Source organism: Bubalus bubalis, chromosome 10 (genome assembly GCF_019923935.1).
Source record: "Bubalus bubalis isolate 160015118507 breed Murrah chromosome 10, NDDB_SH_1, whole genome shotgun sequence".
Taxonomy (NCBI): domain Eukaryota; kingdom Metazoa; phylum Chordata; class Mammalia; order Artiodactyla; family Bovidae; genus Bubalus; species Bubalus bubalis.
This window is the reverse complement of record NC_059166.1, coordinates 41,276,454-41,419,672: the sequence shown is the minus strand read 5'-3', so window position 1 is coordinate 41,419,672 and position 143,219 is coordinate 41,276,454. Positions and strand designations below refer to the sequence as shown.

Sequence of the window (143,219 nt, the reverse complement as noted above, 5' to 3'; positions counted from 1 at the left end):
AAACACTGGCTAATCACTATGATGCATATATAGGTAAATGATGCCTGCAGGCAGTTCTCAATGAGACTGTGGCTTGAGGTGAGAGATGGGCATTTAACAGTGGGAAGCTGCTATAAAGCACAGGGAGCTAGGTTTGGTGCTCTGTGATGACCTAGCAGAGTGGGATGGGGATGGGAAGGGAAGAAGGCTCAAGAGAATGGGGATATATGTATGTATATACCTGATTCATTTCACTGTACATCAGAAACTAACACAACATTATAAAGCAATTATATTCCAATTAAAAAAAAAAGATTAAATGGATTCAGTTCAGTTCAGTTCAGTCACTCAGTTGTGTCCAACTCTTTGCAACCCCATGAAGTGCAGCATGCCAGGCTTCCCTGTCCTTCACCAACTCTCAGAGTCCACCCAAACCCATGTCCATTGAGTCAGTGATGCATGCCATCCAACCATCTCATCCTCTGTCGTCCCCTTCTCCTCCCGCCCTCAATCTTTCCCAGCATCAGGGTCTTTTCAAATGAGTCAGCTCTTCGCATCAGGTGGCCAAAGTATTGGAGTTTCAGCCTCAACATCAGTTCCTTCCAATGAACACCCAGGACTGATCTCCTTTAGGATGGACTGGTTGGATCTCCTTGCAGTCCAAGGGACTCTCAAGAGTATTCTCCAACACCACAGTTCAAAAGCATCAATTCTTTGGCACTCAGCTTTCTTTATAGTCCAACTCTCACATCCATACATGACTACTGGAAAAATCATAGCCTTGACTAGATGGACCTTTGTGGACAAAGTAATGTCTCTGCTTTTTAATATGCTGTCTAGGTTGGTCATAACTTTCCTTCCAAGGAGTAAACGTCTTTAAATTTCATGGCTGCAATCACCACCTGCAATGATTTTGGAGCCCCCCAAAATAAAGTCAGCCACTGTTTCCACTGTTTCCCCATCTATTTGCCATGAAGTGATGGGACCGGATGCCGTGATCTTAGTTTTCTGAACGTTGAGCTTTAAGCCAACTTTTTCACTTTCCTCTTTCACTTTCATCAAGAGGCTCTTTCGTTATTCTTCACTTTCTGCCATAAGGGTGGTATCATCTGCATATCTGAGGTTACTGATATTTCTCCCTGCAATCTTGATTCATAAGTGCAAACATAGAGATATCAACAAAATGGCTGGGAAGCGGAGGACAGAGACAGTTCAGGGAATGCTTGTAGAACAAGCAATGGCTGCGTTGGCTTGGGCAGCTGAGGGAACAGCAGCAAGGTTTGGAGTCATCACAGTACCCTTGGCTTTAGGACAGGGGGAGCTGTCCCCTGTGTCTGGATATAGAGCATTGGAAGGATGAGGATTGCAGAATGGTTTGAGATCAGGTCATGGACAGTCTTCAATTCCATGCTAAGGATTTAGAATAGGGCATGATGTGATCTGACATATGCATTTTAGGAAACTCAGTCTAGGTCAGTGTTCTGGGATGAACTGAAGAATAGAAGCTGGAGACAAGAAAGGCTTGAAGTGATGCAGCAGTCCTTGTGAAAGGCAGGGCAGGTGATGAGACCCTGGACCAGGTCTAAGAGAATAGAAATGGGATAAATAGTAAGAAGTGGGTACGTGGGATTTCAAAATAACTTAAAACATGTTATTTAAAAAAGGGGATAATGTGATTGAGATTTTTCATCTGAATGAGTAGAAGGAGGCAGATGCTACTATTTATGGCAGGAAGGGAGCAGATCTATGAATGAGGAGTTTTATGTGAGGTGCCAGTGGGGCAATCATTCATTCATTCCTTCATCCATTATATTCATGGGTAATATTGGCTTTTGCACCAGTGTTGTGAGCACTAGGGGTGTAGAACTGAACATATTAGATAAAAAATGCCTGCCCTTGGAAGCTTGCATGGAGAGAGAAGCCATAAACAGAATATGTAAGCAACACATATGTTTTAGAAGTTGTAATTGCTATGGAGAAGAGTAAGGCAGGGAGAGGGAACAGGGAATACAGGAGTCTGACGTAGTTTGTGTTGCAGTTTTAAAGGGGGTGGTCAGGAAGTTCTCCCTGACATTAGATAAAGACATGAAGGAGGCAAGGAAGCCAGCCGTGCATATGAAGGGAAACAGTGTTCCAAACAGAGAAAGCAGCAGATGCAAAGGCCTGGAGGTGGCAGTGTGCTTGGCATCGGCAAAAGACAACACCAAGCCTAGTCTAGACCATTGTCATGAATTTGAAAAGATGCAGGTAAATATACGGATAAATAAAGGTGTTAAACACAGTGATGGAACAAACCTCCTGGAATTTGAGGGAAATGTGAGCTGGTCATATGGATGCAGGACCAACTCCAAGACATGATGGCTGAACCCAAGAAAATAAGGAGAGAGGAAAAGAAAGACCAGTGAAGGACAGATAAATAGGGGAATAAAGGGACCTTCTGAGACCCCAGTTGTAAGATGTGATCAGAGGTAGAGAAACCAGGGAAGGATGCTGAGTAGCTGGAGAGGGCTGGGATGTTGCCATGAAGACTTTGTATGTAATTTCACATTTAAATCTTTTTACTTAATGAATTTACAAGCAATGATGGTTAAAAATAATAATGTATTCAAAATTATTCTGCAAAATAGTCTATCCTACAGGATGGGATCTTAGCTAATTAGACAAAGCTTTGCCAAAATGTTAAGTTTAGCACCAGCAAAGATTCCATCTCCCTGCAATTTCTTTCAATTCTGTATGTTTTCCTTTTGTGTCTCATATTGTTAGCTTTGAAAACAGGAGAATTAGGTTATTCTGAGCAGTTACTAGGTAAGCACAGATGGTTTTGTGTGGTTGCTGGGTGGCCAGCCCTGTGGCACAGATCTATACTCATAAATTGAGTTTGTCAAAAGCATGGAGAATATCCAGCTCTTTACAGGAGCTATATTTCACCAACCTGTTTTTCTTTTCTCTCTCTCAACTACAGCAAAGCACCTGAGTGAACTCTCACATATCATAATCAATAATTTCTTACTTGCTCCTGGGAACAACATATTATTTTTTGTTTGTTCCTGGGCATTTTTCATATGCAATAAACCCAGCTGACATACGTATCCATTAATTAAGAGTGTCAAAGCTTAATGACTAAGGGCAGATAAGGAAAGTCTCGCTAGGGGTCAGGTCTAATAAATTGCGTGGGTTTATTTGTAGTGCCAATCAACTGTTTTTGGTCTCTCTTTTTTCAGCCAAGTTAAGTGTGAGTTACAGTGCTCACTACTGTAGCACATACACTAAAATCAAAATGATACAGAGAAGATTAACATGCAACCCGACCAAGTAGGATATGCAAATTTGTGAAGCATTTCATTTTTTTTTAAGTGAGTTACAGCCACAAAACCTAGAATCTTCTAGTTTCCTCATTGCTATTTCTTTTGTTAAGAGGAATTTACTGGCTAAGAATGTGGTCATTGGCAAAACCCATCTTTCATCTTCATTATTTTTAAACTGCATGATCACAGGCAAGTTATCATTCTCCTTACCCTCAATTTTCTCATCTGTCTCAAAAGAGTTTTTTGTGAAGCTTATGTGAGATAAAGCATGCAACACATAATACAGGGTCAATAGTGATTGAAAGATTGGAAAAACTTAAACTTTCTGTCATAAACTCATACCCACCAAAACGAAAGCCCCACAGAGTCACTTTAAAGTCAACCTAACTACTGGATTCTGAATAAAGAGGTTATCATTGTTTATTACTTGTTAAGTATCCTGAAGGACTGTGTTTGCACATGTATATAATGTAAACTTCCCAGATGGTGCTAGTGTTACCAGAGGCACTAGCATCTGCCTGCCAGTGCAGCAGACACAGGAGCCGAGGGCTTGATCCCTGTATCAGGAAGATCCCCTGGAGCAGGAAAAGGCAACCCACTCCAGTATTCTTGCCTGGAAAATTCCCAGGACAGAGAAGCCTGGTGGGCTACAGTGCACAGACTTACAAAGAGTTGGGCAGGACACACCCCATAATGTAAGCTACAGAAACCACAGGTTGCACAGACCAGGTCTTCTCTTTTTCCTCTAGCTCTGAAATATTTTTCTGTCATGAAGGAGGTTATTTGGGTTATTTATTTTTATCTTGTGAGCCCAAGCCTGTGATCACGTGAGACCCAGTTCACTATATAAATGACAGGAAGTTACAGTATTTCAACCATAGAAAAGCTAGAGTATAATTTTTAAAAACTTCTCCCTGCAAGTGTCAGTATTGGTTTCTAATAATGATGAATTAATGTTAGTCTGTCCTCTCTTAGTATCTAATAAACTATTGTCGTTGTTGCTTAGTCCAATTCTTTTGGGACCCCAAAGACTGTAGCCCGCTAGGCTCCTCTGTCCATGGGATTTCCCAGGCAAGAATACTGGAGTGGGTTGCCATTTCCTCTGCCAGGAAATCTTCCTGACCCAAGAATCAAACCTACATCTCCTACATTGGCAGGCAGAATCTTTACCACTGAGCCAGCAGGGAAGCCCCTAATAAGCTATTAAATAATGTCTAATAATTAGATGATGGGGTGAGAAATCCATTTTTAATATTTATTAAGTATTTGCCCTTAAATACTCTGTCCATTTTTTCCTCAGAGACCTTTCATCATCAAGCACACAAGGAAGATTATTACTGTTTTCATATAAAGATTTGAGACTGTTCAACTTGAGAATCGCAATGCTGTTCTTATTCCACCAAACTTAAGGTTTTCAAAAAACCAAATGACTGGCTTAGAGTTACAAACTTCTTATATCTAACTGACCTGCCCATCAGACACCTGCTTTTTAAAGGAAATGCTTCTTACTTCAAATCATTTGGCATTACAGGAACAGTTTCTGAAACCCTGCTGGAAAAGTATTCTTCAGAGGAGAGGTCCAATATTTCACTCCAGCTTCCACTGAGAATATTAAATCTCTTTTTCTTTTTTTTTGGGCAGCTAAACAAAAATGGCTTTTACTTGTGATATACAAATACAACCAGTTCAAAAAGAGATCACTTTTCGCATTTGATTCCAGTGATAACAAGTTGCTAAGAAAAAAAAAATATATATGTGTGTGTATATATATATATATATATATATCTCAAGAAGGAGTTTATCTTCAAAGTTTTCTCTAAAGAAACCCTAGGAAGGGTTAAAACAAAAGAACCATAAACCTGTCATATATACATCTGATATTAGCAAAAATAACCTGAAAGGAGGTAAAATCTCAAAATTAATATTTTAACATGCTCCAAATAAACAAACAAAAAAGCCTAGTTCAAAAGTCCTGCTACGTTTCTCAAAACCAAGACCTTGGGGGAAATGGAGAAAGACTGATAATTCAAAACTGAATGGGCTCAACACCAGTGATAGGGTGACCTGTGGATCTCAGGCAGTCCTTCCCCCCTCTAACAGTCTTTAGGAAGCAGCAGAGGGGGCTGGATCAGCAGGGCCCAGCACCATCTGCCCACCTACCAAGGGGCTCAATGTCAGGTGTCCAGTGAGCAGAAAGAGAGGATATACACTGAACTTACCTTAGGTGGGATTTACACTGGGGTCCCTTTTGGTTCCTTTTAGTGGGAGGTATCAGAAATCCATAAGCTCTTTAAAAATGTTTAATAAACTTGTTTCGATGAGTTGGTTAGATAGAATCACCGACTAAATATGAGTTTGAGCAAGCTCCAGGAGATAGTGAACGACGGGGAAGCCTGGCCTGTTGCAGTTCATAGGGTCACAAAGAGCCAGACACGACTGAGTGACTGAACAGCAACAAAGTTGGTTTGGTTTTTAAAGGAAAAAAGAAAAAGAAATTCATGATCTAAGACAGTAAATATTCAGCATTCTGTGTCCTTTGAGAGAGAGCAGGAATTGGAGGAAAACCTCTTCTGAAATACGCTTCTGTCCATCCATGATTCTAGGAAGGCTCCTTCCAATGCCCTTCCAGCCATTAAACTCTCCCCCTTGGGAACATGCCCTGGGAGGGGAGGGACAAAGGTGGGCTTATGCTTGTGCAAAGCTGCGAGGCCCTCTCCAAGGGAGCGCCAGTCCACAGCTGCTGGGCCAAGAGCAGCTCCCAGTAGTCAGCAGCGGAGAGCTGGGCAGGGGAAGGGGGCTGTGTGCATAGCTACCCCCTCACCCCTGCAGGAATCTAGGGGAGATCTGCCTGCACTCAGTGGGTGGGGCCTGAGCAGACACAGGTTAGGACAGACACACCTCCTCGGGAGGAACCTCAGGAAGGCAGAAACTTTGAAACACTCCCTACAGCAGAGCTCAAGGTTGTCCAAGGGAAGGGGTGGGTGCTTCTTCCTGGATAAGGGTTTAGTGATTTTCTTCCTGGGAAGGGAAATAAGGTCTGGAGATCAGGACGCTGCATCTTTTGATCAGAACTCTAATTTGGAGATTATAGTCTAAGCTGTCTTCATCCCATGATGGAGAGAAAGGACTTCTCCTCACTCCCACCTGTGCCAGGTGATGCCACCAAGAAAAGCCACTGTCTGGCCTCTGAGAGGCGGTCTTGATGCAGCCCCTGCTGCGGGCGATAGCACTGACGCCTCTCTATGGCAGGGAGGGGTCAGGCTGGGGAGAGTGGGCAGAGGGGCCTGCTGCTGGCTGGGGGCACTCTAGCGGGGCTGGGGCACTGGGGAGGGACCCCCACTTTCTTAGAGCTATCAGAACAAAGATAGGATTAGAAATGGCACTAAATATGCCAGGAGCGAGGGGTCCTTCTTGGGGAAGACGAGGGCCTCCCCGATGTTATTCCCCCACCTCTTGAGAGTAGGAACATGGGTGTCTGGGGTGGTGTGAGAGGCAGGGGGAGAAAAAGTGGTAAGCGTTGATGGAGAAGGGCAGGCAGGCCCTCTGGTTTTCTTCGAATGAAAAACTTGAGTCGCTGCTGTGAGATCAAGTGATTAAGATCAGAATGCAGCCAGGTTCAAAGGCCCAAAGAAGCCATAGGCCCCGTTCACTCTTGTTCCTGGTCCTCTTGGTCCCTCACTGACAAGCAAAGGAGAGAGGGTGGCAGCCTTCCTCCGGAGTCACTGGTCCCCTGGGACAAATGCACACTTACTGTGGATTGTAAAGGCACAGCCACAGAGAACTCCCTGGCTTCCCTGTGTCATGGCACCAAAGACCTTCCCAAGATCTTTATCAGAGCATCCCATACATGACATAGGAGCCTTTTTGAAGCCTGTCTCCAGCGCCCAAAGCCTCCTCTTTGGGAACCAGCCAGACCCTGACCAAGGGCTCCAGGACTTTCAGAAAGGTGGGTATAAACACTCCATTTGTCCAAATATGTGGGTGTGGTGGAGGGGGTGGTGACCATTTAGGTCACACTGCAGAGCACTGAGTAGAGTTCCCTGAGCACTGAATAGAGTTCTCTGAGGACAGTAGATTCTCATTGTTACCTGAAACACAGTATCAATAGTGTATATATGTCAATCCCAATCTCCCAATTCATCCTGTTCTCCCCCTTTCCCCTCTTAGTGTCCATATGTTTATTCTCTACATCTGTGTCTCTATTTCCGTTCTGCAAATAAGACCATCTGTGTTGTTTTTCTAGATTCCACAGGTATGCATTAATATATGATATTTATTTTTCTCTTTCTGATTTACTTTACTCTGTATGACAGTCTCTAGGTCCATCCACGTCTCTCCAAATCATCCAATTACATTCATTTTTATGGCTGAGTAATATTCCAGCCATATTGCATTTAATATTGTACATATGTACATCTTCTTTATTGGTTCTTCTGTTGATGGACATTTAGTTTCCTTCCATGTCCTGGCTATATTATAAATAGTGCTGCAATGAACATTGGGGTGCATGTGTCCTTTTGAATTATGATTTCTTCTGGATATACACCCAAGAATGGGATTGTTGGGTCATGTGGTAGTTCTATTTGTAGTTTTTTAAGGAACCTCCATACTGTTCTCCATAGTGGCTGTATCAATTTACATTCCCAGCAAGAATGCAAGGGGATTCCCTATTCTGCATATGCTTTCCAACTTATTTATTTATTTAAAACCATTTTTGGGGGGTTTTCACTGTTTTTTAAATTGAATATAACACCAGTTGTCAGTTTTGCCTCCTCACTGACTGATGAGATAAATCAGTACAAAATTTGGTATGAAATCCACTGAAGGTGGATTTCAGTCTGGAAATTTATGGAGAAATCTATTTAAATGTCCTAAAGTTAAGCAAGAATACTCATTAAAAATGCAAAAATAAAAAATCATATTATGTGATAGGAATCAGAAACAATAGATGCCATAATAATTGTAGCTATAATAGCATCAAAACAATGATTTTTATCAGTGACATAAACAAATGATTCATTTTGAACGTGCTGCAACTTAGATTTAGTGTTCTCCTTTGGTTCCATTTTGGAATGTCTGGTACAAAAACTACAGATATCTGGGGGCTTCGATCCATGATGAAGCCAAATAATCACCCAATTTTTGTTGAGATGAATTGAAATTTGAATGCTTTATTTGTGGTTATAGTATGCCACCTGCTTGGTGTACTAAAAAAAAAAAAAAGAAAAGCTCTTGTTTTTTCTTGAAAGCTTTCATTTTTTCCCTGGATTTCAAATAACTTTGCTGTAAAAGATGTTGGACTTTGGTGTTTATGTTTCAGCCATCAGTGTATTTCACTCATTTGAAATATGTTGCAGAGATATGACAGCTGAATATTAGTAAAACCCAGCTGGTGAAAACTATTACTCTTCCATTCTCCCATTTATGAGACAATCTCTAAATTCTCTGAATTGGTTTCCAGACTGCAATCCCATAATCACACTGTGTTTCAGTAAAATGAAAGATCTAGCAATGATCTAGCAATTCAAACAAAGGATCATTGGAATTGAAGACAAACGGTGAAGAGAATGGTAGGCAATTGTTTGAAATCTCATGGTGTGTCAGTTAGCTTTTACTGAATGACAAAACACCCTAAAACTTAGTGGCTTAAAACAGAAGCCATTTGTTTGGTTCACACTTTTTGCAGTGGGAGTTGGAATGCACAGGGCAATTCTTCTGGTTTAGGCTGGTTCTCAGTTATCTGTAGTTAGCTGTTGGCTGGCACTGCTTCCAGTGGTTAAGTGGAAGGAATGGGTGGCAGGAATGACTGGACCACATGCTTTTCATCCTCGATAGGCTTGTTTGGGCTCCGTCATATGGTGGTGGTAGTGGTGGCGGTCAGAGGGGAAGCCCCAAAAGCACAAGTGCTTTTCAGCCCTTTGTTTGCATCATGTTTGCTAGCATCCGTTGCTCAAACACGTCCCGTGGCCAAGTTCAGAGTCAAATTTGCAAGTGCTCCATTTTTCATACTTACGGCACATAGCTTACTAAGTAAGATCAACCACTGAGGAAGGGAACCCTTGTTGTATAATTTTGGCACAATTCAAAATCTGTCATCTAAAAAAGTATTTTGAGAATTCTCTGGTGGTCCAGTGGTTAGGACTCAGTGCTTTTACCATAGGCTTGGTTTTGATACTTGGTTGTGGAACTAAGATCCCCCAGACCACACAGCATGGCCAAATAAATAAATAAAACATTTTAGAGATAGGTCAAAGACAGACTCAGTGACAAATAGTAGATAAGTTCAGCTAAAATTAATCCTTTGTCCAAAAACTTTGGGAAACATTGTTTGCATGAGCAGACATTGATTATGAAATTAAGTCAGAGGGAGTTGTGTGTGTTCTCTCTGCTCAGAGTTACCATTGTCTATATTAAAAAAGTGCTGAGAATCTTTGCTTGGGTTCTAGAATGGCTTTCTTAGATAATTCAGTTCAACTCATCCTATTGTTGTGTGTCTAGAGTTTTAGTGAAAGTATGTATTTTTAGCTTATGTGCTTTAAGTATATATATATAATTAAACCATGAAGACTTTTAGTAGAGTTGTAGTTATAAAATCAAGGTAGAATACAATATTGGAGTTCTAAAGGACTGAGAATTATTGATTCACAGAGCTGAGAGAGACAGTTTTCCATCACTGCCTAATATTAGGGTGAGGCCAGAGTGTGACCACTGTAACTCATTCTTGGAAAACAGCAGAAACTGCTCTCAGGTGATAGGATTCATCTGAAAAATAAAGTACAGTCTCTGTCCTCACCCCATCTATTCCAGCCCACTCTACCCAAAACCTTGCTTTAGTACTTCAGGAAATTCAAGAGGTTTGAATGTATTTGGTTTTAAGAAAAGAAATTAATTTAGTTCTTATCATTTAAATAATTAGCACCAATGTTCATAAACTAAACTTAAGTTGTTCTCCCACATAGCATTTCAAGTGAGAGCTTTCTTTTCTGCATTAAAACGTCCCTAAATGACTCTCTTTATTAACCTCCAATTAAAATAAATAAATTTATATTTTTAAAAAAATGACTCTCTTTGACTACTGCTTGGTGAATTTTTCCACCTCTTTGAAAGAATTTGTCTATTTTCCACTCTCTTTTTATGTTTCTTTGTCAGATTCCTGCTGCTCCAGAACTGACTTTTGATGTCAGGACTGAACAAAGTGCTAGATGCAGCATGGCCTCAGTAATTAGCATTACTTGGGAAGATTGATTTGAAGCAGTGAAGGGTTTGAACTCAAGTTACTTTGACGAAAAAAATTTTTATCGAGTTGTTTCCACACTGTTGAACTTCTTGAATGTTTAAAAAGACAGTAAAAGTCAGCTGTACCTGACTTGAAGGAATTGACACTCCATTTCAAGAGCTGCTTATGAAAAAAAAAAGAAACTGGAAAGAAAAGCTGTATGGCACAGCCAGAGAGGGCGGAATGGATCTTGCAATTCAGAGAAGAGCAGCTCCATAAAAATGAGTAAAATTAGTCTTTCTTCAAGGAGGTGGGACTTGAGGTGAAGCTTATAGGGAGTAGAAATTTTCAGAATAAAAGTGCCTAAGGAATTGAGATCCTAAATTATATAGTGGAGTACGAAGCATGGAGAATATCTCTATTTTCTAGATTCTGCTTGTAGCATTCACTCTGAAGTGTAAGATTCTAAAGCACCAAAGACAGAAGGGGCAAGCCAGCCGTGCAAGCCAGGGGCAAACTGGTATGGGATGCCCACGAGCCAGAAGAAGAGTAGTCTGACTGAACTAGGGGTTCTACTGAAACTAACTGGAATCAGTGCTGGGTACATAAACAGAACTGGATTAAGGAGGGCCTTGACTATGCAAATGAGGATCCTAAGTGTGATTTGTACGTATTAGGGACTCAGAAATGTTTGAAAAGAAACATAGGGACTTCCCCAGTGGTCCAGTGGTTAAAAGTTCACCTTCCCATTCAGGAGGTGTGGGTTCAATCCCTGGTCAGGTAGCTAAGATCCCACATGCCTTGGAGCCAAGAAACCAAAACATAACAGGAGCAATATTATAACAAATTCAATAAAGACTTAAAAAGAGCCCATATCAAATAATCTTTTTAAAAAAGAATTGCTTCCTTAAAAAAGAAAATCAATGTATTTAATGTCTTTAAAGATTAGAGCATTGAACTAATAGTTATTTGACCGCAGTTGGCAATGAGTGCCTGAAGAGAAAGCCCACCAAATTGCTTTTATGACCAGTTAAGGGTAATTAGAAATAGGTTCACTTATTTATATATCACTGGCAAACATTAAATTTATTCTCTATTGGTTCCCCAATTCTGCAATCTTGTTAAGACTTGCAGTTGCCTCAATTATTCTTTTTGTATATATGGTACCAGTGAAAGCTTCAGATGCCCCCAGTTCAGACAGCACCAAATTCAAATAAGTGGTATCTCAGTCAATAAAGCATTCCTTATGGATATCTCAGAACTCTGAAGAGCTAGAAATTCTGCATTTTGATCTCATGCTGTATTAACATTAACCAGGGTGTTGCTATTGCAGAAAAGGTAAAGATATAGACTAAATTGTGTTTCCTTCTCCTCCAAATTCATATGTTGAAGCCCTCACCCTCAATGTGACTGTATTTTGGAGGGCCTTTAGGGTGATAAAATTAAATGAGGTTGTAAGGGTGGGGCCCTGTTTTGATAGGATTGGTGTCTTTCTAAGAAGAGAAAGAGTTTAATACAACTCACTCTGCATGAGCAGAGAAGAAAGCTATTGAGGATACAGTGAGAAGGTGGCCATTTACAAGTCAGGGAGTGAGACCTCACCAGAAACTGAGTTTTCCAGCTCTTGGTCTTGGACTTCTAGCCTTCAGAACTATGAGAAAATAAATTTCTGTTGTTTAAGTCACCTAGTCCGTGGCTCTTTGTTATGGCAAACGGAGATGACTAATATAGGTAGTAACCCTAAAAGTGACAGCTGCCTCATTTGTCTTATTGTCCATAATTGAGTTCTAGGCATCCAGGGTTGCAGGTTTCCATTTGAATTACTTTAAAGAATGTGAGGTTCTATACCTTGACTTAAAAAAAAAACACAATTATTTATTTGTTTGGCTGCTTCAGGCCTTAGCTGTGGCAAGCGGGATCTTTGTTGTGTTGCGTGAGGTCTTTCACTGCAGCCCCAGGGCTGCCCCGTGGCATGTAGAACCTTAACTCCTCAACCAGGGATGGAACCTGTGTCCCCTGAGTTGCAAAGCAGATTCTTAACCACTGGACCACCCGGGAAGTCCTACCAGATCTTGACTTTGTCATCCTTGTATACATACTGCTCTCAAGTGTCAGGGGATAACTTCTTTACAAAACCTTAGCAAGGACTATTGTAAATTTTGATCATGGATGAGAAACTCATGAGAAAATTTCCCTGAGGAAATATGCACTTTTGTGCAGATGAGAGCACTGATGTTTGCTAAAACAGAGTATTGATTCATGAACTCTAATTTAAATTGGTGAGTGACTGATCTCTCGACAGTACAGGGACTGACAGATCTATTTGTGCAACGTGTAGATTGTCTTTTGGCTGATGGACATTATTTGATATTTTGCCAATAAGCCCTTTCTCCTGAACTGAACTGGTTGTGCTTTTTATTTGTATTGGCTGCACCATGCAGCTTGCAATATTTCAGTTGCCTGACCAGGGATCAAACCCTGACCCTTGGCAGGAGAGTTCCGAGTCCTAACCACCAGACCACCAGGGAATTCCCTAAAACAAAAATTTAAAAAAATCTGAAAACAAGACATCTTAATAGGTTCTGATTGAATTAATAGATTTTTTTCTATTATAAAGAGATTAAAACAGGTAGCATTTTGGAAGAGAGAGAGATACTACCACGACTACTACTATTATTATGCCTCTTGTGGGACAAATATGTCCAGCAGACCAGCTTTAACCTTAGAGTCACACAAATTGATTTTTTAAGGGAATTGAAAAACCTGAAAAACTTCTAAGAAACATAGGTAAGAATCATCTTTCAAAATCATATTGATTCTGCCTGGAAATCACTGTTAGTCACTCAGTCGTCTCCTACTCTTTGTGACCCCATGGACTGTAGCCCACCAGGCTCTTCTGTCCATGGAATTCTCCAGGTAAGAATACTAGAGTGAAGTCCCACCCATTTCCTTCTCCAGTGGAACTTCTCCGCCCAGGGTTTGAACCTATGTCTCCAGTGTCTCCTGCGTTGCAGGTGGATTCTTTACCTGTTGAGCCATTGGGGAAGCCCTAGGGCCTTGGTAGAGAAGGTTAAATTAAAGTGAGGGAATTAGGATGGACTCTAATCCAATTTGACTGTGTCTTTACAAGAAGAGCCATTGAGGTGTGTACTCAGATGGTAAAGCGTCTGCCTGCAATGCGGGAGACCCGGGTTCGATTCCTGGGTCGGGAAGATCCCCTGGAGAAGGAAATGGCAATCCACTCCAGCACTCTTGCCTGGAAAATCCCATGGACGGAGGAGCCTGATAGGCTACAGTCCATGGGGTTGCAAAGAGTTGGACACGACTGAGCGACTTCACTTTCCTTTCCTTTACAAGAATAGGAAAAAATTTAAAATTAATTTTTATCATAGTGTAGTTGCTTCACAATGTTGTGTTGGTTTCTACAGTATGGCAAAATGCATCAGCTATACATAACTATATCCCCTCTTTTTTTTTGGATTTTCTTCCCATTTAGGTCACCACAGACCATTGAGTAGAATTCCCAGTGCTATAAAGTAGGTTCTCATTAATTGTCTCTTTTATATATAGTATTAATAGTGTGGGCTTCCCAGGTGGTGCTAGTGGTAAAGAATCTGCCTGCCAATGAGGAGACAGGTTCGATCCCTGGGCTGGGACAATCCTCTGGAGTAGGAAATGGCAACCTGTTCCAGTATCCTTGCCTGAAAAATTCCATGGACAGAGGAGTCTGGCAGGTAAACAATTCATGGGGTCACAAAGAGTCAGATGCAACTGAGCAACTGAACACATATCAATAGTGTATACACGTCAGACCCATCTTTCCATTCATCTACTCCCCTTTCCCACTTGGTATCCATACATTTGATCTGTATGACAAGAAGAGGAAATTTGGACACATCCAGGGACACCAGGGGAAAGGCCATATAAGGACACAGCAATAAGGTATCCATCTGTACCCAAGGACGGGGAGGGAGGGCAGGGAAAGCCAAATCTTCTGACACCTTGATCTCAGACTTGCAGCTTCCAGCACTATAAGAAGGTAAATTTCCATAGTCTAAGCCACTGTGGTACTTTCTTCTGGAAGCCCTAGAAACAAATAGTCATTGAGCTGGGTTGTGGGGGGCAGAAGAATAAGGGTGGGAGGTAGGAACCAAAGAGGAGGCTGGGACTAGGAGTTGGGGGTACACAGAGGCAGGAAGAGTTGGGAGCAGAAGCTCAGGTCTGACTGGCAGCAAAAGATGCCCCAGGGAGCAACACAGCTCCCCTTAGCATATGCAACCAGACTGGGCAGGTGGTCAAAAATAGTTGTTTTGGAGGTACAACTAGAGCCTTGTGGGTCTTCGTGTGGGAAATGTATTGATGGATTTATCTCTGGGGGATCGGGGAAGGAAGACAGAGGTCCTACAGATGATAAAGTGGTGGTGATGGGAGTGGATCATCAGTGATGTGACTGGTTACGGCACGATTTGGCTTATTATTAGGAGTTGTGATTTTTCTTTGGTTCAAAAGATGGTTTTATGCTGTGCAGGGTATGCATGTCTGTATACAAAACCGTATATTTAAAGAATATATTTTAGTTATTTTAGCATTAAGGCTATCTGAATGGATGGGGCATTCACTCATGTTTTTCTGTTGTCTGCATGTCTTAACATAGTGTCTTTCAGCATTTGATAACTGAATTTTAACAATTCCATTTATCTGTGTCAAATTCAGTAATGAATCATTTAATAGACCATCCTTATCGATGGTTATAGCACAGTTGGAAATTTTTATATTGAGAACAAAAATGATAGCTTAGTTATTACATTTTGTAGATCAAACAGTAGGGGAAACTAGTGGATGTCATAATTGTCTAACATCCCCCAAATTTATTCCAGTAATGCTTTGTTTTGGGTTTATTTCATTACCTAATTTTTTAATGTATTCTTATAATTTGCATATTCCTTTAGTTACTTATTTGTCCCCAAAGTTAACTTTTCTAATGTTCTGGCATATTATTAAATAGATTAAGAGGCCACACAGAAATAATACATATTGAACATTGGATAGTAACATTGTGACCAGTAGAGGGCATCAAGGAATCATCACAAGTACAGGTTTTGAAGAGACAGAAATACTAGTGTTTTAATTGTGGGACAATTTCAACCAAAGCATTAGTACTAAAATAATTCCATGATATAAATGTGTTGAAATCATCATGGTAACGTTACTGAGTGATCATTTCATGTCTCGGTCACTGCAGACATACCTTAGTTACACATTTCAAAAACAAAAGTAGCTCTTAATTATGTTGAAATGGAAATTGTTGAATTTTGACATTCTTAGGAAAAATATAAAGTGCTAAATATTAAAAAGTGGCATGATTTCTAAGTTCTGAAAAATGTATATATAGTCTCCGAGTGTCTGTGTCTACTCATCTCTTAAGTGTGGAAGATTGAGGAAATGCTCTCTGAGGTCTTTTCTAGTAACACAATATGTGGCAATGAGACTCTTCACCTGGAAATACCACTACTAAGAGAATCCTCTTTATCAGCCCCTGGAGGGCTCCCTTGATCAAACCAGAACTTGGACTGAAGGTACCAGGTGGTTTCTGGACCTTGCATCTCTGATTTCTCAGCATTATTTATCAAAATAGAACCCCTATTTGCCTTGCATTGTCTTACCTAGTTTTAGGGATTTTCTGATTTCACTTCCTTCCCCTCCAATCTCTTCTCTCTCTGGCTTTTTAGTTTACCAAGGCGTCTTTCTGAGTTGTTGTTGTTGTTCAGTTGCTCAGTCGTGTCTCTTTGTGACCCTATGGACAGCACCATGCCAGGCTTTGGCTTCCCTGTCCTTCACCATCTCCTGGAGCTTGCTCAAACTCATGTCCATTGAGTTGGTGATGCCATCCAACCATCTCATCCTCTGTTGTCCCCTCTTCCTACTGCCTTCAAATCTCCCAGCATCAGGGTCTTTTGGAATTAGTCAGCTCTTTGCATCAGGTGCCCAAAATATTGGAGCTTCAGCTTCAGCATCAGTCTTTCCAGTGAATATTGAGTTGAATTCCTTTAGGATTGACTGGTTTGATCTCTTTGCTGTCCAAGGGACTCTCAAGAGTCCTCTCCAGCACCACAGTTCAAAAGCATCAATTGTTCGGCACTCAGCCCTTTTTTATTGTCCAGCTCTCACATCCATACATGACTACTGGAAAAATCATAGCTTTGACTATACGAACTTTTGTTGGCAAAGTAATGTCTCTGCTTTTTTAATATGCTGTCTAGGTTTGTCATTACATTCCTCCAAGGAGCAAGGGTCTTTTTGAGTATTACATCATTTAACTCTCACAACAGCCTGGGGAATAATTTTTTTTTTTAATTGATGAAGAAATGGAGGCTCTGAAAGACTGAGCAACTGTCCTTGAGTTCATGCAATAATTTTGGAGTGGGAAATTTTGGGGGGCATGCAGTGTGTTGTGTGGCATGCAGGATCTTAATTCCCAGACCAGAGTTTGAAACTGTGCCCCCTGCATTGGGACCACATAATCTTAACCACCACACCACCAGGGAAGTCCTGTCTCTGGAATGGGATTTAAATCTAAGTTGTTACTCCACATTCAGTATTCTTTTCAGTCCACTGGAGTAAGTCTTGACTTAATTCCTGGTATGTTACTTGAGAGGAGTAATTTATTAAGCTGTAATTATTATTTTATTGGTCTCCAAAATCACTGCAAATGGTGACTGCAGCCATGAAATTAAAAGACACTTGCTCCTTGGAAGAAAAGTTATGACCAACCTAGACAGCATATTAAAAAGCAGAGACATTACTTTGTCCGCAAAGGTCCGTCTAGTCAAGGCTATGATTTTTCCAGTAGTCATGTATGGATGTGAGAGTTGGACTATAAAGAAAGCTGAGCACCGAAGAATTGACGCTTTTGAACTGTGGTGTTGGAGACGACTCTTGAGAGTCCCTTGGACTGACTGAAAGGAGATCCAATCAATCAATCCTAAAGGAAATCAGTTCTGAGTATTCACTGGAAGAACTGGTGCTGAAGTTGAAACTCCAATACTTTGGCCACCTGATGTGAAAGACTGACTCATTGGAAAAGACCCTGATGTTGGGAAAGACTGAAGGCGGGAGGAGAAGGGGATGACAGAGGATGAGATGGTTGGATGGTATCACTGACTCGATGGACATGAGTTTGAGCAAGCTCTGGGAGTTGGTGATGGACAGGGAAGCCTGGCATGCTGCAGTCCATGGGGTCGCAAAGAGTTGGACATGACTGAGCGACTGAACTGAACTGAATTGCTTATGGATATATTTTCAAGAATCATAAGCCATTAGAGGTGGGAAAATTAGCTGTTCTAATTCCACATTAGCAAAAACACTTACAGCTTTTTCCAGATCTCCAACTCTCATTTCTTCTTGTCTCTTGTATTGGTCTCATTGGCTCAGGCCCCTTCAGAAAGCAGAGCGTATGGTCACCAGGCTCCTATTTTTCCAGTTCCCTAGGGACCATGAAAGAACCCCAGGGAAGGACTTTGACCAGGCCATGGTCACGTGCCTGCCCTCTCCGGAGGAGGTATTAAAGAGCTTGCTGTAGTTGAAAATGTCCCTGGAGCCACAGGAAATGGGTTTGGGGGAAATTGTCCAAGCTACTGAGGGAGCTGTTTCAAAAGATAGATAAAATAGTTTCTGAGCACAGACTGCTGGCCCAGGGTAGGTGTCTCAGGAAAGGTCTGTGGGCAGCTGGGGGACAGGAGGACCTCATACACTGAGGTTATCAAAGGAGTGAGGAACATAGAAAATTAACTTCACTTCTCTAACTCCTTTCCTGGGAGTCAGGCAATGAATGTAACCAAGAGCGAGTGTAGAAAAGACCCAAAGAGTCGAAGGGTGTTAAGTCGATCTTCAGAAATATCTTATAAGATACTTTTTGGCTACCAATATAACAAAAGCCAAGCAAAACTAAGATTTTTAACTTTTCTGAACAGTGTAGGGCCAGTCCTGCCAGTAAGGAGGTGTTGCAGAGAAGAACCAATTCTGACTCCATGCTGGATCTGTTTCTTTGACTTTAACCTTTGCTTTTCCTTGCTTTTGCTATTATAATCATACATAATGACCTGCCTCAGAGCACTCAGACCCTCTGCCTGACTGTAAAACTCAAGTGCCTCTGTTCAGCTCAGAGACCCCACCCAACTGTGAATGGCTGCAAGAAAGAAAGATGTGCTAAGTCCCTTCAGTCCAGCTCTTTGTGATCTGTCCATGGGATTCTCCATGCTGACTTAGGCACCGATTTAAGTATCTTTTGTTAATGATATAGGTGTCAGTTTTGGAACTTAAGAACACTTAGTAGATTCTTCACACTGTATTAAAACGCAAAGTAAGAAGCATTTCCTTAGGAAATTATCCTTTTTTCTCCATGAATACGTTGGGTTTATTCCAGAAACATGCAGGTTAAGAAGTAACAGAATTGAACTGGTTCAAAATTGGGAAAGGATTATGTCAGCGCTGTGTGTTGTTACCCTGCTTATTTAACTTATAGGCAGAGTGGAACGGGGGAGCCTGGTGGGCTTCCGTCTATTGGGTCACACAGAGTCGGACACGACTGAGGTGACTTAGCAGCAGCAGCAGCAGCAGCAGCAGCAGCAGCAGCACAGTACATCATGTGAAATGCTTAGCTGGATAAAGCTCAAGCTGGAATCAAGACTGCTGGGAGAAATGTCAATAATCTCAGATATGCAGATGACACCACCCTAATGGCAGAAAGCAAAGAGGAACTAAAGAGCCTCTTGTTGAAGGTGAAAGAGGAGAGTGGAAAAGCTGGCTTCAAGCTCAACATTCAAAATATAAGATCAAGCCACCACTTCATGGCAAATAGATGGGGAAAAAATGGAAATAGTGACAAGATTTCGTAGGCTCCAAAATCACTGTGGATGGTGACTGCAGCCATGAAATTAAAAGACACTTGTTCCTTAGAAGATAAGCTATGACAAACCTAGACTGTGCATTAAAAAGCAGAAATATCATTTTGCAGACAAAGTTCTGTCTAGTCAGAGCAATGGTTTTTCCAGTAGTCATATATGGATGTGAGAGTTGGACTATAAAGAAGGCTGAGCACTGAAGAATTGATGCTTTCGAACTGTGGTATTGTAGAAGACTCTTGAGAGTCCTTTGGACAGCAAGGAGATCAAACCAGTCCATCCTAAAGGAAATCAACCCTGAATATTCACTGGAGGGACTGATGCTGAAGCTGAAGTTCCAATATGTTGGGCACCTGATGCAAAGAGCTGACTCATGCAAAAGACCCTGATGTTGGGAAAGATTGAAGGCAGTAGGAAAAGGGGACAACAGAGGATGAGATGGTTGGATGGCATCACTGACTCAATGGACATGAATTTGAGCAAATTCCTGGAGATGGTGGAGGACAGGGAGGACTGGTGTGCTGCAGTCCGTGGGGTCGCAAAGAGTCAGACACTGCTTAGTGACTAAACAAAAACAACACGTTCCTCTACACTGTGCTGTGGGCAAAAAAGTGAGAGCCTGAGAGACTAGGTGAGTGCTCTGTCCCGGCCTTGTTCTCTAAACATTCATGGCTCTGGTTTCACATCTGCTTAAGGTCCCATGTGTGGACACTCAGCTTCACTGCCTTTCTCTTGCCACTTACTCAAGGATAAACCCAGATTTTCTGCTTCAGTCTCATCAAAGTTTTGCAAGTATGCTTGTATGGTGCTTATTATTTCTTTTTCTATTATTCCTTGCCATTGCTCTAAGTGGGCTTCTCAGGTGGCGCTAGTGGTTAAGAATCCACCTGCCAGTGTGGGGATGCCACAGATGCAGTTTTGATCCCTGGGTTGGAAGATCCCCTGGCAACCCACTCCAGTATTCTTGCCTGAAAAATCTCATGGACAGAAGAGCCTGGTGGGCTACAGTCCAAGGAGTTGCAAAGAGTTGGACATAACTGAGCACAACATGGCATTGCTCAAAGTACGAAATGCGAAGATTTCATCCTCCTGCCAATTTCTCTTCAAATGGCTTTGGATGAGAATGTTCTGGACTGATTTACATGATTCTATGTTCTGCAGAGGGTGGTTCCCAGACCAGTGACATCAGCATCACATGGGAGTGTGTTAGCAATGCAGAATCTCCAGACTCTCTCCAGACTTACCAAAGCAGAAGTATGAGAAATATGGCCTTTTATTGCACTTTAGCACATGGTACTGAAAATACTTGTGAAGCTCTTTCTTCCTTTCATTAGAATAAAATTTCAGTAAAATTTCAGTTTGGGAAGGAATCTGTATTGTCTAGCTTTCCATTGAATATCCAGGACCTAGCATAGTTCTTGGCAGATGGTAGGTGCTCAGTAAATGTTTGTTGAATGATAAATGAATGGATATCTGCAGAGTAAGTCTTGTTTGCTTAACCTAGTTGTTAAGTAACCAATGTGTTTAGAAGGGCTCGATGAAAGAATAATGCTAACAGTGCAGACAAATGAGGTGTGTAATTAACACCTCTGGTCCTATTGTTTCCTAGAGAAGATTTTCTGCCCAGTTGACTGTGATTAAACTAAGGGTTGACAGTCTCCAAAGTGGGAAAAGGATTGGCCTGTCTGGCAAAGAAGATGACTCTTGCTCTCTTCTACTACTGTATCCTCAAATTATGAGACTGGTGATCCACTCCTTGGCAATCTGAAACTGCAGTATTTTGATTTCAAAAGGTCATATTCTAGTTAAATATACTGATTTGTCTGTCCTCCTATTTTACCTCTGAAATTGAACATCTCCCCACCTTCCCTTCCCCCTCACTTTTTTTTCTTCTTTGGTGCACACTCCCCCTCACCACTCTCTGACTATTCCAATACCTGTCTACCTAGTCTCCATTCTTCCATTCTCTTTCATTCAAAGAGGCTTTCCAAACTGCAGGTCTGGTCATGTTCTCCTTTGGTTAAAATCCTCAGACATTTTTCCGCTGCTTGGAGGATTAAGTCCAGCATCCTTAGTGAGGCATTTGAGGCTCTTCATGGACATGGCTGTCTGACCAGCCTCCTCTCCTGTCACTCTCCTTCCTAACCTACAGTCTGACCACCACTTGCCACTTCTCTAAGCCATGTCTGACTTTTGCCACCCCATGGACCATTGCCCGTCTTGCTCCTCTGTCCATGGGATTTCCCAGGCAAGAATACCAAGTGCATTGCCATTTTCTTCTCCAGGGCATCTTCCCAGCCCAGGGAACAAACCTGCATCTCCTTCATTGGCAGGCAGACTCTTGACCACTGAGCCACCAGGGAAGCCGTGACTGTAACGGTAACTGCTGTTAAAAGAGAGACAGGAGTCTCTGGAACATTCTTAAAGCTAAACCTCAAGGATCTGGAGTACAGTTTGGGGACCGGAAGGCTGTCAGGAATTGTACGAGGCAGCTCTTGGTGACAGATGACACCGTTGGTTCCTCAGCAGCAGGAATTAATTAAGCTTCATTCATGTCCTTTGCCATGGATGCCAGTTGCCTACTTGTTTTTTTTTTTTTTTTTTTTTTTTTTAGCCTCCCTTTACTTATCTTTCTACTGCTGCTTCTCCTGACAGTGCCCCGTCTCTTCATACATTTTTCATTCAAAATCTTGAAAGGTACGACTGTCATCATTGCAACTGATTGCTTTCTGTTCGAGGGGAGCTTCTATACCAGGCCACCCTATTGAACATAGCCAGGTGGTAGATGTAGCTGCTCTTGGGTCAGCTGCTGGCTGGCTGGTTCCATCAGTGGATGACTGATAGGGGTTAGGATATCACATGGTACTATGTGGTGGACTGTGGTTCAAGAACCACCTACAGCAGCTTTTCTTAGCAGGGCCTGTGTTTTATAACCTACTTAGAAGGAATTTGTGGGCAGGGTAGGCATTCTAAGGCAAGATATCTTCCACATAGACATATTTTGAAAATTCTGATCATGATTTCTCCTAGGTATTCCCAGTGAGGCCGATATTCTCATAGCCTCCTTTTCCAATTTGTATTGTCATACACAAAGTGATATGTGCATAAATGGTGTACCTGACATTGCAATATTATTTTGCCTCTTAAAATAGTTTACTGAAGTTCCAGTTTCAGCTTTTCAAGATTGCAGGATACCTTCAGGATTGCTCAGTAATAGCTTCGGTCTACTCAACTTTGTGATCCTTCATTTATTCATTTATCCATCAAACATTTCTGGAGTGCCTATACTAAGGAATGGTTGTACAGAGAGAAATAAGACACAGTACCCACCTTCAAGGATCTTACAAACTACCTAGGGAGTCTGACATATAAACTAAATTAATATGGTTATTAATAGCCTGTTACAGGAATTTGTTGAATGCAAAGAGACAAACTATCACTATTTTTTTTAATCACTTCTCAAAATACAGCGCTGCTCTGTCTTCCCCCAATCTCCCATGCTCAGCTCATCCCATCCCATCCTCTCTTCTCTCATATGCAACATGGTGTTTCTCACTGGACTCTTGTTAACTATTCAACCAATGGCACATGCCTATATCAAACAAACCTTTGCTTTCCTTACTAGGGTTGAGGACATTGTTTTTCTTTCTGTGGGTATGCGTGTGTGATTAGAAAGGGAAGTCAGGCCTCAGTTCTTTGTCACTGAGAAACTGATACATAAGAAATATTCAAGTAAAGTTGCCAGGCAAGAGGACGCACGCTGCCTCAGAGGTTTTAGAGTCCACATCAACACCATTTACCGTATGGATGTTCTCCTTGTTCTCTATGAAACACCTCTTGCCGCCCCCACCTGCAAAGTCCAGCTAGAGAGGAGGCTTTAGCTTGCAGCCTCAGCTCTTTTGTATCACTGTTTCATACCTCTGAATGTGTATTTTATATATTCCCTGAGTTGTTCTCCTTAGCCATCCAAATACCAACTCAGGCTTGATTGCTTAACTGAGTAACTGATTTATTCATTTGCTGGTTCCTTACTGAGTGCTTAACCATGAACTGGAAACAGTTGGGATCACTGGTCTGCTCATTATTAGGCTGCTCAGGGGTCTAAACTTTCCTCAGAGAACTGTCTCCATCCTCATTCCTTTGGGTGTCTTCATGAATTAGCTTTGCCTAAATCATCCCTTGACATATGACTACTTGATACCATACAAACTGGACAAACATGCCAACCTGATTTCTTGTATCCATGTTGTTTATCCATTTTCTGAAGGACCATTCCTTCTCCTCCATTCTTCAGAGCCTCTGGTATGACCTTCCTTTCCTCTGAGAATCAGATGAGCAAATGCTCTCTGCTGCCTCATCCCTTCCTCATTCTCTTAGCAAAGGCAATGCTTAAAATCCCTTCTAAAATTCTGTTTTATCTAATGGGGAATAATTATGATCAGATTTCTATAAATATGCCCTTAAGACCAGGGTCTCATACATATATTAAGTTAACCTCTCTCTTGGTAAATGTCACATTGCCCTTGAAAATATGTGGGCTATTTTCAAATATTTTTGATGTTGATTTTTAAACATAATTCCACAATGATAAGAGAACAGACTCTATATGATTTCAACACCTTGAGACTATGAAATTTTTGCACCTTGTTTTAAGTCCCTGGATATGTTCCACTGTTTCCTAGTTTATGGGAACTTGAATAGAATTTCTGTCCTGCTGTTGTGTGAAAATTGTATAAATCTTAATTATGTTGAATTGGTTCATAGTGCCTTTCAGGTCTACTATATCCTTCTACTTTTTATATATTCATTCTATTAATTTTTGATAGTTTGATATTGAAACTCCAACTAAAAATCTTAATTTATCTAGTTAAAAAATAATTGCAATATATTGTAGAACTATATGTAACTTTGTTCTATATTTTCTAAGTCTCCTGTAAACATGTTATCATATTTTAATAATGTAAAGAATAAAAAAGAGAAAAAGTGCAATCCAATATACAGAAGGTACAGATTTTTTCAAATATTGTTTGATTCTGCCTATATGAGGTACCAAGAACAGACAAATTCATAGAGTCAGAAAGTACATTGGTAGAGGTCAGAGATGAGGGAATAGGATGGGGAGGAGGAATGGGGAGTTGGTGTTTAATGGGGACAGTTTCAGTTTAGGAAGGTAAAAAATTCGGGAGATGGATGATGGTGAGAGTTGCACAACAATGTTAATGTACTTAGTGCCACTGAACTGTACAGTTAAATATGGTTAAAGTAGTATGTTTTATATATGGGATTTTCCAGGCAAGACTACTGGAGTGGGCTGACATTGCCTTCTCCCATGTGACTTTTAACACAATAAAAAAACAAAACAAAACAAAACAAAAAAACAAACCAACAACTTTAAAGAAAAAGACCAGGGTCTCCTAGTTTTCCACCTGGATTATCTTCCCTCTTTCCCCTTCTGTTTTCCTCTTGCAGAGCTCCCAGTGCTTAGGTAGATGTCAAATTCATGCCAGATTCTCACTTGGTGTTTGTGGACCCAAAACCAACACCAAAATTATCTTCTGATGTCCGCTCTTTCTATCGCTGTAGTCTTGCTTTCTTCATGTCACTGCTGTTGTCCCTTTTTCTTTTTCATTTAAAAGTTTCCATTATCTACTCACACCCATGGCAGGTGGTCAATCAATATTTTTGATTACCTAAGACTCTGCTGATATTATTTCCCAGCTCCTCTTGTCACTGTTCCTTTTGTAGCATCAGTGTCCTGATGCCTTCTTTTTTTAAATACGTGTTTGACAATTCCACTTCCTCCTGAGAAGGTACCCTCCTTACCCAGGACATAGTTCTGTTTCTAAATTTCTTGAAGCCTGTAATCAATGTGTTCACTTCAATTAAGTTCAACAGACATATAAATTATATAAATTGAATGCTACTATGCACCACCCTCTGTGCTGGGTGCTGGAAGCTTCCAGAGAGGCAGCAGACTACTTACTTTCCTGAAGCAAAGGGAGTCTCAGAGTGATTCCCTTCTATTCTGAAGGGAGCAAGTTCAAACCTATCCCCCAACACCCCACTTTTTTTTGGCAAGGCTGAAACCTGCTGTGTACTTTCTGGGGTTTATGGAGAGAAAAGAGGATGATTTAGGGACCTTGTATGATTTAAGTGTCCCAGGAACATCCAGTATCTTCCTTCCTACCATTTAAAGTTAGCTCCTCCTACTGACAGGTATCTGAAGCCCTCTTTTAACTTTTTTTTTTTGTATACACTGTGCAGAGTGGAGGATCTTTGTTCCTGGACTAGGGATCCAACCTGTACCCCAAGCAGTGGAAGTGTGGAGTCTTAACCACTGGACCACTAGGTAAGTCCTCTAAATCTGGGGTTCTTAGGTGAGTCTATATTTAGTCTTCAAAAACCTTTTCATCAGATAAAGATATGAGCCAGTTCTGTCAAATAACAATACATCCTCTGTGATGATAGACATTTTATTGGGTCCCTCTTCTTAATGATCTCTATCACTGTCATGGGAAGCTCTTTACCCATTGTGTCTGTATTTGTTGGCCTGACCCTCACTTTGATATTGAAAAATTGAAGATGAAAATGTTAGTTTCTCAGTCATGTCCGACTCTTTGTGACCCCATGGACTGTTGCCCGCTAGGCTCCTGTGTCCTTGAAATTCTCTAGGGCAAGAGTACTGTAGTGGGTAGCCAATCCTTTCTCCAGGGGACCTTCCTGACTCAGGGATTGAACCCAGGTCTCCTGCATTGCAGGTGGATTCTTCACCATCTGAATCATCAGGGAAGTCCCCACTTTGTTATTGGGCAGATTTAAATTGGCCTTAGCTTTTGAAACTTTCTATGACTTATAATAAAATTCATAAGCAACACTTTCATGAGGTGTAGTCTTTAAGTTCTCAAATATCCCCAAGCCAACAGCTGAATTAATTAGGCTCCCGAGTATCCTGCATTCCTGCTGGTATACCTGGAGGTTTCCTGGTATACCTCCTGGTTTCCAGGAGGTGGTGATAATGGTATTCTGAGTGGCATAATTCTTTACTGAATGGGACTGTTCTTTGTTTTTAATCGCAGGATTTAGCCTCTTTTGTCTCCTACCATAAAATGTCACTGGTGTTCTCTGCTGAGATTGCTACATGTGCTCACACACATTCCCAGATACTTCTTAGAACTACTGTGCAATGCTGGGACATCTCATTAATCACTTTTCCTTATTTCCTGATAATTATAGTTGACAATTTAGGCACAGGGTCTTTTCACCTGTTGCTTATAGTGTCCCCTACAAACTCAACAAGATTTCATCCCATTCCCATATCCAATGACTGTCATTGTCTCAGCAAGTTTAATTTAAAAATTACCATTATTTGTATTTCTATTGTAGTCATATACTCTTTCTTGCTATTTTTTCTAGTGTTCTCACTGTTTTTGCAAATATTTACAGAATAAAGTTATCTGTAGGAGATCTTAAAAATTTAGCAAACACTGCAAAAACACACGAGTTGATTAAGACCAATGTGATAGCTGAAACTATTAACAAATGACTTGTGCTGGTAATCTGCACAGTTGCTGGGTGTTGCTCTGGGTATATAAGTATCAGCTTGCAAGCTGAAGTTCATAAGTGTGGGATGCCTATAGAGTTATCCAAAGCTGGTAGTAGTATTATATTCTTACTGACACTAGTTTCAAGCATCTATCAGGTCTCCAGTGGAGTGATATGTCCAAGAATTCTTTTACCAAGTACACAAGCCCCAAAGTCCTAATTTATTAGTTAATGGAGGTGAATGAAATGTGACTCCTGGGGTTTACTTTAAATCTGCTAGTGTTTACCCTAGAAGCACCGACCATATCAGAAGTTACTATTATTTCACTCAAGCTTTAATTTAAGGGGGCAACAATGGTCAGTAGCAACTCACACTATCAGTTAAAGGAGTAAATTGAACAATAGACTTTTTTCAGCAGGTTTGATTTAGGCTAGGAAACATACATGGACTCTTTTTTGCTAAGAACAGAGGTAGGTATGAGAAAGCATATTTAGTTAGGATCTATCTAGTAAGCTGGAAATGAGTTAGTGAGTGAAAATTAGTTATGCATATATTTTTTGTGTTTTTATTTACTTAGACTTGTGAAAGTTTTAAACTCATAATTGCCAAGAATTTTCAGTGAAGACTTATGGAGGGTGATAAAAAAGCAAGCAAGTTGCCCATAGAGTTTCTAGATATTACAGACATTACAGTCATGATAAATACTAGATTTTCAGCATAGGGACAATCTTAGTTAAATCACCCATAACTTAAACGTCAACATCCTGGTACACAGGTCACCATTGACTGGACAGCCATCTGGCTTGCCCTGTAATATTTGAGCTGCACATGCAGAAACCAATATTCTCTTGTAGAAGGGATGGCTCACTGGCCCCTGGTATCCATTCTCTCCTTCTTCCTTTTATTTCAAAGTGCTCATTTTTGGCAAGGCACATGGTTGCCCAACAAGAAATTCACTCTTAATTCTCTTTTACAGTTTGGTGTGTCCATGTGACTAGTGAAAGTGAAAATTGCTCAGTCGTGTCTGACTCTTTGTGACCTCATGGACTATACAGCCCATGGAATTCTCCAGACCAGAATACTGGAGTGAGTAGCCATTCCCTTCTCCAGGGGATCTTCCCAACCCAGGGGTTGAACCCAGGTCTCCCTTATTGCAGGCGAATTCTTTACCAGCTGAACCACCTGGGAAGCCCATGTGACCAAGTTATTGCCAATGGAATCCAGGGAAAAATGATGTGTATAATTTCCATGCAACTTACTTAAAAGGAAATTGCTTGGTCTCCATTTCTCTCTCTCCTTTTCTATGGACTGGAACATGGATGTGATGGGGAGTCAGCTTTAGCCATTCAGAAAAGGACCAGCCTTGAGAGGATGGCAGAGTCACAAAATGTAAAGACCCAAGTCCTTGAAGAACACTGTGGAGCAGAGTTTCCTGTTCACTCTGGGCTCCCTCCTACCTCCTGACTGTCATGTAAAAGAGAATCTGTCTTGCTTGAACTGCTGTATTTGGGGGTCTCTTCTTTGGGAACAGCTTAGCTTGAATCCTAACCAATAAAGGACATTCATTTATGTTCAGCGGCATGAGAAATTAATTTTATTCTCATGTGGAAGCATTCCTAGCAGTTTTTGAACAAAAGCTGGGATGAGAGGGTAAATATTAAAGAAAAAGGAAGTGTGTATTGCATCATGAGATTTTAAGTTTGGTTTTCTCACTGAAAGAACATTGCACACTTACATTTTTTTCTGGGGACATAATTTCATTCACATTAAGAGATATTTATTGAGTGCCTACTGCGTGTAAAACACTGTTGGAGTTCTTAAGGATACAGAGATAAAACAGACACAGTTCCTGTCCTCAAGGAGCTCACAATCTACTGGGGGCAGACAGCAGAAATATACAAACAAATGCACAACAAGATAGGAAGCACTTATAATAATAGAGGTCCCAGTGAGGGTCCAGGGAGCACAGACTCCAGAGAGAGGAATTTTATGGTGATAGACAATCTTCTCAGGAAGACTTTGCAGAAGAGATTGTGTTTGCACTCCATGATGAAGGATTGGAGGAAGAAAGATGGAAACTTATGGGGTCAGGTTTCTGAAGCAGTGGGGGCAAAATGTTAGGAAGGCTCAGAAAACACAGGAAATATCTAGATTTTTCTGGAATATGATGGGAGTGAGAAGAAGTGCTGAGACTTAGCTTTGGAAAGGTGGCTTGAGGCCACATGGTGAAGAAGCCTTGAACATTATATTTAGGAATTTTAATTTATCTTATACTGATGGGAAAATAGTGGGGGATTTTGAGTGCTGTTATTAAAAATCAAGAGGACATTCTAGGAGAGTGATTATTAAATGTTAGCATGCACCAGAATCTCCTGGAAGGCTTGTTAAGACAGAGATAGATGTCCCTTGCCTTGAAATTTCTGGCTTGGTAGGTTTTCAGTGGGGCCCTAGACTTTGCTTTTCTAACAAGTCCCCAAGTGAAACTAACATGGCTGGTCTGGAGATGTTGCTTTGAGAACTATTGCTCTAGGAAGATGTATATCTGGAAGGTGAGCAGGGGCAGAGTTGTAGATGAGGAGTCCAGAGGTAGGTGGATCAGATAAGAAGATTGGTTAAGGGGAGAGGACCAAGTTATTGAAGAAGGAGGGTGCATATATAAACATTTCTACAGAGGTAAATGGATAATAAAACTTTTATACTGTATGGGTGTGAAAGACAAACCACAAAGAGAGAGAATCTCATTTATCTAATGTGAATGATAAAATGAATGGCAATCCTGTTGTCTGGGACTTCCCTAGTAATCTAGTGGTTAAGAATCTGCTTGCCAATGCAAGAGAAATGGGTTCAATCGCTGGTCCAGGAAGATCCCGTGGAGCAACTAAGCCCATACACCACAACTACCGAGCCTGTGCTCTAGAACCTGGGAGCCGCAACTACTGAGCCCATGGGCCACAACTCCTGAAGTCCACACACCCTAAAGCCCATGCTCTGCAACAAGAGAAGCCATGGCAATGAGAAGCCCACACACCACCACTAGACGGTAGCTTCCTTTGCCACAACTAGAGAAAGCCCACGTACAGCAATGAAGACTCAGCACAACTCCCTCACCCCAGAAAAGAAAACAAAAAGAAAAAACAAATGAAGAATCTGCCTTCCAATGCAGGGGATGCAGGTTCGATCTCTGGTCAGGGAACTAAGACTCCACATGCCTGGGGGCAAGTAAGTCTGTGAACTGCATCTGGAGAAAGCCCATGTGCTATAATAAAGACCTAGTGCAGCCCCCAAAATAAATGAAACAAAATCCTGTTGTCTGAAACTGAGAAGGTAGAAAGGAGAAGGTTTGAGTGCAGGAAAATGATCATGAGTTCAGTTTAGAAGGGCTGTGTTTGAGGCACTGACAGTGTTCACAAGGAGATGTCCACCAGACTTAATTCATGGGTCTATGGTGTGAGAACGAGGCAGATCACAATCAGAGACACATATTTTAGAGCCTCAGGCATGGAAATATTTGTGGAAATGATGGAGGTTGGAATGGAGTATGAATATACAGGAAGTGAGAACTGATGGTAAACTCTCAGAATGAAGAAAAGGAGGCAAAGAATGAGAAGGTAACTAGAGAAGTGAGAAAGTAAAGGATCCTAGAAGGCACGGGCTTAAACAAGAAAGGGATGGCTAACTGTTTGAACTGATGAGAATAGGAAGTTAGATAAGCACAGAGGGAAGGTCACTAGATTTGCCCACTGGCAAGTCCCCCGTAACCTTTGGGAGATCAGTTTTGGGGGAATTGGGACAGGCATACCCAGATGGCAAAAGAGAGAATAGGCAGTGGAAGGTGAGAACTGGAGGCAGAACAAATGGGTGGATAACTGGAGACTCAGGTGGGAGAATGAGGAGAGAGATGAAGGAGCATGAGGAGGTACTACAGGCAGAGGACTCCGACCTAGTGCAAAAAAAGACTCGAGCAAATTGATGGCTGAGAGTAAAGAAGAGGGGGGAGAGGAAGCGGTGATGGGAAGGAGATTGAAAGGGAGAGGGAGAGAATGAGAAAGAAAGGGGCAAGATTATAGAAAAGTTGAGAGGGGATGGAATTAAGGAGTAAAACAAGGAGGTGGAGATGGTCGAGAAACCAATGTCTTCTCAACAAATAAGGGACACAATTTGGGGGATGTGAAGAAGTGGGAGAGGTCGTGGATGAGAGGTGAGGAGCCCAGCTCTACAACAGTCACTTACTGAGGAATGTGCAAGAATTTACACACTTTCAGTCCCTTCTGTCAGCACTCTTGACTTAGCGGTGAGCTCCTCCAAGGGACTGGAGCCATTGGTCCCAGTCAGCCACACATTGCGTGGCCTTGGGTCCTGCCTGCAGCCTCCTGGACCCACGCAGCAGTCTGGCACGGAAGCCACTGGGGTTCCAGGAGACACAATTTCATACTTACTTCCTGCTGGGTGGTTTCTGCTATAAACATAGATTTTCAATGTTTAATTTTTTTTTCCACATGCACAACTGATAATTTAATGAGTAACTTTCTCCAACAAAGTTCTTCAGGTAATGTATTCCCTCATCTGATCAATACATCCCTTAATGGGTACAGTAGCTTAATGTTGCTTTAAAAGTTCTCCAGTTTGGCATGTACTCCCACTTTAATCCTGCTAGAATGGGAGAGAGTATCTGAAGTTTTGCTGTGATGCTTCTGAGAACTAGGGGAGGCCCAATGTGTCAACAACAAAGTGACCAGTTTTGATAATTGTTTCATAATATTATTTGCTTATGTTTCACATTCATAGTCAAAGGCCTAGGAAAGTATTAGTACATTCATTCTAGGTTCTTTTTAGAGAATGAGGATGCTTATTTAATCTTGAACTAAGAGCACTAAGAGCCAGCTATATTGTTTGTGCCAGAAAGGTGCAGGCCATGTAGTCATAAGGAATGACTTCAGGTCAGATCTGCAAGCAGTAGATGACACCGCACAACTTAAAAAAAGAAATCCTTTATGTTATCATGCAATACCCAATGGAATTTTTAAGCATTTGGATCCATAACCTCAGAATTAATGCCACACACCAGGGCAGGTCATTGTGTATTTAATACATAAGTAATAAAGAATTCTGCAAATGAAGATTTATTTTGGCATTCTTTAATTGCTGGGTTGACTGAAATGGCTAAAGAAATAAAAAGTATTTACTATTTCACCTTATTATTACTGCTATGAAATTTCTGTTTTTGTTTGATAGTGTTTATTTGAAATTATGTACCACAAATAAGACCAGAGGTAGAAAACAGCACATGAAATAACAAAACAGGAAAAGAAAAAAAGACAAAACAAGACCACACGTACTTACAAACTCTCCTGAACCAACTATGTTCAAGAATTAATAAGCTACATCCCTTACCCCCGTGCACTCACGAGGCTGCTAAAAGTCAAGCCCTCTGAGTTTTTACAATCTAAGTATGTTCTCGGCACCGAATAAGCTTTTTAAAAGCCAGCTTAAAGTCTTCATTGAAACTTGTGTAGAGCAGAGGGTTGATCAGAGAATTCACATAACCAAGCCAGGTCAAAAAATCAGCCACTTCAGAGGACACAGCATAGGTGCTCAGACCCACGATCAACTCTTTGATGAAGAATGGCAGCCAGGACAAGATGAACGCACCCAAAATCAGACCCAGGATTCGTGCTGCCTTGCGCTCCCTGGTGCTGGAGATTTGTTGGCGTTCTCCTGGGTGATCTAGGTCATTGTCAAAGGGAGGAATCCTAATGGAGGTGTGGATCTTCTCAAACTCTGTGGTAGGGTCTGAGGTGGAGAAGTCAGACACACAGAACGTCTGTGTCAGTTTACAACTGGCGAACGAATTTTGGCTATCTGTGCTTCTGTTGCTTAAATGCCGGCTTGAACCTCTTTTCTGGTAAAGGCTCTTGGCTGCATGGTAAATCCGGTAATAGAGAATCAGTATCAGAGTCAAGGGAATGTAGAATGCCCCAAGTGTGGAGTAGATGGTGTAGATGACGTGGTCGTGCCGGATGGTGCACTGACTGGGGGGCGGGCTGAGTCTGCGGTGGCTCCTCCAGAACAGAGGGGGCATGGAGATGAAGATGGAGATGGTCCAGACTGTGAGGATCATCAGCCCGGCCCTCTTGGCGGTCCTCTTCCTGGCGTACTCGATAGCATTGGTGATGGCCCAGTACCTGTCCAGGGCGATCACACAGAGATGAAGGATGGAGCAGGTGCAGCAGGTCATATCCACACTCAGCCACACCTCGCAGATGAAGTACCCCAGCTTCCAGCTGTCCATGACAATGTACATGATGCTCAAGGGCATGACAAGCACAGCCACCAGGAGATCCGTCACGGCTAGAGAACAGATCAGGTAGTTGGCAGGCTGGTGGAGCTTCTTGGTGGTGCAGATGGCCATGATCACGGCGGAGTTTAGCAGCATGGTCAGGGTGGTGATGATGACCAGAGTCATAGAAATGAGCATCTTCTCCGTGATGGTCTTGGGTCTCACAGCCACGCTGGCTTCCGGGGTACAGTTAGTGATGTTCATTTTCCCCTGTTCTAATCTATGCTGTGGAGAAGCTGGTGGTTATTTGTTTCAGCTGAAAACTACACAGACTTGAATGTCTTTCATTGGTAAAGACTCTGTAATTTCCTCAGCTGTGTCGTCTCTTGGGTTCCATTTTGTGTGGGTAAATGGAAAAACCACAGAACTGTATGCTATAGTCTGAATGAAAAAGCCATGTTCTTTCACCTGGAAGACAAATGACAGTGTTTCAGTATTCATAAAACCTTTACATGTTTTTGATATATATTTTTTCTTCTCTGAATGTAAACTCCATCTTTTTAAAAAATGGAAGTATAGTTAATATATAATATTATATGTTACAAATGTACAATATGGTGATTCACAATTTTTAAAGGTTATACTCTATGTACAGTTATTAAAATGTATTGGCTGTAGTCCCTGTGCTGTACAATATATCCATGCAGCATTTTGAAAATTTTATTTATTTATTTATTAATTTTTGGCTGTGCTGGGTCTTCATTGCTGCATAGACTTTTTCCCTAGTTTTGGCGACCAGGGGCTGCTTTCTAGTTGTAGTGCGTGGGCTTTGCATTGCTGTGGCTTCTTGTGTTGCAGAGCACAGGCTCTAGGTGTGCGGGCATCTGTAGTTGTGGCTCCTGGGCTCTAGAGCATAGGCTCAGTAGTTGTGGTGGGTGGGCTTAGTTGCTCTGTGGCATGCGGGATCTTCCTGGACCAGGGATTGAACCAATGTCTCCTGCACTGGTAGGTGGATTCTTTACTGCTGAGCCACCAGGAAGCCTGCTGTAGCTTTTTTTCAAAAAGGATTAAAAAAAATGTGGACCATTTTAAAACTATTGAATTTGTTATAACATTGCTTCTGTTGTATGTTTTGTTTTTTTGGCCACAAATCATGTGGGATCTTACCTCCTTGACCAGGGATCGAACCCTCATCCCCTACATCAGAAGGTGAAGTCTTAACCCCTGGACTGCCAGGGAAGTCCCTATCCTTATAGCTTATCTTATATATAGTAGTTTGTTTGGTATCTCTTAATCCTCTATATTGCCCCTCCTTTCTTCCTTCTCCCCACTGGTAACCACTAGTTCTCTATATCTGTGAGTCAGTTTCTTTTCTTTTATGTTCACCAATAAACTTCATCCCTATATTATTATTCAAATGCTATTTTTTAAGTTCCCAAAGTCTTTCTGAGGGCGACATTACCGAATTTTAATTCTATCTTGCCACCCAGATGACTTTCTCATTTATCTTTATATGTTTTTTCACACTTGGAACCATATATTCACATAATACCATGCTTTAAAAATTCTGGGACATTACCTTTAAAGAAAAAATATACTGTTTATAATAAGCATCTTTCAAACCAGATTTTAAGGTTTCACAGCAAATATTCAACTCCAGAGATATTTTAGTATCACAATGGGACTGTGCAATTTTGTCTAATTATTTCTGACATCTTACATATCCCACTGTGCGTTTCTTTGGAGAAAAGAGAGAAAAAAACATATAACATTCCTTTGATGTTTACAGCTAATTATTCTCAGAGTAATACAGTAAATCAGCTGTGAAACAGCATTATCACCAAGCCCAGAGATGTCTATATTTAAAAACATGTGTTTACTTTTGGTTAACATTTGTGTTCTCTATCTCTTTGTCTCTCTATCTGTCATCTGTCTACTGGATAGCTGTCATTAAGCTGGGCAGTCAATAAGATAGTGACATTTATTGAATACATAGCTGTAAAGTTAAATATAAATTTATACTCATGACAACAAGTCAATCAAAATCTGCATAGGAATATTCACAACTGATGACTACTGGTTAGAACAAAAATCAAATCCTCTGATATGACTCTATGACATTAGGTCCAAGAAAAACCGGTGTTTCAGCAGTTTTAAGAAGGGTTGAAGATTGATGTGGATTAGACCCAACAGACATAATGATTTTAGCAGAGGACGAGGGCAAGAGCCAGTAAAGAGTGATGCTGAAGGTCTTTGGATGAAGTGGGAGTTGAAAGGCAGAGAACAGGAATCTAAATCTCCGGCTTGGATAAGATTTAGCTCTAAATTTACCTTCTCCTGCGTATAGCACAAAAACCAAGAAGAGAGGAAATGAGCATCATTTATATTTTAGATACAGAAAATAAAAGGAAATGATAATTTCACTAACAATCAAATGCAATTATTCTTAAGATAGTCTGTATCTTCCTTCTTCTCTTTGTTTCCGTAATGTTTTATAGTGTTACTGTGGATATACCTATTTTTACTTTTGGCTGAGCCACATGGCATGTGGGATCTTAGTTTCCCTGACCAGGGATCAAACCCATGTCCCCTGCAGTGGGAGTGTGGAGTCTTAACCACTGGACCACCAGGGAAGTCCATGGATGTGCTCACTTTTGAATGTCTTGTGTTTCTCTAGTTCTTCCAGGGCACTTGTGCCATCAACAACTCCCTGTTTTTTGTAAATCAAATGTTTTCTTACCCATGGGTACCTTACTCTCTTTTTATAATGTTTAAATATGAATTTATATTTGAGACCAGGCTATAATACTGAAAGAGTATGGGCTCTGGAATTAGACAGACCTGGGTTCAGATCCCAGATGAACCATCTACTAGCTGCTTAGGGAAACCTCTCTACATTTCTCCCAGTGTCCCATGTGTTAATCTCTACATTTTGACCCCTTCCTCTTAAATAAAATGAAATAAAATTGTTTTTTTTCTTCAAATATTTATCCTTAGATATGTGTTTCTTGGGTTCTTGAGGTCTGTGAGATAGACCAAGAAAAAGGCTTTTCCATTCCAATTATAAGATTGGGAGCATGAACAAGCAACAGAAACTTTAGAAATTTCAATCTGATTACAGAGGCAATTAGGAAATGCATTAATTTTGCAAGTGTGCAATAAAAAAGTCAAAACTAATTCAGCTTCATCAAACTTTTAAAAGATGCTCTATTTATCTGAATTTCCATAAGTCCCAACTGTCATTTCTCTGGCAACACCATTTGTTCCTTATTTTGTAACTATTTATTTTTCAACCCCTTCTCCCCCCAGCAAACTATACATTTCTGGAGGGTAAGATCTATAACTCATTTGTCTTTTTAACTTTAAATTAAATTTAATTTCTAGTTAAGTGAGTAAAAACATTATAGTTTTCAGGGACTGCATTGTTAGCTCTTTTTATTATTTTTTTTTAATTTTTAAATTTTATTTTATTTTTATTTTTTTATTTTTATTTTTTATTTTTTTAATTTAATTTTATTTTTTAAACTTTACATAATTGTATTGGTTTTGCCAAATATCAAAATGAATCCGCCACAGGTATACATGTGTTCCCCATCCTGAACCCTCCTCCCTTCTCCCTCCCCATACCATCCCTCTGGGTCGTCCCAGTGCACCAGCCCCAAGCATCCAGTATCATGCATCGAACCTGGACTGGCAACTTGTTTCATACATGATATTTTACATGTTTCAATGCCATTCTCCCAAATCTTCCCACCCTCTCCCTCTCCCACAGAGTCCATAAGACTGTTCTATACATCAGTGTCTCTTTTGCTGTCTCGTACACAGGGTTATTGTTACCATCTTTCTAAATTCCATATATATGTGTTAGTATACTGTATTGGTGTTTTTCTTTCTGGCTTACTTCACTCTGTATAATAGGAATTATACATCCACCTCATTAGAACTGATTCAAATGTATTCTTTTTAATGGCTGAGTAATACTCCATTGTGTATATGTACCACTGCTTTCTTATCCATTCATCTGCTGATGGACATCTAGGTTGCTTCCATGTCCTGGCTATTATAAACAGTGCTGCGATGAACATTGGGGTACACGTGTCTCTTTCCCTTCTGGTTTCCTCAGTGTGTATGCCCAGCAGTGGGATTGCTGGATCATAAGGCAGTTCTATTTTCAGTTTTTTAAGGAATCTCCACACTGTTCTCCAAAGTGGCTGTACTAGTTTGCATTCCCACCAACAGTGGAAGAGGGTTCCCTTTTCTCCACACCCTCTCCAGCATTTATTACTTGTAGACTTTTGGATTGCAGCCATTCTGACTGGTGTGAAATGGTACCTCATAGTGGTTTTGATTTGCATTTCTCTGATAATGAGTGATGTTGAGCATCTTTTCATGTGTTTGTTAGCCATCTGGATGTCTTCTTTGGAGAAATGTCTATTTAGTTCTTTGGCCCATTTTTTGATTGGGTCATTTATTTTTCTGGAGTTGAGCTGTAGGAGTTGCTTGTATATTCTCAAGATTAGTTGTTTGTCAGTTGCTTCATTTGCTATTATCTTCTCCCATTCTGAAGGCTGTCTTTTCACCTTGCTAATAGTTTCCTTTGATGTGTAGAAGATTTTAAGGTTAATTAGGTCCCATTTGTTTATTTTTGCTTTTATTTCCAATATTCTGGGAGGTGGGTCATAGAGGATCCTGCTGTGATGTATGTCAGAGAGTGTTCTGCCTATGTTTTCCTCTAGGAGTTTTATAGTTTCTGGTCTTACGTTTAGATCTTTAATCCATTTTGAGTTTATTTTTGTGTATGGTGTTAGAAAGTGTTCTAGTTTCATTCTTTTACAAGTGGTTAACCAGATTTCCCAGCACCACTTGTTAAAGAGATTGTCTTTAATTCATTGTATATTCTTGCCTCCTTTGTCAAAGATAAGGTGTCCATATGTGCGTGGATTTATCTCTGGGCTTTCTATTTTGTTCCATTGATCTATATTTCTGTCTTTGTGCCAGTACCATACTGTCTTGATAACTGTGGCTTTGTAGTAGAGCCTGAAGTCAGGTAGGTTGATTCCTCCAGTTCCATTCTTCTTTCTCAAGATCGCTTTGGCTATTCGAGGTTTTTTGTATTTCCATACAAATTGTGAAATTATTTGTTCTAGCTCTGTGAAGAATACTGTTGGTAGCTTGATAGGGATTGCATTGAATCTATAAATTGCTTTGGGTAGTATACTCATTTTCACTATATTGATTCTTCCAATCCATGAACATGGTATATTTCTCCATCTGTTAGTGTCCTCTTTGATTTCTTTCACCAGTGTTTTATAGTTTTCTATATATAGGTCTTTAGTTTCTTTAGGTAGATATATTCCTAAGTATTTTATTCTTTCCGTTGCAATGGTGAATGGAATTGTTTCCTTAATTTCTCTTTCTGTTTTCTCATTATTAGTGTATAGGAATGCAAGGGATTTCTGGGTGTTGATTTTATATCCTGCAACTTTACTATAGTCATTGATTAGTTCTAGTAATTTTCTGGCGGAGTCTTTAGGGTTTTCTATGTAGAGGATCATGTCATCTGCAAACAGTGAGAGCTTTACTTCTTCTTTTCCAATTTGGATTCCTTTTATTTCTTTTTCTGCTCTGATTGCTGTGGCCAAAACTTCCAAAACTATGTTGAATAGTAATGGTGAAAGTGGGCACCCTTGTCTTGTTCCTGACTTTAGGGGAAATGCTTTCAATTTTTCACCATTGAGGATAATGTTTGCTGTGGGTTTGTCATATATAGCTTTGATTATGTTGAGGTATGTTCCTTCTATTCCTGCTTTCTGGAGAGTTTTTATCATAAATGGATGTTGAATTTTGTCAAAGGCTTTCTCTGCATCTATTGAGATAATCATATGGTTTTTATTTTTCAATTTGTTAATGTGGTGTATTACATTGATTGATTTGCGGATATTGAAGAATACTTGCATCCCTGGGATAAAGCCCACTTGGTCCTGGTGTATGATCTTTTTCATGTGTTGTTGGATTCTGATTGCTAGAATTTTGTTAAGGATTTTTGCATCTATGTTCATCAGTGATATTGGCCTGTAGTTTTCTTTTTTTGTGGGATCTTTGTCAGGTTTTGGTATTAGGGAGATGGTGGCCTCATAGAATGAGTTTGGAAGTTTACCATCCTCTGCAATTTTCTGGAAGAGTTTGAGCAGGATAGGTGTTAGCTCTTCTCTAAATTTTTGGTAGAATTCAGCTGTGAAGCCGTCTGGACCTGGGCTTTTGTTTTCTGGAAGATTTTTGATTACGGTTTCAATTTCCGTGCTTGTGATGGGTCTGTTAAGATTTTCTATTTCTTCCTGGTCGAGTTTTGGAAAGTTGTACTTTTCTAAGAATTTGTCCATTTCTTCCACGTTGTCCATTTTATTGGCATATAATTGTTGATAGTACTCTCTTATGATCCTTTGTATTTCTGTGTTGTCTGTTGTGATCTCTCCATTTTCATTTCTAATTTTATTGATTTGATTTTTCTCCCTTTGTTTCTTGATGAGTCTGGCTAATGGTTTGTCCATTTTATTTATCCTTTCAAAAAACCAGCTTTTGGTTTTGTTGATTTTTGCTATGATCTCTTTTGTTTCTTTTGCATTTATTTCTGCTCTAAGTTTTAAGATTTCTTTCCTTCTACTAACCCTGGGGTTCTTCATTTCTTCCTTTTCTAGTTGCTTTAGGTGTAGAGTTAGGTTATTTATTTGACTTTTTTCTTGTTTCTTGAGGTGTGCCTGTATTGCTACGAACTTTCCCCTTAGGACTGCTTTTACCGTATCCCACAGGTTTTGGGTTGTTGTGTTTTCATTTTCATTCATTTCTATGCAAATTTTGATTTCTTTTTTGATTTCTTCTGTGATTTGTTGGTTATTCAGCAGCGTGTTGTTCAGCCTCCATATGTTGGAATTTTTAATAGTTTTTCTCCTTTAATTGAGATCTAATCTTACTGCATTGTGGTCAGAAAAGATGCTTGGAATGATTTCTATTTTTTTGAATTTACCAAGGCTAGCTTTATGGCCCAGGATGTGATCTATCCTGGAGAAGGTTCCATGTGCGCTTGAGAAAAAGGTGAAATTCATTGTTTTGGGATGAAATGTCCTATAGATATCAATTAGGTCTAACTGGTCTATTGTATCATTTAAAGTTTGTGTTTCCTTGTTAATTTTCTGTTTAGTTGATCTATCCATAGGTGTGAGTGGGGTATTAAAGTCTCCCACTATTATTGTGTTATTGTTAATTTCTCCTTTCATACTTGTTAGCATTTGTCTTACATACTGCAGTGCTCCCGTGTTGGGTGCATATATATTTATAATTGTTATATCTTCTTCTTGGATTGATCCTTTGATCATTATGTAGTGACCTTCTTTGTCTCTTTTCACAGTCTTTGTTTTAAAGTCTATTTTATCTGATATGAGTATTGCTACTCCTGCTTTCTTTTGGTCCCTATTTGCATGGAAAATCTTTTTCCAGCCCTTCACTTTCAGTCTGTATGTGTCCCCTGTTTTGAGGTGGGTCTCTTGTAGACAACATATGTAGGGGTCTTGTTTTTGTATCCATTCAGCCAGTCTTTGTCTATTGGTTGGGGCATTCAACCCATTTACGTTTAAGGTAATTACTGATAAATATGATCCCGTTGCCATTTACTTTATTGTTTTGGGTTCGAATTTATACACCGTTTTTGTGTTTCCTGCCTAGAGAATATCCTTTAGTATTTGTTGGAGAGCTGGTTTGGTGGTGCAGAATTCTCTCAGCTTTTGCTTGTCTGAAAAGCTTTTGATTTCTCCTTCATACTTGAATGAGATCCTTGCTGGGTACAATAATCTGGGCTGTAGGTTATTTTCTTTCATCATTTTAATTATGTCTTGCCATTTCCTCCTGGCTTGAAGAGTTTCTATTGAAAGATCAGCTGTTATCCTTATGGGTGTTTCCTTGTGTGTTATTTGTTGTTTTTCCCTTGCTGCTTTTAATATTTGTTCTTTGTGTTTGATCTTTGTTAATTTGATAAATATGTGTCTTGGGGTGTTTCGCCTTGGGTTTATCCTGTTTGGGACTCTCTGGGTTTCTTGGACTTGGGTGATTATTTCCTTCCCCATTTTAGGGAAGTTTTCAACTATTATCTCCTCAAGTATTTTCTCATGGTCTTTCTTTTTGTCTTCTTCTTCTGGGACCCCTATGATTCGAATGTTGTAGCGTTTAATATTGTCCTGGAGGTCTCTGAGATTGTCCTCATTTCTTTTAATTCGTTTTTCTTTTATCCTCTCTGATTCATTTATTTCTACCATTCTATCTTCTAATTCACTAATCCTATCTTCTGCCTCTGTTATTCTACTATTTGTTGCCTCCAGAGTGTTTTTAATTTCACTTATTGCATTATTCATTATATATTGACTCTTTTTTATTTCTTCTAAGTCCTTGTTAAACCTTTCTTGCATCTTCTCAATCCTTGCCTCCAGGCTATTTATCTGTGATTCCATTTTAATTTCAAGATTTTGGATCAATTTCACTATCATTATTCGGAATTCTTTATCAGGTAGATTCCCTATCTCTTCCTCTTTGGTTTGGTTTGGTGGGCATTTATCCTGTTCCTTTATCTGCTGGGTATTCCTCTGTCTCTTCATCTTGTTTAAATTGCTGAGTTTGGGGTGTCTTTTCTGTATTCTGGCAGTTTGTGGAGTTCTCTTTATTGTGGCATTTCCTTGCTGTGTGTGGGTTTGTACAGGTGGCTTGTCAAGGTTTCCTGGTTAGGGAAGCTTGTGTCGATGTTCTGGTGGATGGAGCTGTATTTCTTCTCTCTGGAGTGTAATGAAATGTCCAGTAATGAGTTATGAGATGTCTATGGTTTTGGGGTGACTTTGGGCAGCCTGTATCTTGAAGCTCAGGGCTGTGTTCCTTTGTTGCTGGAGAATTTGCTTGGTATGTCTTGCCCTGGAACTTGTTGGCCCTCATGTGGTGCTTGGTTTCAGTGTTGGTATGGAGGCGTTTGATGAGTTCCTGTCAATTAATGTTCCTTGGAGTCAGGAGTTCCCTGGAGTCAGGGTTTGGACTTAAGCCTCCTACTTCCAGTTATCGGTCTTATTTTTACAGTAGTTTCAAAACTTCTTCTTCTATACAGCACCATTGATAAAACATCTACGTTAAAGATGAAAAGTTTCTCTACTGTGAGGGTCACTCAGAGATGTTCACAGCGTTACATGGAGAAGAGAAGAGGGAGGAGGAAGTTAGAGGTGACCCAAATGAGATGAGGTGGAATCAATAGTGGAGAGAGTGGGCTAGCCAGTAGTCACTTCCTTATGTGCACTCCACAACTGGACCGCTCAGAGATGTTCACGGAGTTATACAGAGAAGAGAAGAAGGAGGAAGGAGACAGAGGTGGCCAGAAGGATATAAGGGGGAAATGAAAAGGAGGGAGACAGATCCAGCCAGTAATCAGTTTCCTAAGTGTTCTCCACCGTCTGGAACACACAGAAATTCACAGAGTTGGGTAGAGTAGAGAGGGGTTACGGAGGAGATATAGGCAACTTGGTGGAGAAAACGGAGAGTCCAAAGGGAGAGAGAGCAGTCAAGCCAGTAATCTCGCTCCCCAGTGAAAAATGGGTCCTGAAGATTGGGTTCTTAAAGGTACAAAATTGGTAACAAATACATAAAAGCAAAAATTAAAAATCTAGAGTAGAGTTTGGAATTTCAAAAATACGATGTTAATGAAAAGAAGAAGGAAAAGAAAGAGAGAAAAAATGAACAAAGAAAAACAAACAAGGTCGCGAAAATTATAAAGAAACTACAGGTACAAAATTGATAACTAATACCAAAAAGCAAAAATTAAAAATCTAGAGTAGAGTTTGGAATTTCAAAAATACAATGTTAAAGAAAAGAAGAAAAAGAAAAAAAAACAAAACACGGTCAAAAATTATAAAATATATATATGAAGTTTGCTGAAGAAGAAAAAAAAATAGGGTCTTTTTTTTTTTTTTTCAAAGTAATAGGTTATAAAAGTGAAAATTAAAGGACAATAGAGGACTTACTTTTTTTTTTTTAAATTAAAAAGAAAGAAAGAAAGATTGATCGTAAAAATATATCTAGGTCTTTCTCTGGTTTTGTTGTGAGTATTGTGGGTTCAGTTCATTTTTGACTAGTTCCTTGGTCCGACTTATATTTCTCAAGATCTATAGGCCCCTTCCTAAGTAGTCCGTAGTAACCACAGGGTTTTAATCTATGGCCTGTAGCTTCCAAGGTGTTTCCCTCTGTTATAGCTTCTTCTGTTTGCTGGTCTCTTCAGTGTCTGGTTTCCGCCCGGACAGAAAGGGGACGGTGGAGGACACTTTTTTTTTTTTTTAATTTAGGCTCACTTGTTCAGTCGCGCTGTGGGGAGGGAGGGAGGGATGCTGCAAACAAATAACACTGGCGTGCGTTCGCAGTGCCTCAGTCACACTGGGTCTGTCCCCGCTCACGGCGCGTGTAGCCTCCCTGCCCACACTGCTCGGGCTCTAGGTTGTTCCACTGGGAACAATCAGAGGCTGGCCCTGGGCTGAGCTCCCAGGTCCAAGCCGCTCAGGTTCAGGCACTCGGGTAGTCCTCAGAGGCGCAGACTCGGTTGGGCCTGTGTTTTGTGCTCTTCCCAGATCCGAGCAGCTCAGGTGATGAGGTGTTTGGTGAGCGCCAATGCTGCGACTTATTGCCTCCCCATCACTCGGTTATCTGGGTGTAAAACCGGCGCACCTTCTCAGGCAGATGTTGACCGTCCAGACCCCCAAGAAGTTTTAGTTAGCAAAGAAGCCTGCTTACAGTTTTATAGATAGTGTCTCTCTGGGGCTGCGATAGCCCCCTTCTGGCTCTGGCTGCCTGTCACCTGGAGGGGGAAGGTCTGCAGCCGGCTATCTCTGTTCAGTCCTTTGTTCTGTGCGCGGGCCTGGCGGTGTCTTAGGTTAGGGCTGGCTTTTCGCGTGGTAGATATCCCACAGTCTGGTTTTCTAGCCCAAATTATTTCGCTCAGATAGCGCTCAGGACATTCGGGCCAGATTCTTACTCTAAGCAACGCAGCCTGCGCCGCGCTTCCCTGCCCAGCCCCCGCTTGCTAATGCCGTATGCAGGCATCTGCGCTGCTTCTCTGCTGGGGGAGTTACCGTAGGGCTCGCAATCTGCGATTTTTAATTGTTTATTTATTTTTTTCTCCCTTTTATGTTGCCCTCTGTGCTTCCAAAGCTCGGCACAGATTCGGCAGTGAGAAGGTTTCCTGGTGTTTGGAAACTTCTCTCTTTTTAAGACTCCCTTCCCGGGACGGAACTCCGTCCCTCCCTCTTTTGTCTCTTTTTTTGTCTTTTATATTTTTTCCTACCTCCTATCGAAGAGTTGGGTTGCTTTTCTGGGTGCTTGATGTCCTCTGCCGGCATTCAGAAGTTGTTTTGTGGAATTTACTTGACGTTTAAATGCTCTTTTGATGAATTTGTGGGGGAGAAAGTGTTCTCCCAGTCCTACTCCTCCGCCATCTTGGCTCCTCTGTTAGCTCTTTTTTAAAAAAAAACTATTTAATTTTTAACTGAAGGATAATTGCTTTACAAAATTTTGTTGTTTTCTGTCAAACCTCAACATGAACCAGCCATAGGTGTGTGTATATATATATATATATATATCTTCCCTCTCTTTTGAACCTCCCTCCCATCTCACTCCCCATCCCAGCCTCTAGATTGATACAGAGCCCTGTTTGAGTTTCCTGAGCCATACAGCAAATTCCCATTGGCTATCTATTTTACATATGGTAATTAAGTTTCCATGTTATTCTTTCCATACATCTCTTCCTCTCCTCCCCTCTCCCCATGAACATAAGTCTATTCTCTATGTCTGTTTCTCCATTGCTGCCCTGCAAATAAATTCTTCAGTACCATTTCTCTAGATTCTGTATATATGTGTTAGAATACAATATTTATCTTTCTCTTTTTGACTTACTTCACTCTGTATAATAGGCTCTGTATATACACAATGGAATATTATTCAGCCATAAAAAGGAACACATTTGAGTCAGTTCTAATGAGGTGGATGAACATACTTAGCTCTTTAATGTGACTTCCTGGCTCATTTGTGCCCAAACCTTTCAGAGTAGAAGTCAAATTCTCCACCCCTGTGTCATCAGTCACCCCAAACTGCTGCACACATCCAACTTGCCATCTTTCATGGATTTTTATTTAACAATATATCTTGAAGTTTGTTCCATAACAACATGTGTAATATGTTCTTTCAAATGGAAGGGGAAGACCACCTGGGGAATGATGATAGATTGGACAAGTGTGGAGAACTGGGCTTTGGAGCTCTTCATGGTTTAAAAATCAGATAGGTCAGGAGACATCTGCAAATTAGAGGACAAGAAAAGCTCCCAAGGCGGAGGAGAACAAGGAGAGAGAATTCTATGCCACGACCATGTAAAGAAAATGTATTAAGTAAGAGAGTGTGACCTAAATACCGGCTGGGCTATCTGGGTGACATCCATGGCCTTGACAAGAGGTGTTTAGGTGCAGAGATGGAGATGAAAGGCAGAATGCAGCAGTTTCAAGAGGAAATGGGAGGAGAGGAAATTGAGACATCCAATAAAAGCAATGTTTTCCAGAGTTTTACTGAAAAAGGGAGCAGAAAATTAAGGTGGTGACTATGGAGGGAAATGTGGAGTCAGGGTTGCTCTCTCCTTAAGATGAGAGGTTGTCTTTTTAAACTGGGCTGTTTATAGTTTCCTTTACTGCTACACTCAATAACTTTTATACTGGGACAGGGAGTGTTTGTGGACTGAGTGGAATGTAAAAGAGGAAGCAGGAAAGCAGTCATGGAGGAGGTCGAGAGTCAGTGGGGCCTGGGGACACGGGTAAATAGCAATTTAAGAGATTACGTTGGGGTTGGTGAAGAGGCTAGAGCCTTACTCAGGAAATGATCCAGCCTCAATTGTCTTGGCTTCCTTTACCTTCTTAAGAAAAATAACACCTGTTTTAGAATCACTACCAACTTCATCCTGGAGAAGGAAATGGCAACCCACTCCAGTATTCTTGCCTGGAAAATCCCATGGACAGAGCAGCCTGGTGGGCTATCGTCTATGGGGTTGCAAAGAGTCAGACACAGCTGAGCAACTGAGCACTGAATCCATCGGAGATAGTATGATTTCTAATTAGAACAGAGCTGGTTAAATAGCATCTGAAAATCTATTAAGTAGCTTTAGCTTCACACCTAGTAGGGGAGGAGGGGCCATAGTAACCCTTAACCCAAAACACATTTTGCAGAACCAATGCAAATACTGATAGCAACATACCAAACTTGTATTAGTCTTCTGGAATGGAAAATTGACTGCAATAATCATAACTAAAAACCAACATATCAGGAGTTGATGCAGGAACATCTTGTGGGTGGTTTTGTAACTTTGTTTCTGCTCTAATCATGGCATTGAAAATACCAGTGCAGTACAAATCCATATCTATTAATAAATTATTTTTCATTAGGATTACCAATAGAAAAGAATCAGTCTATACCAACTGGCTCAGTGCATGATGCTCCCATTCCCATTTACCAAGATGCTTCAAAGCCTCTGGTTTATATTATCCCAGTGATGGTCAGAGCACCAGGCACCAGATGAGGTTATGAGCATACTCAAATGTTTTTTAATTTCACCATCTTATCTACTATCCTATTGGTTTTCATAACTATTAATAATTTACCATAAATACAGTAAAGTCGTCTACATACAAACCTTCAAGTTGTGAACTTTCAAAGATGAGAACATGTGTTCACATATCCAGTCATGTAAGTTAGTTCACATATCTATAAGTTACTGTACTGTAAGATTAAAAATGTTTAATGTTTATTAAAAATGTTTAATGTTTTATTTTTTGTGTTGGTTTTTTATGTAATATTTTTGTGACAAGTATTATAAACCTATTACACTTTATATAGTACCATGTAGCCAATTGTGTTAGTTGGGTACCTAGGTTAAGTCTGTTTGACTTATGGACAAATTGGACTTATGAACATACTCTCAGAACGGAACTCATTTTATGTAGGGGACTTACTGTATTCTTTAAAATCTTCTTTGTTTTCATTTTGCCCAAGTTTTTCTGAGTTGTTTTAAAAATGTGTGCCAATTTCTTCTTTTCATTATTGCAGGAGTGGAAGCTTGCCCTCATATTAGTAATTTTATCTCCCTATTTGTTAAATCCACTTCCTCAGTCCTCATAAAGACTGTTCTTTGCCTGTCGAGGGAAAGAAAGGGTGACTAGCAGTGTGTTTCTCAATGTGACTTGTAGTGGGAGCAGAGGTAGATGTAGAGGAGATACTAGAGTGTGGGGTTCTTCATTCCCATTTTTTTATTTGTTGACTGATGGATTTAAATTGTGATTGGGATATGAAATGTGGTCATTATGAGGTTACTATATCATAATAACAGGACAATATTATCATTGTAAAAATTCAAACCAAACAGGACATATTTTCAGGAGATGTTTATATACTCTAGACACAAGTCTTCTGTCAGAACAACGTTTTGTGAACATTTTCTTCCACTCTGTGGTTTGCCTTTGTATTTAAAAAAAAGATTTTTTTTTTTTTGGCCACACCACTTGGCATGTGGGATCTTAAGTTCCCTGACCAGGGATCAAACCTGTGTCCCCTGCAGTGGAACCACAGACTCCTAACCACTGGACCACCAGGGAATTCCTTGCCTTTGTCTGAAGCCTTTTGATAAAGCAGAAAACTTTAATTTTGAGAAAGTGTAAGTGACCCATGTTTTCTTTGTGATTACAGCTTCTAAGAAGATTTTTTTTTTATAATCTCAAAGTCACCAGGATACTTTTCTGTATCTTCTTTTAGAAGCTTAATAGTTTTAGGTTTTATGTTCATCTTAGGGGAGGTCACCCAGAGGGCATGACTGCCAGTTGACCCATAAGCAGGACCAGGGCAAAGGGAGGCTCCTCCATCCCTCTCTGGTCTTTATAACATATGTTCTGCTCACAGTTCCCATGGTGGGAGCCGTTTTCAAGGATGCAGCCTTGAGAAATTAAAGTATTATTGAGATCATCTGGACAGTATATGTGGCTGCATCCAGTTAAGGCCTCTACATAAACTTTAAAGATTCTGGCAGATGGATGCAAAGATGTGTTCATCTGGTGGCTGCTTAAGACTAGCCTCAGATACAGGTTCCCTTGCTTAGTTAGCCTCCCACCTACCCATCTGGAATGGTCTGCCTCTTTCTTTGGTCTCTCTTTGCTTTCTGCATTTGAGGGCCAATTTCAGATTTCACTCTGGAAATTTCTGAATTTGAAAACCAAAAAAATTAGGAGATTGGAGAAGTGGGTTTTGGGAAAGAGATGCCCGTGGGAGAAATCCTGAGTTGGCTGTTGACCTTTATGTGGGGGAAGGGTGACCTATGTATTAAATGCTCATGGTCCTCTGTGTGTGTTTGTGGACACCCTGGAATACTGGCTGGCTCAGTGAGCTTGTTTGAGGAACTGTACGTGGTGCACTGCAGCAAAGAAGGGAACTGAAGGGCTGGCAGTGGGCTAGTCTCTAGTGTGGGCAGGTGGGAACTCGAGCTAGAAGTTGTAAGAAGAGCTGAGGTTGGAGAAGGATGTGTGGTTGTCCGTGGCTCTTCCAGCTTGTGGGCTGACAGACAAGGTGGGAGAGCAGGGTAAGAAGTTAGAGACCTTGGTGCACTAGTTTGCAAAGCTAGAAGGCCACAAGCGGTTGAGGATTAAGATCTAAGTGGCGGAACAAAGCCTGATTGGGCTGCTAGGACATGGAATCCCTGGGAAAGAGATTCAAATGAAGAAGAGGATGTTATGGTTGACAATTAAATGGATGAAATGCTCTGTGCTATTTGACCCCGAATGAAAAAAGAAAACAACAACACCACCAGAGAGTGGGTCAGCCCCCGATTCAGGAAACACAGCGAGAGAATGTACTCCAGCTGAGCTTACTGATAAAGCTGCCAAGTTCCAACAAAAGGCCAGGGAAAATATCCCCACCTGGTTGGTGTGACTGTGAGATCCAGGGAGTGATGGTGGTTCTCCGAACAGTCAGGAAGCGGAGAAAATGAGCAACGTGATCACACACCACCCCCCTCCCCCCAGCAGTGCCTGCATAGCACCTAGGGGTTCAGGGTACTTACTCCCTTACAGGTTGGATTATTCTATCCTGCAGGGAGGCCTGGCCCATTGAAAGGGTTCTCCTTGGGCATGTGGATCTAGGCAGTAGGTAAGTAAATTATTAGGGAGTTTGGTAAAACAGGCCACCTACATCCCTGTCTTTGAGTCCCGAATGGGCCACATTCACTGCAGGAATGAAAGCCAAGATACCCCAGTCCGCCCCTAGCACCTGATATGAGATACTGATATCCATGCTAAACCTGGTCATAAAATAAGACATTCATGATGTTGGGCAACTCATTGGTTGGAGGAAACTGACAAATTCCAAATACAGGTTTGGGCTGCAAGAAAGCCCTGAGACAGGGCTTCCCTGGTGGCTTCATAGTAAAGAATCTGCCTGCTAATGTAGGAGACATGGATTCCATCCCTGATCTGAGAAGATTCCACCTGCCATGGAACAACTAAACCTGGACTATAGCTATAGCACACTCTAGCTATTGAGCCTGTGCTCGTGAGCCTGGGAGCAGCCCATGTGTCTCAGCTTCTGAAGCCTGTGCGTCTGAGAGCCCGTGGTTCACAACAAGAGAAGCCCGCACACTGCAGCTAGTAAGCAGCCCCCACTTCCAGCAACTAGAGAAAAGCCTGACCCAGCAGAGCCAAAACAAACAAGCAAACAAATAAATAAAATTATTTAAAAAATAAAGTCTGGAGACAGAGAAGAAGGTCAGAAAGCCGAAAGGCTATCTTACTTAGCTGGCTGTGAAAGTTACCTAGTAAAAGTAACCTGTAAACGTGGTTTTACCTCCTTGCTGCCAGGACCCCATCTAAAAGGATAGACCAGCAACCCAATGCTCCACTGGCTGGCCTATGGAAAGCCTTAAAAGCTGAACAGCAGTTCAGACCTGCCCCACCTGCCCCAACCAGCCCTGATGCCCCACCAGCTCCAGTAGGGGCCTCAGGGATGCAGTCCTATTTGGAATGGTGCCTCACTCCCCAGGTATAGCATGCAGGCAAGATCATATCCAGATCAGGGCCACTGGAGGCTTCCTGTTCCGCTCACTATTCACCGGTCCCCCCAAAATGAACTGAAGGAGACAGTTCTAGTTGATACTGGAGCCAACTGTATTTTAGTATACATGGGCACCCTCAAAAGTTTTCTGGCACCACCTTGGCACCACTGATGGTGGCAGGGGGCAAACAGTTATAGTCAGGAAGTTCCCTTTGATGTTTCAAATTGGGTCTTCTCCCCACATCAATAAAATGGGCCCATTCCATTCCATTCATGACTGAAGCAGCTGAGTATGGAGCAGCACATTGATGATATAATGTTAACATATGAGGATGTGCCTCACTGCAGGACACTCTGTAGACTTCTCTGGAACCTCTGAGAAGAGGATAGATCAATCAACTCAGAGAAAATTCAAGACCCAGGCACTGCCATAAAATTTTTGGGAGCCATTTATTTGGGTAAAATGTATATTGTCCCAGAAGCTTTGACTGATAATGTACAAACGTAGCTGATCCCTAAGAACATGAAAGGCATTCAAGCCTCCCTGGGGACTCGGGGGTTCTGGAGGACTTTTACTCCCCACCTGGCACAATGTGCCAACCCTTATAGTGCCTGATAAAGAAGGGCATGCATGGGACATGGCTTCTCAAAGTCCAAGCCACCACTGAGAAGGCAAAAATGAAAGTGAAGCTGCTTAAAGGTCTGGGTATGTCTCAAACAGACCTACCACTGGAGTTAGACATGCATACAAGTCTGGAAGGTAGAGGCTCGGCACTGTGGCAAAGACAACAGAAGGAAAAATACCCCTAATATATTTGTCCCAGTTCTAAAATGGGGAAGAAACCTGACATAGCTCCATAGACCAAGAGCTCCTGGCAATATATTTATTTCTCCAGGTAGAATCTCTTAGCACACATGGTAAGAACTTCTCTTCCTATCAAGGGGTGGGTTAGGATACTGTGTTCCTTCTCCCATAATCTTGCACCCCAGTCTGGCAGAAGTGACTCCTGCAAAGAAGGGTGCTGAGGAGAAGAAGAGCTGGTCCATCATCAACGAGGTGGTGACCAGAGAATACACTATCAACATTCACAAGCACATCCATGGAATGGGTTCCAAGAACCCCTCAGGGCATTCAGAGAAATCCTGAAATTTGCCAAGAGGGAACCCCAGATGTATACATTGACACCAGGATCATCAAAGCTGTCTGGACCAAAGGAAAAAAGAATGTCCCATGATGGATCCGTGTGCTTCCCAGGTGGCGCAGTGATAAAGAATCCGCCTGCCAGCGCAGGAAATGCAACAGAGGTGGGTCAGGAAGATCCCCTGGAGGAGGGCATGGCAACCCACTCCAGTATTCTTGCCTGGGAAATCCCATGGACAGAGGAGCCTGGAGGGCTACAGTCCATGGGGTCACAAAGAGTTGGACAGGATTGAGCAACTGAACACACACATACACACACACACTTCTATCTATATGCAGTTGTCCAGGAAACTTAATAAAGATTAACCAGACAAGCCCTAAATGCTGGTGACCTGTGTACCTGTTGGTGACCTGTGTACCTGTCAAGTCTCCAGATAGTTAATGTGAAGGAGAACTAACTGCTGATTGTCAAATAAAGTTATAGAAACACCTTTACATCTTAATTTTTCTTTTTTAATTGCAGCATAATAAGCTTGTCTGTCTTAAAGCAGTTCCCAATTATAGGATTGTTTGGAGAGCATTTCCTAAATACCATGCCTGGGCGCCTTCTTCCCAGTCCCTGGAATTTCTGAATATTGGGGCAGGTGTTCTAAGGTGGTTTTGAAGTGCAACCTGGCTTGAGAGTGACTATTTTGGTAGTTGGGACATTGAGGGTTTAATGTTAATGCTTTTTCCGTGCATGTTTTGTTAATTCTAAGATAAATATTTTCCCAGAAACTGGAAAAAAGAAAGGGGAATTATTTTTTCCCCTAAAATATGGGATGTTTAGTTATTTCAGCACTTTTTGTGGGATAGACTTCCTTTGCCCTTTGAAATGCTTGGTGCCTTTGTCCAAAAACACAGTTGACTCTGTATGTGTCAGTCTGTTTAAGACTCTCTCTTCTGGTCCACTGATCTACATTTGTGCCAATATAACAGTATCTATACTACTGTAGATTTATAGAAGTCTTCAGATCAGGTGGTATGAGGCCAACTTTTTTCTTTTTTTCAAGATAGTTTGGACTATTCTAGGTTCTATGATTTTCCACACAAATTTTAGAATCAAATTGTAAATTTCTAAAAAAAACCCTGCTGGAATTTTACTTGTGATTGTATAGAAATTATAGACTAATTTAAGGAGAATTTAAATTTATCAACATTGTATGTCCTCCAGTCTGTGAAGAAAGTAGCATTCTCCATTTATTTTGATATTTAATTTCTTTCGTATTACTTGTAATTTTCAGTATAGAGGTTTGCACATATTTAACTCGATCTCTATGTATTTTAATATGTTTTTGTAAATAGTATTTGTAATTCAATTTCCATTTTTATTGCTTATATAGAGAAACACAATGAATTTGTGGATGTTAATTTTGAATCTGTTATCTGGCTAAATACTCATAAATTTTGCAGCTATTTTATAGATTCTTATGATTTTTTTCTAAGAAAACAATCATGTCATTTGCAGAGACAGTATTCTTTTCCAGTTTTCTTGTTCAATTAAAAAAATCACTATATAATAAGCCTATCTGTATAAGCATTTTTTCCACCCATTTCCCAAGCTCAAGAGTGATGCACATGTAGTGAGTGTATTATAAGTTGCATACTGAACTAGGGAGCCCAAATCTTTTATAACGGGCAGTAAGGATCCTGCCCCTTACTCCAAAAGGAGGCATACTAGACTAAACATGCTTTCCTTTTCCAATCTCTATCATCCAAGGCTATTTTCTATACAGCCATTTTGGGGATGATAGTCTGGAACAAAGGGAATCCCAAGACTTTCATCAAAGTGAGAAACGATACACCACCCACAGCAAGTGACCTAGAGGGAGAAAATCAGTCAATTAAAGATATGGCTAAGTATCAACCTGAGAGTCAAAGCGAGGGATAAATGTGTGGCACAAAAAGTATGTGTTCAAAGTTAAAAATAGAAAATTGAGACCAGAAAATGTGAAAGTAAAATTGAAAAGTAGTGGTGTCATATAAATGCCAAGAATTCTTGGCATTTTTATTGGGTATCAATAATACATTTATAAACATAATTTCCCTCAGACTGGAGGCTACTTCTCTTGGAACTGAAACATAAATATATGCACATAGCCTTCTTCCGGCCACCATAAAATTGTAGCATAAAACTCTAGGGTGTTAGACCTAATAGATGCTCAGAAATAACTAAGGACTAATTACAGAGACAGGGAAGTGGATGTGGAAGTGTTAGTCGCTCAATCATGTCCAACTCTTTGCGACCCCATGGACTGCAGCCTGCCAGGCTCCTCTGTCCATGGGATTTTCCAGATAAGAATACGGGAGTGGGTAGCCATTCCCTTCTTCAGGGGATCTTCCAAACCCAGGGATCAAACCCAGGGTCTCCTGCTTTGCAGGCAGATTCTTTACCATCTGAGCCATGAGGGAAGCCCCACAGATAGGGTAGGGAAACTGAGACTCAAAGGCATGGAGCATCTTTTTCAGAGCCATACAACCAATCATTGATAGATCTGAGGTGCATTCACAGGACCTAGGCAACATACTATTTCTTGTTTCTCAACCTAAAGAATTGGGTTGGCCAAAAAGCTTGAGTTTTTTTCCATACTATCTTACAGAAAAACTAGAATAAACTTTTGGCCAACCCAATAGGTTGAGCAAAAAAACCCCACAAAAACCCAACATGGGTACCTACCAGTGTCCCTCTTATAAACATGCCCTCAGGGGCAGCTGGAGTGGAGGCAAGTGGTCTGAGACAGCAATACTTCTCAAGGTAGAAGCTCAGTAGGAAACCTTAGCTCCGCGGGGCAGCTTAAATGCTCATTTCCTTGAGTCTGGTACAAAGGCAATTGTGCTGCAGAAGATTTAAAATAAAAATATGTGCACAGAACAGGAAGGAGCCCAGATCATCTCTGATGAATTGAGTACTTCAGTTGTGTCATTAAGCTGGGTCAAAAAAAGTCATGTCACTTCAAAAAAAAGTATGCTAATACAACCTCAAGCACCAGCTAGCTTAAATGACAGGCACTTCATAAAGTTCATTTTTCTTCTCAGCTGAAAAGCAAATAACACTTCTACAGGTGCCCTTCATATTAAAAGGCTTTATTTGCCTACAATATAAACTGTCTATTAACTAAAACCTTATCTATACTTCACAAGACAGATTGTTTTTCCCTATCATCTTTCAAGGAGATGTATCCAGTCCATAGAGGACAAGGGAAAATAGTCTGATAAAAGAGATGATTCAAGAGACATTAACTGAAAGAGCTCCTAATGAGAATGACTGCAAGAGCTGGGACAATTTGAGCAGTAAAACAAATAGCCTAGTATTGGATTATAATAAAGAGAAGAAAAACATTCAAGAGTCCATACTGATATAAATAAATAACATATATAAGCATCAATAGCATTTTTTAAAAAGTTGGAGTATTTTTTATTACATATATATATTTACTTATTTTTATCTAATTAAAATTTGAAGTATAATTGCTTTACAATGTTGTATTAGTTTCTGCTGTATAACAAAGTGAATCTGCTTATATATACATATATCCCTTCCCTCTCATCCCCCTTTCCACCCTTGTAGGTCATCACAGAGCACCGAGCTGAGCTCCCTGTGCTATGCAGCAACTTCCCACTAGCTGTCTATTTCATGAACGCTGCTACTGCTGCTAAGTGGCTTCAGTCATGTCCGACTCTGTGCGATCCCATGGATGGCAGCCCACCAGGCTCCCCTGTCTCTGGGATTCTCCAGGCAAGAACACTGCAGTGGGTTGCCATTTCCTTCTCCAATGCATGAAAGTGAAAAGTGAAAGTGAAGTCGCTCAGTCCTGTCCAACTCTTTGCGACCCCATGGACTGCAGCCTACCAGGCTCCTCTACCCATGGGATTTTCCAGGCAAGAGTCTGGAGTGGGGTGCTGTTGCCTTCTAGTATATATATGTCAGTGCTACTCTCCCAGTTTGTCCCATCCTCCCCTTCCCACCTTGTGTCCACAGGTCATTCTCTACATCTGCATCAAAGTAATTCCCCCCAAATGAAAGGCTACTGTCCCCTTAGGAATGACTTATGGGTATATACACATAAAAATTGTTGAATAAGTGAATAAATAGTGGAGAAGAGACAAATCTTCTTTAAAGAAGAATTCCAAATAATATATGTACATATTTTCCCCCTCCAGGAAGTGGAGCTTAATTCCCCACCCTTGAGGGTAGACTATACTTAATGACTCATTTCCAAAAAAAGAGTACAGAAAGGGAAAAATATTACTTTGCAGAGAATAATCCCGGCAATCACTACCTTAACCAAGTGATGAAGGTTTATTCCCAGTGATATTATGTAAATATGATATGCTCTGATACGTTGTCATGAGAAGGGCACTTCCTCATTGTATTCTTTCCCCAAACCCATAACCCCAGTTTAATTATGAGAAAAGCATCAGACAACAAGGTTGTGGTGGAAGGTTACTTCCCTGGTGGTCCGGTGGCTGGAACGCCATACTCCCAATGCATGGGGCCCAGGTTCAATCCCTGGTCAGGGAACTACAGCCCACATGCCACAACGAAGATCAAAGATCTCTTATGCTGCCACTAAGACCTGGAACAGCCAAATAAATAAAGAAATAAAAGCAACAAAATTGGGGTTATTCTGCAGTATACCTAGTCAGAACTCCTCAAGAACATCAAGGTCATGAAAAAGAAGAAAATGGTGAGAAAGCGTCACAGGCCAGATGAGACGGGAAATGTGACAACTAAATACAATATGATGTCCTGGGCTGAAATGGAAAGAGGATATTAATGGAAAAAATGGTCAAATCCAAATAAAATCTGGAGTTGGCAACAGAGACAAGACTGGGAGGGAGAACTAAGCCTCATCTCATGTAGCAGTGGTTGCATTTTAAGGCTGCACCCTGGCTCAGTGTGATAATGCTGTGAATGGGAAGTGATATTTGCTTGTGGGGAGGGGCTAGAGAGCATGTATCCTATATATTTACCTTTTTTTGGACCTATATTTGTTTACTTTGTACTTGACTGCTGCTGCTGCTGCTAAGTCACTTCAGTCGTGTCTGACTCTGTGCGACCCCATAGACGGCAGCCCACCATGCTACCCCGTCCCTGGGATTCTCCAGGCAAGAACGCTGGAGTGGGTTGCCATTTCCTTCTCCAATGCATGAAAGGGAAAAAATAAAGTGAAGTCGCTCAGTCATGTCCGACTCGTAGCGACCCCATGGACTGCAGCCCACCAGGCCCCTCCATCCATGGGATTTTCCGGGCAAGAGTACTGGAGAGGGGTGCCATTGCCTTCTCCTGTACTTGACTAACTTGCCTCAAAAAGGAAATGTTTTGATTTTCCTATAGTTAGATTGTCTGACTCCCAAATTGATAATATTTGTCAATTTTTGCCTCCTTTCTTTATTCCTTCATCAATATTATGGTTATTAAGGGGCCAAGGGAACTTTGTATGTTTCTTTTTACCCCTGATGAACCCTCTTAGTTGCTAAGCTATTATATGCCACAGTCCCTTCTAGAACAATTAGATTTCACTATTTTCTGGCAGTGTTGAAATTGTTTATAGGGATTAGTAGCACTAATTAGAATTTAAAAGGGCAGGATATCCCTGCAAATATTATAGGAGTATATATTTTATTTTTAAACTGTTATAGGTGAGGTACTTCAGAGTTAATAGGAAAAGCAAGTAGTTTCACCTCATATAAACTCCACCTCATGGGTCCTGGCTGTGGGAGTGCTGGGCTGAAGATCCAGAGGTTGTATCTAGAATCAGCAAAAAAATGTTATGACTGATTAGTAATCAGTCACTAGTAACTAGTCCAGATTGGTATCTGAAAAGTTTTTTCCCCCCTAGAATTAAAAAAATAGTCATTGTCCTTCCAAATGGCAGCAAATGTCTCGAGGACTATCATTTTGAGTCAATCTAATTTCGATCCCAGTTCCACCTAGAGAAAAATAATCTCTTCTAACTGCCATGTTCATGAATTCCAGTTTTTATGAGAAAAGTGATAGAAATGTGACCCTCTATACTACTTTTTAAAAATTGTTTACAAGAAATACAGCAAGGTAGTGATCAAACTTTACCCCCTTCTACAACTGCATAAATAAAGAATAACAGCCTTCTAGATGTTAGAAATAATAATCATGACTGGAATTTCTTCTACAGCATGTAAAGAATGTCACCATGAATTTTTAACTAACAATTTTCCCAATACTTCAGATGCTTAGGATGAATAGAATAGCTAATGGTAGTTTTCTGGGATGAAGATTAAGTGACAAAACAGATCTAATATTTACTGCACAAAGAAAGAAGTGATGGCAGAAGGTGAAATGTACAAAGAAAATATTCCAGTAAATATAATTTGTGATACAAGTAAGGAGCATTCCGATCCTAGACACATAAGAACACTCACCTTCCCATCTTGATCCAACAATATATGCTTTTAAAATTACTTTCTTGTATTACTTAAAAAATTATGTATATATTTATTTTTGGCTATCTGGGTCTTTTGCTGCTGCTCATCGGCTTTCTCTAGTTGCAGAAAGCAGGGGCTATTCTATAGTTGCAATACACAGGCTTTCCCTGTGGTGGCTTCTCTTGTTGCAGAGCATGGGCTCTAGACCCAAGGACTTCAGTAGTTGTGGTGCACCAGCTTTCTCTCATTGTGGTGAGCAGGGGCTATTCTCTAGTTGTGGTGCATGGGCTTTCATTGTGTTGCAGAGCACAGGCTCTAGGCATGTGGCTTCAGTAGTTGTGGTACATGGGCTTAGTTTCCCCAGGGCACATAGAATATTCCCGGACCGGGGATTGAACCTGTGTCCCCTGTGTGGGAGGTGGATTCTGAACCACTGGACCACCAGGGAAGTCCTCAATCTGACAATACATGGTTTTCAAAGTCAAGATGATTACAATGTCTCCCGGTATACGTATACCATAGATATGTATAGTTATGTCATCTATACCATATACAAGTGGATACACATATTCAATTGTATTTAATTCTCTCAAGCTGGGTAAACACTTACAACTGGATGGATACTACTGGAGCTAAAGGCCAGTATGGTTCTTGCCTTCAGATGCTCACAGTTCACCAGGAAAGATGGACCCAATTTCTCTAAATCATAGCCTGAGTGAGCCTTGACTAAGACAACCTTTCCTCCCCTCATGTTAATTGATCATTCCCAGCCATAATGGCACCCCCTTAAAGCTCATCTCCTGAGGAGCTATTCAAGTTCCTTTGGCCTGCAACACCTTGCCTTGTTTGTCTACTTTCCTCATTTGAACCCCATTCTTTTTCCAAGGACCCAAATCCTATCCCATTTTTATGAGGTCTTTTCTAAAGTAATTTGTTTAAATATTCAAGACCAAGTTGATATTTTAGAGGGCTCAGGCATTATCAGACCTAGTGAAGGTGATGGAATTCCAGTTGAGCTGTTTCAAATCTTAAAAACTGATGCTGTGAAAGTGCTGCACTTAATATGCCAGCAAATTTGGAAAACTCGGCAGTGGTCACAGGACTGGAAAAGGTCAGTTTTCATTCCAATCCCAAAGAAAGGCAATGCCAAAGAATGCTCAAACTACTGCAAAATTGCACTCATCTCACATGCTAGTAAAGTAATGCTCAAAGTTCTCCAAGCCAGGCTTCAATAGTATGTGAACTGTGAACTTCCAGATGTTCAAGCTGGATTTAGAAAAGGCAGATGAACCAGAGATCAAATTCCTAACATCTGTTGGATCATTGAAAAATCAAGAGAGGTCCAGAAAAAACATCTACTTCTGCTTTATTGACTATGCCAAAGCCTTTGACTGAATGCTGCTGCTGCTGCTAAGTCACTTCAGTTGTGTCCGACTCTGTGCGACCACATAGATGGCAGCCCACCAGGCTCCCCCGTCCATGGGATTCTCCAGGCAAGAACACTGGAGTGGGTTGCGTTTCCTTCTCCAATGCATGAAAGTGAAAAGTGAAAGTGAAGTTGTTCAGTCGTGTCCAACTCTTAGCGACCCCATGGACTGCAGCTCACCAGGCTCCTCCATCCATTGGATTTTCCAGGCAAGAGTGCTGGAGTGAGGTGCCATTGCCTTCTCTGGTTTGACTGAGTGGATCACAACAAACTGAGGAAAATTCTTCAACAGATGGGACTACCAGACCACCTGACCTGCCTCCTGAGAAATCTGTATGCAGGTCAGGAAGCAACAGTTAGAACTGGATATGGAACAACAGACTGGTTCCAAATAGGAAAAGGAGTACATCAAGGCTGTATATTGTCACCCTGCTTATTTAACTTATATGCAGAGTACATCATGCAAAATGCCAGGCTGAATGAAGCCCAAGCTGGAATCAAGATTGCCGGGAGAAATATCAATAACCTCAGATATGCAGATGACACCATCCTTATGGCAGAAAGTGAAGAACTTTCTGATGAGCCTCTTGATGAAATTATCTCAAAAGCTCTCTTTTAGAGAAAAAGGAAATGGAGAAGTCTCTTTTCTCATGTTTCTGCAATGGAACCCTAAGAATGTACTTGATTTCCTTTGGGGGTATTCTAGAACTGTTCACCCCTATCTCCTACACAGGATTGGGAACACTGTCCTATTTCCCTCGTTCACAGCCTAGCAAGTATCACACAGTAGAAATTCATCTTTTTCCCTTTTTATTTATTTTATTTTTATTTTATGTTGGAGTATAGTTGATTCATAGTGATGTGTTAGTTTCAGGTGTACAGCAAAGTGATAGTTATACATATATCGGTTCTTTTTCATATTCTTTCCCCATATAGGTTATTACAGACTACTGAGAAGAGTTCCCTGTTTTAATCAGTAGGTCCTTGTTGATTATCTATTTTATATATAGTAGGGTGTGTATGTGGAGAAGGCGATGGCACCCCACTCTAGTACTCTTGCCTGGAAAATCCCATGGACGGAGGAGCCTGGTGGGCTGCAGTCCATGGGGTCGCTAAGAGTCGGACACGACTGAGCAACTTCACTTTCACTTCCATGCATTGGAGAAGGAAATGGCAACCCACTCCAGTGTTCTTGCCTGGAGAATCCCAGGGATGGGGGAGCCTGGTGGGCTGCCATCTCTGGGGTCGCACAGAGTCAGACACGACTGAAGTGGCTTAGCAGCAGCAACAGCAGCATGGTGTGTATGTTCATCCCAACCTCCTAATTCATCCTCCTAAAAAAGAAGTTCAGTAAGAATTTGTCGAATGACTGAGTGAATAAACTGTAGTTAATTACTGTAGTTAATTATTGTCACTTCACATATGTTGATTATTAATGTGGTGCATTTGGGCTAAATCACTTCAGTCATGTATGACTCTGCAACCCTATGGACTGTAGCCCTCCAGGCTCCTCTCTCCATGGAATTCTCCAGGCAAGAATACTGGAGTGGGTTGCCATGCCCTCCTCCAAGGGGTCTTTTCGACCCAGGATATTAATGTAGTATCCAGAACAAAACAGGTGTTAGTCAGTTGTTGTTCAGTGATGCTTGTGGTGGTAATGATCAGCTACACATCAAACTTGTGTTTCTTGTTCTTTAGTTCAGGTTTATCACCGGCAAGTTGCCATCTAATCAAAGACTATATTTTTCAACTCCCCCCCCCCCCCCACTGCTCCTGGATTTGATTTTGTGATAATTTCTCATCACTGAAATGTGGGCAAAAGTGATGTGTATTACTTTCTGCGCCACACTTTAAAGAAGCAGGGGGTGTTTCTCATGCTTTCTTTTGTCATTGGGTGATTGTAGAAGATTATGAGGACTTGGATGGCTGGACCAAAAGACACAAGAGGCTGTCTAAAATCATCACATGAAGGAGGGCTACCACTCAATCAGGGGTTCCTGAGTTGGACCATTATCTGAGAACGAACTCAATTTTTGCTTCGTCAAGCCACTGACATGTCAGGGATTATATGCTATACTTGGGGTTACCCTAATCTGTAAAGGCATGTAATTAAGTACCTAAAACTAGTGTCCCTGTCTTTTCTTGTTGGTGGCTCACTCTTGCCATCGGTTAAGGGCACAGTATTAAAGTTCAAGTCATGGGTGAACTCCTTGTGAAGGCCACATAATTGCTCTAAACACTGAAACTCAGGGGACTGTGGTTCGGTTTGAAGGAAGACTCACTGAGAGACTGTGGATTGATCAAATTCATTTATCCACTTTGCAAAAAACACCTCAGAGCCCTGGATTTCCCGGTGAGAGCAGAATTATAGACCCTTTACCTTGGAAGACAGTTTTATATTTTACACACGTGTATACTAAAGCTGGGCTTCTCCCATAGTGGTGCCAGTGGTAAAGAGTCCACCTGCCACTGCAGGAGACACAAGAGATGTGTGTTCAGTCCCTGGGTCGGGAAGATCCCTTGAGAAGGGAATGGCAAATAACTCCAGTATTCTTGCCTAGAGAATCCCATGGACAGAGGAGCCTGGAGGGCTACAATCCATGGGGTTGCAAAGAGTTGGACATGACTGAGCAACTAACACACACACACACACACACACACTGAAACCACCTCTGCTTTTGTTTCTTAAGTCTAAAGATATAGCCTTTGAGTCTTAAAGACATTTTCCTGGGGCTTCCCTGATAGCTCAGTTGGCAAAGAATCTGCCTGCAATGCAGGAGACCCTGGTTCGATTCCTGGGTTGGGAAGATCTGCTGGAGAAGGGATAGGCTACACACTCCAGTATTCTTGGGCTTCCCTTGTGGCTCAGCTGGTAAAGAATCCACCCGCATTGTGGGAGACCTGGGTTTGATCCCTGAGTTGGGAAGATCCTCTGGAGAAGGGAAAGGCAACCCACTCCAGTATTCTGGGTTGGAGAAGTCCATGGGGTCGCAAAGAGTTGGACACAACTGTGTGACTTTCACTTTCAGACATAGGATGTATTAGGGAAGTGAGGCTTTACCTTAACAACGAAAGCCACTGAAGCAAAGGTTGCAGCAACCAAGATTCAATTACCCCCGGGAAATGGATCAAATTGGAATTTCTTACAGCAATAAGAAGGATGGACTATGTTAATAAGCCCAATTTGGAAAATTTTTTATAGTTCTTTCAAAAAAAAAATGAGCACAGGCCAATATAAAGTTGAATTTAATCAGGGAGATTGATCAGGAAAAACATTTATTAAGTAAAAGTTAAATAACTCTAGAAGCATATATATTTAAATAACTATATTTTTGTTACAGTTCAAGGTATGATCTCTGACTTTTTAAAAGTTTTATTATTGGTTATTTTTTAAAGTTAATTACTTGGTGGGATGAGTAGATTTATTCAATCAGAAACAGAGAAAAATTTCATTAGAAACATTTTTCATACCACTGAAATGCATTTCTTTGATGATTTCTAAGCTTTTACTACACTGGTTATATTGTCATGGGCAGTGAAATGATTTGGAAATATATGACTGCAATAGTGGATACAACAGCAAAATTAAACAAACTCACTGAAAACCAAAATTAAGGTGGGTGAGCAGAAAGGATGCTCTGGTTCTAGAAGGGTTAGTGGAAACAACTTCTGTTGATCTTAAAACCATATATTACATACTTAAATCAGGTCTCTGAACAATAACCTTAACAACAGATGATTAAATAAAAAAAAAGTAACATTTCAAAGGACACCAGGGAAAATCTGTCCACAGGAACGGGAAGACATATGAGCTGGATGTCATTATCTGAAGTGATTACTGGCTTATTCAAAACTGAAATGATTTTTCTCATGATTTTATGAGGTCTTGAAGTTACTTAACTTTTTTAAATTTTTTACTTGATTAGGAAGCATTACAGCAGAAACAAAAGGTATTCGGCTGCCACAGACACAATAACAGTGTCCAAAATTGGCAGGACTTCTTGGGAAGAAGAAAGGACATTTTTAATTCCCTTTCCACTCCACATCTCAAATTCTACTCTAATAAGTTATAGAATCTCTTATAATTGCAACTGGAGAGCTTATTGGCAGAAGAATAGTTTAAGAGATCAAAGGCTAAATGAAAGATTAGATACTAAACTCTAAATTATCATCATGGAATTCTTAAAAAGAACTTTAGAAACACAGTGAATCATTCAAACTGGTTATTAAGAAACCCACAAAATAAATTACAGGAAAGACCTTCCTTAATGGCATTAGACTGATAAGACCTTTTCTTAGTGGGAACATGTAGTCAAATTTATTCGGACTCTGCAGTTTAAGTCTGTTAATAGGCAATAAGGTAAACACTGCATGAACTAGCTCATATTAATTATGTGTATGTACTTAGTGGTAAGTAAGCTAACAGGTGCTTTCATATTTGGATACCTGTTGAATGAAGACTGATGAAAATACATGTAAGAGAATAATGTAGCATCTGCTCCTGACTCTGATGTTTGCCAAAGCAAAATATTAGTGCTTTTGGCACAATTGATAACTCTCTAAACCGAAGATCTTTACTGTATTATTCAATATAGTGAGTATTGAGTAATGGAAGTGTAGCAAGGTCAAAACGGGGTCAACTTTTAAATGTGCTGATGTAAGATGAAGCGCAGTTAGATCTTTTCCTTTTTCTTTTTTGCTGTTCACTCCATCTCTTCACTTGGCTCAGAAAGAAGTGGTTTGAATGATATGTTTTCAGATCATGTGGCAAAAAGTTATGGGAAAAGGAGAATCTGGTTAAGGCATGAGAGCATTTCTAGAAGAGTGTTCAAGAGTTTTGCTTTTCAGTTCTCACCAAACTTATCTGAGTGGAAGGTTTTCAGTGTTCAGTAGAGCAGCGGTCCTCAACCTTTTTGGCACCAGGGCTCGGTTTTGTAGAAATGTTTCCATGGACCAGGGGACGGGAAGTTTATTAGGATGATTCAAGTGCATTACATTAATTGTACACTTTATTTCTATTATTATTATATCAGCTCCAGCTCAGATCATCAGGCATTAGATTTAACCCTGAGGTTGGGGACCCCTACATGATGGGGACAGTCATCAGAGTGCTAGGACTCAAGATCTGTCTTTGCTGTTTGTCATTTCTTTGATATGGAGGAAGCTTCTAAGCCTACTTGATCCTCAGTTTTCCTCATTTGGCTGTTGGAGATGTTGGGGGTAGGATAGCCTGGGACACTCACTTTCCTCTGTGCAGTTTCCAGTGGAGGAACAGAGGATATCTGCTTGACTCCCCAGGAGAGAACAGCATCATTTTCAGTAACAATTTTCCGACCACTGAAAAAACTTTCTAGAGGTGAGTGGAACTGGAAAAAGTCTGAAGTTTACATATTTAGGTTCTGTTAGTAAAAAAGAACCCAGGACACACAAGCCTGTTGTAGCCAGACCTCAGTTCTCTCTGTTTCAGCTGTACTGCAGGACACTGGGTGGAAAAGTGAGAGCAGTCATTCCCTGACTATCTTCAACTCAGGGGAGAGGGAAAAAAATTGTAGTTTTTACATCAGGTTGAAACTGAATTTGCCAATTTTTAATAACTTTAGTAAAGCAGATGCCTTGGTTCCTATTTGGAACCTTGTCGTTGTTGTGAGTAGGAAGTGAGTTAACAGATGTGAAATCACACAGATAGTACTTGGCACAGAAAGAAATACTCTTTAGGTGCTAGCTATAATGATTATGTTCTGTGCTTAGTTCCTCGGTTGTGTATGACTCTTTGTGACCTCATGGATTATAACCTGCCAGGCTCCTCTGGCCATGGAATTCTCTAGGCAAGAATACTGGAATGGGTAGCCATTCCCTTCTTCAGGGGATCTTCCCAACCCAGGAACTGAACCTGGGTTTCTTGTATTGCAGGCAGATTCTTTACCTTCTGAGCCACCAGAGAGCACATTATATATTAATGATGATGACGTAGCATTTAGGGTCTTTATGTGACTCCATTGGGTGCAGTTCCTTACTTGCCATGTTCTCTTGTCTCTCCTGAATTTTTCAGGATCATTTCAATCACTTGGTCTGATAACACAGTTAAGTATTACAATTAAATCAGTAAGTAATTTGTTGACTTCCCAGCATGAATAATTCATTTTAAAGATATTTCATAAACTGGCTTCCTCTTAATTCTCTATTGAAACAAAATTGTCATGGTTCTGGGCTTATGCCTGTTGTTCTATTTTAAAAGATTTCAGAACATTTATGTAAAAACCTAAGATTGTGGAAAGAATTTGGACAGATTTCAATAGAGTGTTTTGGTGTTAATCCAAACCTGGATCGAATCCATTTGCTTTAAATACCTGCTAGTTCTCTTTCTAAGACAAAGTATGGTCACTGAATGGCCAGCACCAGTTCTTGTTGTATTTTCTCCTAGTCCTCACTATACTTGTCCTAATATATTAATTCAACAGGTATTTTTTGAGCACCTTTAGCAGAGACATTACTTTGTCAACAAAGGTCCATCTAGTCAAGGCTATGGTTTTTCAGGTGGTCATGTATGGATGTGAGAGTTGGACTGTGAAGAAGGCTGAGCGCCGAAGAATTGATGCTTTTGAATTGTGATGTTGGAGAAGACTCTTGAGAGTCCCTGGACTGCAAGGAAATCCAACCAGTCCATCCTAAAGGAGATCAGTCCTGGGTGTTCATTGGAAGGACTGATGTTGAGGCTGAAAGTCCAATACTTTGGCCACCTGATGCGAAGAGCTGACTCATTTGAAAAGACCCTGATGCTGGGAAAGATTGAGGGCAGGAGGAGAAGGGGACGATGGAGGATGAGATGGTTGGATGGCATCACCAACTCGATGGACGTGGGTTTAGGTGGACTCTGGGAGTTGGTGATGGACAGGGAGGCCTGGAGTGCTGTGGTTCACGGGGTCTCAAAGAGTCGGACACGACTGAGTGACTGAACTGACTGAACTGATTCTATGTCAATTACTCTTCCACTTGTTGGGGACATGGTGTAAAAAACAGATAAAAAACTTTGCCTTCCACAGATTTATATCCTATTCCTAAAATAATTTATTTAAAACGAAATATTAATGATGGCTCCTTTAGAAACAGACTTCGAAAGTGCTTTTAATATAGTTCTTAGGACACTAAAAATTATGAATACTATTTTAACTATATACATACATACCTCTTTATTCTTTATATGCAAACATTCCTCAAAACTTTAGAGTGGTTATTGAGATATTAATGTATTTGATCATATTAGCCTAAGAGCATAATTTGCAAAGTTTACTATATTATCTCTTACTAGAACAAAAGTAAATAATTGTTTTTAGCATAGATAATACCACCAATGTATTTGACTTGATTCCACATTTTCCTCAACTTCTTTTAGTCACTGAACACCCCTGATCACAGAATCAGAGGCATATATATATATATATTTTTTTTTTTTTAGTATATCTTTAAAGTTTGACCAGAAGAACCTAGAAAATCTTGAAATCTATGTTCCTAATTTGTGTGTATGCTCAGTCACTCAGCTGTGGTCAACTCTTTGTGACCTCACGGACTGTAGCATGCCAGGTTCCTCTGTTCATGGAAGTTTCCAGGCAAGACTACTGTAGTAGGTTACCATTTCCTACTCCAGAGGATCTTCCCTACCCAGGGATTGAACCCATGTCTGTGTCTCCTGCATTGGCAGGCGAATTCTTTACCACTGTGCCACCTGGGAAGCCCATGTTCTTAATTTAGCAGCTGCTAAATCAACATTTTGTATAAATTAATTATGTCTTAGGAAAGGATTTTCTTTTGGGGTTTGGCTACATTCAATTGAAACAACATGTTAAGTTAGATCTAAAAAGATGGTTCTCTCTGTTACAAATTTTAAAATACTCAAGTTCAGGGAAGATGAAAGGGAAGGATATTCTTACTAAGGTTTAAGATAATCAAATCCTCCTTATTTATAGAAACCAAAAGATGAATTTGCATCATTTTGATCACATATTAAAGATGTTTCTGAATTTGCAATGCCTTCTGTCATCCTTAACTAAACTTTGTTACATGCCCCCCTTTGCCCCTGTCTCTCTCTCTGTTCTCTCTAATCAGATAACATGGACCTCACACAGGAAGTTTCATGGTATACAAACTGCATGGTAGATAGAATATAATAGTGTGGCTTGATGTTGAATCAGTAATATGCTATATTCCACATAGATTTGACTGACTTTCCTTCAAATCTTCCACTTTCATTCTATTATTTTTAGAACTTTCATATTTTATAATCTTCCTTTGTTCCATTTATTTTCACAAGAGAGAAACCCTTTGTTGGGAAGAGAAAGAGGTAATTACACTGAAGACACAAATTCAGTTCTCCAGTCTGATGGGATGTAGCGAGCACCATGGGGCTCATCCCAGATGCCTCTTGAGAGCTGACCCACTCCTGGGTTCACCCTTCCTCAGTCCTTCTTTCTTCACTTCCTTGCAGGCGAATCTCCTCAGAGGATTCCCCAACCAAGTCTGCACACAATTTTCCATCTTGGTCTGTTCTGAGGAGATCCCAGTTAAGACAGAAAGGGTAGGGCAGTGTCTCCAATACTTTTTTATTCCTCCAAGACCAGTAAAGGTGTAAAATCTTCTAAAGCACATTTAGAAGGTAGGTATTTTCTAGAGAGAACTGAGGCAGGGAGTAGGTTATTTGGACAATTGGGTAATTATGGTGGAAGTAGAGAGGAGGCAGATACTTAGGGAAAAAATGTGGTCTATAATTAAGAATAAAAAGAGATAAGGCTTTTAATGCCTAAAGACAAGCCTCCTTGGTGGATCGATTGCCTCTGATACAGAGCTTGAGTCTGTCATACTGGGTGAAGTAAGTCAGAAAGAGAAAAACGAATATCGTGTATTAATGCATATATGTGGAATCCAGAAAAATGATACAGATGAGCCTATTTCCAGGGCAGGAATAGAGACACATACATAGAAAAGGGACATTTGGACACAGTGGGGCAGGGGAGTGGGATTGAGATCGAAGTATGTGCACTGCCTTGTGTAAACAGATAGATAGTGGAAAGTTGCTGTAAAATACAAGGAGCGCAGCTTAGTGCTCCATAATGACGTAAGGGGATGGCATGGGGGAGTGGGAGGGAGGTTCAAGAGGGAGAGGATAATTATATGCTGCTGCTGCTAAGTCGCTTCAGTCGTGTCCGACTCTGTGCGACCCCAGAGATGGCAGCCCACCAGGCTCCCCTGTCCCTGGGATTCTCCAGGCAAGAACACTGGAGTGGGTTGCCATTTCCTTCTCCAACGCATGAAAGTGAAAAGTGAGAGTGAAGTTGCTCAGTCGTGTCCGACTCTTAGCGACCCCATGGACTGCAGCCTACCAGGCTCCTCCTGTCCATGGGATTTTCCAGGCAAGAGTCCTGGAGTGGGGTGCCATTGCCTTCTCTGGCATAATTGTATACATACAGCTAATTCACTTCCTTGTACAGCAGAGATTAACACAACATTGTAAAGCAACTATATGCACATCACCTTCCCCTCTCCCCTGGCAAAAAAAAATGAAGGCATCAGCTCTAGACTATGAGGGTCAAATCTCAGTTCCACTGCTTACTAGGTTGTCTTTGGTTAAGTTACTTGACTTCTCTGGGATCAGGAAATTGGACTTAATATCAAAAGAGAGTTGTGAGAATTAAATAGTATATGTGACACATAAAACAGCATGTAGTAGGTATTTAAAACAAAGTAATTATTTCTTTGCCTATGTAAAGAGTACCAGCTTGCATGGAATACTCCAGCCTCTTCTGTTCTAGGACACAGGAGAAGATATAAAAGATATTAAGAAGGGTTTCTTCAATGGAACTGAATGACAAAGTATGGATCATAAATTATCCTCTTCATTTCTCATAGCTTTGTGGAGTCATTACTTAGGCATGTAAATATTTACTTGTGAAATGGTAAACATAGTTTCTGCAATTCAGGGAAATGCCAAGGCTCATGGGAGGCTAGAGCTGTTAGACTCTCAAAAAGTCACTGAGGATTTTAATGTCATCTGTTTGTTTATCTACATTTTAATTTAGAGTATTTAGCATTCTTTATATTGGTTTAAAAGAAGCCCTTTCAGAATCCCACAATTTACATGGGAATGTAAATGTAAATTGTGTAGCCTCTATGAAAACCAATATGGATGGTCCTTGAAAAACTAAAAATAGAGCTACCATATGATCCAGCAATCTCAATCCTGGGCATATATCTGGAAAAGATGAAAATTTTAACTAGAAAAGATACATGCGCCCCAGTGTTTATAGCAGCACAATTTACAATAGCCAAGACATGGAAGCAACTTAAATGTCCATTGACAGTTGAATGGATAAAGAAGGTGCTATATATATACATACACACACACACACACACACACACACACATATATACTTGTAATGGGAATATTATCCACCTATAAAAAAGAATGAAATAATGCCATTTGGAACAACAAGGATGGCCCTAGAGATTATCATACTAAGCAAAATATGATATGAGACAAAGACAAGCATCACTTGATATCACATATGTGGAATCTAAAAAAAGTGATACAAATGAATTTATTTACAAAGCAGAAATAGAACTACAGACATAGAAAACAAATTTATGACTACCTAAGGGGAAAGTAGGGGGAAGGATAAATTAGGGGTTTAGGATTAATAGATGAAAGTGAAAGTGTTAGTCGTTCAGTCGTGTCAGACTCTTTGTGACCCCATGAACTGTAGCCCACCAGGCTCCTCTGTCCATGGAATTTTCCAGGCAAGAATACTGGAGTGGGTTGCCATTTCCTACTCCTGGGGATCTTCCCAACTCAGGAATCAAACCGAGGTCTCCTGCATTGCAGGCAGATTCCTTACTGTCTGAGCCACCAGGGAAGCCCAGGATTAATAGTTACAGACTACTATATATGAAATATAAAAACATCAGGGATCTACTGTATAGCACAGGGAAGGATATTCCATATCTTATAATAAATTGTAATGGAAAAGAATCTAAAAAAGAATGTGTGTGTATATGTATATATGTGTAACTGAATCACTTGCTGTACACTTGAAACTAACACAATGTAAATCAACTCTACTTCAGTTAAAAAAAAAAAAAAAACCTTTCACACTAAAGCTACCAATATGCAGCAAAATGATGGTTTCTACTAGGTATGGTAATTAGTCTTGTATGATAAGCACAGAATTTTAAGTGTCAGCTGGAACTGACATCAAGAGCCTCTGTTGTCTCATTTTTTTTTTTTTTATGGAAATAAAAAGAGAAGCTGGATGGGTGAAGGGAGTTGTAGAGCCTTACAGCTTGTTAGTGAAAAGACAGATGATAACCAGTGCCTCCAAACCCAAAGTCCAGAACATTTTCCACTGAACCATATTAGCACAGATGGTAAAGAATCTGCCTTCAGTGCAGAAGACCCAGGTTCCCAGACCCAGATGGGTCTGGAAAATACCCTGGAGAAGGGAATGGCAACCCACTCTAGTATTCTTGCCTGGAGAATTCCATGGAGAGAGGAACGTGGCAGGCTACCATCCATGGGATCGCAAAGAGTCGGACATGACTGAGTGACTAATACACACACACACACACACACACACAACCTATACAATCAGTTCCTGAAAAGACAGACACGATGAGCTAGTTTCAGATTGTCCGGACACATGGTCTCCCTGTTGATCAGTTCAGTAAATTATCTGCACATACCTATCCACACTTCTGGACACAATTTATGCTCACAATGACTCAAAAGAGAAGTATGAATCAAGTGTGAATGAGCATAGTTTGGAGGTGGAGTCAAAGCAGATGATCTCATGTTTACATAAACACTTTGGTCTTTGACAATAATAAAGTACTGCCAAGATTATGGAGCTAGGAGAGTGATTCTGCATGAGAGAAAAAGGATTGGATTTACTGTCAGAAAGTTAATGATTATAAAATATGTATTTGTTTATATTCAGAAAGTTGCCAACATGAGAGGTATGATGACTAAAAGCTAACATTAACAAAATGGAAAGGATTCAAAACTGTATACTTAAGCCCCAAATGTGTACCAAAGTTGTTATAGAACCAAATATGTTCATTTCTTTCTTTAAATAATAATTTTTATTTTTGAAAAATATTTATTTATTTGGCTGTGCTAGGATCTTTAGTTGAGACATGTGGGATCTAGTTCCTTGACCAGAGATCAAACCCAGCTCCCCTGCATTGGAAGGGTGGAGTCTTACCCACTGGGCCACCAGGAAAGTCCCTCAAAACTCTTTAGATACATCTTATTTTATTTCTTCTTGTTCTTTCCCCTGTTGTGGTTATTTTTCTGACTGCCTACAATTATTATTCATTCTCTAGCAACAGTTTTAACTTCTTGAGTCATGACTCATTTGTGAACCAGAAGAAAATATAATTTTTTTCTCCCCAGAAAAATACATAAAACATATACATAACAAATTTACATAACTTATTTTACTCATCTGGAAATTGATTTTGACCAGAATAATTTTTCCATGGACAAAATCATGTAAAATCTAATAGTGACTTTCTGGAAAAATGGAAATAAATCTAATTTGTGAAAAACAAAACAGAACAAAAACCCTCCTAAAAAGTAAACATTAACTCTGCTCAAATTAAGACTTCTGATATTAAACTTGAAAAAGAATTTGACATAGCAGTGTGAAAGTTATCTTGAGCACTAAATTAATTATGACATTTTTATTTTGATGGAAGCTTGGGCTAAAAAGTGTGGCTCAAAGGGAGATTATTGTCAAAGAACATCAAATTTTTCCAAGATTCTTTTGTGTTGAAAAACTCAAATCCATGAGTTTCCCTTGGCAAAGCTGGTATTACTGGTTTTTCTCTATGCCAGAAAAGAAAGGATTATGAATTTACATTGAAGTCTTAAAGTTGTTTAAACAGGAGGAATCTCCAAAGAGAGTCTCCAGCATTTCCAATTATTTTCAGTTTCCTTTCTGCAAGAAAACTGAGAAGACCTTGTAACTCTTGACTCTAACCTATAAAAGCACTTTCCCTAGTACTGCAAAGTTGATATGGATATTTGCATGTAATTTTGGCTTTCAGACTGGAGCTTGGAAATGGTTTAATTAACTAGGATATTTCTGACTATAAATATGAAAGCCCAATTCAATGAAGATGTATATAGTAAAGAAGTTTATTGTCTTCCATAACAGAGAGTCTGGAAACAGCTAGTTTTTAGTCAGCTTGGTGACTCAGTAATTACTGAGTCATTGGATCTCATTAGAGATCCAAATTCTATCCATACGTCTACTCTGTGTGATGGCAATGAATTTAGACCATCTTTGCTTGTGACTACAAGGTATGTATCAGGACTATCTGATACAACAAATGTTTCTTGTTCGCATCCTAATAGAGAAAGAATAGACATTGCCGCATCTATGAGTGGACTAACAGAGGTCACATGACTTCTCTTTCTGCAACAGGAGCCAGAGCAATGGCCATGTGATGACTGCAAGAACAAATTGAAAATGAGGTCTCATTACTCTCAGTCTTTTGGGGGAGATCTCTGAACAAAATTAGAATTCTGTTAGGAAGAAAGAGAGTAGATGTTAGGAAGGCAGCTTATGTTCTCTACTGATACTTTCAGTTGTATATATAACACCACCTGTAGGAAGCAAGTGGAAAGTCTTACCTCAGCTAAAAATATCTGCTAATTAAATCAAACTGTGAATTAACTATCAAGTTATTCAGAGAATGGGTATTCCTTTTCTCTAAATCTTTTGCTGTGAGTTCTGTTGTGTTTCCAGAATACCTTTTGGAAATCCAGCAATCTTAGGTGTACTAGAAAAGAACTTTGTATTTTGTTACACTTTTCTGAAACAAAATTGTTTAAAAGGCAATGGTTTAATACCAGGGCTTTGACAAGACCATAACACTGGAAAGAAGATCCTCTGGGTGGTTGCCTGCCATGCTCCTCTGTCGACAGAATTTTCCAGGCAAGAATACTGGAGTTAGTTGCCAGTTCCTCCTCCAGCGAATCTCAACCCAGGGATTGAACCCGCATCTCCTGTGTCTCCTGTATTGGCAGACATGTTCTTTACCACTGAGCCACCTGGGGACTCCCTTCATAGAGGATTTTGTCTGATAAATTGATGCCATGAGCTACAGGATACATAGTTTCTTTATCAAAGCAGTGAAATCAGTGTGATGTTAGGAGTTGCAGGCATTCCTTTCATACATATCAGTCAGTCAGTTCAGTCGTTCAGTCGTGTCCGACTCTTTGAGACCCCATGAACCGTAGCACACCAGGCCTCCCTGTCCATCACCAACTCCTAGAGTCCACCAAAACTTATGTTCATCGAGTCGGTGATGCCATCCAACCATCTCATCCTCCGTCGTCCCCTTCTCCTCCTGCCCTCAATTTTTCCCAGTATCAGGGTCTTTTCCAATGAGTCAGCTCTTTGCATCAGGTGGCCAAAGTATTGGACTTTCAGCTTTAACATCAGTCTCTCCAATGAACACCCAGGACTGATCTCCTTTAGGATGGATTGGTTGGATCTTCTTGCAGTCCAAGGGACTCTCAAGAGTCTTCTCCAACACTACAGTTCAAAAGCATCAATTCTTTGGTGCTCAGACTTCTTTATAGTCCAACTCTCATCCATACATGACCACTGGAAACACCATCAGATCATATCAGTCGCTCAGTCGTGTCTGACTCTTTGCGATCCCATGAATCACAGCACGCCAGGCCTCCCTGTCCATCACCGACTCCCGGAGTTCACTGAGACTCACGTCCATCGAGTCAGTGATGCCATCCAGCCATCTCATCCTCTGTCGTCCCCTTCTCCTCCTGCCCCCAATCCCTCCCAGCATCAGAGTCTTTTCCAATGAGTCAACTCTTCACATGAGGTGGCCAAAGTACTGGAGTTTCTGCTTTAGCATCATTCCTTCCAAAGAAATCCCAGGGCTGATCTCTTTCAGAATGGACTGGTTGGATCTCCTTGCAGTCCAAGGGACTCTCAAGAGTCTTCTCCAACACCACAGTTCAAAAGCATCAATTCTTCAGCACTCAGCCTTCTTCACAGTCCAACTCTCACATCCATTCATGACCACAGGAAAAACCATAGCCTTGACTAGATGGACCTTTGTTGGCAAAGTAATGTCTCTGCTTTTGAATATGCTATCTAGGTTGGTCATAACTTTCCTTCCAAGGAGCAAGCGTCTTTTAATTTCATGGCTACAGTCACCATCTGCAGTGATTTTGGAGCCCAGAAAAATAAAGTCAGCCACTGTTTCCACTGTTTCCCCATCTATTTCCCATGAAGTGATGGGACCAGATGCCATGATCTTCGTTTTCTGAATGTTGAGCTTTAAGCCAACTTTTTCACTCTCCTCTTTCATTTTCATCAAGAGGCTCTTTAGTTCTTCCTCACTTTCTGCCGTAAGGGTGGTGTCATCTGCATATCTGAGGTTATTAATATTTCTCCCGGCAATCTTGATTCCAGCCTGTGCTTCTTCCAGCCCAGCGTTTCTCATGATGTACTCTGCATATAAGTTAAATAAGCAGGGTAACAATATACAGCCTTGATGTACTCCTTTTCCTATTTGGAACCAGTCTGTTGTTCCATGTCCAGTTATAACTGTTGCTTCCTGACCTGCATACAGGTTTCTCAAGAGGCAGGTCAGGTGGTCTGGTATTCCCATCTCTTTCAGAATTTTCCACAGTACATATAGTATCAATATTTTTTCCCATTAAAATTTTGACCATGCCACAATGCCTGTGTAGTTTCCAAAAGTGACTCTCAAAATAGAAATTACTTACATGTGTCGGTAAGCAAACACATGGACAAAATCTAGAAATTTGCTACACTAATCTTCCAGATGCTAGTTTGATTCAGTTGTATAATATATACATATTTTTAAGTTATATTATTTTATTTATTGGCTGCACTGCACAGCATGTGAGATCTTAGTTCCCTGACCAGTGATCAAATCCAGGCCCACTGCAGTGGGAACCCAGAGTTTTAACCAGGGTAGTTCCTGGTTGTACAATGTATTAAAGGAAGTATGTGCTGTGCTGTGCTTAGTCACTCAGTTGTGTCCCACTCTTTGTGATCCCACTCTTTGCACACTGCAGCCTGCCAGGCTCCTCTGTCCATGAGATTCTCCAGGCAAGAATACTGGAGTGGGTTGCTATGCCCTCCTCCAGGGGATTGTCCCAACCCAGGACTCGAACGCAGGTCTCCCGCATTGCAGGCAGATTATTTACAGTCTGAGCCACCAGAGAAGTCTAAGAATACTAGAGTGGGTAGCCTCTCCCTGCTCCAGGGGATCTTCCTGCCCCAGGAATTGAACTGGGGAGTCCTGCATTGCAGGTGGATTCTTTACCAGCTGAGCTACCAGGGAAGCCCTAAAGGAAGTATATGAACTAACAATTCCTGCATAGCTTACTTAGATATATCAGTGATCCTGGGGTAGTTGATACTTTTTCATTTTGACAGTATCTCTGTTTTGGAGCTGATTATATGGTTGGAGTACCTGGGATTTGGTGACCAAGTCAGATCCTCCTCAATGTCACTCCACCACTCCCTTTCTACATTTCTCTTGTTCAGTCTCCCCCATCTGCCTTTTCTCACCTAGGTCATCTTTTCCATCTCCCTCCTTGTACCTTCATCATTCCCCAATTTTCAATTTCTTGTTTCCTCATCCGCTTTCTTCTGTCTTCCATAACATCTTCCTGTATTCCCTTTGGCGCTGCCATCATTCTAGCTGTACCAAAAGTATCTTTCCAGCAGCAGAATGTAATATGCAGTACTTTCCATTAAAAATATTAATTTGATTTTCCTTTGCAAACTTTTGATTCACAGAGGAATGAGTGAGACTGAAGGAGACTCTCATGGTGACTGAGTGTGTACTTATAAAAATAAATGAATACATAAATTAAAAGTTTCAAAGTATAGCCCTATAAAATATTAATTACATAGGGGAAAATATTTGAGAAGTTGAGAAGACTGGCAGAAATCATCCTAATCAAGTGGCCAAAGTGAACATAACCAATAGTAGTAAAAATTGCAGTCATGTACTATTTAATAGGACTACTGTATAGCTTCTGTTTTATTTTTGCTAAGATATATAACCTGGATCTAGTCATAAGGAAATACCAAACAAGACCAAGTTGATAAATATTCTACTGGCAGAGACATTACTTTGCCGACTAAGGTCTATCTAGTCAAAGCTATGGTTTTTCCAGTAGTCGTGTATGGATGTGAGAGTTGGACCATAAAGAAGGCTGAGTGCCAAAGAATTGAGGCATTCAAACTGTGGTGCTGGAGAAGACTCTTGGACAGCAAGGAGATCAAACCAGTCAATCCTAAAGGAAATTAACCCTGAATATTCACTGGAAGGACCAATACTGAAGCTGAAGCTCCAATACTTTGGCCACCTGATACAAAGAGCTGACTCATTGGAAAAGACCCTGATGTTGGGAAAGATTGAAGGCAGGAGGAAAGGGGGATGACAGAGGACAAGAGGGTTGGATGGCATCACCAACTCAATGGACATGAGCCTGAGCAAACTCCAGGAGATGGTGAAGGGACAGGGAAGCCTGGAGAGTTGCAGTCCATGTGGTCAGAGTCGGATATGACTGAGCGACTGAACAACAACAAACTATTGGCCTGTGATTTTCTAAGTGTAAAGGTCATGAAGGTTAAGACAGACTCTGCTCCAGGTTGAATGAGATTAAAGAGACATTGATTCTAAAGAGGATCCTTCTGCTTTGGGAAAAAAAAAAGCATGACTTGGGTGAGGAATAGATGGCATTAATATTTCAATATTACCTTTCTGATTTTGCTGGTTGTGATAGATTATGTAGAGAATGTCTGTTTTGGTAGGAAATGCATGAGAAAGTATTCAGGGCTGATGATGGAGCATTAGTTGTGTAACCTATTCTCAAATGGTTTAAGAAAGAGCTTTGTACTGTATCTGAAACTTTTCTGTAACTGTGGTTGCTTCAAAACACAAAATATGAAGGGTTTTATGGAGGAGGCATCTGAATGGTTGCATGAAGGAAGATCTGGCTGAGAAGAGATGAAGACCATTTCAGGCTGAGGGTACATGTGGGCTGGGTGGGCTAACTGAATCTCCCACTTAGCCACACACACTCACACACACACACACATACTGCCACTGCCTTGGTTCAGGGTAATCATTTCTGATGCAGACCATTCTAACAGCCCCTTCATGGGTCTTCTTGCCTCTAGGCAAGGAGCACAAAACATACTATGCTTTTAAGCTAACGATTTTAAACTTTGTATATCATAGACCAAGCTGCAAATTATAGCTATAAAAAGGAACTGGATAATTAGAAATAGCTGCAGTAAAACAAGCTCCAGTCTTGAAGCCTCTTTTGAGGAACCATCCTCTAAAATGAGGTGTATGCTTAACCTATGTACTCTGAGAACCTAGATCTAGTTACTGAAATAAATCCCATACCTCTAAAGGCTACACATGTTTATTACAGATGTTTGTGATGACACAGGAAGTTGAAATGAGAAGTAAAAGTGATTCATCATCCCACAACCCTAGTAATACCTGCCAAATTTTCTATCATACTCCCCTACTCCCCCTATACACACTCATACAGATGTATGGGATAATTTTTTCTGTGTGGGTATTTTACTTAATAATTACACTGTAATCATCTTGTCTGGCTATGAAATAATCTTTGAAAACATGATTTTTAAAATTACAGATATGTTATTATAGTTAGAAATTTAGATCTTTCACTCTATAATCAATAGTGCTGTGATGAGATGTTTTCTGTGTGTCTTTATTTTCTTAAGATAGCTCCTTAAAGTGTAATTGACCCAAATGCTAAATACTTCAGGGATTTTTATACAAATTGGAAAAACTGAACTATAGAAATAATATATTAATGTATACAGATACTGGCCATAATGTGAAAGGTACTAGAGACTTCCTTGTAAAAGTGCATCATTTCCCGAGTTTAGGTTATTTTCTTTAAAAAGACTGCCCAAAGTATTTGAAGATACTTACTGTATCTTCAAATATTCTGCTTGGTCTTTACATCCTGCATAACTAAGAATATGAAGTGTGCTTTCTGAATAATTTCTCTTTTTGCTTGTTCATACTGTACAGAAATGCAGTGTGCTAAGTTGCTTCAGTTTTATCCAACTCTTTGTGACCCTATGGACTATAGCCCACCAGGCTCCTCCATCCATGGGACTCTCTAGGGCGAGAATACTGAAGTGGGTTGCCATGATTTTGTATATTTATTTTGTCCTTTGCACCTTTTTTGTGTTTATTTATTTTTTTTAAATAGTTTTAATTTTTTTGGTGGAATCTGTATCTATGAAAGAGGAGAATGCAAAAGCTGGCTTAAAACTCAACTTGCAAAAGAACTAAGATCACAGCATCCAGTCCCATCACTTCCTGGAAAATATAAGGGGTAAAAGTGGAAATAGTGACAGATTTCATTTTCCTGAGCTCCAAAATCACTGCGGATGGTGACTGCAGCCATGAAATTAAAAGATGCTTGTTCCTTGGAAGAAAAGCTATAACGAACCTGGACAGCATATTTAAAAGCAGAGACATTACTTTGCTGGCAAGGACCGTATAGTCAAAGCTATGGTTTTTTGAGGAGTCATGTATGGATGTGAGGGTTGGACCATAAAAAAGACCAAGGGCTGAAGAATTGATGCTCTCAAGCTGTGGTGCTGGAGTGGACTCTTGAGAGTCCCTTGGACAGCGAGGAGATCAAACTAGTCAATCCTAAAGGAAATCAACCCTGAATATTCATTGGAATGACTGATGCTAAAGCTGAAGCTCCAATATTTGTCCACATGATGTGAAGAGGTGACTCATTGGAAAAGACCCTGATGCTGGGAAAGACTGAGGGCAGGAGGAGAAAGGGGCAGCAGTGGATGAGATGGTTGGATGGCATCCTCGACTCAATGGACATTAGTTTGAGCAAACTCCAGGAGACAGTGAAGGTCAGGGAAGCCTGGCGTGGTGCCCCTTTCTGGTTTTGTTATCTGGGTAATGTTAGTCTTGTTTAATGCATTAGCATCTTACATTCCCTCCTGTTCAAATTTTTTGAAGACTTTGAGAAGGATCAGTATTAAATTTTCTTTGAATGTTTGGTAAAATTCACCTGTGAATCCATCCGGTCAGAACATTTGCTTTTTTGAGAGTTTTTTTTTTTTTTTTTTAATTACTGTTTAAAGTCTTTCTACTAGTGATTGGTCTATTCAGATTTTCTATTTCTTCATGATTCAGTCTTGGAAAATTCTATGCTTGATCCAAATAATGTATCCATTTCTTCTAGATTGTCCAGTTAGTTGGTGTATAGCTATTTGAAGTATTCGCTCACGAATTCTCTTACTAATCCTTTCCATTTACATGGCAGCTGAAAATTTTTTTCCTCTTTCACTTTTGATTTTATTTGTCTAAGCCTTCTCTCTTTTTCCCTTAGTGAGAATAGCTAAACATCTGTCAAGTTTGTTTATCTTTTCAAAGAAACAGTTCTTAGTCTCACTGATCTTTTCTATTGTCTTTTTGGTCTTTATTTCATTTATTTCTCCACTGATCTGTATTATTTCTTCCTTCTGTCCCTTTGGTCTTTGTTTTCTACTTCCTTTAGGTGTAAGTTTAGAGTGTTTTTGAGATATTTTTCTTGTATTTTGAAGTAGACCTGTATTGCTGTGAAATATACTCTTAGTATCATTTTTGCTGCCTCCCATAGATATTGGCATGTTATATTTTTATTTTCACTTGTCTTCAGGTATTTAAAATTTTCTCTTTGATTTCTTCATTGGCCCAATAGTTCTTTGATAGCATACTTTTTAGCCTCCACATATTGGTGATTTTCCCTTTCTTTTTATAGTTGATTTCTAGTTTTATATTTTTGTGGTTGGAAAAGATGCTTGCTATGATTTTAATCTTTTGAAATTAATTGAGACTGGTTTGTCTCCCAACATATGGCCTATCCCTGAGAATGTTCCATGTGCACTTGTATTCTGCTGCTTTTGAATGGAATGTTCTATGTATATCTGTTAGGTCTATCTGTTTCAATGTTTCATTTAAGGCCAATGTTTCCTTGTTGACTTTCTAGCCACTGATGTAAGTGCATTGTAAAATTGCCCTGCTGTTATTGTGTTGCTGTCAATTTTTCACTTTAGGTATGTTAATTATTTTACATATTTTGGTGCTCCTACGTTACGTGCATATGTTCATGCTAAGTCACTTCAGTCATGTCTGACTCTTTGTGACCCTATGGACCATAGCCCTCCAGGCTCCTCTGTCCATGGGATTTCCCAGGCAAGAATACTGGAGTGCGTTGTCATTTCCTCCTCCAGTGGACCTTCCCGATCCAGGGATCAAATCCGAGTCTCTTACATCTCCTGCATTGGCAGGCTGGTTTTTTTGTTTTTTTTTTTTTTTTCCTTTTACCACTAGTACTGCCTGGGATACATATTAATAAATTTATGTCTTGATAGAGTCTCCTAGAAGCAGCATCTAGTTGAGTCTTGTTTTCTAATCTAGCCAGCCACTTTGTGTTTTCTGATTGGTGAATTCAATCCATTTATATTTAGGGTGCCTACTGATAAATGAGGATCTATTACTACCATTTTATCTTTCATTTTCTGACTGCTCTGTGTCTCCATTTTTTCTTTTACTTTGTGTTTCTGTCTTCTATTTTAGTTTAATGGTTTTCTACGATTTTTTTCTGTTTCTTTTTTTTTTTTTATTTTTTGTCTCTGCTCTAGATTTTTGTTTTGTGGTTACCATAAGCTTTGCATCCATGTCTCACAGATAAAATGTCAATTTTCTCCTGATAGCATCATATCTTCATTTGTCTATATGCTGCTACTGCTGCTAAGTCGCTTCAGTCATGTCCGACTCTTTGTGACCCTATGGACCATAGCCCACCAGGCTCCCCTGTCCCTGGGATTCTCCAGGCAAGAACACTGGAGTGGGTTGCCATTTCCTTCTCCAATGCATGAAAGTGAAAAGTGAAAGTGAAGTCGCTCAGTTGTGTCTGACTCCTAGCGACCCTATGGACTGCAGCTTACCAGGCTCCTCTGTCTATGGGATTTTCCAGGCAAGAGTACTGGAGTAGGGTCCCATCGCCTTCTCCTTGTCTATATAGGTTCCATAATTTATCCCTTATTATTTATGGGCTCAATCAAACTGAAATAGCTGTAGTTGCTTTCAGTGCTTCCCCCTACTTTAACCTTTATGCTATAATTGTGTTTAACAACCTATTCGGATACAGAGTTGCAATTTTTTGATTCTATCACCTGATCCAAGTTTTATTTATTTTTGCCTTTTGTTTCAGGTAGAAGAGCTCCTTTCAACATCTCTTGTAAGGTAAGTCTAATGGTGATGAACTCCCTTGGCTTTTGTTTGTCTGGGAAAGTATTTTTCTTCTTGGTAACTTTGCTGCATACAATTTTTCAGTGAACAGGTTTTTATTTTTCAATATTTTGAGTATGCCATTCCACTCTCTCCTGGACTGTAGAGTTTCTGCTGAGAAATAGGCTGATAGCCTGGTGATGTTCCTTTGTAGGTTACTGTCTTTTTATCTCTGGTTGCCTTTAAAATTATTTTTTAATCCTTGACTTTTGACAGTTTTAATATAATGTGTCTTGGAGAAGGTCTTTTAAAAAATTATTTATTTATTTGTCTGCACAGAGTCTTAGTTGCAGCATGCAGGATCTAGTTCCTTGACCAGGGATTGAATCTGGACCCCCTGCTTTGGGAGTATGGAGTCTTAACTGCAGCAGACCACCAGGGAACTCCTGAGAGGGTCTATTTCACATTATTAAGTGCTGTATTAGCTTTGTGGACTTGTACATCCAGTTACTCCCCCAGGTTTGGGACGTTCTCAGCTGTTACTTCTTTAAATACATTCTCTGCTCCCTTCTCCCACTCTTCTCCTTTTGGGATAGCCTTATCTTTATGTTGCCTTTTCTAAAGGAGTCAGGTAGTTCTCATAGAATTTCTTAATAAAAAAATTTAGTTCTCTCTCCTTGTCTACCTGAATCATTTCTAGATTTCTATCTTTGAATTCCATATCTGCTCTATTTCCAATGATTTCTAATGCACTGAGTTTTTAAGTTCCAGAATTTCTGTCTTGTTCTATTTTAGAGTTTCAGTCTCTTTCGTAAAATATTATTTCTATTTGTTAATATTATCCCTGAGCTCATTGAACTGCCTATCTGAATTTTCTTCTAACTTGCTGCGTTTCTTCATGACAGCTGTCTTGCATTCTCTGTCAGTTAGATAACAGTCTTTCATGACTTTATGTTGGTTGCTGGAGAATCGTCATTTTCTCTTTGTGATTCTGTGTAACCATGGTTTTTCACGGTGCCTTGATGTGCTGCTCCTTTGCCAGTGCATTTGAAGTAACAAATGTGTTTTTTCTTAAAAAAAAACTTTTTGAAAACTTGTAACAATTCAACAGGTTGGTAATTAGAGGCCGTTCTTTCACATTTCAGTAGGTGGCGCTACAGCACAAATTTTTGGTTTCTCTTACCTGCGCTTTCTCTGGCTATACACTATGAATTGGCGCTTTCCGCCCCTGCCTTGTCATCATTGCTTGTGTCTCTGGGGCTGCTGGGGCCTTGCTACTTTCGTGTCCCTTCGGCTGCTGGTGTTGCCAATGGGGCCACCGGGATGTTGACTTCTCTGCCGCGTTCGGTGTCGCGGGCACCACTACTGTGGAGAGGGAAGGTTGGTGAGCCAAGGTTGCAGGTGCCTCTGCCACATCCGGGATTGTCAGGTTAGCCAGGCCCACGGCCACTGCACCTGATCCCCTGTGCTGCAGGGAGGCCAGAGTCGTTGTGACACCTCTGCTGCTGCTTCTGCATTCTCTGGAGGGGCTGGGATTGTGGGCACTGCCTCCATTGTTCCCTAGGTTCTGCTTGCTCTGTGTAGTTCCAATCCACTCACCTTGAGATCCACAAACCTGTGGATCTCTCTGGCATCCTGGTGTGTCTGGCAGAGGAGCCTTTGTTGAGTTATGGATGTTTTAAGAGTTGTAGATTGAAGGGAAGAGACCATGAGAGCATCATGAAGCCATGATGCTGATGTCACTATGGTGACAAATTGCTTTCAACGACATTTAAAAAATTATTTATTTGTTTGGGCTATACCAAGTCTTTGTTGCAGCATGCGGGATCTTTAGTTGCAGCATGTGGGATCTAATTCCTTGACCAGGGATCAAACCCAGGCCGCCTACATTGGGAATGTGGAATCCTAGCCACTGGACCACCAGGGAAGTCTGTTTAATGACATTTAAGAAAAGAATCCTCTAGCAATGCCTTGCACCTGCAAATCTCAGGAGGCATACCTCAGATGACAGTTCCCGGTTAAGTTGACCCTGCTACACTTTCACTGCAAACCAGTTTATGCTCTTATACTTCCTATCCTGGCTCCCCAATCATATTACACATGCACAGAGGAATCATTTTGTTCTCTAAAGCCCAGCTCCACCTACTGTGATCTGTGGATCGGCAGCATTCCATAAAGAATTTTTAATCCACTTCAGTCACAGAATTAAAAGAGCATTAACTTATGAATAGAATGAATAATGCTTCAACCATTTCTTGTGCTATTTTAAGAAGATGGTAATTGAAACAAGAGAGTCCTCAAGTGGTATTAAATCTTACAGTTAATAAAAGTTCTTCTAACTAAAGTAGCTGAAATTGTTTTTAGTTATTGCAAAATAAAAAAATATAATGCTATGTTTAAAGTTATAATGATGGAGTCAAAATAATTTCTTATACTTCGTTGACATTCACCACTCTGCTTCCTTGGATTATCTGCTTTGAGGATTCCATGGAGATTTTTAAAATATTTAAAAATGCTTTCTGTTCTTGTCCTACCCAATGATTATCTTCTTTATCACCTGGTCAACAGATGCTTACACAATCCAAACTCATTTCCGTGCCGCTGTAGGCAAAATGTAATTAGGAAAGAAAATTTACTGCTGAGCTCATCACAGAACAAGGTCCCCAACTATGTATAAATGACTTTTGATTATCCACTACTTTGCATTCTCTCATCAGCAGAGACAGTTGCAAACTGAGTTAAAAATATAATTTTATTTGCAAAATTGGGATTATCTCTTATACCCATGATACCTTCATTTCAGAGTTTTGAGAGTTCTCACATGGATTTTTATAATTTGCAAAGGTTCTGAAGAGGATTAAGTCTACAGCAGAAAAAGGATAAAATAATCAGTTTAAGAATAAGTATTTGATATGTGCTATTCTTATTATCATCACTGTGTGTGTGTACATTCTGATAAGCCTTGGCTAATTCGCAGAAGCTCAGGTTTGACCAATGGGTTATAATTTGCTACCTACTATCCTTGAAGATGCTGAAGCTGAAGCTCCAGTATTTTGGTCATCTGATGTGAACAGCCAACTCATTGGAAAAGTCACTGATGCTGGGAACGATTGAGGGCAGAAGGAGAAGGGGGTGTCAAAGGATGAGATGGCTGGATGGCATCACCAATGCAATGGACATGAACTTGGGCAAACTTTGGGAGATGGTGAGGGAGAGCGAGGCTGGTATGCTGCAGTCTATGGGATCGCAAAGAGTCAAACACGACTGGGTGACGGAAGAACAACATCCTTAAAGATACTCAGAGATGACCTGGCTGCCCAGGGGCACCATAGCCTGGTCTGCTCCTCTGTGAGATGAGCCCATGCAGTTTCTGACCAAGCGGTAGGTGCAGAGGCCGGAAGGTGAGGGCTGTCCTGGAGTAGGCTGAGCCTTCCTCAGAAAAAATATTTTTATTCCAGGGACTTCCCTGGTGGTCCAGTGGTTAAGACTCCACGCTTCTACTGCAAGGGGCATGGGTTCCATCCCTGGTTGGGGAAGTAAGATTCCTGGGCTGGGAATGGCCCAGAGTGGTAGTTTTTTAGGAATCCAATATGTCTTGCACCTGCATATCTGAGTTCTCTTGGTGAGGAAGTTTTTCATTTCCTCCTAGAGCTGTAGCACCTCTGGCTCCTTGAGTTGTGCCCAGGCCTGCACCTCTCCAGCCTGGGGGGCCTTCTCTTTGGCCGGCTGTTGCTTCTGCTCCAGGTTTTTGACCTGCTTCCGGGCTGTCAGCTCCGAGCACTCACTGCGGTCCTCCAGCATCTTGTACTCTGCCAGGACCTGGCCTGGGCTTACTTCACCTTATCCTGCATCTTGGGCACTAACTTCAGCCCGAGGATATGCACAGTCTGGCAGTACTGAGAGTCATGCTGGGTCCACATGGAGAAAAGTCCGTGATGTTGGGAAAGATTGAAGGCAAAAGGAGAAGGGGGTGGCAGAGGATGAGATGGTTAGATAGCATCACTGACTCAGTGGACATGAATTTGAGCAAACTCAGGGAGATAGTGGAAGACAGAGGAGCCTGGTGTGCATCGGCTACAACTCAGGGACTGAAGAACAACAACCATGTGGAGAGCACCACATGCCTGGTCTTGGACTTGGCCTGTAGGGGTGTGTAGTGGGTCTTCCAGCCCTTCACCAGGAGCAGGTTGTATGTTATTATCATTTTTATGTCACACCTCAAAGTAGGTATTACTGTTGCTATTTTATAGATGAGAAAACCAAGGATTTTGACCCAAGGGAGCCCTGGATATGAATCCAGGCTTGGTTACAACCACTGGCTCAGTGATCTTTTGCAAGTAAAATATTAATATTGAAGGCTGCTGTGCTCCAGGCAAGATGATAGGAATACAATAACATTGAGATAATTCCTACCCCTAAGAAACTTAATTCCTGCCCCTAAGGCCTTAAGGAAACATCACTATGAACAAAGCTAGTGGAGGTGATGGAATTCCAGTTGAGCTATCAGATCAGATCAGATCAGATCAGTCGCTCAGTTGTGTCCGACTCTTTGCGACCCCATGAATTGCAGCATGCCAGGCCTACCTGTCCATCACCAACTCCCGGAGTTCACTCAGACTCAAGTCCATCGAGTCAGTGATGCCATCCAGCCATCTCATCCTCTGTCATCCCCTTCTCCTCCTGCCCCCAATCCATCCCAGCATCAGAGTCTTTTCCAATGAGTCAACTCTTCGCATGAGGTGGCCAAAGTACTGGAGTTTCAGCTTTAGCATCATTCCTTCCAAAGAAATCCCAGGGCTGATCTCCTCCAGAATGGACTGGTTGGATCTCCTTGCAGTCCAAGGGATTCTCAAGAGTCTTCTCCAACACCACAGTTCAAAAGCATCAATTCTTCGGTGCTCAGCTTTCTTTACAGTCCAGTTCTCACATCCATACATGACCACAGGAAAAACCGTAGCCTTGACTAGATGGACCTTTGTTGGCAAAGTAATGTCTCTGCTTTTGAATATGCTATCTAGGTTGGTCATAACTTTCCTTCCAAGGAGTAAGCGTCTTTTAAATTCATGGCTACAGTCACCATCTGCAGTGATTTTGGAGCCCAGAAAAATAAAGTCTGACACTGTTTCCACTGTTTCCCCATCTATTTCCCATGAAGTGATGGGGCCAGATGCCATGATATCAAATCCTAAAAGATGATGCTGTGAAAATGCTGCACTCAAAATGCCAGCAAATTTGGAAAACTCAGCAGTGGCCACAGGACTGGAAAAGGCCAGCTTTCTTTCCAATCCCAAAGAAAGGCAATGCCAAAGAATATTCAAACTACTGCACAATTGCACTCATCTCACGCTAGCAAAGTAATGCTCAAAATCCTCCAAGCCAGGCTTCAACAATACATGAACCATGAACTTCTAGATGTTCAAGCTGGATTTAGAAAAAGCAGATGAGCCAGAGATCAAATTCCCAACATCTGTTGGATCATCAAAAAAGCAAGAGAAATACCAGAAGAACATCTACTTCTGCCTTATTGACTATGACAAACCTTTGACTGTGTGGATCACAATAAACTGTGGAAAATTCTTCAAGAGATGGGAATACCAGGCCACCTTACCTGCCTCCTGAGAAACCTGTATGCAGGTCAGGAAGCAACAGTTAGAACTGGACATGGAACAAAATCCAAATCAGAAAAGGAGTATGTCAAGGCAGTATATTGTCACCCTGCTTATTTAACTTATATGCAGAGTACATCATGTGAAATGCCAGGCTGGATGAAGCACAAGCTGGAATCAAGACTGCCAGGAGAAATAGCAATAACCTCAGGTACACATGACTAAAGCGACTTAGCAGCAGCAGCAGCAGCAGCAGGTACACAGATGACACCAGCCTTATGGCAGAAAGTGAAGAACTAAAGAGCCTCTTGATGAAAGTGAAAGACGAGTGTGAAAAATCTGGCTTAAAACTCAACATTCCAAAAATGAAGATCATGGCATCCAGTCCCATCACTTCATAGCAAATAGATGGGGAGACAATGGAAAGAGTGACAGACTATTTTCTTGGGCTCCAATATCACTGCAGACGGTGACTACTGTCATGAAATTAAAAGAGGCTTGCTCCTTGGAAGAAAAGCTATGACCAACCTAGACAGCATATTAAAAAGCAGAGACATTACTTTGCCAATGAAGTTCCATTTAGTCAAAGCTATGGGTTTTCCATTAGTCATGTATGGGTGTGAGAGTTGGACCACGAAGAAAACTGAGTGCTGAAGAATTGATGCTTTTGAACTGTGTTGTTGGAGAAGACTCTTGAGAGTCCCTTGGACTGCAAGGAGATCCAATCAGTCCATCCTAAAGGAAATCAGTCCTGAATATTCACTGGAAGGACTGATGCTGAGGCTAAAACTGGAATACTTTGGCCACCTGATGTGAAGAACTGACTCATTTGAAAAGACCCTGATGCTGGGAAAGATTGAAGGCAGGAGGAGAAGGGGAAGACAAAGGATGAGATGGTTGGATGGCATCACTGAGTTAATGGACATGAATTGAGCAAGCTCTGGGAGTTGGTGATGGACAAGGAAGCCTGTTGTGCTGCAGTCCATGGGGTCGCAAAGAGTTGGACATGACTGAGTGACTAAACTGAACTGAAGAAACATAATCTTTAAGGTAAGAAACTGCAGTTGGAAGTGATGGAAAATCCAAACTGAAGTGACCTGAGGAAAAACAGGAAATAATCCATATGTCATTAAACTGTCTGAGGACAAGACTGATTTCAGATTGACCTAGGGCTTCAGGTGATATTCTATCTCTCCATTTTTTTGGCCCCATTTTATTTTTGGTTCATTCTGCAGCCTCCTGTTCTGCAATGGCTTTTGGCATGAGTCTGTATTCAGGCTCCCCAGTCTAAGTGTCTATTAACTCTCCTTGGGCACATGCTCATTCCTGGACCAAGTGCTAAATGACTTTGCTCTAGATCAAGTATGAGATCTCTGGGCTGGTTGGAGTCAATGCCCCTAGAAATATGGAACTTATTGTAAGAGATGGGACTGTCCCCCAGGAGAAATTTATTAACCAGGAGAAAGATCTTATAGAAGATGGGAGGCAGGGGAAAATGTTTACAACAAAGGCGAAAGGATTAAAAGACTAGACAATTATACCCTACAAAGCACAAAATCCTGCAGAGACACATAAGAGGAATATCTGACTCAGTCCTGGCCAGGTCAGGGAAGTAGACCTGGGGAAATAGTGCTTAAGCTGAAAGCTGAAAGACAAGTAGGGGGTAACAACCTATCCTGGGCTGGAGAGGTAAGCAGAGGTAGATTAGACAGGTCCTGGATGGAGTTTCAATTTTTATCATCAGGGCATTTGGAATAGGTGATTGCCTATTTTATCAGGAGGGCACTTGGAATGCAGATCACCTTCTGTATCATAAAGTATTTGTTTTGGAATCTGCCCTAAATTTCCCCTCATATTTTTATCTTTTCTCTGTTCCTATTTGCTATCTCAAGGCCAGCTAGGCACTCCGCTTGTTTCCTACATATCACTTTTTCTGTGTTCTATGTCACACACATCTACTTGGATTAAGGAGGTCATTCTTAGCATTAGCTCTGGTGAATTGACCCAGAGGAATTTCTAGATTCCTAAACTGAATAATGGCCTTTACAAAGCACTGCTGTCCATAAAGGAATTTGATATTTGACAGAAGTGGCCTTTACATTTAAAGGTGATTTATTCATGAAAGGAGTTGGGATCACCTGGTGGCCATCAAGAAAAACAACATATTAGATGCCTACCTTACAACAAATAAATACCAAATGGATTCATCCCTTACATATAAAAATCATAATACCAGATGAAAAGTAGGGAGTTCTTAAAACATAATCTTGTATTAATAATGACTTATAAATATGAAACAAAACCTGCTGCTGCTTAGTTGCTCAGTGTCCGACTCTGTGTGACCCTATGGACTGGAACCTCCCAGGCTCCTCTGTCCATGGGATTCTCCAGGCAAGAATACTGGTGTGGGTTGCCATGCCCTCAAATTCATGTATTTATTAAAACTAGACAATTCTTTAAGACAAAAATTATCATTAACAGAATCAAAAGATAAATGTCATACTATGAAAAATACATGCAATCCAGATTATGTATTAAGAGTTCCCTAAAATCAATCAGAAAAAAGACAACCACCCCCAAAAGAAAATCTTATACAGAATATAAACAGAGTTCACAGAAAGGAATGCTAATGTTTTTTAAACTGTGAAAAAAAAAGAAGTCTCATTTTTGGAAGGAGGGCAAATGAAACTACTGGAAGGTTCTATTTTTTGCTTATCAGATTATAAAAACCATCAATTTTGATAGTACACATTGTGTCAGTGACAGTGGAAAAACAGGCAGTCCTAATGCTGCTGCTAAGAATTTCCATTAACATAGATGTTCTAGAGAAGAATCTGTCAACAGCTATCAAAATGACCAATTCATGTACACTTTGACTAGCAAATCCACTTATAGGAAAGTTGTTTTTACAAGGGTATTATTGTCACCCTGCTTATTTAACTTATATGCAGAGTACATCATGAGAAACGCTGGGCTGGAGGAGGCACAAGCTGGAATCAAGATTGCCAGAAGAAATATCAGTAACCTCAGATATGCAGATGACACCACCCTTATGGCAGAAAGTGAAGAACTAAAGAACCTCTTGATGAAAGTGAAAGAGGAGAGTGAAAAAGTTGGCTTAAAACTCAACATTCAGAAAACTAAGATCATGGCATCCAGTCCCATCACTTCATGGCAAACTGTGGACACAGTGGCTGACTTTATTTTTTTTGGGCTCCAAAATCACTGCAGATGGTGATTGCAGCCATGAAATTAAAAGACATTTACTTCTTGGAAGGAAAGTTATGACCAACCTAGACAGCATATTAAAAAGCAGAGACATTACTTTGTCAACAAAGGTCCGTCTGGTCAAGGCTATGATTTTTCCAGTGGTCATGTATGGATGTGAGAGTTGGACTATAAAGAAAGCTGAGGGCCAAAGAATTGACGTTTTTGAACTGTGGTGTTGGAGAAGACTCTTGAGAGTCCCTTGGACTGCAAGGAGATCCAACCAATCCATCCTAAAGGAGATCAGTCCTGGGTGTTCACTGGAGGGGCTGATGTTGAGGCTGAAACCTTGGTCACCTGATGAGAAGAGCTGACTCATTGGAAAAGACCCTGATGCTGGAAAAGATTGAGGGCAGGAGGAGAAGGGGACAACAGACGATAAGATGGTTGGATGGCATCACCGACTCAATGGACATGGGTTTGAGTGGACTCCGGGAGTTGGTGATGGACAGGGAGGCCTGGCATGCTGCAGTTCATGGGGTCAAAAAGAGTCGGACACGACTGAGCAACTGAACTGAACTATTGAATCATTGTAATAGCAGAAAGTTTGAAGAAACAAACAAAAAACTTAACCCTCCCAAATACTGTTTTATTTTAAATAGTACTTTATTTTTCTCCCCATTTCTAAAATTAGAGTATAATTGCTTTACAATGTTGTGTTAGTCTCTGCTGTACAATGAAGTGAATCAGCTATACATATACATATACCCCCTCCTTCTTGGATCTCTCTCCCATTCTCCTCATCCCATCCCTCTGGGTCATCACAGAGCACCGATCTGAGCTCCCTGCTCTATACAGCAGGTTCCCACTAGTTATCTATTTTATATGCCATAGTGTATATATGTCACCTATATATCCTTCATTACCACATTAATTCGGCTGAGTGCTGAAGAATTGATGCTTTCGAACTGTGGTTCTGGAGAACACTCTTAAGAGTCCCTGGGACTGCAAGGAGATCAAACCAGTCAATCCTAAAGGAAATCAACCCTGAATACTCATTGGCAGGACTGATGCTGAAGCTGAAGCTCTGATATTTTGGCCACCTGATGAGAAGAGCTGACTCATTTGAAAAGACCCTGATGCTGGGAAAGACTAGGGGCAGGAGGAGAAGGGGATGACAGAGGATGAGCTAGTTGGATGGCATTACTGACACAATGGACATGCGTTTGAGCAAACTCCAGGAGATAGTGAAGGTCAGGGAAGCCTGGTATGCTGCAGTCCCTGGGGTGACAAAGAGTTGGACACAACTGATCAACTGAACAATAAGCAACAACAACCACACTAATTAAGTAAATTATGGGTCATTTATACATGAAATATGATGCAACCATTACAAACAATAATGCAGCATGAAAAAAATCTCCAAAATATAAGAAAAAGAAGTGGGTGCATAACCATGCATATAGTGTGACACCACATACGTAATCTGTATGCTGGTACTTGCATATGATATTTCTGGCAGAATACACAAGAAATTGATTTGTTCTGTCTCTAGGATAAGAAACTGGGGCCTGAAAGACAGAGGTGGGGAGGACAGTTGCTTTGTGCATATATTAATGTATTTGAAAAATCTCTCTCCTCCCCCAAGTATAGCTGCCCTTTGATGCTCTGAAAGGTCAGCTGACCCCTCTAACATTTTTTGTCTTCTCCTGAAATGAAGCTCTCTCTTCTTAATGCTCATATCTTCCAAAGACTATGTACCTAGCTATCTAATGAGATATGTACATAAGACCCTCTATAAAGTATAAAACATTAGGGTTCTCAAGTGGTTTAGTGGTGAAGAATCTGCCTGCAATGTAGGAAATGCAGGTTTGATCTCTGGGTTGAGAAGATACCCTAGAGAAAGGAAATAACAACCCACTCAAATATTCTTACCTGGGATATCCCATGGACAGAGGATCCTGGTGGCCTACAGTCCCTTGGGTCGCAAAAGAGTCGGATGCAATTGAAAGACTAAACAACAACAACAATAACAAAAAGTATAAAACGCTGAATACGGGTAAGGGATAACTGTTATAAATACTAGTCTAATATCTTGAATCATATTAATTTGACAAGTGAAGCAAGGAAAAGTTGGAGTAGAAAAATAAATTTCCCTGATTTTAAGTAGATTTAAACTTTCATCTTTTCTGTGGGTTTAGCCTCTTCTTGTCAGAGGAAGAACTATATCTTCCCAAAGTTTAGTACGGTGCTTAGTTCACTGTGGGTGTTTAACGAATGTTAAATAATAATAACATCTATTTATGGATCATTGCCCCACCTGATAATCCTTTTCCTCCATTGAATCACACCTTCTAGCAAGCCATTTTTAAAATGTATTCCTAACTAAATTAGGGTGCAGTAACTCACAGTGAGAATTGATATTTATATAAAAAGGAGAACTGGCACAAAACCAATGATTTAAACTGCAACTTTCCAATTCTTTCTTGGTGGCATTAATAACGTTGCCCTTTGGAAATGTCTTTTCTTCTTTCAAATACCATGTTATAATTGTGATAGGCTGGCTAGAGGGGCGTCTTCCCAGTGGCTGGTTTTTTTCCTCCCCTTTGCTTTTATATTTTGTGATATGCCATGGGGGAAGGGAATCAAGGGGGAATAATAATCTAAGTTTAACCTTTAATTGTTCTTGCTTTTAACTACATCTCTGGTTTCATAGTCTTCCTGCTCTTTAAGCTATATCCCTCCATGTCTGTGGACCATGAATCCACAGGGGCTGAGATAAATGATCTCTGAAGGTCTCTCCAATTTAGACACTACATGTTTCTTTAGAAAAGATATATATTTTATGCGTCTCATATTGTTTTCTTGTGTGTGAAGAATTGTGTCTGCTGTTAAGTCGCTAAATCATGTCTGACTCTGTGATCCCACGGACTGCAGCATGCTAGGCTTTCCTGACCTTCACCATCTCTTGAAGTTTGCTCAAATTCATGTTCATTCAGTCAGTGATGCCATCCAACCATCTCGCCCTCCATTGCCCGCTTCTTCTCCTGCCCCCAATCTTTCCCAGCATCATGGTCTTTTCCAAGAGTCAGCTCTTAGCATCAGGTGGTCAAAGTATTGAAGCTTCAGCTTCAGCATCAGTCTTTCCAATGAATATTTAGGGTTGGTGTCTGTTTAATAAACTTGAATAAAATATGAACTCTTTAAAAGGATCAAAATTCTCCATAGGTGCATGGAGCTGAGTTTCTGAAACTCTAGTCTAATAAAAATGCATATGCATATATCTAAGGCATCACAAAATTAGTCGTTTTTACTTGGCATGCCTTTTCCCTGCCTGGGAAACTCCTATTTAGCCTTTAAAAATCAGCCCAAATGTCATCTCCTTTCTGAATCTTTCAACAAATAAGAGGTGGCAGCCTCTTCGGTGCTCGCAGACCACCTTCCAACCTTGCAGCTCCTCTCTCGAACTCTGTGCTCATCTGTCTTTGCGACTGTACCTCCCATCAGACTACGAGCTCCTTGTCAGCAAGAATGTTTCCCTTTCATCTTTGAGTCCACAGCGGCCAGAGCATAGGAAGTGCTCAACAAACGTTTCCTGAAGGGAGGAATGAATAAAGGGTTGGAAGTAAGGCGTTCTGGGTGGGTTCTAGTCTCAGCTCTGCTGCTAATCATATGTGGTCCTGAGCAGCTTGATTGAACTTTTCCAGATTTCAATTTCCTCCAGAATAAAATGAAGGAATATTTTGGATGCTCTCAGCCCTATTTGATGATTTTGTTTTCTTAATTATTATTAAGACTATTAACCCCTTTGGGCAGAGATTCTATGATGGGAGTCTGATGGGAGGTACAGTCGCAAAGACAGATGAGCACAGAGTTCGAGAGAGGAGCTGCAAGGTTGGAAGGTGGTCTGCGAGCACCGAAGAGGCTGCCACCTCTTATTTGTTGAAAGATTCAGAAAGGAGATGACATTTGGGCTGATTTTTAAAGGCTAAATAGGAGTTTCCCAGGCAGGGAAAAGGCATGCCAAGTAAAAACGACTAATTTTGTGATGCCTTAGATATATGCATATGCATTTTTATTAGACTAGAGTTTCATTGTATATAGCACATTGTTCCATAAAAACTTGTTAAATTGCTCAGAAAAACATGAATCAAAAAAGTAATTTATGACTGAGTTGTTGGATAAATGACTGGTGTCACTTCAAATCAAGAGACTGGTCCTTCTGCACAGTTAGATTTGAAAGAGCATCCATTACATAAAATTTTTTGTTCACATCCTGATGCCTCTTCAAATCTGAAGGGCAACTATGAAGTAGAAGCAGCCAGGTTTCATAGAGACAAGAGTTAATAATGGTAACTGTTGTCATGAACAGATATCATTTATTGAGCACTTATTTTGTGCTGGTAAATGATATACATTAACTCTAATTTTCAACACAACCTTTCAAAACTTTAGAAAATAACCAAATCAGACCTTAGAAAAGTTATGTAACTTGCTGTTCCAATTATCTACTGCTATGTAACAAAACCTCCCAAACAGAATGTGTATAACAACAACTACGTCATCATGCTTCTGGATTCTGTGGGCCAGGCATTCAGACACAGCATGGTAGGTATACTTTATTTCTGCTCCTATTGGTAATCTTTCCTTGCGTTATTTATTTTTAGCTAGTCTGGCATTTGTGTGTGTGTGTGTGTGTGTGTGTGTGTGTGTGTGTGCATGTTAGGAATCCTTAGACGGACTAGCCTGGCTGTTGGCACTGCCTGGGAAGGTGAGCCTGGGATTACGCATAACACTTGCGAGGGCAGTGGTCCTCAACCCTGGCTGCACACACATTAGAAACATACACAAAATGCTAATAACTATAACTTACTCCAGAACTTTTAAGTCAGAATCTATGGGGGTAGGGCCAGACAATGATTTTTTTTTTAAAAAGAATTTCCCAAGAATAAAATGTGCAGTCAACCTTGAGAACTACTAAACTAAGGAATTTGAATGCTTTCAGTTGAGTATCATTGAGACTTCCTGGAGTGGGACTCCTAGAAGGTGAGAGAGTGGGGGCAGGTACCATGACAAGAATGGGAGTACCACGATCAGACAGGGGGCCTTAAGTGGAGGGCGAGAAGACTCAGAGCTGCCTTGTGTCAGAGATCAACTCTGGTCCCATTTTGGGCCCAAGCAGCAGTGTGCATGTCCCAGGACTGACCTAGGTGCTCCTCGAACAGCTCCCCTTCAGGGGTAAGAAGCCCGGGATGCTGAGTCCTTCAGTGAAGGATTGGTTTGGAAGGTTGCATATGGGGCACGGAGGGGAACAGTGATCGGGGACTTGACTTATGGGTTTCCCTGGTGGTTCAGATGGTACAGAATCCACCTACAATGTGGGAGACCTGGGTTGGATCCCTGGGATGGGAAGATCCCTTGGAGAAGGGAACTGGCTACCCATTCCTGTATTCTTGCCTGGAGAACTCCATGGACAGGGGAGCCTACCAGGCTACAGTCCATGGGATTGCAAAGAGTTGGACATGACCGAGTGACTTTCCAGTTTCACTTGGCTTATAGAGGCAATGGAAAGGAGGCAGAAGGTGATATTAACTGAGCAGATTTGCTTCTGAAGCAACAGCTGGGCCAACACAGTCCATGGGCGGATGGAACAGAGCAAATTTGGAGAATATGTTTCCAGTGATGTTCGTTTTCATTTCTTTTAATGGTACTATATTGTTTCACTTGTTAATTTGAAATGAGCAATTGTAATTTTATGCAAAAGTCATCATTCTTATGAATGAAATAATTCTTCCTAATTGCAGGACATTAAAAAAATAAGGATACCAAAATTAATAAATATTTGTTATTTTTAAAAGTTTATTTTGCTGTAGTTTTCATTTAGTTCCTCAGCTCTGTGAATCAGTTTTAAGAGAATTCAAGATACTTTAAAGACTTTTGTTCCAACGGTAATTTATTATTGTTGTAAGGAGAAGTCAAAGTAATATGGTGCAATCGCACCATGTCCTCGTTTAACTTAGACAAATCTGACTACCCATGCTTGGAAAAAAAATACAAAGGCAGAGGAAGGAAGAAATAATTTAAATACTGCAAGTGGTTCTGCTCTATCACTAAATAAATATATCACATTTTCTTGTGTCTCTCATGTTGAAAGCATCTTGCTGATCGTTATCTTTGTGCTTGTTGTTTAGATCACACATTTATGCATATTTGTTACTGAATATAGTTATCACATAAAACTGCAAAAACTCATGTACATAGTACTGAATGGGCAATGTGCAGGAAGTTTATGAATAACTGTCAATACATTTGATTTTTATCTTGTGTGCTAATAACCTACCCCATCCTGCAAGAAACGATTCCAATGCATATTATTTTATTCCCACAGATGAACTTTCTTTATAATCACATGATTATTTAGTGTTTATAACTAGAGGGCTGGTTATCAGGAAGGCTTCCCTAGCATGCATTGCCCCAAGTTAGATACCTCTCTTTTTACTTCAAAGCACCCAGTGCTTTGCATACCCTTTACTAGAGTTTTCTGGAATTATGTCCTGACCTATATAGCAAATTTTGCTTGCCTGCTTGTCCCACTCCTGAGACTATGAGTGCCTTGGAAAGAGAGTTGGTTCATTGTATTTCCAAAACTGGGCATAGTGTTTGGTGTATAGCAGGTACTTGGCAAGTGTTTATAGGACAAATGATGATATTATTCTTTCCATATCTATATCTGACCTGTTTCACAGCAGGTTAAAATAATGTATATCCAATCCTTGCCATTTATGACCCAAGTAACTTCAGACAAATTTTTTTTTTTTTACCTGCTCCAGGGTTGAAAACTACATACCACATTTTATAAGCTGCTGCATTGTTCATCCCCAAGAAATCCTTCTTCACGTGCAAACAGAACGTCCCTGCTCTATCTTTACCTATTCTTTGTGAACAGGTAAAAGGTACATGAAAAAAATGCTCTCAGGAAGGCAGTTCTTACTTAGAAGATTAGTCATGGGAATTAAAGCTGAAACAGGAGCATAAGGCATGGGTTGTTTATTTGCTTTTTCTGTGTGATTGACATCAGCCTCAGTAGTCTTTGGAGGTGATGGTGCCCTTCTGTATGGATGTATTCATTTTCATGCATTTATTTCCCTGCATGTTTTTCAGTATTTGCAGATGCTCAGAGTCTGGGACTGAGCCATGTTCCCTTCGGGAAGGACTTAATGAACCTACTGAGGGTTCAGTGGAGCAGGGCCATTTTCACACCTTTCAAGGATGGGGCCACACACACCATTTCTGATTTAATTTGTGTTTACTCTTAATTCCAGGAACTCACATCACATGCTTAGCTTTCTAGCAGGTCTGACACTCCTCTCAATGCCATTCATGAGCATGGATGCCTGGAGCCTGATCTCATGCCACAAGTTCACACATTTGTTACTGATCTTCCCTGCTGTGCATGTCAACCTGTGGCTTTGCTACGACAGCAACATGTTAAGGGGATCTGGAGTAATTAAAGGGCTCAGATTTAAAAGAGCTTACTTAGGAGAAGTGCTACAGAGAACCTGAATTTAGACTAGGGTAAAAAGTGTGGAATATGCCCTAATTTTTACTTGCTACCCATTTCTGACATCAGGATCCATCCAACGATGTATATTTGTGTGTACGCATGCGTGGACATGACAAAACCCACAGGCAAAATGAAGGTGACAGTCACTGCTCAGTGAAATGACCTCAACCCTCCTCTTTTGCTCAGCATCCTGCTCCTCATTCTTCTCCCAGAGTCAGAGCTTCTCAACAGCCATGGAGACACCTTTGGCCAACCATATTGCTCTGACGCAGTTGGCAAAAGAAGGGCATGGAAATGAATCATTAAATCTGCTGATAAGGAGGAGAAAATTAATTAGAATAACCAGATGCTCAGGAAAAGAGTAATAAAATTTGATCCCAAGCTCGGACAAATTAAACTCATATAATTGATTTTCGTCACCTCTTAGCCTCATTCAAGTGGGATGTGAAAGAATGGAAAAGAGTTCAAAGTCAAGTAGAAAAATAAACCGAGTCAGACAAAGCTTTCTCTTTTACTTCATATGAGATCTCAGATTGAAATGTTTAGCATTATAATTAGGTCTGAGTTTTAATTGTAAAGGCATGAAGAGAGGATTTGAAAACATGAAAAAAAAAACAAACAAAACATTCGACTTCCATAGCAACAAGAGATTTTCTGAATCAAGTGAACAGCAGGAAGACTAAAAAAAGAAAAACCGACTTCCTAAATACTGGAAACTAAACCAGAAAAGGATATAGTGGTATTTGGAAATACAATCAGGCTCTGTTAATTGTTCCTTGCTTTGTTTTTATCACTGCTGCTACTGCTGCTGCCAAGTCACTTTAGTCGTGTCTGACTCTGTGCGACCCCATAGATGGCAGCCCACCAGGTTCCCCCGTCCCTGGAATTCTCCAGGCAAGAACACTGGAGTGGGTTGCCATTTCCTTCTCCAATGCATGAAAGTGAAAAGTGAAAGTGAAGTCGCTCAGTCATGTCCGACTCTTCGTGACCCCATGGACTGCAGCCCACCAGGCTCCTTTGCCCATGGGATTTTCCAGGCAAGAGTACTGGAGTGGGTTGCCATTGCCTTCTTCAGTTTTTATCACTGGCACAGTATTATTCTCTATTATAATTAGAGAAACATATAGTATATGTATAAAGGAATTCCGAACCTATATTCTGACACACCAGTGTGGGGAAAAAGAAATGTTTTTTAATATGGGTTTTCTGTGACTCAAGTGGCAGAAATAAAATCAACATGGAACTTCCCTGGCAGCCCAGTGGTTAAGACTCCATGCTTCCAATGCAGGGGGTGCGGGTTCTATCCTGGTTAGGGAACTAAGATGTCACATGTCCCATAGCACAGACAAAAAAAAAAAAAAAGAAATAAAATCAACAGCATTGGTAGCAGATATTGAAGGCACATGGGGTTTGTATTAGGCATTAGGAGAGAGGACCGAGGCCATTTTGGCCATCAGAGAGTCTGAGATTAGAAATCCAAGGAAATTATAGGGCTGGGAGAGAATCAGAGAGGAAACTGAGGCTCGAGGTTAAGTGATTGGTTCTGAATCAGCCAGAGAGGTGTTGAAGGGGATTAGAATCCTGTCCCTCGGACACCCTTTCATAAAGTCCCAGTTTCCTGGTGGGGTTGTCCCTGTTCCACTTCTCTCCTCACTGGCAGCTCCACAGAGCTTGATGAACATCTGTGACAACAGAACAACTCCCTGAGTTAAATGCTAAAGAGAATCTCACTGGTGAAAGTCACCCCCTGGAATAATGGAACCCCCAAACATAAGCTTTTCACCCTTGCTCACAAAATCTTACCCTGACTTATCTGGACAACTGTTCCAGTGTGTCACTGAAGGTGGCTAGTTTAGACAGTCTGCCTTTCAATTTATTTATCTGTAGTTTGGCTAGAATTGGTTGGCTTAACTGCTGGTACCCAAGAATGTACTGATGCTGAGGAAGAAGGTCACCGCAGTCAGAGCTGGGTGCTCAGAGCTGCCTGGTTTCCACCAACAGCTTCATCTCTACATTTGGCTGAGATGGGACTGGAAGCTAGGGCTCCTCCCCCTGCTGGACTTGGCTCCAGCTTCTGATTCTCTTTCTAATCACTGCATGTGCTAAGTCGCTTCAGTAGTGCCTGACTCTGTGTGACCCTATGGACAGTAGCCTGCTAGGTTCCTCTGTCCATGGGATCTCTAAGCAAGAATACTGGTGTGGGTTGCCATGCCCTTCTCCAGGGGATCTTCCTGACCCGCAAATTGAATTCGTGTATCTTACATCTCCTGTATTAAAAGATAGGTTCTTTGCCACTAGTGCCACCTGGGAACCCCCAATCACTGCACAAAAGAGAGTTAAGACCTTAAACATGCATTCCAATATGCATTGGGTGCAGAAATATATTGTTTGACTCTAATTTTACAAGTTACCTAGAATAGTCAGATTCATAGAGTCAGAAAGTACATTGGTAGATGCCAGGGCCTGGGGGTTTGGGGGTGGGGAGGGGGAGTGAGGAGTTGTTTAACGGGGACAGCATCTCAGTTTAGGAAGGTGAAAAATTTGGGAGAGGAAAGATTATGAGAGTTATACAACAGTGTGAATGTACTTAGTGCCCTAAACTGTACAGTTAAATATGGTTAAGATAGTATGTTTTAGATTATGTAATTTATACCACAATTAAAAAACATAAACAGAAGGTTAAGAGAGGTTCAGCATCAGTCAGGAAGTTACATAAAACTTTCTCTTTCTTCCTCACACATGCCCTTGTGTCTAAGCTTTTCAACATAGGACTCTCTACTCACTTGCCTCAGCTGAAGCTCTGCCATCCTGCTGGAATGATTAATTTTATGTGTCACCTTGGCTAGGACACGCTGCCCTCATATTTCATCAAATGCTAGTCTAAATGTTTCTATGAAGGCTTTTTTGGTATTTCTTAAAATTTATTTTATATTCATACACTGGAATACTATCTAGCAATGAGAATAAACAAACCACAACTGCACACAACATGAGTGAGTCTCTAAAGGTTCTGGTTACCAATTCCAATGTGTGTGTGTATAGTGGGGTGGTGGTGGTTCCCCATACCAAGAAGAAATTCTCTGACACCACAAATTAACTCAGTTCTGACCTGTATTTGCTGAGATAGCATCAGATCCCATAGGTTAAGGGGTCACTCCTTCAGGACTGCCCTCCCACTTCAGGTGCCAGTCTCAAGTCCAGACTGCCACCTGTACTTCTGACCTACCTGCTATCAATGGGAAACTGCAATTAACCCTTCTCCAGGTTTATTTAATTTGCTAAATTGGCTCACAGAACTCAGAGAAACATTTTACTTACAAGATCACTGTCTGTGCTCAGTCACTTGATCATGTCTGACTCTTTGCAACCCCATAGATTGTAGCCTGCCAGGCCCCTCCATCCATGGAGTTTTCTAGGCAAGAATACTGGAGCAGGTTGACACTTCCTACTCTAAGGGATCCTCCCAACTCCAGGGGTGGAACTATGTCCTTGTGTCTTCTGCATTGGCAGGTGAATTCTTTACCACAGTGCCACCTGGGAAACCTACAAGATCACTAATTTATTATAAAAGGCTATAACTCAGGAATAACCAGATGGAATAGATACACAGGGCAAAGTATGGGGAAAGGGTGCAGACTTTCCCTGCCTGTGAAGGCATATTTAAAGATGAGATTAACACTTAAAATTCAGTAGACTTTGAGTGAAGCAGGTCACCCTTTATAATGAAGGTCAGATCAGATCAGATCAGTAGCTCAGTCGTGTCCAACTCTTTGCGATCCCATGAATCACAGCACGCCAGGCCTCCCTGTCCATCACCAACTCCTGGAGTTCACTCAGACTCATGTCCATTGAGTCAGTGATGCCATCCAGCCATCTCATCCTCTGTCATCCCCTTCTCCTCTTGCCCCCAATCCCTCCCAGCATCAGAGTCTTTTCCAATGAGTCAACTCTTTGCATGAGGTGGCCAAAGTACTGGAGTTTCAGCTTCAGCATCATTCCTTCCAAAGAGTCCCAGGGCTGATCTCCTTCAGAATGGACTGGTTGGATCTCCTTGCAGTCCAAGGGACTCTCAAGAGTCTTCTCCAACACCACAGTTCAAAAGCATCAATTCTTTGGTGCTCAGCCTTCTTCACAGTCCAACTGTCACATCCATACATGACCACAGGAAAAACCATAGCCTTGACTAGATGGACCTTTGTTGGCAAAGTAATGTCTCTGCTTTTGAATATGCTATCTAGGTTGGTCATAACTTTCCTTCCAAGGAGTAAGTGTCTTTTAATTTCATGGCTGCAGTTACCATCTGCAGTGATTTTGGAGCCCCCCAAAATAAAGTCAGCCACTGTTTCCACTGTTTCCCCATCTATTTCCCATCAAGTGATGGGACTGGATGCCATGATCTTCGTTTTCTGAATGTTGAGCTTTAAGCCCACTTTTTCACTCTCCACTTTCACTTTCATCAAGAAGCTTTTTAGTTCCTCTTCACTTTCTGCCATAAGGGTGGTGTCATCTGCATATCTGAGGTTATTGATATTTCTCCTGGCAAACATGATTCCAGCTTGTGTTTCTTCCAGTTCAGCATTTCTCATGATGTACTCTGCATATAAGTTAAATAAACAGGGTGACAATATACAGCCTTGACGTACTCCTTTTCCTATTTGGAACCAGTCTGTTGTTCCATGTCCAGTTCTAACTGTTGCTTCCTGACCTGCATACACATTTCTCAAGAGGCAGATCAGGTGGTCTAGTATTCCCATCTCTTTGAGAATTTCCCACAGTTTGTTGTGATCCACACAGTCAAAGTCTTTGGCATAGTCAATAAAGCAGAAATAGATGTTTTTCTGGAACTCTCTTGCTTTTTCAATGATCCAGCAGATGTTGGCAATTTGATCTCTGGTTCCTCTGCCTTTTCTAAAACCAGCTTGAACATCAGGAAGTTCTCGGTTCACATATTGCTGAAGCCTGGCTTGGAGAATTTTGAGCATTACTTTACTAGCGTGTGAGATAAGTGCAATTGTGCGGTAGTTTGAGCATTCTTTGGCATTGCCTTTCTTTGGGATTGGAATGAAAACTGACCTTTTCCAGTCCTGTGGCCACTGCTGAGTTTTCCAAATTTGCAATAATGAAGGTGGACCTCATCTAATCAGTGGAAGACCTTTCATGAAAGAAAGACTGATGTCCCTCAAAGAAGAGGGAATTCTGCCAGCAGACTGACTTTGGGCTCAAGCTGAAACATGAACTCTTCTCTGGGTCTCAAGCCTGTTGGCCTGCCCTGTAGATTTGGACTTGCCCGCCCCTAAAATTTTGTGAGCTAATTCCTTAAACTCAATCTCCCTCTCTCATATTCTCTTTCTCTCTGTTGGTAGGATGTGCAACGATGCTTCTGAAACCAGTAGAACTATTGAATAGGAGAAAAAAAAATGACTAAGAGAAAGGACCAATCTCTAATTCAAAATGTGCCCAAAGTTCAAAGTGGTACCCGAAACATCACAGTGACAATTTTGGAAGCAGCTTGGTTCTACAGAGCTGCTCATGTTAACCCCTCCCAATAGTTAGGACCTGTCTGTCCTGTGCTGCCATTCTTTCATCATACCTAAGCTCCAAAAGATGGCCACAGCTTAAATTCATGCTACCTTAAAAAAAAAATTACTAGTGATGAGTTACTTCACTTTGTTGCCTTCATGTCATTCTATATCAAACATCTTCTATTCTTCTAGAATTGTATTTCATTCACTACTTCAGGCCAGGTGACAGAGAGGCTTTAAGCCCAATTCTGGGTTCTTTTGAGTAGTATCATTGCTTCACTTAAAATCTGTAATGAGAGTTACAATCTTATATGGGATTATCTCTCTGTACACAAGAGGGTGGCTTTAGTTATTTTTTTGTGCTCTCCCCTCATGTAATAAACATTCACTTCTTACATTTTTACAGCATAAACACACACACACACACATATCATACATATGCAAGTTGCTCAGTCACATACAACTCTTTGCGACCTCATGGACTGCAACCCACCAGGCTCCTCTGTCCATGGGATTCTCCAGGCAAGAATACTGGAGTGGGTTGCCATGCCCTCCTCCAGGGGATCTTCCCAACCCAGGAATTAAACCAGATCTCCTGCATTGAAGGTAGATTCTTTACTATCTGAGCCGCCAAGAAAGCCCTTTGAACAGAGCTATAGTGTGTGTTTAAAAAAAATAGGTATAACGAGTGAGAGAGAGATATACACACACTCTGTTGGTTCTTCTTTTCTGGAGAACCCGGAGTAAAACACTGCCTCATACTCTTTGGGAGCCAGGTCAACAGCAGGTTGGCAGACACTTCCTTGTCACAAATCCACAACTGCTGGGATCCTCTATTGGGCCAATTTTCTCTGAAGCTCTTGAGATAAGTGTCTCTAACGATAAAGAGAGGGGTAAATTGGAAGCAGATACAGAACTTGGGCAAGCTACAGCTCTCCCTTGCAGCTCCTGCCCCTCTGAAGTTGTGCAGCTGAGAACACAGGGTAAATGGGCATCTGCCTCATTCATTCCAACATTCATTCAAATATTTCCTGACTGACTACTCTATGGCCAGGTCTCTTCCATACACTGGAGAATCAAAACTGAACAACATTGATGAGACTTTTGCCATTACAAAATCTGCATTTGAGCTGGGAGAGGCCAATAAGCCTTGGTTTGATTGAATTATGTTCCTTTTATAACAGATAATTTATTCCATTTTATGTTTACAACAATCATGTGAGTATGGTGCTATTATTTTTATCACCTTTTCTTTCTTTCTTTTTTTTGGCCGTTGTAAGGGCATTAGAAGAAAGTCAAGTGGGAAGTTCTTCTACTCACATACTCGTGGGTTTTCAGATCTACTATGAGTTCTAAAAGAACATATTGAATTGTTGTGTCCATGTGATTTTGTTCTTAGTTTATTCTTCTTTTTTGGAGGGGGGCATGCTGTGCAGTCTGGGGGGCTAGGGAATCAAACCTGGGCCCCCTACATTGGAAGCACAACATTTTAACTACTGGACCACAAAGAAGTCCCAACAATTGAATTTTGCATTGTGACAAGTGTTTTGAGGGAGATGAGGGACTCAGGGACAGAGTGAAAGAAGAGAGGGTCCTTTAGACATAATGGTCAAAGAAGGTGATTTCAAGGAACCGACATCTAAACATAGGCTTGTCAATGATAAGTGCCTCTATTGATCGAAGTCTGCATATTCTTTCAAATTGAAAACAGCTTAAAAAATGAAATGTGAGTCTGTGTATGTGTGCATGCTCAGTCGCTTCAGTCATGTCCGACTCTATCTGTGTGACCCTGTGGACTGTACCCCGCCAGGTTCTTCTGTCCACGGGATTCTCCAGGCAAGAATACTGGAGTGGGTTGCCATTTCCTCCTCCAGGAGATCTTCTTGACCCAGGGATTGAACCCATGTTGCCTGTGTCTCCTGTGCTGGCAGGCATGTTCTTCATTACTGAGCCACTGCGGAAGCCTGAAACAGTGAGTCTATACAGCCTTACTGTAAAAAATTTAAATGATACAGAAATGGACATAACTAAAGGCGACAGGCACCCTGGCCGCTTCGCATTCCACTCCCTTCCATGGGTGTGCAGTGGAACCATCAAACACCCTCAAACTTTTGCCCATGTTTTTCCATGCTTGTGGGACCTGGCTTTGCATATTAGTCTTCATTCCATCACAGGCTTTTTTTTTTTTCTTAGCAATACATCTTAGAAATCTTTCCATGCAAATGCCTACAAATCTTTTTTCCCCCACTGGAAAAGAATTTATTTTGTAAAAACTGTAAAACAAACAGAAGGAGCTAAATACTCAGATTAATTGATGAGAGACAGACCCCACTGTGCTTTTGCTCAGGACGGAGAAGATGGGGCTGATATATCCACGGAGAGTCCTTGTGGAGTCAAGAAGTAGGAAGAAAAGTAACAGTGAGGGAAAGCTCACTTTGAATCCTGGGATTTAATTCTTGAATTGATGCTTTTGAACTGTGGTGTTGGAGAAGACTCTTGAGAGTCCCTTGGACTGCAAGGAGATCCAACCAGTCCATTCTGAAGGAGATCAGCCCTGGGATTTCTTTGGAAGGAATGATGCTAAAGCTGAAACTCCAGTACTTTGGCCACCTCATGCGAAGAGCTGACTCATTGGAAAAGACTCTGATGCTGGGAGGGATTGGGGGCAGGAGGAGAAGGGGACGGCAGAGGATGAGATGGCTGGATGGCATCACTGACTCGATGGACATGAGACTGAGTGAACTCCAGGAGTTGGTGATGGACAGGGAGGCCTGGTGTGCTGCGATTCTTGGGGTCGCAAAGAGTTGGACACGACTGAGCGACTGATCTGATCTGATGCTTTATAAAAACACAGGTGGTCTCAGCCAGTATCTATCATGAAAAGAAACTTCTAAATATCCTAATAAATAGAGGTTGTTCACACAACTATTAAGAGAAGATGGTAGATATTTTCAAAGGTTTTCAAAGAATCTTTTCAAAGGTTGAAATGAAAAATTCTTCTTCGATTAGGATTATTTGAAATACATTGCTCAAATAATTACCCCAGCAGGCAGGAAATAATCATCTTGAACAATGAATAACAATAATAACCAGAACAATGGTGTTCTGCTTATTGTTTTTGAAAAATTCCACAATGCCACCTCCATTTGAACAAAAAACCCCTGGATTGGTGTGTAAACTTTTTTTTTGTGTGTGTGTAAACTTTTAAAATGCCCCCCAAAGCCTGCTCCTAAGGCTTCTCAGTTCTGTTGGGTAGGCTTTGCTAAGCGGTCTCAGAGTCTCAGACAGACTTTTTGTTGGGTATCTGTAGACTGATGGTTTCAACAAGGATTGTTTTATATGCTAAGTGACAAAGTTGGCATGTGATGGAACACAGCCATGGGGATCCCCTTGAACATCAATAAACAGTCAAACAAATGTGTAAGCACAGACCTAATTATATAGTCTTCTACCCTGGCCAAACAATGCACTAAGCATATGTATATATTTTTATCATTTTACTCTCATAAAACTCTAAGGTTGGTAGTGGTAGTCCTATTTTATCTCTCTCTTTCTCTCACACACACACACTGAAAAAAAATAATAATACATATAAGGTTATTTACTTACTTGCTTACCATAGGCTAAGCAAGTAGCATCTCAGCACTTTCTGATTCTTAAAAATGTATTTAATTTTTAAACGTGTTTTATTTTTCACACACACACTTTCTCTTGCGCAAGCCTACACATACTCATACGTACTTAGGATTCTATTATTCAAACTGCTATTTTACATTGAAGAGTGAACGCTGTATTAGTTGTTCCTTGCTGTATAATAAGGAGAAGGCAATGGCACCCCACTCCAGTACTCTTGCCTGGGAAATCTCATGGACGGAGGAGCCTGGTAGGCTGCAGTCCATGGGTCACGAAGAGTCGGACATGACTGAATGAGACTTGACTTTCACTTTTAACTTCGTGCACTGGACAGGGAAATGGCAAACCACTCCAGTGTTCTTGCCTGGAGAATCCCAGGGACGGGGGAGCCTGGTGGGCTGCCGTCCATGGGGTTGCACAGAGTCGGACATGACTGACGTGACTGACAGCAGCAGCAGCTGTATAATAAACTACCACACATTCAGCAGCCTAAAGCCACACTTATTTATTTTCTCAGGTTCTGGGATCAGAAGTCTGAGCATGACTTAAGCTGAGTCTTTGGCTTAAGGTCTTATAAGTCTGCCCTCAGGTGTCTGCTAGGGCTAGGTTCTTGTCACAGACCTGGATGCAGAAAGATTCACGTTCAAGCTTTCTCAGATTATTGGCAAAATGAATTTTCTTATGGCTGTAGGATTCATGGCAGCTTGCCTCTATAAACCCACAATGGAGAGGGAGAAAAAGAGAGGAAGATTCTAGAGCTTCAGGTTTGTTTCTTTTTGCTGGTTGTTGGTCATATAATCAAAAGTGGGGTCCGGCTGACCATCATTCAAAAGTCAATAAAGAGGCAAGTTTGGTGGAAAGGAAAGTTTGCTTTATTTTGGATGCTGACAACCAGAGAGGGGGAGGTTGGACTCCTATCTGAAAGCAGACTATCCCCTCCCCACCAGCAATAGGGGATAAGAGCTTTTATAGACAGAAGGAGGTGGCTCCATGCAGAAACAGCACAGTCAGCTCTGACAGTCATCTTGAAATTGGTCATGTGGTGGTCTGACCGGCATCATCTTGATTGTTTTAAGTACAGTTAATCTTCAGTTCCATGGTCAGTTTTGTCCCATATCCTTGATGTTAGTTCTTGGAATTGTCGAGCTTAGTGCATGAACAGACAGATAGATGAGACTGAAGAGAAACTCACCAAGTAGACTCAAATGCAAATGGAAATTTCGATTATGATAAAAGTAGCTTTCCTCTAACATTACTGGAAAAATGATGGCTTGTAAATAAATGGTGTTTGGGCAACTGGACTGCAATTTGAAAAAAATAAAACTAGCTCCATACCAAAATTCCAAATTAATTACAATTCTAAGTGTAAAAATACTATATAAGAACAGAAGAAAATACAGATTCATGCCTTTTATTATAAAGGCTTTTCCCTGGTTTACAAAGGCACGAATCTGTATTTTCTTCTGTTCCTATATAGTATTTTTACACTTAGAATTGTAATTAATTTGGAATTTTGGTATGGAGCTAGTTTTATTTTTTTCAAATTGCAGTCCAGTTGCCCGAACACCATTTATTTACAAGCCATCATTTTTCCAGTAATGTTAGAGGAAAGCTACTTTTATCATAATCGAAATTTCCATTTGCATTTGAGTCTACTTGGGGAGTTTCTCTAATCAGTATATTCTAAAGGAGATCAGTCCTGGGTGTTCTTTGGAAGGAATGATGCTAAAGCTGAAACTCTAGTACTTTGGCCACCTCATGCGAAGAGTTGACTCATTGGAAAAGATTCTGATGCTGGGAGGGATAGGGGGCAGGAGGAGAAGGGGACGGCAGAGGATGAGATGGCTGGATGGCATCACCGACTCAATGGATGTGGGTTTGGGTGAACTCCAGGAGTTGGTGATGGACAGGGAGGCCTGGTGTGCTGCGATTCATGGGGTCGCAAGGAGTTGGACACGACTGAGCAACTGAACTGAACTGAAGGCCAGAGGAGATCAAGATGGTGGAGTAAGAGGATGTGGAGTTCATCTTCCCCTGTGAACCCATCAATGTACATCTACCTGTGGGACAATTCTCATGGAAAACTAACTGGAAACTGGGAGAAGGACTCCTATATCATCAAGGTTGTAAGGAAGATGCATACTTAATTGGGCAGGATGGGAAGGAAAGCATTGTACACACTGGGCTTAGTGTGTGTGCTTAAGCCACACAGTGGGCATCCCAGTCCTAGTGTCCTACATGTAGAAGACAAGCCTCCTAGGCTGCTTGGAGAACTGCTGGGACAGGTAGAAAGGCTGAAGCTTAGCCTGCACTCATGAGGAGTTCACTGATGCTGTGCCACTGGGCAGAGGGGAGAGCCATCTGCCCTAGAAGCTGCTGCCTTGCTGTGCTCCTAGCTTGAACTGAATGAACAATACACCCTTCTACTCCATGCCTGTGGATCTAAGGTTGCCAGGACCTGCTGACGGTGACATAGTGAGTAAGTGCAAGTGGGGAACTAATCTGCATGGGGTTTATACCCCTTTGAATCACTTTCTACAAAATAAGAAGTGGTGCCAGCAAGAGATATTGTTTGTCCCAACAAGAGTACCAGGGAAAACTGATTCTCTGTGGGATCACCAGGAAGTATAGGAAAGTGTGGTGCAATCATAAGACATGGGCTCAGAGAAACTCCTAAAAATCACATTTGTTATCAGAAAGCAGATAGTCTATTTGCTATGGTTTACGCTGTGCTCATTTCCCAGATGGATGGAAGGGATACTATGATGGTGCTCTGGAATATTTCTTTCATCAGGGGATGTTCCCAAGATAAGATAAGGAGAAAAAAATCAAATGAAAAAAATATGCTGCAGACCAAATTTGACTTCCATTAAATACCGTTTATAAACCTTTTAAAAGAACAGAAAGTATTTACAGGAGCTTCAAATTCCGAAGACATAAAAGAAAATGACAAGCTTGTTTTCAATTTTTGTTGCACTTGTCTGCTACTGATGTGGTAATCAGGTACTTATTCCATTTGTCTTTTTTTTTTTTTATAGCACACAGGCTTTGTCGTTACACACTGTGACAGAAAGTGCCTCCTGGGTCTCTCTTTTGAGAAAGATCCCCAAACTTTCCCTTCCACAGGTGGGCTCCCAGCTACCATGTGTCTATTCTGTGGCTCTCCACCCAGACACAGTGGATGGGCTGGGTCAACAGCTGCCCCCGGTCACTGGAACAGAAGACATGCACACTTCTGAATTGTGAGCCTATTCCCTTGGTCCTGTATACACCCACCAAAGAGGAGAAGAAAGTCACAAATTAAAGTCAGCTGCCTTATTGAGAAGAGCAGAGTTAGCTGTGATGAGAGGCAGACAACAGCCTGAATGAAAATGGAAATCTCCCAGGCTCTGTAAGCATTACAGTTCCCAGATCTAGTCACTGTGGTGTCTGGCTATTCATATTATCTTTGACCTTGAAATATCACTTACTGGAGACTGCAGAAATACCAATAAGATTTTGCACTCCTTCCATCAAGGAGTAGATCTTTTTCCTTTTCCTTGAATCCAGCTGAATTTAGGAGTGACCGTGACCAGTAGAATATGGCAGACATGGAACTGTCTGAGCTTTGATTCTGCCTCTCAAGAGCTTTGCAGCTTCCTCCACTGCTCTTTTAGGAATGCTGTGCCCACCAATTGTGGGCACCTTGTCTAGTATCCCGAGTGACCCACTTAGATGCACTAGACAGTAAGTAGCCTACCAATCACCACAAATGCAGAACACACTAGATCAGGCTTCCAACTTACCTTCCAGTTGTGCAGACGCACGAGGAATCTCAGCAGAGACCAGCTGCATTGGACCACATGAGAAAAGCTACCCAGCAGTCTCCAAAACTGAGTTAAATAAAGGGTACTTAAAAAAAAAATTGTTTGGCTGCATCAGCTCTTAGTTGCAGCACACGGGCTCTCTAGTCGTGCATGGGCTTAGTTGCCCCGAGGCATGTGGGATCTTAGTTCCCTGACCGGGGATCAAACCTGGGTCCCCTGCATAGGAAGATGAATTTGTAACCACTGGACCACCAAGGAAGTCCTCAGGGGTATGGTTTTATGTCTTTAAGTTTTGGGGTTATTTGTTACCTGGTAAAAGCTACCTGATACATCCTTTATCCTTCCAATAAATTTCTAACATTTCCCCCCTAAACTGTATGCTTTTGTGTCTGTGTATGTTTTCACCTTCAACCCAAAGAATCTTGAGTAAGAGAGAAATCGTATCAATAGAAGAGGCTACAGGGAGACTGAAGAACTGATTGGCTGAGTCACTCAGGGTAGTATGCAGAAAGAAATCCCTCATTTGTAATTATGTTTTACTAAAGCAACTAACTTGGAGAAGGCGATGGCACCCCACTCCAGTACTCTTGCCTGGAAAATCCCATGGACAGAGGAGCCTGGTGGGCCGCAGTCCATGGGGTCGCTAAGAGTCAGACACGACTGAGCGACTTCACTTTCACTTTTCACTTTCATGCATTGGAGAAGGAAATGGCAACCCACTCCAGTGTTCTTGCCTGGAGAATCCCAGGGACGGGGGAGCCTGGTGCACTGCCGTCTATGGGGTCGCACAGAGTCAGACATGACTGAAGTGACTTAGCAGTAGCAGCAGCAAAGCAACTAACTAAGCAAGGAACCTACCACAACACTAATGGATGCCCATAAATATTTTTAGCCTTCCCTTTAACAATCTTTTCCCTATGAGATGCAATATATTCTGTGACCTGGTAACCAATGGATCGTGTTGCCTTGAAGATTTTTGCAACCTGTACCTTCTTCTAAGTGGGGGTGGTATGTGGTTCTGACTGCTTTCTAATTTTTTTTTAAATTTTATTTTATTTTTAAACTTTACATAACTGTATTAGTTTTGCCAAATATCAAAATGAATCCGCCACAGGTATACATGTGTTCCCCATCCTGAACCCTTCTCCCTCCTCCCTCCCCATTCCATCCCTCTGGGTCGTCCCAGTGCACCAGCCCCAAGCATCCAGTATCGTGCATCGAACTTGGACTGGCAACTCGTTTCATACTTGATATTTTACATGTTTCAATGCCATTCTCCCAAATCTTCCCACCCTCTCCCTCTCTCACAGAGTCCATAAGACTGTTCTATACATCAGTGTCTCTTTTGCTGTCTCGTACACAGGGTTATTGTTACCATCTTTCTAAATTCCATATATATGTGTTAGTATACTGTATTGGTGTTTTTCTTTCTGGCTTACTTCACTCTGTATAATAGGCTCCAGTTTCATCCACCTCATTAGAACTGATTCAAATGTATTCTTTTTAATGGCTGAATAATACTCCATTGTGTATATTTACCATAGCTTTCTTATCCATTCATCTGCTGATGGACATCTAGGTTGCTTCCATGTCCTGGCTATTATAAACAGTGCTGCGATGAACATTGGGGTACACGTGTCTCTTTCCCTTCTGGTTTCCTCAGTGTGTATGCCCAGCAGTGGGATTGCTGGACCATAAGGCAGTTCTATTTCCAGTTTTTTTAAGGAGTCTCCACACTGTTCTCCATAGTGGCTGTACTAGTTTGCATTCCCACCAACAGTGTAAGAGGGTTCCCTTTTCTCCACACCTCTTTAACAAGTGGTGCTGGGAAATCTGGTCAACCTCTTGTAAAAGAATGAAACTAGAACACTTTCTAACACCATACACAAAAATAAACTCAAAATGGATTAAAGATCTAAATGTAAGACCAGAAACTATAAAACTCCTAGAGGAGAACATAGGCAAAACACTCTCTGACATTCATCACAGCAGGATCCTCTATGACCCACCTCCCAGAATATTGGAAATAAAAGCAAAAATAAACAAATGGGACCTAATTAACCTTAAAAGCTTCTGCACATCAAAGGAAACTATTAGCAAGGTGAAAAGACAGCCTTCAGAATGGGAGAAGATAATAGCAAATGAAGCAACTGACAAACAACTAATCTCAAAAATACACAAGCAACTCCTACAGCTCAACTCCAGAAAAATAAATGACCCAATCAAAAAATGGGCCAAAGAACTAAATAGACATTTCTCCAAAGAAGACATCCAGATGGCTAACAAACACATGAAAAGATGCTCAACATCACTCATTATCAGAGAAATGCAAATCAAAACCACTATGAGGTACCATTTCACACCAGTCAGAATGGCTGCGATCCAAAAGTCTACAAGTAATAAATGGTGGAGAGGGTGTGGAGAAAAGGGAACCCTCTAATTTTTTAATCTAACTACTGAGTTGCAGGATGAAAAAGAACATAGTCTGAACAAAATGGAGTCTGGTCTAACAGGAAGATGGGCTGACCTGAAAATCATTCACTTTGAGGAGAGGGGCCCATTGATGACATTTTTGGTTTCAGTTGCTAGAGATGACTGATTGGATTATCTCCCTTCAGGAAGAGAGTGGGCTAGTCCAGTGTAAGATGTTTTAAATCATGTATTGCATAATCAGGAAGAAAGAGGTGTGTGTGTGTGTGTGTATGCATGCCAGTCAAAAGGAAGAATAGACAACTTTTGGGGGGAGTATCTCTATACAACCCATATCCTCTGTTTTTGTGCATACTGTTTGTTCTCCTCCTGCTAGGACTAGATTCCCAGTAACCATGTTTGCATTTCCAGAACCTTACTCCCTGGCCATTGTTGATTAGACCAAGGGTACACACTTAACTGGGCTTTCCTGGTGGCTCAGTGGTAAAGAATCTACCTGCTAATGCAAGAGACATAAGAGATGTGGGTTTGATCCCTGGGTCCGGAAGATCCCCTGGAGAAGAAAATGGTGACTCACTCTAGTATTCTTGCCTGGTAAATCCCATGGACAGAGGAGCCTGACAGGCTATAGTCCATGGGGTGGCAAGATTCAAACCTGACTTAGCAACTAAACAACAACAACACATTTAACTAAAGCTGGGCCAATCAGTTTCTTCTAAAAATCTGAGCCCGTGAGTGAGAGAGGTTTATTGGTTTTCTCTCTGAGTTGTCTGAGTCTGGACATTTAAGCTAGGGAGCTGCAGAACAACTACATTTCCCTACATGCATGCAGAAGCATTAACAGCCAATCTGGAGACAGGAGAGGAGGGAAGGGGTTGAGGAGGGAGAGAAAGAGAGACATACATACATTGCATTCCAGGTGTCAGATAACCTCCTAATGGCTAGTTCTGGATCTGGAGTTTCACCATATTATAGTCTAGCATCTTCTAATAAATTCCCTTCATGATTAAGCTAATTTGAAGTGGGAATCTGTTATTTGTAATCAAGAAAGCCTCAAATAAGGAAAATTCACACCAATAAAGAGGCAGTTATTTTAATCTCTTAACAGTAACATGAAAGGATATTTGCCAATGCCTAGCTGTGTCTTGGAGAAGGCAATGGCAACCCACTCCAGTACTCTTGCCTGGAAAATCCCATGAATGGAGGAGCCTGGTAGGCTGCAGTCCATGGCGTCGCTAAGAGTCGGACAGGATGAGCGACTTCACTTTCACTTTTCAGTTTCATGCATTGGAGAAGGAAATGGCAACCCACTCCAGTGTTCTTGCCTGGAGAATCCCAGGGATGGGGGAGCCTGGTGGGCTGCCGTCTATGGGGTCGCACAGAGTCAGACATGACTGAAGCGATTTAGCAGCAGTAGCAGCTGTATCTAGTTTCTATTTTATTTTCTGGTACTTAACGCCAGTTGGAGATGGAAATGGCAACCCACTTCAATATTCTTGCCTGGAAAATCCCATGGACAGAGGAGCCCAATGGGCTCCAATCCATGGGGTCGAAAAAGAGTTGGACACGACTCAGTGACTAAACAACAATTTATGCCAGTAGTCAATCTGGGATCCAAAAATACTGTGTGTGCCACTTAAAACCCAGATGACATTCTTATTTGCATTATTGCCCATTTATATTATTGGAAGAAAAACATTTTTTAATCTCACAGGGTGTATTTATATCTATTGTTTTTTTTCTTCCAGTAAATCGAGTTGTGAGTATATCTTTCATCAATCTACAATTCATTTTTGGAAAATGAGCATAAATATCAGTTAACACATAAACACATACTGTGAATGTAACCACAGTTTAAAATGTTATATCTACTTAACAGCTAATGCTCTTCTAGCTTGTCTTTTCTCCTAGCGGTAATTCTTTCTGGATTTCACAAATCAATATAGTTATAGTAATTCATATAGGAAATACCACTACTTCTACAAGTAGCATCATTTAGAGAAAAAAATACTTATCAATTTAGATTTAATGATGATGTGTGAATGGTCTCATAAATCTACTTTGAAAGTAATGCTATTTAATTTCTTAATTTGGAGCTTAGGCGGAAAAAAAAGAGAAAAAAGCTATTCATGAGAAAGAAAAAACACTTCAAAGGCTGTGTTGGTGAAGCACAAAGCTAAGGGCTGATAAGGAGATTTTCAGGTTAGCTTAATCAGTGAAGATGTCTAGAAAGTGTGCTTAACACTCACCCCACCAAGACAACTGGGAGGGAATAATCTATATTAGTGATCCTCATTAACCAAGCTAACCCTTGAATTGGTTAGTTTTATCTGTGCTATCTACATCATGCAGCCCTTTGATTATAATAAAGATTCATTGTGGAATTTTAGGGACTTCCCTGGAGGTCCAGTGATTAAGACTCTGCATTTTCAATGCAGGAGGCACAGGTTTGATCCCTGGTTGGGGAACTAAGATCCCACATACCACACAGCACGGTCAAAAAATAAACATAAACAACAATAAGAATAATAAGATAATCTTAAAAAAAGAAAAAAATTCATCATGGAGTTTGAAAGTCGATAATATTATTAAAGTTGTCATAATGAGGAAAGTTCTGCAATGAGTGAGTCATTCTCTTTCCCAAACAAGTGCTAAAAAATCTGAGCACTGCATGCAGAAAAATTCATGATGAACCTTGTTGAGAATGGGTGAGGCTTGATTTCACTGTGAAAGAACAGGTTTGAAGAAGTTCCCCCACTCACACTGTTAGAGATTTGGGGTTTACCCCATCCCTATGGGCACTGTCATAGCATTTGAAACCTGAAAGGCATTTTCTATTGAATCTGATCCAATTTACTCGTAAAGATGACAAAAGTGAGGCCCAGGAAGGTTTAATAATTTTCCCATGGTTACAAAGATAATTCTGTAAATTTTGGAATCAATAACAAAGCAGCGCGCATTGTTTTTGAGGGCTAGCTACAGCCTGTACTGTGCTAAGAGCATTGTGTGTGTGTGTGTGTGCACACGTGCAGGTGTGTGTGCTTAGAGGTGTCGGACTCTTTGTGACCCCATGGATTGTAGCCCACCAGATTCCTCTGTCCATAGGTTTTTCCAGGCAAGAACACTGGAGCAGGTTGCCATTTCCTACTCCTGGGGATTTTCCCAACCCAGAAATTGAACCTGTATTCTTGCATCTGCTGCATTGCAGGTGGATTTTTTAAAATTTTTACCACTGAGCCACCAGGGAAGCCCCACATGCCTTGAGGTGTGGCCAAATAAATAAAGAGAAGTGTTTAAAATATAATAAAAAAAAAAGAACTTTGTGAGGCCTTTACAGAGAAGTTCTCCACTCAAAGGAGAATTTATATTTTAATAACAGGCAATGTAGCTGTCTGAAAAAAATTTAATAATAAAATTTAAAAGGCAGCCTATATTTGAATAGTGTGACAATAAATGCTAGGTAATATGGACTTTTTTCAAGGAGGAGAGTGGCATTTTGTTATAATTCAAGGGAGTGACCTGACTCTTAATATTTAATGGTGACAACGAATTTGAATGTAATAGTCTTATTTAGAAAATGTTTTATTCATTGTGCATTTAGGTATTAGACTAATTCTCAGTGGAAAAATTCACCAGGCAGCTGTGTATTTGTTTGCTATATGCCACGTTCTCTCTGAGCCAGACATGATGAAATCTGATTTACATTTGGGAGAGACTAGCTGCCTTCCCAGGAAACACACTCCCCCAGCGCTCAATAGTAATGGGAGCCTGCTAACTGAGAGCATTCTGCAGGAGCAACTGGTTTAGTGGGAAAGTATATTCTACTTAGGGGCTTCCCAGGTGGCACAGTGGTAAAGAATCTGCCTGTCAACAGGGGACTCAAGAGATCCGGGTTCCATCCCTGGGTTGGGAAGATCCCCTCCAGGAGGTAATGGCAATCCATTCCAGTATTCTTGCCTGGAAAATTCCAAGGACAGAGGAGCCTGTTGGGCTATATATTGTCCACGGGGTTGCAAAGAGTCAGACACAACTAAGCACACACACACACACATATTTTACTTAAGAAATAAAAAGTTGGGAAAGGGAGCAATTATTCCCTTTTCAGTCACTTGTAACAGAAATTACAATAAAATGCATTCTAATTTTAATTAAATATATTTATATATATATAAATATATAATTAAATATATGTATAAATATATAATATAAATATATTATATAATTATATATAACAATAATTATATATAATTGCAAATACATTTATTATCAAATATAAATCCATAATTAGAAATATATTCACAATTAAATACATTTAACTACATTTATTTTAATAAAAGATATTCAGTTATGGATTAAAACCTACAGTCCTAATGGTAGGGTCCGGTCACTGCTAGTAACATGAAGCTATTTTGTGGGTCCTAGATTTTCCTCCAATGCTTTGACAGAAATATTCAAATACCTACACAAAAACCCTCTCAAAGCTTAATGCTTAAATCTCTCTCATAAAGATGATGACATGGTTAACCGACTGGAGAAAAGAGAAGACCTACGTTTGAATTTTAGGGTGACCAACAAAGCTCTGAGTAAAACAGGTCACTTAACTCCCCTGTGCTTCATTTTCTGCTTTCAAAATAACAAAAGCTGCAGCAGGGGCAGAGTTACATAGCACTTAGGAGGTGCCAGGCGTAGTTCTAAGCACTTTTCAAAAATTAATATATTTAACTTTTCATTCTTTTCATTGAAGCTGAGGTGACAGGGAAGGTTGTGTTAACGACCTTTCCCCAGATGGATGTACAATTAAGCTCCAAAATCTTCTTACCACAACTCAAAAATTTATAAAGTATGAATTTATCCTATCTTAATCACAACTCCTCTCCATCAGTTGAGACTGTAAGATCCCTGGATTAATGAGAATCCTTTCAAACACACATGACACAAATCTTCTTTAACTGGTTTATGGAAAAAAAAAAAAAAAAAAAGGTGGGGCGGGGGTAAAATGCTTGGGAGATTTTAATGTCCAAGGCAGATCCACGCACAGCTGGATCAAGAAAGTCAAAAAGTAAATCAAGAATCTTTCTCCATCTCTTCTTTCCACCATGTAAGATGTTATCTTTAGGGGTCTTTGCCTTTATATCAGGTCCCAGCAATTTATGCAGTTCCAGGCATAAATCCTCAAATCTGCACAGTGGATTACAGGGGTTTTCGCGGCACCGGTAAACCTCTGAACTGAGTTTCACCGGTTGGTCTGATTGGTCCGTCCTGGATCACAGGGCATCCCTGAACCAATCACAGTGGCTAGAAGTGCAAGATGTTGTGATTGGTCTGGGTTATGTGTAACTCTTGGAGCCAAGGGTGCGTTCAGTTTGATCTGAGTGGGTCATACAAACAGACAGTAAAGAGGAGTGGTTCTTCAAGAAAAATCAGGTCACTACTACAGGATAAGGAGGATGGATGCTGGGGAGGGATAAAAAGACAGATGCCACTCCAATTAGACTGTTGCTTTGGCAATTTCCAGCACTAAAAGGCTACAAATTTCTGCCAAAGGAGGGGAGAAAGGGACAGAAAAGGCTATGCTATGTATGATAGTCCTATTCATAATGAAATTACCCAACCTCATTTTCTATGTAGTGACTGCAAGAACTCCTTTGCTACAGATCACTTACTAAAATTACCAGAATAATAAAAGGCAACGATTTAAGTAAAAAATTTCACACTATGTTACAGTATTAAATTTATATAATTTCACACTATAATTTTATAGTATTAAAAAGTGACAATCTAAAAACCTAGTAGTAACGATTGGTTAAATGTTACAATACTATCCATACAATATATTATATACTTATTAGAAGAGATGTTTTATAACATATTTAATTATAAGTGAAGCTACTGATATTAAAGATATAACGTTAATTGAAAAAGTTGATGGATACAAAAAACACAGTATTTTTCCAGATGTGCCCAATCTATAGCACTTGACATAATGTCAGAAACTAAGCTAATTAGAGAAATATAATCCTTTCTATTGCAAAAATACTAATTACATTACACTTGCATTGTAAACATTGCATAGAGTTCAGTTCAGTAGCTCATTTGTGTCTGACGCTTTGTGACCCCATGGACTGAAGCTTGTCAGGCTTCCCTGTCTATCACCACCTCCCAGAGCTTACTCAAACTCATGTCCATTGAGTTGGTGATGCCATCCAACCATCTCATCCTCTGTCGTCCTCTCTCTTACCACCTTCAATCTTTCCCAGCATCAGGGTCTTTTCCAATGAGTCAGTTCTTTGCATCAGGTGGCCAAGGTATTGGAGTTTCAGCTTCATCATCAGTCCTTCCAATGAACATTCAGGACTGATTTCCTTTAGGATGGACTGGTTGGATCTCCTTGCTGTCCAAGGGACTCTCAAGAGTCTTCTCCAATTCCACAGTTCAAAAGTATCAATTCTTTGGTGCTCAGCTTTCTTTATAGTCCAACTCTCACATCCATACATGGCTACTGGAAAAACCATAGCTGACTAGATGGACCTTTGTTGGCAAAGTAATGTCTCTCCTTTTTAATATGCTGTCTAGGTTGGTCATAACTTTTCTTCCAAAAAGCAAGCATCTTTTAATTTCATGGCTGCAGTCACCATCTGCAGTGATTTTGGAGCCCCCCAAATAAAGCCTATCACTGTTTCCATTGTTTCCCCATCTATTTACCATGAAGTGATGGGACCAGATGCCACGATCTTAGTTTTCTGAATGTTGAGTTTTAAGCCAGATTTTTCACTCTCCTTTTTCACTTTCATCAGGAGGCTCTTTAGTTCTTCTTCACTTTCTGCCATAAGGGTGGTGTTATCTGCATATCTGAGGTTATTGATATTTCTCCCGGCAATCTTGATTCCAGCTTGTGCTTCATGCAGCCCGGCATTTTGCATGATGTACTCTGCATATAAGTTAAATAAACAGGGTGACAATATACAGCCTTGACTTACTCCTTTACTAATTTGAGCCAGTCTGTTGTTCCATGTCCAGTTCTAACTGTTGCTTCTTGACCTGAAGACAGATTTCTCAGGAGGCAGGTAAGGTGGTCTGGTATTCCCATCTCTTTCAGAATTTTCCACAGTTTGTTGTGATCTACACAAAGACTTTGGCATAGTCAATAAAGCAGAAGTAGATGTTTTTCTGGGATTCTCTTGCTTTTTCAATGATCCAATGGATGTCGACAATTTCGTCTCTGGTTCCTCTGCCTTTTCTAAATTCAGCTTGAACATCTGGAAGTTCATGGTTCATGTACTGTTGAAGCCTGAATTGGAGAATTTTGAGCATTATTTGCCTAGTGTGTGAGATGAGTGCAATTGTGCAGTAGTTTGAGCATTCTTTGGCATTGAGGTTCTTTGGGATTGGAATGAAAACTGATCTTTTCCAGTCCTGTGGCCACTGCTGAGTTTTCCAAATTTGCTGGCATATTGGGTGCAGCACTTTCACAGCATCATCTTTTAGGATTTGATATAGTTCAACTGGAATTCCATCACCTCCACTAGCTTTGTTCATAGTGATGCTTCCTAAGGCCCACTTGACTTTGCATTCCAGAATGTCTGGCTGTAGGTGCATGATCACACCATTGTGGTTATCTGGGTCATGAAGATCTTTTTTGTATAGTTCTTCTGTGTATTCTTGCCACCTCTTCTTAATATCTTCTGCTTCTGTTAGGTCCATACCATTTCTGTCCTTTTTTGTGCCCATCTTTGCATGAAATGTTCCCTAGATATATGGAAACCCTTTTTGTGCATTTGAATTGCAGGTCAGATTCTAAAAACTATTTGCATCCACTTTTCAGTGCAGCATATTTAGTAAGCAAAGCAGGAAAAGAGTAAGCCATATAAATTTACTGTAAAAATTGGGAGCAGCTGGATTTTATACATACAGTTAAAACATAACTGATAAAAGTCACATCTGTTCAGTTGAACTGTCAACAAAGGACCAAGAAGCAGTAGCTGAACTATATCATCTTTATACTTGTTGTCATCATTATCATCACCGTCAGCATGATCATCATTGTCTTATTTTCTTTAGGTTTGAGCATAATTTTATCAATATATATAATCACATTTTATCCTGGCAAGGCTATTATTAATATTGCTCTTATAAGAGAACTAAGGCATGAAATAAATAAATGGTTATTCCAAGGTCATTCACAGCAAAAGGTGTAGAATTCAGATCACTTACTCCTTGACTTGCTGTTTTTATATCACTATCTATAATCTGGAACTAGATTTTCAACATTATGAAGCTAATCAAACCTTGATTTTACATTGATGTTTACATTTTACAAATTTCTTTTACATATATTATAATATATTACATTGATTCTAAGTTCAGTCTAAGAACGGTACTGTGCTGTGCTTAGTCACTTGGTTGTGTCTGACTCTTTGCAACCCCAAGGACTGTAGCCTGCTAGGCTCCTCTGTCCATGGGGATTCTCCAGGCAAGAACACTGGAGTGGGTTGCCATGCCCTTCTCCAGGGGATCTTCTCAACCCAGGGATTGAACCCAGGTCTTCTGCATTGCAGGCAGATTCTATACCATCTGAGCCACCAGGGAAGCCCAAGAATACTGGAGTGGGTAGCCTATCCCTTCTCCAGGGGATCTTCCCGATCCAGGGATTGAACCCAGATCTCCTGCATTGCAGGAGGATTCTTTACCAGCTGAGTTACAAGAACAGTACTGTGTGGTTGTAAGAGCAGTTTATACTGACCTGAGTCCTTATTAAACTACTTTGCATATATCATCATATTGTGGTAGGCAACCTAAGAGGGCCCAGTGATCTGTGCCTCCTGACACTCATGCCCCCATGTAACTCCTTCCCCTGATATAGGCTGGAGCTAGTGTCTTGTCTGTAACGAACAGAATGCAGCCCAAGTGATGGAATGACACTTCTGAAATTAGGTTATAAAAAGAGTGTGACTTCCATCTTGGAATCTTTCAGCCCTAACTCTGGGGAAAGCAAGCTGCAACATGTGGGAGAAGTAAGCTGTGCTGGTAATAGCCCTATAGAGAGGTCCATGTAATCATGAACCTAAGTCTCCAGCCAGACAGGATCTGAGGCTTGTCAATAGTTACATGAGTGAGCCTGAAAGTGAATCTTCCTTCACTTGTGCCAGGAGATGTCCATAGTCCTGATTGATACTTTGATTGCAGCCTTCTGAGAAACCTGAGCCAGAAGACCCAGCTAAGCTATGCCCAGATTCCTCATTCACATAAAACCTGACATAAGTGAGAGTTCTGTTGTTTTAAGCCATTAGGTTTGGGGTAATTTGCTACGCAGCAGTGGATAATTAATACATATTTTAAATTCCCATAGTAGTCCTATGAGGTAGGTCTATTATGCCAGCCCTAACAAATGAGGACATTAAGACATTACTTACATTAAGGTAAGTAATTTTCCCCAAAGCAAACAGTTAATAAGTGGCTGAGCTGGGACCTGCACCTGGCTTGCTGACCTCCAGAGCTTGAGTTCCATGCTGAATTACCCCCTAGGAGGAAGATAATATGCAGTTTGACTCAACACAGGTGATCATGGAGAGGATGAATTCCTACAGCACATGCTGATTTGAGAAACTTTTCTAAAAGAAGGCTAAGTTGGCAGGGTATTATTGTCCTATGGCAATGATGATAAGGGCTTCCCTGGTGGCTCAGTCAGTGGTAAAGAATCCACCTGCAGTGCAGGAGATGTGGGGAGATGCAGGTTTGATCCCTGGTTTGGGAAGATCCTCTGGAGGAGGACATAGCAACTCACTCCAGTATTCTTGCCTGGATAATCCCATGGACAGAGGAGCCTGGCGGGCTACAGTTCATGGGGTTGCAAAGAGTTGGACATGACTTAGTGACTAAACTACCACAACCAGCAATGATGATAAATCATGAAGCTTAGAAGCCAGAGGCTGAGGCATTAATCCAGGTTCTCTGTCTTTGCTCCATGCATCCTCACCCTTAGATTCATGCTAATTTTTATTACACTGGCAAACTATATGCTACAAATACCACATATTTTAATATATATTAATAACAGTAATATACAACAATAATAAAAAACTGTGAACAATAAAATATTCATAAAATAAAATATATTATATTAATTGATTATATTAAGATATTAATCATTATAATTAATTATTCTAATTAATTAATATAACAATATATTATATAAATATAATATTTATATTTATAAAATATAATAGTGTGTGAATCATAAATTATTCATTAAATACATGCCAATGTTTGCTGGGAGAAATATCGACAGCCTCTGATACGCAGATGATACCACTACAATGGCAGAAAGTGAAGACAATCTAAAGAGCCTCTAGATAAACGTGAAAGAGGAGAGAGAAAAAGCTGGTTTAAAAGTCAACGTTAAAAAACTAAGATCATGGTATCTGGTCCCATCACTTCATGGCAAATAGATGTGGGAAAAGTGGAAATAGTGACAGATTTTATTTTATTGGGCTCCATAATCATTGTGGACATTGACAGTGACTGCAGTCATGAAATTAAAAGACACTTGTTCCTTGGAAGAAAAGCTCTGACAAACTGAGACAGCATATTAAAAAGCAAAGACATCACTTTTGCTGACAGAGGTCTGTATAGTCAGAGCTATGGTTTCTCCAGTAGTCATGTATGGATGTGAGAGCTGGACCACAAAGAAGGCTGAGCACCAAAGAATTGACAGTTTTCAACTGTGGTGTTAGAAAAGACTCTTGAGAGTCCCTTGGACAGCAAGGAGATCAAACCAGTCAATCCTAAAGGAAATCAATCCTGAATATTCACTGCAAAGACTGATGCTGAAGCTGAAGCTCCAAGACTCTGGCTACCTAATGTGAAGAGGCGACTTATTGGAAAAAGCCCTGAAGCTGGGAAAGACTGAGGGCAGGAGAAGAAGCCAGCAACGGAGGATGAGATGGTTGGATGGCATCACTGACTCAATGGACATGAATTGGAGCAAGCTTCGGGAGATAGTGGAGGACAGAGGAGCCTGGTGTGCTGCAGTCAATAGGGTTGCAAAGAGTTGGACATGACTGAACGATTGAACAACAACAACAAATTGCCATGGATGTGCTGGAGAAAACTGCTCCATCAGCATACCAGGAGCACTGCCTCTGCTACTCAGCTGAAAAACTAACCACATCTCATGAGCTTTGAGACTTCCGTTTCCTCTAGAGTCATTTTTCATGCCTTCTTGGTAAAACGCTTCATTTATATTTAAGCCACCAAGCCCTGGCTCGGCACATTTTGGTCTTCCAATGCCTTGGACATCAGGTAAGACCTCAGGTGGCCTTAGAAACAGGCTTATCATGTCACAGAAAGGGTGAGGAGATTACATGACTCTATCAGTTTAGAATCTATGAAATAAAACACGCTTGCCAATATAAATGCACCTGTGAATTTATTTGCTAATAGCTAATTAAATGCCATATTTAATATTTGATTTTTTTAGAGCATCTTTGTAAGGAACTGAATTAGGTTCAGAGCAGCAGACTGATCTGAAAGTTAAAACAGTTCAAATGAAAACATAATGAAATAGGAAACCCTGCTTCTTTCCTTGAATGTTTACTTAAATTATGCTGGACTATATGGTAGGTGAGTATTTGCAGAGTACTAAATGTGCAATTCTCATGTCAGGTGATAACAATTCCCTTGAGGAGGACAGAGTTCAACATTAAAATCTGCACCCTGAAATAAACTTTTAAGATGCAAGCGACTTATCATCAAAAAGAACTCAAAAAACAAATATTGGTGAGGATGTGAAGAAAAGGGAACCCTCATACACTGCAAGTAGGAATTTAAACCAGTGTCAGTTCAGTTCAGTTCAGTTCACTGGCTCAGTTGTGTCCAACTCTTTGTGACCCCATGAATTGCAGCACGCCAGGCCTCCCTGTCCATCACCAACTCCCGGAGTTCACTGATACTCATGTCCATCAAGTCAGTGATGCCATCCAGCCATCTCATCCTCTGTCGTCCCCTTCTCCTCCTGCCCCCAATCCCTCCCAGCATCAGAATCTTTTCCAATGAGTCAACTCTTTGCATGAGGTGGCCAAAGTACTGGAGTTTCAGCCACAGCACTGTGTAAAACAGTATGAAGGTTTCTCAAAAAATCAAAAATAGAACTACCATATGACCCAGCAATTCCACTTCTGACTATATATCTGAAAAAAAGTGAAAAAAGATACATGCACCCCAATGTTCATAGCAGCATTATTTACAATTGCCGAGATATAGAAGCAACCTAGGTGTCCATAAACAGATGATTGGATAAAGAAGATGTGGTATATCTATACACAATGTAATAGTAGTCAGTCAGTAAAATCTTTTTGCCATTTGCAGCAGCATGGATGGACTTGGGGGCTTCCCTGGCGGCTCAGCAGTGAAGAATCCGCCTGCAACGCAGAAACTGCAGGAGACATGAGTTTGATCCCTGGGTCAGAAAGATTCCCTGGAAGAGGGCATGGCCACCCACTCCAGTATTCTATCCTGGAGAATCCCATGGACAGAGGTGCCTGGTGGGCTACAGTCCATGGAGTCCCAAAGAGTCAGACACAACTGAAGCCACTTAGCATGTACGCATGGATGGTCTTGGAGGGCATTATTCTAAGTGAGATAAGTCAGAGGAAGAGAAATACTGTATGATATCACATATACGTGGGATCTAACATGAGAATGACAATTCCTGCCTCAGTGGACCATTTGTGAAGTCCAGAGAGGAAATTTTTTTTTTAAATTAATTTATTTATTTTAATTGGAGGCTAATTACTTTACAGTATTGTGGTGGTTTTTGCCATACATTGACATGAGTCAGCCACGGGTGTACATGTGTCCCCCATCCCAAACCCCCCACCCACCTCCCTCCCCATTCCATCCCTGTGGGTTGTGCAGTCCCAGTGCACTGCTTTGAGTGCCCTGTTGCACGCATTGAACTTGGACTGGTGATCTGTTTCACATATGGTAATATACATGTTTCAGTGCTATTCCCGAGAGGAAATATTCTTGCCCACAGGGTTCTGTGCAGTGGAATTCAGTCGGAAATCCACCACTTTCTAGTTTCTACAAGGCCCACGCCACACTTTCCCCCAAATTTAGGTCAAGGTTATTTCCACAACACCCCCACAGGAATAGTAATGAAAATGTTAATTGTAATAATACCTCCATTTCTTCACAGCCTGTGTTACACTGCCCTTTCTTTACTCCCCGCAGTAGGTCTCTGAGGCAGGAATTGTCATTCTCATGTTAGCGACAGGACACCTGAAGTCCAAAGTAGTCCAAGAAATTATTGGAGGTAATAAGGGAGGAGGAAGCGTCAGATTGCCATCAAGAAAAGCAAACTGGAGAACTGCAGTAAGAGTGTTAGAGAAAACGAATGCAAGAGTCCATAAAAACTATTGACATTTTCTTAACAGACTGTTTCTTTTATAATGATGCTTTTGCAGGCACTAAAACTATTTTTGAAAGGAAACCAACCTGAGGGAAGAAAAGCAAATAGCACCCAGGAAAGGAGCTCAGATGGATGCAGACTGTAATTCTGCCCTTTCTCGATCAGAAAAGTGCTGTGGAGAGGCTCTTGCTAGGAATTCACTAAATACAGTTGTGGGAAAACTGAGAGCAGCAGTCTTGACATTAAAGGAAAAGATGGAACACATCACGAGGTCAGAAGCAGAGTGTCCAACTCAAGGGCTGCTGTGTCTGGTGTGGGAGAAGGGTTTCCCCAGCAAAATCTGCTCTGAGAGGTTGTTCAAGCTGACAAATATTAGCCAGTGCCTTCTCAACAATGTACAGTCAACACCCCTTTGCAGCATAGCGTGTTACTGAGTTGAACAGGCAGAGACAGTAAGGAGAGGTTTTCATGGGTGATTTTTCCATTGTATTTGTCATCATGCAGGTCCAGTTACAAAGGAGCAGTTATAGCAACATCTTTCTCAAGCATTAAATACAGGTATCACCATTATGCACACACAGAGTTCCTTTATGATCATCTAAAAGATTACTCCTGAAGACAGTTGGCGGTACACACTCCCCACCTTCTTTCTGCATCAAAGGGAGGATCTTATATTATAGGAGTCTGGCCACCCATCTGCCTTGAGTGGTTTAAGTGATGTATTTACTTGCCAAAATGGCGGGGAGGAGAACTGAGAGGCAAAATGGCAAATTAGTTACAACACTTCGGAAGTTCTTCAGTGGCTTAGAAACCTGGGTATAATGAAAAAAATCAATGCAGAACTCACAGTTAGAAGGGGCCTGGAAAGTTATTTTGTTTAACCCTCTATAGATAGAGTCCATATAAAAAATATCCTAAATGGATACAGACCCACACTGTTCAGATCCCTCCTTTGAGAAAGGGCTTGTACATTTGCAGAAACATGGATGGACCTGGAGATTGTCATACTGAGTGAAGTCAAGTCAGACTGAGAATGAGAAATACCATGCGATACTGCTTATATGTGGACTCTAAAAAAAAAGGGTACAAATGAAATTATCTATAAAACAAAGTTACAGATGTAGAAAACAAATTTATGGTTACTAGGGGGTAAGCGGTTGGGGGGGATAAATTGGGAGACTGGGATTGACATGTATACACTACTATATATAAAATAGATAACTGGCGCTAGTGGTAAAGAACCCATCTGCCAATGCAGGAGACATAAGAGATGCGGGTTTGACCCCTGGGTCAGGAAGATCCTCTGGAGAAGGAAATGGCAACCCACTCCAGTATTCTTGCCTGGAGAATCCCGTGGACAGAGAAGCCTGGTGGGCTACAGTTCATGGAGTGAGAGTTGGACACGACTCCAGTGACTTAGCACACCTACACAAGGAACTCTACTCAGTACTCTGTAATGACCTAAATGGGAAAAGAATCTAAGAAAGAGTGGATATATGTATATGTATAACTGATTCACTTTGCTGTACACCTGAAACTAACTGCTGCTGCTGCTATGTCACTTCAGTCGTGTCCAACTCTGTGTGACCCCATAGATGGCAGCCCACCAGGCTCCCCAATCCCTGGGATTCTCCAGGCAAGAACACTGGAGTGGGTTGCCATTTCCTTCTCCAACTCTTAGCGACCCCATGGACTGCAGCCTACCAGGCTCCTCCATCCATGGGATTTTCCAAGCAAGAGTACTGGAGTGGGGTACCATTGCCCACGACATTGCAAATCAACTATACTCCAATAAAAAAAATCTTTTAAAAATTAAAAAAAGAAAGGGCTTGTGACCTGGATGCTGGGTTTGGGTCGGGACAGCCTTGAGTGGTCAGCCTTTCAGGAATGACCTCAGCTGTAGACTGCTGAGTTGGGCCCTTCTCAGGGCAGCCACTCTTGGTTACTGCTGGAAGAAGAGTTGGGAAGCCTGACTCTTATGGCCCAGCTTGGGACAATTCTAATAGATGATTCTAGAATGCTCAGACAACCCCCCACCCCCACCCCACCCAGGGGCCCACACCGAAGTTCAACTTCTCCTCTTGCCTAACCCTGCTTCCTGCCCTTCCTTTGGTGTGTTTCCCCCCAGGCATTCCCTAATACATATCCTATACCATAAACCCCATCTCAGGGTGTGTTTCTTGGAGAACTCAGCCTAGGACATGCCCCTAGCGATGCAGAGTACAGCACACACTCCATCGTGGCCCAACTGCATTGTCAGATAGTGTCAGTCTTTTAGAAAGTGTTGGCAGCTCTCTGCATTTTGTTAACTGGGTCGGTCTCTCTAAACCTACCAGAACAAGACTAGGCCCTCTGCATTCTGTTTCATTTCCATTCTCTTGCCCTGAATTTTGTCTTGCAAGAAAGTTTTAGCTGATTCATCATCACCTCCTTCCTTTTTTTGTAATTGTGCTGCCGAAAGGAGGTAAAATTAAAGGGAAAAAAAGCATATGATTCATAGGTCACCAGTTCAGGAAATATAAAGTAGTTCATGTTCCCTTTTAGGTGACTACTCATTACAATTCGGGGTGTGAGGGGTGCTGGGACGGAGGACTGGACATGGGTGAGCTAGGGGAAAAAGTATCTGTGGCAGCAGCACAGGTTTGGACGATTCTTTTCATCTTCTGAGAGCCAACAAATGCATTCTTACTCATTCTCCTGTGTTCTCAGCCTTGGTGAAAGGAAACACTATTCACCAGGTTTAGAAATGTGGAAACAACTCAAATGCCCATTAATGGTAGAATAATTAATTAAACTGTGGCTATTGTTGTTCAGCTGCTCAGTTGTGTTTGACTCTGTGACCCCAGGAACTGCAGCACGAAGTCCTTCCCTGTCCTTCACCATCTCTTGGAGTTTGCTCAAACTCATGTCCACTGAGTTAGACGCTATCTAACCATCTTATCCTCCTCTGCCCTCTTCTCCTTTTGCCTTCAGCCTTTCCCAGCATCAGGGCATTCATATAATACAATGCAATTTCAGCCACAAGTAACCAAGCTACTGCTATCACCATCCACAAGAATGAATCTCACAAATGTAAGACTGAGCCAAATCGCAAAAGAAATCATTCTGTGGGATTTATGTATCTATAAAGCTTAAAATAATCCATGATGCTGGAAGGCAGGTAGTGGCTTCATTTAGGGAGGAGGGTGAAGGAGTGACAGGGCAGGGACAGAAAGGGGATTTGTGTAATGGGGATGTTCTGTTTCTTATCTTGGTGGTGGTTAGTTCCCTGGGTATGTTTACTTTGAGAAAGGTCACTGAGCTTAACACTTACGATTCGTACACTTTTGGTATGTATATTATTCATAATAAATTCATTAAAAAATCCTGTAATGATCCCCCCAGGCCTACAGAGTCAAGTCCAAATTCACTGGATCCCCTCCATGGCCAGCACAGTTTTCAGACCTTGTCTCTAGCGGTTCCCCTTGTGTGTGTTCACTTTACTCTGGATTTTCGCAGCTTCCTGAAAAGGACAGTAGGTCTGGCAGTTGGATGACAAATGCACTTTTTAGATGAATGAATGAACTGTGGGGTTGATAATGCTTACACTGCAGTGCCTTTGTTAGCATTGTATAAAAGAATATAGGTGCAGTTCATGGCACAATTCCTGAAGCATAGCAGATACTCGTGATAGTTCCTTTCTCCTCTCTCCCTTCTACCATCTATGAATGGACTTATGAAAACTCTGCACATTATTAAATATTGTTGCTGAAGTCATTTTCTGGAAGGTATTGCCTATGAATCTCATTATCCATTCGGTGGACTTTACTCCAAAAAGGTACTGTGGCTTGTCTTTGATTCCCAAGAATACAGATCTTGACACAAATTTGACATTCTTGGGCAAGCTGTCCCAACCAAACCCATTCTTTCATGTTTAAGTCAGATCCTTTCTTTGGAAACATCACCATATGCCCACTATGATAAAGGGATAAAAAATGGCTGCAGATAAGGAGAGACATTGTCCAGGGTCTGGTTTTACTTTATCTGGTCACTTTAGGTAGATGGGGTTGTTAGAAGGATCTGAGAGCTTTCAAACTGCTGCTGCTGCTATTGGTTGCTATTTTTCAAAATATTACCTTCTCACTATAAAAATGCTTTCCTTCTCGAGCCAGATTTCATAAAAGACCTTCCATCTGGTCTGTACTGATAACTTGAATCTTGAGATGCTCATTCCTCTTACAACATAAAATGATCCATGTGTATAAGGACTGGATTTCACAACTTCTTCCAAAGGATTTTGTCTTCCTAATCCTACAGCTGCATGTGTTGAGAACTGGTCACCAGGAGACAGCTCTAACAACAAATCTATTACAAGTCTTCCTCTGCTGATGTGCATTTTTCAGAACTAAAAGAACTAAAATCTATTAACACCAGGACCATAGCGAACCAGTGGATGAAACAAACAAAAAAATAAATTAAAAATGAAAAATAAAATCAGAATCAAACTGGTTTAGAATTTTCAAAGATTTTTTTTCCAATTTATTGTGATTTAGGATGTAGTAATTGACTGAATGAGCTGTATAAATTCTGGTCTCAGTTTCCTAATCCATAAAATGGGCAGATGAACACCAAATTATGACAAGGTGATGGGATATGTTGATGAAAGTATTTTCATTCCTAGGAAGACAAGACTTTGGAAGGATGACTGGATCCATGTTTTAGGATCCCCAGTACTTTTAGAAAATAACTCAGGGGCAAAGTCAGATGCTCTAAAGAGCCACTGCCCATTCCCCCCTTTTCTCTTCTCTATCCAGTCATCTACACCCCTCCCTATCCTTATAGTATTCTCATCTTCAGTGTTTCCCTGCAATTCATGTTCATACAATTTCCCACACATAAAAATGTGGGAGGTGGAGCAGAAAGGAGCATAAAGCATAAGAGGCCCAGATTCACCTTTATCTTGAGATAACCTTGAAAACACGTGGTATGAACAGTAAATCCTTATTTGGTTGAAATTCACATCTTGAGTAGCCTCAAGCTTGTTTTCTCATGTAAATAAGCCTCCAGAAATAGAGATGTCCCCTCTCTGTAAAAATATTAGACTATAATCTTGTACTTTTAAAGGATAGTATAGAAATAAAATTCCAAGAAAGACTACAGAAAAATGAAAAAACAACCCATGTGTAAAGGTGAAATCAGATGCCTGGTTAGTGCCAAGATAACCCAGCAGGTCGGAGGCTTGCCTGGTGGCTCAGTGGCAAGGAGTCTGCCTTCCAATACAGGAGACCCAGGTTCAATCCCTGGGTTGGGGAGATTCCCCTGGAGAAGGAAATGGCAATCTGTTTCAGTATTCTCACCTGGGAAATCCCATGGACAGAGGAGCCTGGCAGGCTACAGTCCAGGGGGTCACAAAAGAGTTGGACATGACTTAGCGACTAAACAACAACGTCAACCCAGCAAGTCAGGGCTTGAGCCTTGGGAGATCTTGAAGGTGATAGAGGGGACTGTTAAAATGTCAATGAGGAGGTGCTTGAGACAGATGGGGACAAGGTGCTGTTAGTGAAGTAGCTCACTTCACTGTATCTCATCAAATAGCAGGAAATGGAAGCAGTGCAATGTCACCTGGGCTAGAGATGTTTCCTAGATTTTTGTCTCTTCCTAGGTACCATCACTGAGAATCTCTGACTTGTCCTGACTTGGTTATTTTCCTCAAAGGGATATAACAGTATTTACATGATTGATGCTGACCAGGCATCAATAAGAAGAAATGGTGAGCAGACGTTCTGAACAGATACCAGAAAGGTTAACAAAAGTGACATCAGGGCCAGTTGCAAAGGAGGCTGTGGCTCAGGTTTCAACATATGTCCAAGGAAACAAAGTGCCAGGAGCACTGGTCTGGGAATACACCCTGTGTAAAGTTACCATGGGCAGGAAAAGAGAAGAGAAGGAAAGCTTGAGTTTTCTATGTTGATTTACATGGAATTTTAAATCTGTCAGCTGGTTGACATAAATGGCCAATTTCTGAATACTTTTTAGTATGAAAATAGTCTGTAAAGTCTTCATCTCTCAAAATCTTCCGCAAAGGAACAATGACCACCTAAAGGAATGTTTGGGCATGCATTTATACCAAGACTCTGTGGATCTGAGCCTTGACTGCATTATTTTTGAGCTCCATTTCAGCTCTTTCATGATGTCTCAATCTGTACAGAGGTCTGCAGCAACCCCTGGGCTTCAACAGCCCACATCGGGTGATGATGACATAATAGTTAAGTTCGATTAACAACAATGAATCAGGATCTGAATGAACTTCTCTGTGTAGCTCTCTAGTGATGAAATACATGGGCAGAAGTACTTCTTCCACTTTTATGCATAAAAATGGTTAGCTGTGGAGGAGCTGTGCAATTTTAGAAATAAGAAAAATACTTAGCAATTCTAGCTGTACTTAGCAATACTACAATACTAGCAAAATACTTAGTTTTAGGCCTCCCATTTAGGAGGCCTGCTTCATTTTCACATTTCTGTGGTCTGGGGGCTGAAAAAGACAGGCAGATATATTTCCTGCATTTGCTAAGTTGGCCTTAGACACCTCCATTCATTTGTTTGTTGAAGACAGTGTCACCTCATTTAATTCAGCAGGAAAACAAGTACACCAGTAAGAGAAGAAAGACTGGCTCATAATCTCCTCTGTATTTCAAATATGTTTTCCATGGAAGATACTGCACAGGGAGCCAGACCCAGGCCCTTGCTTCCTGCCCCTGGAAAAGGGTTAATTCAGGGAAGCCCTGGATTCACAAGTCCACCTTGGGTGTTTAAGGTCAAGCACTTTGCATCTGAGTGTAGAAACTATGGTAAGTACATATTGTGAAGCAATATCAAGTTCAGACCTGAACATATACTACTGTGGAGCTGGGAGTAAGATAAGAATGGTAAGAGGACCCTGAACTATTTGGGAAAACACCCCTCCCCCAATCCACTTGACCATCTATTATTCCCTCCCAGACTCAGAGATTTGATGCAGGAAATATGGAAGGACAACAAGGAAGGTTAGGAAGAAGCATCCTGGGAGGCTGACACCCTCTGTCTCATCCTTCTAAGCCAAGGACAAGCAGGCTTAGGTTGAATACAAGGTCCTACCCCAAACTGGACGCAGACGGAAACACATAAAAAATGTATATAATATTTTAACAATGCAAAACCTTGTTTGATCTTGAGGTAGGAGCAGGAGCCCCTTCCATTTAGCCTCAATTCCCTTTCATTTTCACTACGTAGAGGGCCAGTCTCTCACCTTGCAGAACTGGGTGGAAGTAGCTCAAGACTAAACTTCCCAGTCCCCACTTCCAAGCTGTATTTGGTAATTTAAGTAAATGAGTCAGCCCCATCACCTCCCCACACAGGTATCTTCTTTCTCAGGATAGAGCACATCATAATTTTCTGACTGCTGGAGCAACAGTGCAGTCCTTTCTCATCAAAGGTTTTCCCATGAGCGTGGGCTCTGCACCTCCCTCGTGGTCTCGCGGTCCCCGCAGCACAGCCCTCTCCGCGGAATTTCCATGCAAGTTTTTTCCTCCAAGCACCCCTTTCCCACAATTTATTTAATTTTTAAGCTGCTCAAATCCTTTTGCAAGGAAGTAGGATAAAATTCTCCAAGCACAGTTCTACACAATTCGACATTCAGGTTTCACACATTTGGGGGATTGTTTGATCGAGAACCGTGTCCCGTGCAAAGAATTCTGGAGGCAGGCACGGCGCCCGGGCGACCCCAGTCGTTGCCCTCCCAACCCCCGCCGCCTTTGAACCAAAGACCAGGCAGAAATCCGCCAGCCCGCAACGGAGCCCCTGCCCGGGGACGGGGTCAAGGGGAAGCCGAGGGCGTTTCGGAAGGCGTGCGCCCCTCACCTTGTGGACGGAGCGCGCAGCCGCCGCGCCCTGGGCGAACCCGGGCGTCCTCTGGTTCCAGAAGTCTCACTCCGAGCCGCTCCTTCTGCTCCCAAGCGTTACCAAAGCGCCGCTTCTCACCGCACCCGGCTCCAGGGCTCGCCGAGCCGGTGCGCTGGCCCCTTGGGCGCCCTTTGCCCGCGCGGTGCCCCCGGGCTGCGGCAGACCCGGCCGGGAGCGCGGCGCGCAGGGCGGCAGGAGCTGCGCTCCGCCAGGTCTGGGTGTCAGGACTGGGAGAGGCGGCGAGAGCGAGAGCGAGAGCGGGGAGGACCAGGAGGAGGAGCAGGAACAGGGGGCAGTCTGTTAAATCGACCGGTAGGTTACAGCCCTTCAGGACACCCTTGAACCGAGAACGGGGTGGGTGGGGTGAAAAGGTGGGCAGGGGTGCAATGCGGAGAGTGGTGGTGGAGGAGAACCAGGGGCTCGGAGCTCCGAGGTTCTTCAGGTCTTGCTTAGGCTGTAAAAGAGAAATTCTGGAGCTGATGGCGCCCCAGGGCTTCCACTTGCCAACGCTAGAGGGCAGCGCTGGCCACACTATAAACTTGGCCTATGGGGGTCGGGGAAGTGGACGAGGGTCCGGCCTCTTAAGCCCTTTGCTGGCGGTGGCTAGTGGGTGCCCAGGATAAACAGACCCCGTTCTCCCCTCCCGTGGCCAGACTGGGTTGGGAGACAGAGAAAAAGAAAGGAGCTGGCAGATTCGGACATTGTCTTTCTGCGGACATTGTCTCTCTCCAGAGGCAAACCCTCTGGAGGTGAATTATTACTCAGATGTCCTCAAGGGGAAAATTTCGGTCAACATCTACAGGATGCTTTAAGGAGAGGGATGGGAAGAAGAGGGTGGGGAAGCAGTGGAGGCAAACTGGGATGGGGAAAAGTGGAAGGGGCAGAGAGATGGGGGAAGGCAGAGAAGAAAAGGAGAAGGGAGTGGGTTGGAGCTGACTTTTTGGGTTGGCAGGAGCTTTTGTGATCTTCATAATGTTCCAGGAGTACCCACCTGCCGCAAGGCCAGAGAAATTTACTTGGGAGGGACTTTATGGAATCCTGGTGCTGCTGCTGAAGGAAGCTTCCCTAGGGCTAGTTGGTTATCTCCTGTCTGGAGCCTGGGTGGCTCTGAACCCATTAGGCTTTATATAAGTTGATTCCATATTTCAGGGGTAAAATCAAATTATTTGAACCACAACCCTCGCAGATGGCAGAGGAGACAAGGAAGCAATGAAACGAAAGAGACAATTTTACATAGACAATGTGATTTGTGGACAGCTTGTTATAATCTTCACGTTGAAAGGATATTGGAACTTCTGCAGACAACCCTTGTGTTTCCCGAAATACTGCCTTACTGCTTATCTTTCTTGTGTGTAGCCTCGTGGCTAAACGGAGAAGGCTATTTTTTCCCCCTAATAGCTTGGCATTTCTAAAACAAATGAAATCCTCTTCTTCAGTTCAGAAAGCAAGCATGTGTACCCTTCTTCCTGCCTTCTGGAGTGCCTCTCAGGATCAGCAGGGACTGGGTGATGGGTAGGTAGGAGAATTTCACTGAACAGGGGAAAGGAAAGTTAACAAACTGAAGTCTTGAATTGTGATTTGCTTTTGTCAGTCCTGTTAAACTAAGAGAAAGGGCTTACGTGGACTAAAGCCTAATAGGAGGATTGGATGGAAGGATTTTTTTTTTCTGCCAAAGAAGATGGTATTTATAAGTTATCGTTTTAAAAATTATTTTTTTTTCATTTTTTAATTGAATGAAAGATTCTTTTAAAAATTTAATTTTATTTATATTTTGTATTATTAAAATTTTAAAATTATGTAATTCTTAAAGGTTGCTTTCCATTTGCAGTTATTACAAATTATTGGCAATATTTCCCATGTTGTACACTATATCCCTGAGCCTATGTTATACCCAGTAGTTTGTGCTTCCCACCCCTCCAGCCCTACATTGCCACTACCCCCTCTTCCCCTAACCACCGGTTTGTTGTCTACGTCAGCGAGCCTGCTTCTTTTTTGTTGTTGTTGTATTCACTAGTTTGTTGTATTTTTTAGATTCCACATATAAGTGATATCATACAGTATTAGAAAGATTCTTTAAATTCTGTAGTGCTTTACAATTTTCAAAAATTTCACACACATGATTTTATATAATCCCATAATAACTCCCCCCCGCCCCCCACTGTATGGTCCCTCCCCACTGGTAACCTCTCCCCACTGGTAACCAGTAGTTCTCTTTATCTGTAAGTTTGCCTCTTTCTGTATTATTCACCGGTTTGTTGTATTTTATAGATTCCACATATCAGTGATATATACAATATTTGTCTTTCTCTGACTGACTTTTTCACTCAGTACAATGTCCTCCAAGTCCATCCATGTTGCTGCAAGTGGCAAAATTTAATTGTATTTTATGGCTGAGTAGTGTTCCATTGTATATATGTGCCACATCTTTTTTATCCATTCATCTGTTGATGAACACATAGGCTGCTTTCATAACTGGGAAGTTATAAGTAATGCTACTGTAAACATTGGAGTGTATGTATCTTTTTTAATTCAGTGCAGTTCAGTTTAGTTCAGGTGCTCAGTCATATCCAACTCTTTTCAATCCCATGAACTGTAGCATGCCAGGCTTCCCTGTCCATGACCAACTCCTGGAGTTTGGTCAAACTCATGTCCATTGAGTTGGTGATACCATCCAACCATCTCATCTTCTATTGTCCCCTTTGCCTTCAGCCTTTCCCAGCATCAAGGTCTTTTCCAATGAGTCAGTTCTTCGCATTAGGTGGTCAAAGTATTGAAGTTTCAGCTTCATCATCAGTCCTTCCAATGAATATTCAGGACTGATTTCCTTTAGGATTGACTGGTTTGATCTCCTTGTTGTCCAAGGGACTCTCTAGAGCCTTCTCCAACACCACAGTTCAAAAGCATCAGTTCTTTGGTGCTCAGCTTTCTTTGTAGTCCAACTCTCACATCCATACATGACTACTGGAAAAACCATAGCTTTGACTAGATGGACATTACTTTGTTGGCAAAGTAATGTCTCTGCTTCTTAATATGCTGTCTAGGTTGGTCATAGCTTTTCTTCCAAGGAGCATTCATCTTTTTATTTCATGGCTGCAGTCACCATCTGCAGTGATTTTGGAGCCCAAGAAAATGAAGTCTGTCACTTTTTCCACTGTTTACCCATCTATTTGACATAAAGAGATGGGCCTGGATGCCATGATCTTTGTTTTTTGAGTGTTGAGATTTAAGCTAGCTTTTTAACTCTCCTCTTTCACTTTCATGAAGAGGCTCTTTAGTTCCTCTTTGCTTTCTGCCATACGGGTGGTGTCATCTGCATATCCGAGGTTATTGATATTTATCCCAGCAATCTTGATTCCAGTTTGTGCACCATCCAGCCTAACATTTCTCATGATGCATCTGATGCTGGGAAAGACTGAAGGCAGGAGAAGAAGGGGATGACAGAGGATGAGATGGTTGGATGCATCATCACCAACTGCATCATCACTGAGTCCATCACCGGCTTTATGGACATGAGTTTGAGCAAGCTCTGGGAGTTGGTGATGGACAGGGAAGCCTGACGTGCTGTAGTCCATGGGGTTGCAAAGAGTTGGACATCACTGAGTGACTGAACAGTATTGAACTGAACTCTGCATATAAACTAAATAAGCAGGATGACAATATACAGCTTTGACATACTCCTTTCCCAATTTGGAACCACTCTGTTGTTCCGTGTTCAAGTCTAAGTGTTGCTTCTTGACCTGCACACAAATTTCTCAGGAGGCAGGTCAGGTGGTCTGGTATTCCCATCTCTTGAAGAATTTTCCACAGTTTGTTGTGATCTACACAGTCAAAGACTTTGGCATAGTCAATAAAGCAGAAGTAGATGTTTTTCTGGAATTCTCTTGCTTTTTCAGTGATCCAATGATGTTGACAGTTTCGTCTCTGGTTCCTCTGCCTTGTCTGAATCCAGCTTGAACATCTGGAAGTTCTCAGTTCATGTACTGTTGAAGCCTAGCTTGGAGAATTTTGAGCATTACTTTGCTAGCATGTGAGATGCATGTCATTGTGCAATAGTTTGGACATTCTTTGGCACTGGCTTTCTTTGGGATTGGAATGAAAACTGACCTTTTCCAGTCCTGTGGCCACTACTGAGTTTTCCAAATTTGCTGGCATATTGAATGTAGCACTTTCACAGCATCATCTTTTAGGATTTGAAATAGCTTCCTGGAATTCTGCCACCTCCACTAGCTTTGTTTGTAGTCATGCTTCCTAAGGTCCACTTGACTTTGTACTCCAGGATGTCCTGCTCTAGGTGTTTTGTTTTTGTTTGGTTGTATATCCAGGAGTGGAATTGCTGGGTCAAATGGTAGGTCTGTTTAAGTTTTTTGAGAAACCTCCATGCTGTTTTCCACAGTGGCTGCAGCAAATCCAAATCATCATTTTGAAATACGGTTGATGATAGAGGTGTTATGTAAAAATAAACAGAATAAGAATCATTCCTCATCTATAAAAAGGAACTCATAGAAACAAAGTTTTTTAGATACCCCTGGAGTAAGTAAGGGCGTGGTCTTTCTTACTCTGGCAACTCTGGAAGCCTTTCAGGAGATAAAGGCAATTTGAGTTCATTCCATTTTTTTATTTTTTAGATAAGTTAATTTATCTATTCTTTGATTATTACAGTGTAGGCAACTATGGAAACATATCATACACTTGGAAACTGCTGCACATACCTCAGAACACCCCGCTTTGGCAGATTTCAGCTTTGTGAAGCTCATGGTTATTTTCAAAGCTATTAATTAACTTCTGGAATATATTTTACCAGTTTTAATGAAAGTTAACATCTGCCTAATTAGGAGCTGATAATTCAATTTGTGGATTGCCCATTTGAATTTCCACGAGGCTCTGTGAGTGCTTTAACATTGTAGGTGTATGTGAATCACGTACTGATTTCACATAGAGAACTCCTTGTAAGTTAAGTTTAAAAAGCATCTATGAGGATTGAGTTGGAGCCCTGAGCCCATGGCATAACAAATTGATCAACTTGTAGTGAGAGCTCAAAAGTCATTATGAAGGAATTAACTGATCAAATTTATTCATTCAAAAATGTTAATGAATGAGTACCCTGTTCCAAGCATTGTACCCCCTGAACCAACTTCTGGGGATACGATAAAGAATGTAGTTTAATTCACTGATTCACAAACAAGTAAATCCAGTCCTTAGTAATAGTTGGGCAAATAGGGAAGTCCAGAGATCTTTGGGAACTCAGAGGGGAATCTAATCCAGCTTGAGTGATAGCTGGAGGTGGGGGTGGTAGCTGTGCATGTATTGGAGGAAGGTGGTTGAAGCAGTGGGGAGTGGGAAGAATGATGAACAATGCATTGACTCCTAGACACTTCCCAGTCACATTTATTAGCTTTCCACATGGATGCTGAAACCTTACTTTAATATCTGAGGAAGCAAATATGCACATTTTCCTACCAGAAGCTCCCTAGAAGCTTTTTAAGGTAGGGACTGTGTATGACTTGTTCATCTCACCTGTACAGAGAAAAGTTAAGACCCTGCTAGACATTTATCTGTAATTTCCTACCTCCACTGTGGAAGTAGGAATGAAGTGAGAAGGGAACAGGTTATGGTGGGGAGGTGCTCACATAAACTGAGCTCACAGAATCCTAGATGATTTCCATACGTTGGCCCACCAAACAACTCCAACAGCTATATGACATAGTTCTTCTCTCTTTTGCTGTTGACTTAAAAAAAATGAGCTTCCGTTCCTTCAAGATTTGTTGTTGATTTTTAGTTGCTAAGTCATGTCCAGCTCTTCACAACCCCATAGATGGCAGCATGCCAGGCTTCCCTGATCTTCACTATCTCCTGGAATTTGCTCAAACTCATGTCCATTGAATTGGTGATGCTATTCAACCATCTAACTCTTTCTAGATTTATGGTGTGACAAAAGCCAGAGAGAGAGTATGAGATGTGTACAGTTAACTTTCTGTGTTAGTCAGTTCTCAGGAAGTTCCACTGTGAACAAAGCATAACTTTGAATTTCAGTGGCTTATTACAGCAAAGGATTGTATCTTGCCCACAGTACATATAAATTGTGGACTAGTGGGTTCACTCCACATGTTTGTCCTGAGACACAGACCGATGGAGCCAGGCTATTCTTAGGCAGAGGGAAGGGTAATGGCAGAACATCACAATGGTTCTTAAAGCTTTTGCTTACTTATAAGGTTAATCATTTCTGCTCACATTCCATTTGCTAAAGCAAATCACGTGGTTGAGTCTGATGTCAAATGACTTCCTCTCAGTGGGAGGGATTCCAGGGAAAGGCTCTGTAAATGAGCCTGAGTGACAAATATTGTCAACAAAGTATTCAACTGACATGTCTCCAGCCATGCTTTTGAATGCTTTTCTCTTTAAAAATCTTTATTTATTGAGTCTATTGGCTAATGATGTTCACCAAATTTAGGATGGGGTGGCAAAATAGTAAATCTAGGTTGATGAACTTAACTGATTAGACTGTGTCATCAGAATCCAGACTTCATAGGAACAGCTGTCCTCGCACTATGAAAAAGCTCCATTCTCTGGCAACATACTGGCTCTTTCTCCATGTGTTGTTGTTCTTCAGTTGCTAAGTTGTAGCTGACTCTGCGACCTCATGGATTGCAGCATGCCTGGCTTCCCTGTCCTTCACCATCTCCCAGAGTTTGCTCAAACTCATGTCCATTGAGTTGGTGATGCCATCCAACTGTCTCATCCTCTGTTGTTCCTTTCTCCTGCCTTCAGTCTTTCCCAGCATTGAAGTCTTTTCCAGTGAGGCAGCTCTTCACATCAGGTGGCCAAAGTATTGGAGCTTCAGCTTCAGCATCAGTCCTTCCAATGAATATCCAGGGTTGATTTCTTTTAGGATTGACTGGTTTGATCTCCTGGCAGTCCAAGGGACTCTCAAAAGTCTTCTCCAGCACTACAGTTTGAAAGCATCAATTCTTCAGCACTCTGCCTTCTTTATGGTCCAACTCTCACATCCATACATGACTACTGGGAAAACCAAAGCTTTGACTATATGGACCTTTGTCAGCAAAGTGACGTCTCTGACTTTTAACATGTTGGCACATCTTAATATCTGTTCCCATGAAGAAATAATAAAGGCAGACTAGGTGGGTTAGGGCAAACCTAACAAGGATAAAACCTCAGGTTCCAGGGATATAGACAGGGACCTCATGGTTAGTACCCTTCTTATCAAAAATGATCATGAGAAGCAGCTCACTCAGTGATGAGCAGAAATACCGTAGTTGATTTTTAATGAATATATCTTGCACATCTCCCACCTAAAAGTTTGAAACATATATAGAGGACCTGGTCCCTATCCTCAAGGAGCTCAGAGTTAAGGTTGGTGAAGGAACTCCATGGATGACTTTATAGAAGAGCTGAAGGAGGAGTTAGGAGAAGCCCACATGGAGGAGTTAGGACTCAGTTGAATTTGGAAAGATGTGGAGAGAATGAGTGGGCTTTTTCAGTGTAGGACTGATCTCTCTTTGGTTCCTGTCTTCCTGCCCTTGGGAAAAGGAGGTGCTTGGGGTAAATACTTTGCTTAGGGTCATACAAGTGGTATGTGCTGAACTGTGGTTTGAACCCATGACTAACTCTAAAGCTTGGTTTTTTTTTTTTTTTTTTCATTCTATTGAAGTGTGATCCCCAAGATGGGCTGATGGAGTTCTGAGGAAAGCTTAGTTATGGGAGTGAGTGGACTGTGGAACTCGGGCTCATGAAACAGGGACTCTTGTGGGAGTATTTGACTGTGGGAATGGTTGCGGGGGGGATGGGCCACAACAGAGTGCCTTAAAATGTTTTTATTATTTTTATTTTTATAAATAACATTATTATTTTGTGTAGAGAATGACAGCTTTCAAAGCACTTTGTTTTCAAAACTGAGCAATGTCAAATCAATTTTTAAGAAAGAAACAGGGTTTACCATATAACATATTAAGTGGCAGTAATGCCTTCACTTTGTATTTATTAGTTTAATAGCTTGATTGAGGTATAATTTATACAACATAGCTTGCAGTCACTGTGAACATACAATTCAATGGTTTTAGTAGCTTAAAACAGTTGTGCAGCCATCACCACGGTCCAGTTGTAGAACATCTCCAGTGACTCCCAGACTTCCCGCATGCCCGTTTACAGTCAATTTCCCTCCTCCCACACCTATCCTAGCCACTGATCTGCTTTGCCTCTATAAATTTGCAGATCAGTACATAGAATAAATATGCAATATTTTGTGTCTGGCTTCTTTTACTTGGAAAAATGTCTTTGGTTTCATCAGTATACATGTAACACTGCTGCTGCTAAGTCACTTCAGTCGTGTCCGACTCTGTGCGACCCCATAGACGGCAGCCACCAGGCTCCCCCGTCCTT

The 143,219-nt window shown here is 41.1% G+C and overlaps 1 protein-coding gene and 1 non-coding gene across 2 annotated transcripts; one reads left to right on the top strand and one right to left on the bottom strand.

Annotated features, from left to right (window-relative positions):
* The first annotated feature begins 3,221 nt into the window (after positions 1-3,221).
* LOC123464649 lies at positions 3,222-3,328 on the top strand. The gene has a single exon (XR_006639672.1). It is a non-coding gene; the product is annotated as a U6 spliceosomal RNA (small nuclear RNA).
* A 28,767-nt stretch (positions 3,329-32,095) lies between these two features.
* Positions 32,096-135,124, bottom strand: HTR1E (5-hydroxytryptamine receptor 1E). The gene is made up of 2 exons (XM_045161948.1): positions 134,784-135,124; positions 32,096-33,688 (listed from the first exon to the last, which is right to left on the bottom strand). The coding sequence occupies exon 2, from the start codon at positions 33,482-33,484 to the stop codon at positions 32,387-32,389; it is 1,098 nt and encodes a 365-aa protein (XP_045017883.1). The 5' UTR covers positions 33,485-33,688; positions 134,784-135,124; the 3' UTR covers positions 32,096-32,386.
* Between the last annotated feature and the right edge of the window lie 8,095 nt (positions 135,125-143,219).

Bases quoted from the DNA above. Each gene is read 5' to 3' on its own strand.
- HTR1E (XM_045161948.1), bottom strand. From the start codon at position 33,484: ATGAACATCACTAACTGTACCCCGGAAGCCAGCGTGGCTGTGAGACCC.